Below are 138781 nucleotides of genomic sequence, written 5' to 3' on the forward strand. Positions count from 1 at the left end.
CACAAACAAAGGGCTGGACTAGTTTAGAGTCAGTTTTGTCGTATCAAAATTTTGCTAGTGTCATAACCTTGGTAAATTTTGGCACATTAAAATTAATATTATATAATTAAAACTAGTATGGATAAAAATCAATAACAAATCCAACATTCATTAGATACTAGTAAAAGTTGCCAAAGTTTTAGTAGAGTACAAATTGGCTTCCATCCAACCAAGCCTAGAAATGAAATGGTCTACTTGGGTATCATCTTTTTGTTTATACTTTATGAGCCAAAATTTAAATCTTCAACACTAAATTTGGAGTTGATTCTGGGAAAATTTTTTTGTTGAAGTTTATTTTTGAGCCTTGTTTTTTAGATTGTTAAGAACACATATATAGAAAGTTTTGTTTATAAATTATTTTTCGTTTGCAAATAACAATGTATAAATTTGTTATACCATGTAATAATAAAAATGGAAAAAAAAGAAAAAACTAGAAAACTTTGCGTGGCTTTGCCACGCCATTACAGTGATTGGTCTAGTGTTCTTAGTAGAGTAGCCTAAACTCAAGAATTTCGTTTTAAAAATACTCCAATATCTTGTGTTCATTAAAATGCTCTAAAATGTTAAGTAGACTGCCAATATGATTACAACAAATATAACCATATAAGCCAACATTGAGACACAAAGAATAATTTCATATGAATTGCATATCATTTCATAGAAATTATCTGTCAGCATATACCGCCATACCAACTCGATAAAACCACAGCCCAATCATTCTCATCCTCATCCATCGTATTCATCTGAGCAATCCTGCGTCCATTTTGGGAAAAAAAATAAATCCGGTCCTGGTATAGAGTGCACGTCATATCGACATAGCCGTTGTATTTGTATGCACCACTGATACGGCTCGTCATGTAGATGCACAATCTTTTACGCCTTAATGCTCACAGTGAATGAACGAACTTCTCGTAGAAAACAAATTGAGTAAAGCAGTTATAACTTGATATATTGCTGTGTTCACAGAGAAAGCAACATGAAAAAAAAAGAGAGTAAAATGGTAGTAGGACTTAATATACCATTACGCATTTACGCTCACAGTGAAAGATCAAATCTCTCTCTCTCAAAAAAGGAGTGCAACAATCAGACTTGATGCACAATCCATATGCTTCTTGATTCTGCATACCTTTCTGTCATTGTGTATTCAGCTTGTTAATTTCTGCCTTACATCGTTGAAGTGTTTCTGGTTGCTAAATAGGACAAATTTTATACTTGTAGATATACAAATACACTTAATTGAACTTGATTAACATAATTCTGTACAGAGCACAGCTTAAGCAGGCAAAGGTGAACAGAGATGTAGTTAACATGCCTTGGTGCTGATGTGTGAAGGTGTTCCAGATGCTTGGTCTTCTGCTACCCTCAGCTGCACCACCCTCGTACTGTAAGTTAAGAAAGGCCAACTCTTCAGATTTCAGACAAAGACAAAACATGTTACAATGTGACAGTTAATTTTTGGCAACTCATTCATTCCTTGGTGCCAATCTGAGCATTATTCAGTAGCATCGTGTAACACGCAAAAATCAACAAAAACAACAAAAGAAATTCCTTCTTTTTTCTTAATTACAGGTGGAATTAATCAGCTGTGGTGTGAAACTGTGAACCCGTAGGGAAGCAGGGGAGGGAGCTCCCGCTCCTGCATGACGGCATCCGGCGGCGGTAGCACGGTCCTCAGCCACGCCCTTTGCTGCACGGCCAGTGGCCTCTGTCCGAGATCCCCTCGGTGCCGCGGCTTGGGGAGAGAGGCGGTCGGCGAATCAAAAGGCAGAAGCGAAGACGGACGTAGCAATGCACGTGATTTCCTCCTCCCCATCCCCAAGCACGGCAATCGAACTCATCGCCCCATCCAGCGACGAGGTGGATCTATGCCACCGCCGCCGAACTTGAGGGGAGAGACGGCACAGAACGGCGCGCTGGCGCGTGGGAGGGTCAGCCTAGGGCGTCGGAGGGGCGGAGGTGGAGCTGGAGCGCGGGGAGGAGGAAGAGGCGGCGACATCGGCGTAGGAGGACAGGTCGACCTCCGACGAATGAGGCGGAGGAAGCGGGGGCGGGGGCGCCGGCGGAGAGAAGGGCATTGCAGGTTTGGTATAACTTTTTTAAAAAGACCCCTAAAACCTCACATATTACAACGAGGTCCACCGCAGCTATTCCACACCGTTGATCTGCGATCTGACGGCTGCGAGAGGGAGACGAAAGCTGGAATCGTGCAGCGCCACGTGGAGGGGTTATTTGCACGCGAATCCGCGTAGATTTCAATATTTAGAGATGTGACATGCATATTAAGCAAGTGAAAGCCGTCCGATAATGCTTGAAGATTCGTGCCCCGAGTGGCTAATCAAGATGACCAGATAAACCCCCTTATCCACGAACCCCGACCGGCGGAGAGCGCAGACGCGAGCGCAGCGCAAAAGATGGCGACGATGTCCCTCGCCGCGGCGTCCCCCCTCGCCTCGACTCCCCGTGGGCTCGCCGTCTCCACTCCCCGCACGGCCTTCCTCGGCCTCCGGACCGGAGGGGCGTCGCTGGCGCCGTTCCCGGGACTGGCGGCGGCGGCGGCGCCGCCGCGGCTGCCAGCGGGGAGGGGCGACGCGGCCGTGGCCAGGATGGCGAAGAGGGAGCAGGAGCTGGAGGAGATTCGGGCCATGCCGACGGAGAAGATCGAGGAGGAAGTGGTGGACCTGAAGGGGGAGCTCTTCATGCTCCGCCTCAAGCGCTCCGCCCGCCAGGAGTTCAAATCCAGCGAGTTCGGCCGCATGCGCAAGAGGGTATGTCTCTTACTCCATGGGGTACAGATATACCACAACTGCTAATTCCTTTGCGAAAGTTTAGCATTTACTCCTGGCCAAAATGCGTTCAACCTACGAGTGGAAATTCCACCTTCTACTTCCAAATGGGCGTGGAGTGGTCGCATGTTCTGCTCAGTGTGTTCTGTTTACAAGGCCCTTTTGTTCAACCTCTAGTACTGAGTTGATTATGTTCAGATATATTGAGTTGATTTCAGGTTCAGAATAGTGGAATAACTTACCAATTTGTTGGTGGAATTTTGCCTGATTTTTATCAGTTGCATATTGGCCCATACTGAATTTACAGATGATTTGGGTTAATGCTTGGACAATTTCAGTCTCAGAAGCAATTTTTTTTTACTTAATTTGATTAGAAAGTCATGCTGACATCCATTTACGTATTCTTACATAGTATCTACTTTGGGTTTGTAGTATTGTTTATTGGATTTTAGTGCATAGAGTACTACATGAAGAATGATATTGCAATGCAATGTGTATCTGAAGAGCTTTTATACTGTTCTTGGGAAAGTAGTGTTAAATTAACCTTCAGCGGACCAAATTTTAAAATGGAACAAAACTTTGTTCTGAGGACGTCAAAATGCAGATAGTACACAAGAACTAATTCTACGGTCAGTTATGTGATACCTTGTTCTTCTTGAGGGCTTCTGATAAGTCAATTGTTATGAATTATCACTTGCTTTGGAGTTCAGGTCTCCACCTCTGCTCAGGGACAGCACAGGACAAACAGTTAGCAGCAGAGTAATGCATACTTATATCTGCCTCGATCAATGCTTCTTGCCTTTTAGGAGGAGGATATCAGATTTTTTTTTTCCTGTTGTTTTTCTCACCCTGCTCATCTTGCTTCAATAGCAGCTTTCTACTGTCTAAATTTAGCATTGACTTGGGTTGTCATCTTCGCATCAGATTGCTCGTATGCTGACTGTCAAAAGAGAACGGGAAATTGAACAAGGAATCAACAAGAGATTGTCTAGGAAGCTTGACAGGAAATGGAAGCAAAGCATCGTGGTTAGACCACCACCATCTCTAAGGGAGAACAACGAGGAATAGAGAGCCACAAAAGCAGACAGTCTGTAGAAGTCATTTCATGCATGTCTTGAAGGAAGGTTTCTTTCTCCCTGTGGTTTCATTCCTTATAATGGATTGATATGTAATTCACATTAACTGATTTCCAAGTCCTTGCTGTCAAAACCAAAAGTTCTATTACCAATTCCATTTGTGTAAATTTCAGTTTATTCAAAATGTGTTGTCCATATATGCACTTATATTACTGATATATGAAACTGTGCTTAACGAGTGTATGCTATACACTTGTTGAAACTCAAACTGCCTATTCAAATTCACCTGTCACAAAGTTGTGGGTACGTACATACTATAAGAGGCAGATATGCAGAGTTCTAAAGAAGTGTCTCTGGAATACGGAGTAACAAAAACAAGAGAATTACGCCATGTCTATAATAGTTCGCTTGGAATTTTGGTGCCCTGCTTTGCTCCAAACTCAAGTTCACTGTTTTATCAAACGTTTCAAAACTGTACAACTGTCTCCAAGCCCACGTTCTTGTGGCTTGTTGTGTCGGTCACCTAGATTTATGTTATTGTTCAACACTGATTTATGCTTAAACTAGCTCTGTTAGACTGTCCTAAAGCATGTTGGGCTTTCCCCTTCTACTCTAGCTTTAGAGTATGCTGCAGGTATCTCTGCACAGAGCTAGGGAGCCATCCTAGATCCATCATCAGTTTCATAAGTAAGCCCAGGTGGCTTGGCCCTTCAGCCAAAACTTGTTATTCTGATCTCTTAAACAGATCTTAACTTGAGATGTAGAGAGGCTTCACTCACAAGGTAATCTTTTAGTCAACTATTGTCTTCCTCTTTTTTTAGCTAATTGTTTAGTGAGCAGAGTACTGAGTTGGTGATTGTTTGAAGATAAATGCCAACAAGTGGAAATAGCATCCATGCAATTCTTTTGTTGAAAGTCTCAAGTCATCAAGGTCGAAGTGATGTTGCTGATAATTTGGTTGGGTAGATAAGAAATGAAATGAAGAGGATATCAGCCCCAGTTAATTGCAGCAATTTTATTTCAAACGCCATGCCTTGTCTTTGTTATGCCTTTTGGCACTGAGCCGCTGACTCTCTCACTGATAGGTGTGGTTCAGGCCCAATGCCACTGAGAGAAGCTAATGGCAAAATCTTAACTGCAACTTGAATCTATAGCATGAACAAGATTTCCACTAGTTCAGTTTGTCCAGTGTTTTTCATGCCTTGAATAGGGTGGTGCATTCAATTACCCAAATTAGATTTGTTTCGCACGGACTAGTTGTGGTTTAAAATCTTCAGGATGAATTTCATTTTGTATTCTATGATCTACACACTGTCCATCGTATCGCATATAATTCATTTAGTTTTAGTGATACTGCATGGTCAAAGTAGGGCACGTTAAGAGCTGGTCGATTTTTAAATGAATAACATACTAGAAAGCTCCATTACCTGCTGGCTGGTACAAATGAAATGCTATCTTTTTTCGTCAAGTGTAACACAAAGAAGCAAAATTTTGTTGGTGCTTACTTCCTAGAGAGCACTCTGGGACTCTGGATCCTAGTAACAGAAATGCCCAATGCTGTTGAAAGTTGCTAAAGCCATGCAAAACTCTACTGGTTAGCATTAGTTTTTAGTCATTTTCCTGTTATATATTTGATAGCGTGCCCCCAGATTCCCAACCAACAAAATGCAGGTAAACTAAGAAATTGCTTCTATCACAATACATTCAAATGACATTACAGTTTAAAACAGTAATACTTGATGGTAATCAGCAAAGATTACTATGAACAAAACCATTTGCATGTAAAGATATATCTTGTGATTAAATTCACAAGAGAGGTGATATTTTATCAAGCATGAAGGTTGTATGAAGACTTACTCAGCTGGACTGCTTCAAATATATATTGAAGCATTGTGCGCCCTGACTAGGATGGATAGACTACTTGTCTTCTATTCAACTTCTTTTTTCCAGAATTGCTTGTATCACACAGGATTAAAATGAGACACTGTTGCAAGACTACTGTTACATTTAGCAATTATTTTATTTAATTTGGTAAGACCTTGTGATAACTCCATTAAAAAAGAAGACCTTATGATAACATCAGTAAAGGTTACTATTAACAAAACCACTTGCATTTAAAACATGATCTTTTGATTGAACTCACAAGAGAAGTGATATTTCATCAGGCATCGAGACTGTAGGCCGGATTGATCAATTATTTAGCTAGACCTTTCAAAATGTTCTTTTTATTTGAACATGAATTTCAAATATCTATCGCTGTTCATTATTATTTATTATTGCAATAGCATAAATAAGTTTACTGCAATATCCAACCTATATATCATCGTAAATTAGGTGGTACTACCTTGCATCCTAGTTCCAAATATTCTTGGCTGCACACTCTATTCACACCTTTTATGTATAGGACGCTCAAGCAGTGATCTTACATAAACAAATCTGAAAGTGGACACTTGTCAGTGTCATATAAAGCTGTGCTGTTATTGTTGGACTCAAAATTGAGTTGATTAATGTTAGCCGTCAATATCTTGGAGGAAAAGGCATCAACCCTTACCTGCTCACAAGAAAGCATGGCATTTTAAAAGAGAACTAATCTATGAACAGTTTCAATGCTTGATCTACGACAAGGACATGGTGACAACTGATTAAGGAAAAACACTAGCAGTGTGTCCACAGAGATGATGGTTCATATGCATGATTAGTATTGTTAAATATTGACAGTGACAGCACCACATGTTTTGAGGTGTTTGGATCCTTCCTATCATTGCTACTCTCGCCTTCTGTCGCTCTTTTGGCTCAACAAATTTTAGTCAACTTCCTATAACTGCCTGAGAAGACAAGTTTCTTCTCCATATCTGGGACTGCCAATAGTAGCGTGAAGAAGGTTTCTTTTATTGTGGATCACCTCATACCCATTGCATTTCCTCAAGAAATCATTTGCAAGTTGCATAGAGCGCACACGCTTTTGTTTTGAAAAAGATCACAAAGCTTATCTATTCCTGCTTACCTGTAATATATCAGATACATCTAAATTCTTAGAGTCTGTATTCTGGAACATGATAGTTCAGTGAAAATTTTTTAAGTTCCACTGTTCTGGCCCTCTTTTGAAAAAGAAATGAACTCTATGGGCGCAGTTGAGAATCTAGAAATAGTTTTTCTAGATGATTTATAAATGATTATTAGCGTCCATTCAAATATCCGTTTTATATACTTGCATACTGCAGGCATGCCGACCATTCTTATGGCATTATATCGATACCATGTCATTAATATTTACATGTTAGTGAGCAGGGTTACTTTCCAATCTTCCAGAAAGCAATTGGAAATCTGCAAAAACAAGAAAACAGGAATAATTCAAGCTTGGAAAATCTGTACAAGTTCAGCATATGCCGTATATGCTTAGGACCCTGCATTACATTGATGTCTATGAATTACCAATGCATATGCCAAAAACTATATAGCACTAAAAAAATTCCAACTGGAACCATGCACTAAAGTGAAAATCACACTATAAGTATGTTGCAAAAAAAGAAGAAGAAAAACTCTTAACTGGAAAAATCAAACTGAAGATTAACACAAACAGTTCAAACCAGAGCTAAGCTCATGCAAAGGCCAGCTAAAAAGAGGAAGAAGGAGATACATAGTCTCTCATCAACTCGTCGAATAAGGCGTCAGGCAAGAGAGGGAATTCAGTGATGTTGCCATCGCAGCTTGGGGTGCTGTAGACATCACCGAGGTTGGAGATGGTGGGGTAGTCGGCGAGCGGCGGAAGAGAGCCTTCCGGCAGCAGCGTCGTCGTCGTCGTCTTCGTGGCGCCATTGATGATCTCCCTCTCGCCAGTGCTTGCGGCGTAATCTTGGTTGTGGTTGGCGTCGTTGATGATGGCGGCCGACTGGTCGAACAACGAGCTGCCATGCATTTGGATGTTAGGCAATTGTCCAGCGAGGAATGAGCCTTGGCCACCATTGCCAAAGAAGCTCGAAGGAGGCAACGGGGACAAGGCCGTGGACGACATTGGCGAAGGCAGCGGCGACAAGGACGACGTCGACATCGGCGACAAGGCCGCGGACGACATCGCCGGCGGGCTAAGCAGTCCCGCGCCCATCTGCTCCATGTCGCCGCCCGGCATGGCGGCGGCGGCGCCGCCGATGCAGCCTGATCTGGGGCTAGTCGCGGCGGACGGCGGCGGAGGCTGGAGCAGCGCCTGCAGGTGCAGGTACTGTCCGAACTTCGCTGCCTGGGCCGCCTCGGCTTGCTGCAGCCCGGCGGCCGCGGCGGCGGGGTCGTCCCACGGCAGCTGGCCCACGAGCTGGCGGAGGTTGGCGAGCGCGATCAGCTGCGGCAGCGCGGCGAAGAAGTCGGTCCTCGGCCGGTGCGTCGTCGGGTCGATGCCCTTCTGGATCAGATCCTTCTTCAGGTGTGTGTTCCAGTAGTTCTTGATCTCGTTGTCAGTCCTACCTGGGAGGTGCTTGGCAATGGCTGACCACCTGCAGGTTTGATCATGACAGCAACAGCTTACTTAGAAATTAGAATATCAAACAGCTAGCAGGATCGAGCTAGCTAGCTAGCTAGCAGCAGTCAGTATCAGCTAGCGTATCACTGACTGCATGCCAATTGCCAAGCATGATCGATTCCTGAGGATTAGATGCAAATATGAACCAGTTGATGGATGCAAGAAAAGCATATTTATGCTATGGATTTGATGAGGAGGTGCAGTGCACTGCAGTACGTACTTGTTGCCAAGAACGGCGTGAAGCTGGAGGATGGTATCCTTCTCGGCAGAGGTGAACTTTCCTCTCTTGATGTCTGGCCTCAGGTAGTTCGTCCATCTTAGCCTGCAGCTCTTGCCACACCTGTTCAGCCCTGCAACATGTAAAAAAAAAGGAAAACTCAACGCCATGGCCATCGAGCTATAGCTGCATTTGGATCGATGCTAGCTACAAGATCAAAGCTACGTACGCCATCCGTTGTGCATGTACACATACCTGCAAGCTTAGGCAGCGCTCTCCAGCTGCCATGGCCGTTCTTCTGGATGTACTCCATGAGCTTCTCGTCTTCCTCCGTGGTCCAGGGGCCCTTCTTGAGGCCGTTCTCGTCGCAGCAAGGAGACCTCCCCATTGCTGTGTGGTATGATGTGATAGGAGTAGGACGAGGTAGGAGATGAAGAAGGTGGCAGGTGGGAAGGAGCACAAACTAGCCGCCTCCCTTGAAGAGGAGTAGTAGGAGATGCAGGTGGGAAGGAGCACAAGCTTGCCGGCCGCCTCCCTTTACCCTGGGGGCTTCCTGTTTCTTAGAATGATGCTTGCCACCAGAACACTCTGGATTGGTCTCTATATAAAGGAGATCGATATGTGTTTCTTAATTTTAAAAATATTTTGGGGGGAGAAAGACTAATATGGCCTTGGCTGCGAACATAAGATCACATGATCATGTGACATGGGATTGTGAAGACTCATATATATGACCTTGGTTGTGAATGAGCAAGAGGGGTGGTGTTCATTTATTGCAACTTATATGATGGTATGTTCACTTTGATTCTATTTTTAACCATACCATTTTTTAGCAAAATTATCAAAAAAATATCTACGTTTAGTTTGTTGCTAAATTTGGTCAATATATAAAAAATCATGCTAAAAATTTGGCAATATTACCATCTTACCAAAACTTTGGCATTACCAAAACTTGGTAAGGTTTATTTTGGTTAAAATCTAAAGAGGCCCTGAGTATCTACAAATTTACTATCGTTTCTAAATGTATGGCGTTGTTTACTATTCGACTATTAATCTTAATTAGCATGTAAATATTTACAACTAGGTTGTTTCGATCCTAGGTACTGAGGGTACTGAGAGATATCATGCTTTCTATTTTCTATTTATGATACCATTAATTATTATCTTTGCATACTAAAAATGTATTAAAGGCAGAGTATTTTGACGATGAAATTTACTAGGGTTGATTGACTGCCGAGACTGTGGCTGCGGCAACCAACGCGAACAGTAAGCAGCGGGCTGCAGCAGCGCAGCCGCAGCCTTGTTTGCTGAAAAGCCCCACAGATAATAGAAAATGGTGGTTGAATGGCATGAGCCAAGGTTGTATTTTAAGAAAAATGCTACAGAACGGTATCCCGTTCGAACGGGATAGTACATCTAAGTTATCGCTTGATACCTAGTAGGTATTGGCTAATACCCCGTTCGGACGGGATGATGCCTTTGAGGTATCGCTTGATACCAGGTAGGTATCGGCTGATACCCAGGTGTCGCCTGTGTCACCTGATACGGGTAGGTATCGGTTGATACCCAGGTATCATGTGATACCTCTAGGTATCATCCTATCCGAATGGATACTGTTTCGTAGCATTCTCCTATTTTATTGGACAAATGTGTCAACCTTAATTCTATAACCAATAATTATGTTTGTAGTATAAGCATATATGATCATTTAGCTCAGATGTGAAAACAAAAGGGATAAAAATATAGATAATATCTAGAAATCAATATAGACTTATGTAAACCGTTAATAATGCTGGAGAAAAAAAGAGCTTATTCTCAGTATGCTGCATGCATGCGTGTTGGTATATTATTTCGAAATTTTTCAGGTAATGAGCCGGTCCAGCCGGACCTGCACTGCTGCACATGACAGACCTGCCTATTTGTACTATGTAGTACATTGTATTTGGAACCGGTGTAAGTGTAACTTTGTCAAATGACAGTTGTCTAAGCGTAAGCAATGATCTGATCTCGAAGTCTTCTCTTGCACCTCCAAAGTACTTCATGACTTGATTAGGTAGGTACTGCTCAGAGCTACTCGTGGTATTTTTTAGGGCCCCTTTGAATCAAAGGATTTATATAGGAATTTCATAGGATTCAAATTCTATAGGAAATTTTCCTATTTAGCCATTTGATTCAAATGATTGAAGCTTTCTAAATCCTATGAAATTCCTATGGAATGGCACATTGCATGTGGATTTTGGAGGAAATTTAGCAAGAGCTCCAACTTCTTGAAAAATTTCCTTTGAGTCTGTCTCTCTCATCCGATTCCTGTGTTTTTCCTGCGCTCCAATCAAACGACCATTCCTGTGTTTTTTCTGTGTTCTGCAATCCTCTGTTTTACACTTTAGTTCCTGTCATAATCCTGTGTTTTTCCTATTCCTCTGTTTTTTCTACCCTGCGATTCAAAGGGGCCCTTAATGTATTATATTCCACTGAGAACTGCACTATATATTGTTGAACATATAGTTAAAAAGGAAAAAAAAGAAAAAGAAAAAGAAACGGCAAACAAAACTGAGAAGCGACATGGCTGAGTTCGTATGGGTAGTTGGGGACGGCATCTCCCTCATCTTCCCTTAGCATATGTTTCCTACATAGCTATAAACAACGCAATTTGTGAAAAAAATTACATATAAAAGTTTCTTTAAAAAATCAAATAAATTTATTTTTTAAAATCTATAGCAATTAATACTTAATTAATCATATGTGAATGATTTGTTCCTTTTTCAAGCCACCAGTAGCCACAGTCGTACAGCCCAGATGAACTCAATCTTAATTTGGGAAAGATGAAATGGATTTAAAGCTTCAGAGGACATCTAGCTTCACTTTTTGCATATGGTTTCCAACTTTGGATAATAATAGTAAAAGTACAAATAGATTGTTGTGTTACAAACTTACAATTGCTTACAAATATGTAAGATCATACGTACTCCCTCCATAAAAAAAAAAAGCTAATCTATATGGGGGATGTAACACCACTTAGGACTACATGTGAAAAAAAAACCCACAAAGCTAATTATGAAATCGACTGCATTTTTCATAGCCTATTTATTAATTTTGATTTTCCATTTGTAGATTGAGTATGTTCTCACATGAATCAAAAATATATTACATGAATTAGATTGACTTAAGGAGTATTCCTTAAATTAATGGAAAATATTCTAGCCTAGACTTCAGAGAAGCTATGATCAATTATTACTGAGTTTGCAGGACAAATAATTACAAATTACAGCTTGATTAAAAACAATAGAACTGCTAAGAAAATCACCCTAAATACAGATATCTTCATTAATGGTTATTCAGATTGACTTAAGGAGTACTTGAATCAAATTAATTCACAAATATTTGATTTTCCCCCCTACTAATTAGATTACCCTAAATCAAATTAAACTTTCACCTCAAACTCTTCTGCATGCCAATTCACTACATGAACTAGAAGAGTTTTCTTTATAGAGCTCACTTATGCCGACAAGAAGGGGCGGAATAGCCTATTGCGTTGCTACTTAGCTAGCTACTTGCCACTAAGATATATAGAGACTGCACTCAGAGTCTCTGCCGAAAAGGTATTAGTATATGGCAACTCAGTATAGTATATTTCCACTTGCTGAGGCTTACTTATGATTGATTAATCTGGTCGCTGAACAACAAATCAAAATCAACATAGTGACCCAGATAGTGTGTTAGATTCGCTAGCTCGTCGTTCTAACAACTGTACGTACGTGGAGCAACCAAAATACTGCACAAGAGAGTAAGATTTGTTTTGTGCATCTACATCATATCTTTTGAATTGTTGACTGTTCACTTTAGTTTTGATCAGTTTTGCTAAAAAGTTATAACGTTGCATTTTTTTTAATATTCTAGTCACTCTTTTAGTATTGTTAAAATCTCTTATATTTTAAGATGGAGGCAGTATGTGATTAGTACATCTCTTTTGCATGTAATTACGTTTCTATGTCTCCTAATATCTTTTTCAAGCAGATAATCATCAATTGTTTTTTTTTTCTGATTCTTGAATATATATAGTGTGTATTAGAAAAAATAAAGCTTGAGTAGTGGACTTCACAATGTATTTTCTTAATGGAAAAATGTGACACATGATCCCTTGGGGTTTTTTCGACATTATTGCTAGTTGTCGCCAGTACTCTAGAAGCAATAGAGATGTTTCTTTGTATGGAGTAGAACTACCAGGGTTACTGAACCCCGGATTATTTATTTAATTCTAAATCATTTATATCATGTTAATTAGTATATCAAATAATAATTAGATAATTAGTATATGTTGAATATTGGTAATTCTCATTCCAGATTCAATTCGCTACCGTTGAAACTCTGCCTGCAGGGCACCTATTGTCTGAACTCTATGATCTGATCTGCTCCTTGTGTCGCTGTTTTAGGGCTTTTGAATCACATGAATAAAAAAAAGAAGAATAGAAAAAAACATATGATTCTAACAAAAAAATATGTAAGCGTAAAACAGATATTGCAAAACACAGGAAACTAAAATATTAGAATGATAGATTGATTGGATCACAGAAAAAACACAGGAATTTAAGAAAAGATAAAGACTCGAAGGATTTTTTTCTATGAGGTTTTACCTCATGTTAAATTTCTTCAAAACTTGTATGGGATGAGACATTCCATAGAAATTTCATAGGACTCCATATGGTTCATTCATTTGATTTAAAGAGCTATGTAGGAGAATTTTCTATAGAAATAAGACCATCTAAAATTTCTATGAATTTTCTTTGAATCAAACGGGTTCTTACTGTTTATCCAACGCCATGGAAATCCTTCTTCTCTCCCTATGGTCGTTTCCGCGAGGGAGAGTTGATATACCGACGAATTCTACGTGCTCCATGGGCGCGATCGACGTGGGGTCGGCAGCAAGCAAAGCCTATAGACGTAGCTTCCCCATGCACGCAACGAGAAACGTTAGCATGCATGTCAGTCGTCACCCAGCTCTACCTTCCTCCTCTGTCTCGGTCCATCCGGGCGATAAAATAATTCCATGATATGTAGGTTTGATCAACGTAATTTCCAAGCTGTTGCTTTCAGGGTGTTGTGAGACAGCTCTCACTCTCAGTCACTCTGTGCTTGCAGTTGCAGATCTGTATGTCAGCTTGTATATATCTTCAGGTCCGGTTAATTGTTTCTGAAGATAAAGTAATTAGTGTGGTACTTGCTTGTGGAATCGGATTTTCATATTCTCCAGGCTTGAGAAATTATATATGCATTTTGTCTGATATTTGATGACGGCCTTTTTTGGCTTCTAGAAACTTCTAATAGTAAGTAGGATTTTGATTGTGGTTAGTGCATTAACTTTTGTAGGTTCCCTGGTATTTAAATGGAGCGAATAATCCCAGTGAAGGGCTCAAGGCTGTTTACCCCCCCCCCCCCCCCCCGGCCTCCTTAATATTCAATTATTTAATTTTGGGTGATCTTTTTTTTAACGAATCGACGAGCGCCAATTTCATTGAATAGAAAAGGAGAACTTTACAAAACGAAAGGAAAAAAAAAAGAAGCTAGGACCTTTGGTCCGAGCTAACTAAAAGAAAACCAGCTATTAAGACTTTTCACTCCTGCTAAGGCCCAAGTTTTGGTCTCTTCCTTGATCTTGGCTAATAAGGAGGTAGCTGAAAGCTCCTTCTGTTGGAAGGTTCTACGATTTCTTTCGTTCCATATCTCCCAGGTGACCAACAACATCAAAGTGCGGAGTGCCTTCTTAGGTGTCTTTTGTATGTATGCGGTAGCATCCCACCAATCTAGCACCGTTGAAGTTTGCCGCCATTGGCTAGGATTTAGTTGCCCACACGCCGCCCACTCCGCTAGTGCCGCGCAGACTCTCCTTGTGTATCTACATTTTGCGAGAAGGTGTAGGGTTGTTTCCTGGGTCCGGCGACATAAGGGGCAGATGTAACCGTTTGGCCAACCTCTTGTCGCCAGCCTGTCAGAGGTCCAGACTCTGTTTTGGATAATTAGCCAAGCAAAGGTCTTGCACTTATGCGGCGCCCAGGCTTTCTAGATTAGCCTGTGGAAGTTGGTAGCGGTGATTCCAAGAAGTTGCGCGTTATATGCCGATGCTGTTGTGTACTCGCCGTGGGTAGTAAGCTTCCATGTTATATTGTCCTCCTCGTGCTCTACCAGGTGTATAGCCTGAACGACGCTCCAAACCCCAACAAGTTGATCAATCAGGTCTGTCGTCCAGCCCGCAGTCCCTAGTAGGTCCAAGTCAAGAAGCCATTGGTTCGCTTGCGAAGCCTGTTGAAGCGTTCTGTTCTTTTTTGTTTTGGAGGCTGCGTAGACAAGCGGCGCAACATCCTTCAATCTCCTCCCCTGCGTCCAGGCCGATTCCCAAAAGCTTATTTTGGCACCATTTCCAATCGTTATGGTTGTGGCGGCCGCAAAGAGGAGTTTATCAGTATCGTCACATGACGTGCCAGAGCCCACCCAAGCTTTTCCGGGTGATTTTCACTCGTGCCAAAGCCAACGCAGCCGTAAGGCTATTGCGGATTTCTCAAGATTTAGGATGCCCAGGCCTTCGGAAGCAGTGGGGAGGTAGGTTCACGTCCAATTGATTTTACATTTCCCCCCTTGTCAAAGCCTCTCCCTCCGCCCAAAGGAATTTTGGGTGATCTAATTAATTAATGCCATCGATACGATTGACTACGATAGTTTGTTTTAGTTATACATATTGTGTTTCTACGTACGTACGTATCACATACGTACATGTGCATATGCATGTCATCGTAGACTATATACGTGGTTTGGCCCTTCTTAATTTCTTTCAGAAAAGTCATTTCTATTTAACTAGTAACACGTAGTTTGTCCCTTCTTAATTTCTTTCAAAAAGTTCATTTCTATTTAACTAGTACATTATGCATGCATGTTTGCTACATAGTACATATGCCTCTACTTTGTGTACCCTGCGCATCCAAATACATATGTTAACGACTAAGCAGTTGTTATGGGAAATTCATAATGTAGAAGATAATTAGTTTGTTAAATCACTATTTTATTGACGTACGTGCGTACTAACCTAAAACACGTAATTGGCCGGGATGCTTTTCAGACTAACACTATCCGTATACTAATTAAAATGCGTTTCAGAAAATACTCCCCCCGTTTCATATATATATATATATTACTCCTATAAGACTATTTGATTTTTTTATTACCAAGTTTTTAGAAAAACATAGCAACATTTCTAACACAAAATAAACATACCAAACTAATTTGGTGCTATATATGCTATTATATTTTTTAAAACTTGATCAAGCAAAAAAGTTTGACTTATTAAAAAAAGCGTCGACTTATGGAAACTGAGAGAGTATATACTACTTGTAATCTAGTTGAAGATGCATTTAGCAGTGTTTAACATTAATCGAGGGCTAAGGAATCTGAATTCTGGAGCTGCAATGCAGAGAGCTAGCTAGCTATAGCTAAGAAGATGACTGAAAAGGCTATATATCCATGATACTTTTGCAGCACGCAGAAAACAGGTAGCATATATTATTCAGTGTAGCCAGGATTATCCAGATGGTAGCAGCCATATATATGTATGCCTCTAGTAAGCTCATAGAAGCTAAATATTAACAGATCTTGCATGAGTCATGCATGGTCCAACGCAGAACGGACAGCCTCAAATTCTCACCAACTCGTCCTCTTATAGGCTGCATATTTTAACAGATGATCTGCTGAGATCTTTGATGATGCTGAATCGACTACTGGTAGCTAGATGAATTCAACCATATATATTGCAGTGCTTAAAAAAGAAGCAAAACTAAAAGAGACAGTTCTAAAGATGTTCATGCAATGCCTGTAATTAATCAAATCACAGGATCGGACACTGCTGCATGCATATATAGGAACTAGGAGCTAAGCTAGGAGCAGTTAGATGAGGGTAGGGACCTGCAGATCAGGACAGATTCCTGAGTTATGTTGATACATACTGAGGATGTCTTTTTCAGAGTTTCAGTCTTCCTCTTCCAGATCCTGGATTTGCCAGAATTTTTAGCAGAGAAAATTCAACCGCGCAAACTTAATCTCTATAAGATTACTTCAGTTTGTTTTTTCAGAATGCAAGAGAGAAACAACTCTTGATCACAAAGAAGTAGAATGTTCAATGTGAATATGTGATACAGAACAATAGAAAAAGCTTATCATAGACGCTTAAGAACTGGGGGTTCGGGTTCCTAACTGTTTATGATGATGTTTAGCCACAATGGATGTGCTAATCTGTACGAAGTTTGCATGTGTGCTGCTATCTTGAATCAATCTTTGTGACCCGAGGCATGAATGGGTACACCTACCATCTAGGCAGTATGATTTTGTTATCTAGAATTAATGAATTAAGTACTCCATTTGACCTTCCGTTCTCTTTATTTTGTTATAGGAAGGGATCCCCTCGGCCTCCAACTCTCTATTATCTAGCCTTAAAAACCGTAAAATGCCTCGTCAAAAACGGTTTTTAAGTTGAATGTGATATATCTCATTGTAGATGATCTTTTTTAGAAGCACAGGATAAACGTAGGGGCCCATAACACATGCACACTCATTCATAGATGATTATTTTTAGCAAGACAATCTATGACAAACTAATATTAGAGACAAACTTCAAGAACCGTCTGTGACAAAAAATGTTCCGGAGTTTTCATCATGTATAAGTGATTCTAGAGAACTCCTTCCTTTTTTTCATATTCAAACTTTTCTAAGTTTGATTAAATTTATAGAAAAAAATAGAAATATCTACAACACGAAATAATTAGTTACACTAAAATTAACATTTAAATATATTTGATAGTACATTTGTTTTGTGTTAAAAATGCTATAAATTTGGTCAAACTTAAAGAAATTTAACTAAAAAAAGTCAAAACGACTATAATATGAAACAGAGGTAATAGCTAGCTAGACGGTTACTAAATTAGTATGATCATTCATTCGCTTAGTTTGCTTGCTCAAAACGTATCTTAAGCTTTGAGTTACTCCATCTGTTTCATATTATAAGTTGTTTGACTTTTTCTTAGCCAAACATCTTTAAGTTTGATCAAGGTTATAGAAAAATGTAATAACATTTTCAAAACATAACAAACATATTATCAAAATATATTCAATGTTAAATCTAATGAAACTAATTTGATATCGTAGATGTTATTCATTTTTTTATATAAACTTAGTCAAACCTAGAGAGTTTTAACTAAGAAAAAAGTCAAACAACTTATAATATGAAACGAAGGGAGTACAAAGTATTACAAATGGTAACAATGCATCAATTTATACCGCGCTGGCCCACATATATATAGGCCAATAAACCTTTTAATTTAATCATGATATCAGAGCGCCAATTCTTACTATACGGGCCTACATGTGGCCTATAGCACTTTTTTGCTAAAGTGCTTTTTAGAAGTAAAGGAAAGTTTAAGTGGGGTGCTACGTTGTATGGCCCAGCCTATAAAAGCCTGGGCTTTTAGCATATTTTGGGCTTAAAAGTAACAAAATATACACTTGTTTCGTTTGGTTGAAGGGAAGAAAATGGTAGGTCCATGCAAACTTTGACAAACAAGTGATGACACCCCTCTCTTTGACATATGCAGAGGAGTTGGTGCATCCAACAACCGAGAACCTCCAAGTATTACTAATTTGCTTCCATCCGGAACATCCTTTTGTTGATGACGAGCTTTGCCCCCTTCGACACTCTTGAAGCAGTGTGTCCTGTCATGTCGTCATCGTCAGGACAAAGCCAAATGCTTCGGACCAAGCTCGCTTTGAGGTTTAACCACAACAGCCATGCATCCAAAAGGCCATGGAAATGCACTAGTTGATAGTTAGAGACACACGTACCAACCTTCCCTTTTAATAAAGCATTGAGACTGGTGTCTCCTATACTATTTTTCTCAACGTAGTACTCTCTTCTCTCCTTTCTTTTTTTCTGAAAGGAACTGAACGTACAATGTAGGACTCTGAATAGTTCTTCGTCCTCTGACCGCTGGCTAACTGATATAGTTTGGACGTAGAGGTCGGGTATTAATCTATTTTCTAAAAAAAACTAATACTAAAACGTAGGGCAGGGAGTGTATATTTATCAGGTATGGCAAGCTTTCTGCTGCAAGACTGTCTGCATCATGAAGGATACAGTAGTTCAGTAGTAGTATTATTGACAGTTAATTTAGAGGACTTTTACGGTACGTTCTACTGCAAGTATATACTTGCAGTATATAAAAGGGTAGGTTTAGTATTTGTTAAAAATAAACTAATGATTGATTAGCTTGCTACTAAAAGAAAGTAAACATACAAAAAAAATGTAATAATATGTTGAACATTATGGTGTAGTACATGAGACATACTCACATTCATGTAAGTACAGTTATATATACATAAGGGCCAGGTGCGGCAGAGCCAGATGGAACAATTGATGGAAGAAGACAAACACAAAGACATGGAGGATTCTTGGTCCCTAATTTTCCCCATCTCATGTCTTGTGCCATTTGTCTCGTTCGTACTCTGTAACAATTGCATCACTTGTCACTCGCAACAAGTTAAGCAATATCATAAAGTTCTTGTCTTTGCTCTCTGAAACGAAAAATGCAGCTTCTTCTACCTTTTCCTCCTGCTCCACAGAGGCTGCCTTCCTTGCAGAAGGATAAAACTAACACCCCATGCGAGAGCCATTTTAATAATAAAATGGATCAAATGCTAATTGATCAGAGTAGTCCACTTGCAGGTATTCCCATGTCATCAATCTCCGGTGATTGGAAGGCAGATCATTAAGTCCAACTAAAAGATGTTCCTTATGGACTTGGGTTTCTAACTGTGCCATAAGTTATCATTTCAGTAAATCACATCTCCTCAGTACTGTCTGTCGATGCAATCTGGTCAGTGAACTGCAGGAACAGATCGCCTGTTGTTTTCTCCTGTTCCTCCAGTGAAATTATTTTTATTATCTGCATCATTTTTTATCTTTCCTTTTTTTTTCTTTTCTACAATTTTGCATTGATGAGTTATAACCAGGTCTCATACTTGTGGATATTTGAAACCTTGTAGTATATGTTATCAATAGGTAAACTGCTGCCAAAATTTTCTGGATATTTTACTATCTGAGGCTTACCTGACGGCATTGACCCTTGTCTCTTCTGTGAAGAACAGATACGACTAACGCGAATTGCACGTGGACTAACTCGGTCATCCATCAGGGATCAACGAGCACACTAAACTATTGCATACACTACAACTGTCTAATGGTATAATATTGCGTGTAGGGCCGCTCAAATCCAATGCTAATTTCATCCAATCTCTCCTTGATGGTTAGTAGCTCAACTCCAGCCTCCTCAGTTGGTTGTGACTTGAACATTATTCACACACTGTCCAGATCAAATGGTGGAGTCCTGAACACGAATGGCATCACGCTAATGACGACGAGATTGTGACACAAAATGATCAGAGGTACAGTGTCCTACATTGACTATCAGACAAATCGAACAAGGACGACCATGATGTCTGCGTCGATGTTCTTCGGTATTGCTATCTTGGCGTACTGGCATAACTGAAACACAGCCGTGCCATATGCTAATTCTGTTCTAATATTGCAGCAAAAATTTAGCATGAATTCTGAAGCTATTATAATCAATTTTCAGTTTAAAAACACAGTCTTCAGTTTTGATTTCGCATGATACTTGCAAGATTTTGCTCCCATTTCGTTTGCAAAAAGCACGCAGAGCACACTCACATCCTGGCTGTTAAAGTGTTGCTTTCTGATGCCGTAAGAAATGCAGGTAGGGCTGGCCATGGCATCCAGAGAGACGTGTGCCTCGCCGCGAGATGGACAGGTTTCACGTCGCCATTTTTTTCCCAGCTGTTATGTCCAACTCTTCAGGAAAGCGATTCTGCCTGCTTTGCTACCGGTTTCGCTAGTTTAGGCATCCATTCCACACACCGCGACAGCTATTTTAACAGATTCAATCCCTGTCCTGGCTGCAACTGCTTCTTTCTGAGTTTCTGTAGCCCACTTGCTGCAGGTGACAATCATCATGAACCTAACTTATTATCAACGCTGCCGCTTTCTCCTGTAATTGGCTGCAGCTCTAACCATTTTGGTCAGACTACTTGTTTATCTTGCATACCATTTCATCAGATATTTAAGTTTTCTTGTATCCTCCTATTCTTGGCATACTCTTTTCTGAAACAAATTGTTTCCTTCAGATAAAACTGTTATTAACGCATGCTCCTTTCAAAGGCAGGAATAGTAGTAACGTAGGAATTGAATGTTATGCTCTTATAAAACTAGTGCATTTGAGTAGTTCACGGGAAATAAAACATAGGAATTTTAGAGGAAGTTTTCGTTCAGGTAAGAGATAAAGGGGAGAGAGGGAAAGGAAGAGAGTACGTGCATTGGACTTCTCAAACAACAAAAAAACATGAGCTACGAGTTCATATTTTCCATATGATTTTGAAAGTTGCATTCCTTCAATCAAAAGGACACTGTAGGACTAGAATAGTAATTAAGGATTTGAATTCTTTGCAAGTCCTAAGAAAAAAAAAATCCCCCAAGCCAAAGGAGGCCTCAAAAGTTCAATGCATGTATGTATGTAACTGAATTGACCCACAGTAACATGCCCTCTTTGCTTGATGTTAGTTTAACTACGAGTGTTCAGCCACATTCAGTTAGACTGGCTCTTGTGGATAAAGCATTTGTGTTGCAAATCTGAATCTGATTACTACAATTAGAGATGACTAATGCTGGATTATGAAAAGAGATAACCAAGTGTGCACTGACTATTGAGTGCCACCCTTCACAATGTCAAAGATAGTTAATCTGTCAAAGCATCCATGGTTATATTGGCCATTAATTATCTATCACACACTGTACTTGCATTGTAGTACTATTCTAGCTTGCCAATTTGTTAATGGGATCTGTAAGGACAATACTGGGATATGAGATTATGAGTTAGCTAGGACAGAATTGTTTCTTTTTTCAAGTGGTCTGAATTGCACTGTCCCGGCAATTTTTATTCTGAATAATGTACTACAGGCGTTGGGGCCTGTATAGAGTGAACAGCAGGAATCGTTAAGCATTGCCATTTTCTAATTTTATTTTAATCATTTCTTCCCTTTGACAACTGCAATCAGATGAACTGTCAGATAGGAAGAACAAGTCATGGAATTGTCCCCCAAAACAAAAAGTCCTAGATTTGAGATGAATTTAACCATGGGCCATCTGGACCTACCTGTGCCTACCATGAATTAGTTTTCAATCGAGATTGCGACAAGAATTAGTGAGGACAATTGTTATTAGCATCATGAAACTTGTGCTGTCTTTGAACAATTGTAACTTGGCAACTTGCCATTTTAAGTCTTATTTTTCTCTCGAATTCGATAATTTGCAAGGCGATAAACGTCCAGTCCATCTTGCTTCATGATTTAACCAGCAATTTATTGGGCCCACGAGGATCATACGGCCCTTTATTTAGCACCAGATTGAGCCCATGACAAGCCCACGGATTGAACCGTCTGTTCGTCTTGTCAAACAAGCTAGTAATACCCAACCAACCCGTCACTGACGTCGGGTCCCACACACTCGCTAGGAAACAAAAGAAGCCAGAGGGAAGGAGGACGAGGAGAACTCGCGGAACATTTATTTCTTCTTCCCCACTCCCTCTCGGCTTCCCTTCCCCGCGATGTTTTCTCGAATACTCCTCTAAACCCCACCTAAAACCCTAGCTCTGCTGCCTAAGCGCGCGCGCCTCGCCGATGGACTCCTCGGCGCGATCGGGCGGCGGAGGCACCGGCGGGTACACCAGCACTCGCGTGTGGATCGTCGCGGGCGTCGCCATCGCCGGCGCCATCGTCTTCGTGGAGGCCGCGCGGCGCAGGCGCCGGTGGCTGCGGGACAGGTCCGAGGTTCCCCCCGATTTCGGTGCCTTCTGCTACCGCTTCGAGATCGCCCCGGCGCCGCAGCCTCCGCCTCCCGCCGCGCGCCAGCTACTCTCGGGCCTCACATTCGCGGCCAGCGACAAGTGAGCTTTCGAGGCTTGCCGCTCTGCTTCCGCATTCCGCGGGATCGCGGGTTTCCGATCCTGGTTTTGACCTGTTTTTTTCTCATCGTGTTTTAGCTTCGAGATCGAGGGCTATGTGGCTGGGTTTGGGAATCCGGACTGGAAGAGGACTCACAAGGCAGCCACGCGCACGGCGGTTCCTGTCACGATGCTGCAGAAGCAGGGGGGCACCTACGTCGGTAGCACAGTCATGGATGAGCTCGGATTTGGGTTTGTATTTTGTACTTTTAGTTGGTTATTAAGTATGATTAATTCCGTTATTCCTCTGGTTTTGGTATGACTCTTACTATTGTGAACTGTTTAATGCCAGATTACTGGCCTACTGGATGCCGCAGTGTGGGTACTTGAGACTCTAGGATATGCCATTGATAGGAAATGGAAAGGGGAAATGACATGAAATGATTTAAATTAGCATTATTGATTGGAAGGGTGTTAATTAAATAAAATGCTCTGAATTTTTCGCGGAATATCTCTTCTGCACTACTTGGAAACGTAAAAAGAAAAGTGATAAATTAAGTTATTCTGTGTACAACGGGAAGTGCAGCAGGGCATACTTGTGAGGCGTGTTTGTTTAAATTTGTTCTTCAGGAACACGCACAACTTGCTCACATTGTTTGGGGGCATTCTTAATAACCTTTTAGTTGAATTGCTTGAAATAAATTCATCATTACAGAATGACCCCAACTCATGTTTGTGGTAACAGGATCCAACCTTTGGATAATGCAATAAAGATTCCTCAGGAACAACCAACCCCTGTTCCTACAGATTAGATAACAAATAGCCTAAATATCCTGCACTAGACAGCAGATTGTTCAAACATTCTGACGCTACAAGTTAAATGCATTGCCTTGTACTTGCTTAGTTGCTTACCATGTTATCACAATGCCTCTGGTGAAAATTTATACTGTTCATTTTGAATACATTTGTTTATATTAACTCATTCGCTATTTTCTGACAGTGTTTCTGGAGGAAATTTACACAATGGAACACCAATCAACCCAGCATCTCCATCACTCTTCCCTGGTGGATCATGCAGTGGTTCTGCTGTGGCAGTTTCTGCACAACTTGTCGACTTTGCTCTTGGTATAATTTCAAAAGACCGCTACTGACTACCTCCACTTATCATTTTTCACTTATCATGCCATGGAAACCTTCTTTTTTTTTTAAAAAAAAAAAGCTTCATGGAGACTTAGTGTGTGATTTTTCCTTTTTGGTATCTGTTGTAGTGCTAATATTCTACAATGAAGACTATCATGTAAGGTTTTTCCTATCTTGGACATTTCAAACTTCTATTTCCAAGTATATTTTCGTTACAACGGAATATTGTTTAACACCTTGTTAGGATATGGCACTAACAATTATCTGCCTGTGGCATATCATCAAGTAATTTATCCAGTTTTGAACTTTGTGGGTGTGGTTACAATAAGATCATCGTGTAACATCTACCATATGATGGTATATTGATGGACTCAAGTGCATACAATAGTAGTACAATATTTTTTTAGTTAGGGTTACTTGGTCATGTCCTCAACTCTTATCTTTGTAATTCTTGTCAGGAAAGTTTCCATCTATGTGATGATACATAAAAATGTTATCTGCTTGATATCGTTAGCAGAAGCCCTTTCATCTGTGTGATTATCAGTTCAGTCTTCAGTCTGTTCTTTTTCATGCATTATTTTTCTTGCTTCTCCAAAAATGAGTCTCCATCATGCATGTTACACCTTAATGATTGTTTAACCTTCTATCATTTTTCCCATGTATAAATCCATGATGCAAACTGAGTTTGGTTCTTATGATTTTCTTGTTATAATCTCCCATAATTTTGTTCAGTTATTGCCTGCTCTTCCTGACCTCTGAAAGCCTCGAACTCTTTTAGGTACTGATACAACTGGTGATGTAAGAATTCCAGCATGCTTCTGTGGTGTACTTTGTTTCAAGTCCTCTCATGGGGTTGTATCTACTCTTGGGACCATTGCAAACTCTCAAAGTTTAGACACGATTGGTATTATCTTTCTCTCATCAGTAATTTACATATAGAAAGATTTTAGTACTAATTGTGACAATCATCTTCAGTTTTTTTTGTGGCACAAATTGCCATGTGAACTTGTGCATGTGCCCTGCAGGCCATGTGAGACTCTTTACACAAACAACTTTTTTTAAGAAAATACATTGTGGATGTTATTAGATTGTGATTCACTCTATACACATATGAAGTAATCTTTTGGTAATACAAAAAACAACTGGAGCTCTTTACAATCACAGGGAACAATCTTGCCACATATATTACATGTTACCCTTCAAAGATCATCTGAGATAACGCAAAGCAGACATTATCTATTTTTCACCAGACTGAAAGATGTGGTACTTCGTTACAATCCTTTCCATTGTAAAACCATAATAGACAGGAAGGTCAACCTTCACTCAGAATGAAGAGCCCTTTGACCACTGCCAAGTGGCAACACATTTATTTCTTTATTGGGAATTCATATAGACTGTTTCTAATTTCACGGCTTTCTATACCTTGTTAGGATGGTTTGCACGAGATCCAAGTGTTCTGCATCGTGTTGGAGATGTTCTTTTACCAGCTGCTACAGGTGGGCTTACGCAAACAAGGCAGTTATTTTTTGCTGACGATTGCTTTCAGTTGCTGAAGGTCCCCAACGAGAAAACAGTAAATGTCATAGAAAATGCTATCCAGACATTACCAGGATGTAAGCCACACTGATGTTTCATTTACTTGAATTTGTCTGGGTTAGATTTGTTTATTTTACACACAAATGTGCCGCATTCAAATCCACATGCTGTTTGCAGATCAGCCACCTAAGCACATCAATATTGGTGAGTATATCAGTTCACATGTACCTAGCCTGAAGGATTTTTGTGAACCCACTGTGGAGATGCTCGAAGGAATGTCAGCCTTGAAAGCACTCTCAACAGTTATGCTGTTATTACAGAGGTTTGTTTTCAATGCTTCCTTGCTTTAATTTAGAAACGAGGGAGCAATAGATTGTTTTGTTATGCATAATGATTCAAACAGGTATATTGAGCAAGGACCTTGAAGGATGAAAGTATTAATTATTAGAAATTTGGGTTATACTGCTGATGTTTTCGTCTGTTATGCCAACGCTCAAGTGATGATTATTTGAGGAATTAATTAAATTTTCCTGATTCACATGCTATAAGTTGGGGAATTTTATCAGATGATTAAATTGTAGCTTATGAATTGAGCTATTAACTATTAGGTCCTTGTAAGAATATTCATAAGTTTTCTTGTGAAGTCTCTGATTTCTGACTTGCTGATTGCTTTCTACCGGTGGGAAGTGGGAAATTTACACATAGATGATTGATTTGATGTCTGACATCAAAGCTTCCATTGTTGAGTGAATTATTTGTTACCTTTCCCACAGACAGCTGACAGCACAATTGGCCACTTCCATGATGCTGGTTTTGCCTTCTGGTTTTTTTATGATTGCATGACTTACGATCAATGATTTCATGGAATTGTTTGTTTCATTCGGTAGTACAACTTTCGCCCACTTGCTTGTAGTAAAGAACCTGAGTACTGAACACTGAAACTTATATGTCAATTAACTTTTCAGATATGAATTCAAGACAAACCACGAGGATTGGGTTAATACTGTAAAACCCAAGCTTGGGCTTGATACCTCTACTCGTGTGCTACAAGCTGTCAATTCGAAAAGTGATAACATCAAATCTTTATACATTGTACGAAATGAATTGCGAGCTGCACTCAAGAATCTTTTAAAGGTATTCTTCCACTTAATTCTTCCCTTAGTTCTGGCTATTTAGCTACTGGTAGCTCATTTTACTGGGTCCTTTCAGGAACTTAATATTACATTATAGTTATGTGGTTCATATGCAATCATTAAAAGAGTGAATTGTGTGTTTTTTGGCTGAAAACAAAATGTGTAAGGACAACTTGTTTATGCAAAAGAGAAGTGATAATACTTCCTAATACATTTAACATAGATTAGATTGGAGAGAGAAGATTTAATGGAGCACATTGATGATTTAGTTTGGTTATATCCATTTCTTCAAAATGATAAAATGTGTTGCATGGGATGCCAACTGACCGTGTCACCAATACCATAAGCTAAGAATTCATGGAAAATTAAAATCAACATGTTTTGCCAAAAGAATATCATTGCATTAAAGGATTTCTTTATGGAGTTTTCTCTTAACTCATTCTTTCACATCATGCCAATTAGGATACTGGAATTTTAGTTCTGCCAACCACAGCTGGATATCCTTTAAAGAGGAATGCAAGGCAAAGACTTTCACCTGGGTTTGAAGATAGAATGAGTGCATTTGTAGGCATTGCTACACTTTCAGGCTGCTGTCAGGTAGTTTAAATAGTTGCTTTCAGGTATTTCCTCTCCCTTTGGCTATAAAACATGGTTTGACTCTTTTCACTTTTGCAGGCTGTGATTCCCTTAGGAAGTCACAATGATCATCCTATATCTCTTTCATTGCTAGCAGCACATGGATCAGACAAATTCCTTCTTCGCAATGTCTTGTATATGTTTTCTTCCATCAAAGAACAAGTCGTTTTGGCGTCCAAGTTGGTAACTGCACCAGTAATCAATAGAGATGCTGATTTTGGTGCAGCAGAGTTGTTGAAAGAGAAGGTTTTATCTTTTCTTTTTATGAATGTTTAACCCTTTGTTTCTTACTTTCTTTGCTGAGTGATGGTTGTATAGGGACTAAAGTTTGGTTGATAGGACATGAGTTGCAAATTAGATCTTGTTTGGCACCTCTGACTACTCCAGAATCCTGATGTTAAATTGACCAGTAGTCCTCCAGGCTAATTCAAATTGGCTATATTCTTAATTATAAGTCTTGCTACCTTTACTGAAGTTATACTCTTCTATCAATCGTAGCAACAATTGTCTATCTTAATAAAAAGATTTGGATAAAATCAGTGTTTTTTGGTCATGCCTAATATTTGCACCCAAGTCTAAATGGCTTATTTTGGAACTGTGGGAGGTGTCATTTTTTTTTCTTGGTATGTGTATCATTAATCTCGCAGAAGTTATCTTATAGTTGTAGGTTTGAGATGCCATCAGGTTAAAGCAATTAATTTCATGTTTTGAGGCACACTTTGTCAGCATCTAATCTACTTTTTTAAAAAATTCCACAATCTATGATTGAAATTTGAACTCCCTTGACAGGGAAATAGTGCTTTCAAAGGACGAAAATGGAGCAAGGCGGTTGAATTTTATTCTGATGCTATCAAATTGAATGGCACAAATGCAACATATTACTGCAATAGAGCAGCTGCCTATCTGGAACTTGGCCGGTATACTTCCTACATCCGTTCCGATTGCTCTAGGTTCATCTGAAATTGGTACTTGCTATACCTTTTTAATCCTGTGCAGTTATAAGCAAGCTGAAGCAGATTGTGAGCAGGCCTTACTCTTGGATAAAAAGGTAAGGCACTTCTTCTTAGCTTTTGAAGGCTTGCTATCGTTAGCATTCCTTTTCTTTTGTTGTTCAGAGTCTCGTAGGTGCAAATTCCCATGCTTCATTTTGCATGCATATGATTTCTTTAATGCACATCCTAATATATTACTTCTTGACCATGCTTTTCTGCATATGATTTATTGTAGATCATTTATGTTCTGGTATGTTGAATATCCGACCTCTGTATTTGCTTATATTTTATCTTTTTCACTGTTGATAATGTGCCCCATAATCTTTTTCGGTACTAGGTTCCATATATGTGGTATCAGAATATCAGATGGATTATCTGATCTTGAGATTAAATTCCTGAAATAAATGTATTTTAGGAAAAAAAAAAGTAACATCTTATAGCACAAGCTGTGTACGTTTATGTAGCTTTCTAGAAGGGGACATAAATATTTTAAGATTTGTTTCATGTTCCTCGTACTCTCCTAAACATAAGCATTAATTTTTTGTTCATCGTAGTCTAATCATTTAAAAATTATTAGTGGACAATTGAAATAGTGTTGGCCAATGGTGCCAATTATTTAGTAACGGAGGGAGTAATCTTCTATGATTTCAACATCAAAGTCCCCACTCTTTTATTTTTCATTGTTTTTTCAGAATGTTAAAGCATATCTACGACGAGGGATTGCAAGAGAAGCTGTTCTGAATCACCAAGAAGCTCTTCAAGGTGTGACAATTTTCTATCTTGACATTACATTTTACTAGCATATTGAAAAGAACTAAATGAACCACTGCTAATACTCTATGGGTTGCCAATTATTTGCATATGGCAATGCTGGTTAAAGGTTGAAGCCATCTATGTCAATGGTGGCTAGTTAGTCTGCTAACCCTATGCATTGAACTGTGTTTTTATGCCAAATCACTAATGTTGCAAAATATTTCAAGGGCTAGAAAAGAAAGCTCATTGGTTGCTGCATTCTATTCTGAGATCTTTGCGCAAAATTCTCTCAGTTAATTAATATTAAATAAGCAATATGCCGTGGATAAAACACAATATAATTAACATTTAAATGTAGGTGGATAACATCGGCTGCATCCACAGAGACAGCAAGATTTTAGGAAAAAAAAATCATAAAAACCAGAATCTGCTGATTGTAGTTGGACAATTTCCCTCTGCTGGATGGTCTTGTCTTGCTATCTGTACAATACTACAATGACATTTGCATTTACAATGACATCGGATGCCTTTGCTTTCATCTTCTGGTAAGCAGAATATGGTGAAGATATTGTTCTGCTATCAGATTATTATCTTCAAATACAAGGGCTATTTAGGTGAGCTGGTGGCTTATGTAGGTTCTCTACATTGAACCTTCTCTCTTATAGGAGCAATCATTAAGCTGAAGAACAAATCATTAAGCATAAGTTTAACTCTGGAAGAACGAATCTTGAAATTGAGCTGATTAATTTTCTTCTTGTTGAGGGAAGAGTCCAGTGTACTCATTAAATGAGTTATCAAGTACTGGTTGCCAGAAGAGCTTGGTGCTATACTATGACCCCGCTTTCTGTACTGAATGTCATTAAGTATGCTTTTAAGATAAGGACCTTCTCAGAAGAGCTGACATTTATGTTTCGCATATTTCTTTGTACAGATATCAGGCATGCTTTAGCTTTGGAGCCACAGAACAAAGCAGGCCTTTTGGCAGAGAGAAGGCTGCAGAAAAAACTGAGGTGATACGAGCAGCTGCCATCTCGTGAGTTTTTGAGAGGCGCCTGATTGTACGCAATTTTGATCGACTGAGGAAGCTCCTTCGCTCCGTTTGTTACTTGTGTTGCCCGTGTGAGGCATTGAGCAGTTTGCCGCGGTGCTTAGTCGTCATCAGTTGATGTTCTCACGAATTCGAGAACTTTGGCGTGTTTGTATAGGAATTAAGCCACATATTTTGGCCAGGCGATGACGGAAGAAACATTTGGTTAGATATATTTTGTACAAAATCATGTCATAATGATATCGTGCCTTGTATATAGTCGAGCTTTTTCGCAAGTTACCGGCGGCGTCGAGCCGTCGAGCAAGCAGCCCGTATGAAGAGACTTGATCGCCCCACTTTGGATCCGTCGTTAGGGTTGAATCCGTCTGGCCCATGTGCTATATTACAGGCCCGCCCAGCCCATGTAATGTTACAGGCACGTTCGCCGTAACCACGTCAGGCCGCCTCTCCTCAGCGCGTGCCATTGCTATACGGATAAGCAGCGAGCGCGCGCGCTTCTTCCGCCTCATATAGGCTGAGTTCGATAGTGTCAGTTGTCACACAGTCACTTGTTGGGTCTTTGCAATTGCTTTCCTCGCTGGCTGGCTGTAAGAATGGACACGCTGCAGCAGCGCAGGAACCAGCTCCGGATACCAATGGAGCCGCTCGCCTCCTTCGCCGCGAGCTTCTTCGCGGCCCTGTCGCCGCCGTCGCCGTCGGCGGCCGCGGCGGATAGCTCCACGGTGCTCCTCCTGCCGCTCCCCGTGGCGGCGGCGCGGGCCCTGACCGTGCTCCGAAGGCTCCTGCTCCTCGCCACGCAGTCCTTCATCTCCCTCTTCTTCATGTTCCTCAGCGTGCTGTCCCCGCCGCCGCCGCCGCCTCCTCCGGCGCTCGCGCCGGCGCTGCCGCGTGCTGACCCGGGGTGCCCCGCGGGGGCCAGCTGCGTGGGCCGCGCCCTCGCGCACGTGCTCTCCGTGGCGTCGCGGCTCCCCGTTGCCTCCCGCAAGTACGAGCTCGTGCGGGGGCTCGCGGAGCGGCTGCTGGACGACAACGCGCGCGGCGGCGGGGCGCGGATCGGGGCCGTGAACCGCGCCGCGCTGTCGGGGGCGTTCGCGCGCACGCTGCGGCAGCTGGACGCGGCGGCGGGAGGGGAGTGGCCGGGCATGGAGCTGGCCGTGCGCGCGGTGCGAACGGGCATGCGGTGGTGGAGGCCGACCGCCGCCGCGTTGGACGATGGGTTCGGCGGGCCCGCGGCGGAGAAGCTGGCCGCCGAGCTGCTCTGGCTCGGGCAGAAGATGGCCGAGTGCGGCGCCGCCCGCGAGGCCGCCGCGCAGTTCGGCGCTGCGTCGCGTCTGGGGAGCCGCGCGCTCGTCGCCGAGCCGACGCTCCAGGTCGCGTTGCTTCGGCTTGCTGGTACGTACAGTACGTTATATCACAAGACTCCTATGTTTTGCGTATAACTTGCGCCAATCAAAACCTAATTAAGACAGCGTAGACTAACGTGCCGGTGCCCGTGTACGGCTGCCGCCGGCAACTGCAAAAGAACATACAACATGGCGATTCCGTGGTCACGAGGTTTCATGAACTAAATAACCTTGATACTGAATTCAGTGAATTGTGTGATCGTTAGTGTTACCTTTGACGTCTCGATGTGTCATTCCATCTGGTGCAGTGTTCCTGTTCAAGCACGCCAACTCGAGGGAATTCGAGCTGAGCCCCGGAGGGAACGAGGACAAGGGCGCCATCGCCGAGCAGCGGGTCTCGCTGCTGCGGTCGTGGCTGCCGCTGCTCTGCCGCGGCAGCAACGGCACGGACGCGCCGGTGCTTAGCAGCAAGGAGAGGACGGAGATGGTGGCCGTGCTGGATGAGTTGATCGGGAAGCTGGGGTGGGAGCAGCAGGAGGAGATCCTGGCGCTCTGGCTGCACCACTTCGCCGCGTGCCCGGACACCGACTGGCCCAACCTCGAGAGCTGCTACACCCGCTGGTACGCAGAGTCGCGCAGGCTGCTCGAGTAGAACACCAACAGTACACGCGGAAGGAGTGCGGACGCCGGTGTGCCTCCGTCTCCGTCCAGCCAAATACGTGTATCATTGTAAGTGTTAACGTGTATCGTGTACAGCATAGCAGTTAGCAAACTCAGTGTAGCCGTGCAGGGTACCACATCATTTTAGCCAGTGCATTCACTTGTGCGTATGTTCACAGCGGCAGTAATCGTATAACAGTTATGTATTCTGCAGTTTATTTACTCCTGAACTCTATAGTGTAAGGGTATCTGCAAACGAAGATACAATCACCTTCGGCAAACGTGTAAATCATCTAGTAGCAAATAAAGGCATTCTATCAGTAAAATAATGGAGTGCCTACGAGTTGTACCCCTCCTATGTGTGAATGACATGAATCGCTGTGTTTCAACAGAGCTTTAGTGGATGAAGTCATAAAGAAGGTAAAAAGGCCTAGGATTAGAAGCAAAACCTTCACAAATTCTCTTATTGTAGTTCGCCAGCCTTGACCTCAAATTCTTCTCTGGTTGATAATATCTTCACACGAACCATACCTCGCTCCCACTCGGATTTTCCGACCAATATCAGCCTACCAGCATTTATCCTCTCAGCATGCTTAAATACCCTGGTAGAAATAAAAAGCATTACAAATTTGGATAACAGCCGAGTAGGTACTCCCGAAAATTCAGAAGGTATACCATTTAAGACGCTTGTCTTCTACAAGGTCTACACTTCTGCCTTGCTTCCGCAGAGAGGAAGCAACACTACATGCTGGCCCTTCAAGCTCCTCATCCAATGGGAAGACAATGTCATCTATTTGGCGTGACAGATCAGGTAACAGACCCTTTTCTTTCAGCAGCTGCAAGGATACAAATTATAGTGTTGACGTTAGTGCATCTGAAAATGCATCATAAATTCACAGCAATAAACAAACAATGATAACCATTTCACCAGAATTTGCTGTTGTATCAGTTGTCTACTTGTATATTAACAGTGATAACCTTTTCATGTTCTTAGTACCGCCCCTTTTCATGTTCTTAGTACCGCATGGGACTTACTACAATGTAGATTGTGAATTCCCTGTTGCTGTCGTCAGTTGTCTACTTATATATTAGCAGGTATTGTTTATGTACTTGTTAAACATCAAAGGGATAATCTAATCTTTTACAAACCACAAAAGGAATGAAAAAGAAGACATACTTCCACTATAACAGCGTCTCCAAATCCAAAGCCGCAAGCTGGTATGTCTTCACTACCAAATGTTGAAAGTAGTCTATCATACCTTCCTCCACCACAAATTGCTCTCAGTTTTCCATCTCTATCAAAAGCCTACATGAATAAAACAATAGAACTTAAAATTGAAACACGAGTTGGTACCAAGAAGAGCTATGGTATAGGATGCATCCAATATTCAAGTTAAAAAATAGAATTCCGAAGGCAAAGGATAAAACATATTAAAGAGAAGCTTTCACAAAGGCCGATAGCCGATAGCTGATGTCACTATCCTTTTATCTACTTGAAAGCTGATGAGAGTACGGCTTTCTTAAAGGAAGCATAAGAACCTAAATATCCTCTTGTCAGAAGAGCTAACAGTATGACCAAGAGTAATGATGAAGATAATGCAATTGCAGTTCTCATCTAAATTAGCTATTGTAACACTGGCATCTATCCTGAGTACTCATAGCGGATAATTTGAGCAGCAACAACTAACAAAATAATAAAATATGATGCTAGGAGCATTCGTCATGAGGAGCAAAGCCTAACAGAAATATGAGCACCCGTGATGATGCTAGGACGAAGAATCTACAACAGATAATTTGAGGGCAAAGACCAACAGAACTATGCATAATAATCTCAAAAAAATGTATTTGGGTAGCTCCTACCTCCTAGTTGTAACTCTATGCAGTTGCTATTTAGAGCACTGACTTGTAAACAGAGGAAAGCATTGTTGGTTGAAAATGAAAACCTGAAGGAACTGCACCTTTTCTCAAATGAGAAACGTATCTTAACATAATTTGATGAAATCTCAAATTCTTTACTTGTCACTTTTGTTAGTAACCCTATAAATTGTTGAATAAACAATAATATAGATATATGTAACATAAGGTGACGCTTCAACAACAACCTCAAAAACAATTCCTGTGTAGTATGCAAGGCCACGAACAACAGATGCATCAAAACAAATCCAATCAGCATAATCGTACTGCTCAGCAAACGAGAACAACTTCTTCAAGTCAGCAACAGCTTCAACATCAGAGCCTAGCACCTCTGTATGAGAACACCAAAATTAAAGATGAACAATAGCCACCTTTCTGAAAGATGCAATGATTATATTTTTATAAATGCAAATGCGGATAGCATTAGTTGAAATCGCCAGAGTAAGAGCATTTTTTAAAAATAAAAAAAGATCCCAGAATATAACGTAGCTGTTGATGATTTTCTTTAGAAATACAATTTTTAGTTTGGCACATGATCTAAAGAAATAATCAAACGAGCTTATTCATTTTGCAGCAGTCCATTGATTAATTATAGTCCATGAACAAAAACAAACAATAAGGTCAGGAGGAAACCTTCAAGCTTGGGTAGCGACTTGAGAGAAAGAACCTCAATGATACCCAGCACAGCTTCAGATGACAGCCCAATTGTAACCAACTTCTTCTCAATTTCTTCTCTAGTCAGCTTTCCCAGCTGTTCAATGGTAAACTAAGTGTTAGACAAGGAAAAAAAAATGCCAACATGAAGATATCAACAAAACATTGCACTAATGCAAGTATTCACCTAAGGAATTTCCTTCATCTAATGCTATAAAAAAGAGTATCCACGCAAAAGGCATAAATGATGGCCTGTGGCATATTACAATTAATGATAAGACTGGAATTGTATAATAGATTACTGGTCCATTTCTGGGTTTCACCAGAGAGGTAGACAAGGTGCAAAAATTTATCATCTTACAAACAAGCCCATAAATTTCAATGAGAAACAAGCAGGGAGAAGGCCCATGCCACAGCTTCTATTTGTATAAGCCATGGGCTGCTCAATTGAGTGATTTATCCTTAACTCTGTACCTGGACTGAATAGCTAAGAAGAAAATATGCAGAACTTCACTTAAATCAAGACCGACGGTAGTTAAGGGGATAGAAATGAACTTATTTCGGGCAAACTTGATGAATGGAAAGTTGATAATTATCCTAGACCATCAGGACCTTACTAGAGAATTTGATGTGAATGACCCATAGTTCATTAGACAAACTTTCAGGAATGAGCCAAAGAATATACACTACATTGCTAATTTCCCTGCTATTATTTGCAGTTATATGTTATTTGCTGGTTGTCAACATTCAAACAGAAGGAAGAAAACATCAGTGTACAAATATCGAATTTCACAATGTAAAGGGTGGAAAGTCGTTAGTAGAATCTGACCATACTTTATCAACAATCACACAAACTTCAGTAAACAAATGTTCTGGAACGGAGTACATATTCAACACAGCCTGAAGGACCTGGAGAAAACAAAGAATGGTCAGACATACAAAAGAGGTGCCATGTCAATAAACATGTCCAGACTGCAGTAACACATGCAAAGCAGTTATCAAGTGGCAGTCACTACACCATTTGGGTCCCAATAGCTCCTCATCACATAAGAAATGAAAAATATATGTAATTTATACATTCTCCGTGAGCATGTACTCATGTAGTAACATGATATGCAGCACATCAGCTCACAGTACCTTACGTTTCAATAGTGATAAATGAAATATTGACACCAGACTGGCATAGGAAAGGGAAAATAGGGAAAGAAAAGTAAAAACATAATAACCAAATAGAAAATATTGCAAAAGATTTTTCAGAGGAAAAAGGTTAGCCATATGTACAAAAGTGTTACCTTTCGGCTGGACACTCTGATCCCCACATCTGAAGATGTAATCCCAAGACGTTCAAATAAGAGAATAATAGCTTGAAGAAGCTCAGACTCTGCCTGATTTTTATTAACAATAAGTCAATTCTAAATCAATTAAAATCAAACAAGGTGCTACAATGTAGCAGAGTGGCATCTTGAATCCAAGGACAAATATGAATCTCACACTAGAACGAATTTACTACTTACTCGAACTTTAGGCATGCCAAAAATATCCATGTTCCATTGATAATGTTCACGCCGTCTTCCTCTTGTCATACGCTCATATCGCCAGCATTGTCCTATAGTAAACCATTTCAGTGGAAGGGAGACTGATTTTCTAGACAGGAGAAAAAGTAAGCGAAAAATCACATTTCAAAGAACAAACTCATAATATGGCAAAGATGAAATGGTCACTCAACAGAAATTAATGGAAAATGCCACAAACATGAATATAAGTCAAGCATGCCACAAACAAACCAGTTGAAAAAGGCATACCCTTGCTTTATAACTAGGCGTGCCAAGGAAGGGGTGATTTCAGGCCTCAGAACAACACGGCGCCCTCCTTTATCCTCGAAGTTATAAAGCTACAGAAGCAATAGTACAAGGTTTCGTAACTAACGCTTGAATAATAGATCTGCAAACAGAACTAGAACATCGGTATAAGAGGAAAAACGAAAAGAAAGAGCACATAAACTTAGATTCCTTCTGATCTATTCTACCATGATCAACAAGTTTATAATCTACTGAAATGTATGCCAAGGTATGTGCATTTCTGAACCATGAGAAGATAATTTCAATTCGGTTTCACATTAGAGAGCTAGTACACTCTAAGCTAGTGACACTGCACTGTAAAGGGCGGCGTTGGTACCTGCTGCGTGATCTCCTCTCCGGCCTTGCGAATGAAGAGCGCCTCAGACTCGAGCACTGGGAAGTCCACCTCCTCAAACGCCATGACGCGGGACACCTTCAGTTGCAAACGGGAAGCTAGCATTAGCAACTAGTCCTAGCAAGCAACCCTTGATGGCTCCTCGAGAGAGATGAGAAGCGCAGCTGCGGCGTTCGCTTACCTCCCTGAACTGGTCGAAGAGCCAGGTGCGGAGGCGCATGTCCTCCGGGGGGAAATCCCTGGTCCCGCGCGGCGGATTCACGTCGACGACGGACGCACCGTCGGACGGCTCCACCGGCGAGGAGGGCTCGCCATTCTCCACCGTCGACGAGGATGGGGCAGAGGCGAAGAGCCGCTGGTGGCGGCGGGGTAGGGAGGAGGTGCGGAAAGTGGGGCTAGGGCCGAGGGGGAAGCGCGGGCGGCGGCGGAGGAGGAGGTGGTGGCGCAGCGACGCCGACGCGGAGGCGGCCATGGATTGACGACTCGTGAGGAGGTCTCGGCTCGTCTCCCTGTTCGTGGATAGGAGATAAAACGCAGAATCAGATTGGGCTATATTTGGGTAGCATTTGTGGTTGCGATCCGTATTTTATTGGGCCAAAATGGACCTCATATTGGATCATGATCCAAATTTTGTTCCGATGACTCTTGGGCTTGGGCTGATTTGCGCTTCCTGTTTGACGTCACCTTCCAAAAATTAGACCTGATGGAGAGATCAGAGGAGAGAGAGGAAAATAATTAAAAGGAAAATGGCGGCGGCGGCGGCGGCGGGAGTGAGAAAGCTCGCCGGAACACTCCGCCTGCTCGCCGCCGGCCGCGGATCCGGCTGTATCCCTCGGGCGCGGGCATCTCCATGCGAGACGAGTTTCCTTCCCCACCGGTAACCATCTCCGACCTCTCCCTCCCCTCCCATGGACTCATCCACCTGATCTGACCTCTCTATCTGCCGTGTGCATTGTGGCGTCCCGATTCAGCTCCTTCTCTGCGGCGAAAACCGGAGAAAATGGAGGTGCCACTGGTGGCGGGAAGAGGTCACGGATCCGGAGGATCGTGTCGATTGGGGTTATCAGCATCGCTGGCGGCGTCGCGCTTAGCGCCCTCAACGACCTTGCTATATTCCATGGATGCAGCAGGTCATATTTCTCTCCCTTTCTTCCATCCCGCCATTCTTTATCTGTTTATCAAGTTCGTGCATTTTTTTTAAGGTGTTCCTCTTTAGAATCACTGATGCTTGAGCATCAGTACTATCCATGCAACATATAACCAGTAGGGCAGTAACTGTGTTGAAGGATATTATGTCAGAAGAAGTCCTGTTGTTTGGTTACTATGTCTGTTTTGCAACTTTCTTCTGATTAGGATCTTAGCTGCGTTCGACATTTTTTTAGTTTAATTGGAAACTTTAGACTGTAGTATTACCCAGCTTCTTATGAGTAACTTCGTTATAACAAATCTACAATAGGCAGCAAAGTCTCCTGTAGGTACTAACAGAAGATAGAAACGAAGGGAGATAGCAAGAAAGGAAGGTAGATAATATAGCCCTAATGATTTCATTAAGCTCTCAAGCAAATTACACAACTTATCTCAAACAGAGGCATTATCATGGTCAACCAAATGTGCACTCAGTATGTAGTCCTCAGGACTCCTCCACTCCAATCTCTGGTACATCTTAGAGCTGAGGACAACTTTCCTTATTCTGTCCACAGCCAATTTTCCCAGGTATCTTCACAAGAATCTACCACTGTTACATGGATACTAAGAGTAGTTTATACATATGAGGGGGGTAGCAAGATCTTATTGTTAAAACTTAAAACCATGTTGTTTCGAGTATCCCTCATCATCTAACAACTAGAAGCTTAGCCCAAAGAATAGATATTCATTATTTTGGCTGGTCACAATTATCCAAGTGCCTCCTCCACAACAGTACAACACAAACCAGCATAAATGCGCCATAAAGAGCCCTCCCAGAAGCTGGGACATGATATAATGAGCAGTCTCGGCACCTTCACAGAGTTTGAATTTTAAAGTTCCCTCCCAGCCTCTCTTGTTCCCTGAATTTTGCCACATATATATCTCCCCAGAATTAAAACTACTGCGATTAAATATCTCTACATATTATGTGCCTGGTATATTCGGGTCTTTTATATTTGCCTTGTAAAACAGATCATGCAAGTGAATATCGGATTGTTTTTTACATCATGCTACATGAGTTGTAAATTATTGATATGAACACCAGCTCTGTTTCATTTTACATTGTTTATCTGTCACCTAGCTCTGCTACCCTAATAATGATATTATAGAGGCATAGGAACATAGGTTTCTGTTGAGTGATCCTCTCGAGCGGGAGATCGTGGGATCCCCATTTTGTGAGTTCGGCCAGGGGAAAAGGCTCGCCTTTGGAAGTCACGTACTCGCCCCCTAAATTATCAGCTAGTATGCGCACAATAAGATTATACAGGTTCGGGCCGCTGTGAAGCGTAACACCCTACTCCTGTTTGTATGATGATTCTTCTGTGCTCGGGAAGCCTCCGAATCTCAGATGTACAAGCTAGAGTTAGAGAAGCTATCTCCCCTGGATCCAGAGTCCGATCCCCCTCTCCACTAGGCATGGCCCTCCTTTTATATTCTAAGGGGATACCACACATGCTGCGAGATCTACCTAGGGAGAAGGGAAAATATTCTCTATATTAATTACATGTCTTGTGCCTTAGCTTGGAAGCTAAGCCACGGTTTGCCTTTGAGTGGGGCCCAGCGCCGTCCCTTGTCTGACACGGGGGACACCCCTGTCAATCTCCCATTAATGGATGAAGAATTGTGGTGGCCGTCCTCTGACGGGGAGGATTTCGAATGACCCTCTCGATGGGACGGGTCATACCTGCCTCCACTCCGCCGGAGACAGATGCGACGTGGGGGCACGGCTGTCTGCCCAGTCAGATGTGACTGGTGACAGGCCGGTCACAGACCGGTCATTCCTGTCCGCCGCGCACCAGTCGCGCACGCCGCACGTCTGCCCCTACCGCATTGAATGCGGCATGGGGCAGTTGAGGCGCTGCGTTCATTAAAGGAGGCTCGGCTTGGGCTCCCTCCCCGCTCGCTCCCCCCGCCAGATGGCGGACAGGCGGGGGCCTCGGGGCAAAACGGTGCGAGGGCCCGAGGGGCATGACGTGGCACCCCGAGGCCTCGGGGCAAAACGGCGCGAGGGCCCGAGGGGGCATGACATGGCACCCCGAGGCCCCCTGACCGCTCCTACGACCCGCGGGGTACGGGGGTAAAGCCATGCTGTAGGTCATGCGCCAGGATGGGAAGGTAAATTCCCCTTATTCCGCATACCCCTAGGCCCACTTCACCGACAGTAGCCCCCGGCACCGCGTCGGACGCTGGCCTCCTGAGGTTGGTCTGACGTGGCACCTCTTGACCTCCTAAGCTGTGGTTGTGGGCCCGGCGGAGAATCTAAACGAACGCTGCCGAGCGGCCAGATTGGCGTGCTGATAATAACGGCGATTTGTCCGCTACTAACCGCGCTGATGATGGAGGTTCTTTAGGCACGAGAATCGGGGGGTCGGCTGGACCACACCTCGATTCTCCTCGTCCGCCATATACGCGGCGACACTGACGGCGGCCCGCCTAGTCTGCGCCTGTGAACGTCGCACGCCCTACGCCGAGTGCGCCGCTGACAGGCGCACTAAATGCGGGGCACGGATTCAGTGAGCGGCGTGATGAGTGGTCGCGGGAAACGATGAGGCAACTGCAGGTGCAGGAATCATGGGGGCAATCGTGAGGGCGTGAAACGAGGAGGCGGGCGCGGGCGAGGCAGGGATAAAAGGATATGGAGGCGGGGACTTCGCCTCCTACCTTTCTCCGACTGCTCACCCGCACTCTCGCTCCCTAAGCCCTTACGCTCTTGCCACTCCACGCTACTCCACACACCAAGCCCCTCGTCGTTCCACCGCCAATCATCATGGCCCAAGATGCTGGCGACGCTGTGCTTCCGGCATCGCGCATCACGGCGGATAGGCACCTTAGCCTCCCCTGCAAGATCATGCCGGAGGGGACCGCCATGAGGGCGGGGGAGTCACAACTGCGACCGCGGTACCCAGAGCGATCCGTGCACCTCCTGTCCTTCGCCATGGCGGGGTTGGTCCCGCCATTCTCCAGGTTCTTCCACGAGGTTTTGGATTTCTATGAGATCCACGCCTTGCATCTCGCACTCAACGCCGTGATGACGCTGGCCATCTTCGTGCATCTGTGCGAGATGTTCGTTGGGGTACGGCCGACGATGCGACTGTTCCAGTTCTTCTTCGTTCCGCAGCTGCTGCAAGGTGCGGTGGTGGGGGGATGCTACTTCCAGCCCCAGCCCGGCACGGTGGGGCAATACATTGAGAGTCATCTCCACAAGAAGTGGGAGGACTGGAAGAAGGACTGGTTCTACACCGCGCTGCCGGACCACCCGCGACTTCGACTCCCCGCCGGCCCTCCCGAACGATCCGCCGCATGGTTGGCGGCTTCGGAGCTGGGCGAGGAGTACGACGCCGTGCGGGACCGCCTCAGGGGCCTGCGAAGCCAGGGCCTTACGGGGGCGATAGTCTTTGGTGATTACTTCTGCCGCCGCATTGCGCCTCTCCAAGAGCGATCCCGCGAAGCGTGGAAGTATACTGGACCCAACGATCCCATGCGCACTCATGTGGGCGAGCGTTGGGACTGGGGCGAGGAGGACGCGAAGACGGTGATTCGGCGGGTGTTGGGTCTGGACTCCGCCGAGCAAACATTGATCCCAGACGGAATCCTTCCCTCTGCAGCGACCGCGACCGGGAGAGAATCCTGGCGGTAATGTCGGCCGTCGGCGCCGACGGGGATCGGTCCCGTCGGAGCAGCGCAGGTGGGGGTGTCGTTGGTGCGGGCAGCAGCGGCGCAACCGCAGGCGGGAGTCGGGCCAGCGGCCCCGGCGGGGGTGGCAGCTCTAGGGCCCCCGGCCCGAGCCGCGGGCCGGGGGGAGATTCGGCCAGCGACCCGAGAGGGAAGCGAAAAACGACCGAATCCCGACCGCCCTCTCCCCCGCGCGGAGGGGGTGCCAAACGCACGGCGGACTGACCACCGGCGGGGCGCAAGCGCCCTGTTGCACCCGAAGTTGGGCCGAAGAAGAAGCGGCTCCGGAAGATAGGCCAGACAGAGCCGTGCTGAGGGAGCTTTATCGAGCCCCCGAAGTGGACCTTCAACCGCCCCCTCCCCCCGTAGGCACGATTGCCGGCATCCGCCTCGGTGCTCTTTACTCATCTCGGCCCCTTGTTGCTTCTTCTTCTTTTCCTTTGTTAACGCGATCAGGGATCTTCTGCAGCGAGATTCCTTCCCAGGGGGTGTCGCGTCCGACCCTTTGCAGGGGTCGAAGTCCGAGCGACCGGAGCGGCCCGGGCTCGGCCGATCCGGCGCTGCGGGGCCTTCGTGGCCTTCCGGCGGGGCCCACGGGCCGCACGCCGGGTCTGGCTCTGGGTCCACCTCAGCCGGAGCATGACCTGCCACAGGCGATAGCGGTGGCGGTGTCCCCCCCGGGGGCAGCTCCGAGGGACAGACCCGCGCGAAGCGCCGTCCTGGAGAGGGGGCCGAGGGGGGTCGCGGCCCAGGAGCCGAGGCTGGAGGTAGCCCCGAGCCCGAGGCCGAGGCTGAAGCTGGGGGCAGGCCCGAGCTCGAGGCCGAGGCTGAGTCTGCCCGAGGGCCCGAAACAGGGGGTGAGAGAGACAGCCGCTCCCCCTTGCGTTTGGGGCGCCCTCGGGGCTGGCCACGCGGGAGGGGGGTTGAGAGCAGCCCCCAGTCCCGCGGGGGATCCAGTAGCACCCCGTCGTCTCGAGGGCGGACCGCAACCTTCTCTTCTCCGACCCCGGCAAGCATGGAACCACTCTTGCAGGTGCTCGCCGCCGCCGACTCCACTGTCCGGGAGGGGCTCAACACTCAGGTTCAAGCCCTGGCAGAGGAGCGGGCGGCCCTGGAGGCGGAGTGGGCGTAGCTCGCGGCGGACCGCGCGCGGGTTGACGAGGGGCGCCGCGCTGTGGACGTCATGGTAGAAGTGGGGCGCAAGATGCGCCAAGCCCAACTGGCAGAGATCCAGGCGCGCGAGGAAGCACTGGACTCTGTCATGCGGGAGACGGAGGAAGAGCGGCAAACAGCACTGATCGCCTCAAGGGTCCTGGATGAGGCGCTAGACGACATCCGCCTGCAGTACGACGCCCATGCCGAGGACCTAGCGAAGAGGGCCGAAAACGCCCGCGGTGTCCTTGAGGCGGCTGCCGCCCAAGAGCGGCGGGCATCGGAGGCCGACGCCTCGCTGCGGGTTCGGACGGCGGCGCTCGAGGCCAAACGCAAGGCCTTGGACGAGCGCACCCGTTCTGCGCAAGAGTTTGAGGCCACGATTCGTCGGCGAATCGAGGTTCTCGACTCGAAACAACGCGAGCAGGACGCGCGCAGCCAAGAGCAAGCGCAGCGAGCCCGGGAGCTGGAGGGGCTGGCTCGGGCGCTGGAGGAGCGAGCGCGTGTGCTAGACCAGCGGGAGTCCACCTTGGCCACCCACGAGAGGGCGGCGGCGGAGGCGGAGACCTCCCTTCGTCTCCGCGAGGAGGTCGTAGCTGAGCGCGACCGGACCACCCTTGCCACGAAGGCTTCGGCGGCCCGTCGCTCGGAGGAGCTAAGGCTCCAGGAAGAGGCGTGCCGGGCACGGGACTCTGCGCTCGCCAAACGCGAGGCCGAGGTGAGCCGCCGTGAGGTGGCGGCGTGCCGGCTGTGCGAGCAACTCGCGAAACGCGAGGAGGCTGTCGCCGGGAGCGAGGCTCGGCATTTGGAGAGCGTTCGAGCCGAGTGCGCGGCGTTGGCGGCAAGGGCTTCTGAGCTGGAGGCCCGGGAGAAGGCCCTGGCGGCGGGCGGCCAGCCCGGCGGCAGGGAGTTGGCGAGCCAGCTTGCCGCGGCTCAGAGCGCTCTTGCTGACCTAGGGCGCCTGGTGCAAGATCAAGCTGGGGAGATTGCGGCCCTTCGCCTTACCAACGAGATCGGGCCCGGGCAACTCTCCGATGCCGTCGCTCGGCTGGAGCGCACAGGGCGCCGAGTAGGCATCTCCGTACGCCAGGACAGGAAGCTCCCGCCCACTCAGTCGGCACTCGCGCTCCGGCTGGATGGGCTGGCGGCTGACCTAGAGAGGCTGGAGGAAGAGGTCGGCAAGACCATCAAGTCGTCGTCGGCTTCGTTGGCGCGAGCCGCGGTGGAATTAGTCCTCGCCAGCTACCAAGCCCGCGACCCCGACTTCGCCCCATGGCGCGCGCTCGAGGAATTCCCCCCAGGAACCGAGGCCGGGGCTCGGGAGCAAGTCCGGGAGGCGGCCGACGCGATTGTCTCTAACTTCGAGGGGTCGGCCCCTCGGTTCACCTCCGGGCTTGCCTCGGACGATGAGAGCGGGAGCGAAGACGAGGGGAGCGGGAGCAGAGACGGTGGTGATGACGTTGGTGGCGAGGATTGGGACGACGTGGTCAGCGGCGCCGGCCTCGGGAGCTTGGGCACTCCGTGATTATCCCCGCTTTTAACTTCCTTTTGTTATGTGCCTGCATCGGACACCTCTTATCTTTAGGCCATCGTGCCTTCTTACCTGTAAATAAAGTTTCTTCTTCGCGCTGTCTACCCTTTCGCTTTCTCCATTAAATGCCTACGGCACACAAAGAAGAAAAACCGGAGCGAAGACGAGGGGAGCGGGAGCAGAGACGGTGGTGATGACATTGGTGGCGAGGATTGGGACGACGTGGTCAGCGGCGCCGGCCTCGGGAGCTTGGGCACTCCGTGATTATCCCCGCTTTTAACTTCCTTTTGTTATGTGCCTGCATCGGACACCTCTTATCTTTAGGCCATCGTGCCTTCTTACCTGTAAATAAAGTTTCTTCTTCACACTGTCTACCCTTTCGCTTTCTCCATTAAATGCCTGCGGCACACAAAGAAGAAAAACAAGAGCAAAAATATTCAATTAAATTCCCTATGATTGAATAGCTGTTTTTACCCCTTCCCCCCCTGGGCTCGTCCTTGCGAAAAGGTAAACTCGCGCTTAGCCCGTGGAACCTAAATGGTAAGGGGCGAGGCTACAGCCCCGAGGGAGCCGCCCGGCGGGTCTGGCCAGACCGAGGCTACGACGACCGGGGGTCGGGGTCGGCCGTGTGTAGGCCCTTACGAGCTCCCGGGGTTCGCCGCAGCCCGGGGCGCTGCCCGCGCTCGGGCTCCCTTTCGGCGGTTTTCAGGTCGTCCAACGCCACTTAGGGTCCGGAGCAAGCGCGAATTATCCTTTGAACCAGGACGAGCCAGAGGAAAGGGCAGAAAAAAGGGTGCGTAGCGGCGTCCACCGAATTTATTGTTTGGAAAGGGAAAAAGATGCAAAGTCCTGCACGGTGGTAGCCCCCAGCCAAGTCCGCGCAAGCCGAAGGGTTGTGCGAGGCTTGGCCCGAGCTCCCGGAAAGCAAACAAGAAATGCGACGCTATGGATAGAAGCGGCGGAGGTGTTCGATATTCCATGGAAAGCAAACAAGAAATGCTCCGTGCCGTCGTCCGTGGCTAACCGAACAGAGCCTGGCCGGGGAACCCCGATCACTTTGTATGGCCCTTCCCACATTGGTGAGAGCTTGCTCAGCCCCAAGCGCGACTGCACGCGGCGTAGGATGAGGTCGCCAACTTGTAGTGATCGGGCCCGGATGTGGCGCTGGTGATAGCGCCGCAGGCTTTGCTGATAACGCGCTGCCCGCAGGGCCGCGCGCCTCCTCCTTTCTTCCAAGTAGTCAAGATTGTCGCGGCGGAGGACATCCTGAGTGGCCTCATTGTACAGCGCGACACGAGGTGAACCCAGTGAAAGCTCCGATGGCAGGACCGCCTCGGTGCCATACACCAGGAAAAAGGGGGTTTCTCCTGTGGTGCGACTTGGAGTGGTCCGGTTTGCCCAGAGCACGGCGGGCAATTCTTCAAGCCACGAATCTCCGTGCTTCTTCAAAGGTGAGCTTCACCTCCGACCAACGCGCCTTTCGTGCCGCCTCGTGAGTCGGGACGGTGGCCAGAAGCTCACACCTCATGGCCTTGATTCCACGACGGGATGTGTGAGCGTAAGCCCCCCCATCGAGAGTGGCGACAGTTCCCTGAGGTATCTGGAATTCCAGACCCTCGCTGTCATCGCCATCGTCGGCGGGGGACTTCTTCTTAGACTTCTCCCGCCGATCATTGGCGGGGGTCGCGGGGTCTTTGCCCTCCCGTCGACTCTGCCGCTTCTCCTCATCGGCTTTCCGAAACCGCTCGGCCAAGTTCTTGACCGAGCAGCAGTCGGCAAGATTTTGCCGATAAGTATTGTGCACCGAGCACCACTTGTCCGCCGACCGACCCTCACCGGAAGGGGCGGTAGAGCTCGGCTTGCCGTTGGTGGCCTTTTCCTTGCACGGGGCCCGCGAGGGCCCATCGGCCGCAAGGACATGGCCCTCGTCATTAGAGCGGGCTGGGGGTATGTAGGTCCGCCTCCTCCCCCGGACGGGGGTATGTGCCCTGGAAGTTTGTGATAAACTGCTGGCACAGGTCCTCCCAGGAGTGGATGGAGTCGGGGGGCTGGGTCATAAGCCATCCGCGCGCCTGACCCTTAAGAGCCATGGGGAAATAATTTGCCATGACCCGGTCATTCCCTCCCGCCGCCACGATGATCGTGGTATAGATCTGGAGGAACTCGGAGGGATTAATGCTGCCATCATACTTCTCCGTGAGGTTGGGGCGAAACTTCGGGGGCCACCGGACATTCCGGAGACTCGCCACGAAGGCCCGTCAACCAGTTCCCCCTGGGGTGGATGTGAGGGGCGGGCCGCCGCGCGAGGAGGAACGCGGCACTCGAGACGAGGAGGCGCTCGTCTCGACGACGCTCAATGTTGACTCGAGCGTCCTGCCCCCCCGTACAGGCCATCGTGACGCCTCTGGCTTTCCGAGACCCCTGACGACGTTGGGGTCGCAGATCGCCTCGAGGTTGTGGCTGTCCGACGGGCCCTTCTCCTTGCTGATGAGGAGAGGGCGGTGGAGGTACGTGACGTACCTGTGGCGGCGGAACGGCCACTCGCGGCCAACTGCCGCTGGGCAGTGGTGACCAAGTTGGCGACGTCGTCCAACCATCGTTGGACGAGGGCCTCCGGATCCACGTCCACCGGAGGATGGCGCAGGAGGGCTCCCGCCGCCTGAAGCGCGCCCTGAGGCGAGCTGCCGTCGTGGTAGGTCAGGCGGCGGCGCGCTCAGACGTGCCGTAGCCTCCCCCCGTCCGGAGGCGGGGAGAGGGCCGAGCCTCCCGATCGATCGGGAATCTCCCTCCGCGGGGGGGTGGAGTCCGCGAGCCGCGTCTGCGGTGACGCGGGTTGCGACTCCTGCTGGCACCTTCACTCCCGGAAGGGGTGGGGGTGTGCGCCTCCACCTCTTCCTCTAAAACCTCGACCATAATCGTCGGGGCCGGAGGAAGACTTGGGGCGGAAGGAAACGACCTCCTTTCGAAGCGCGCGAAATCCCTCTACCTGGCGCGCCAGCTGTTGAGGAGTGATCCTCTCGAGCGGGAAATCGTGGGATCCCCCTTTTGTGAGTTCGGCCAGGGGAAAAGGCTCGCCTCTGGAAGTCACGTACTCGCCCCCTAAATTATCTGCTAGTATGCGCACAATAAGATTATACAGGTTCGGGCCGCTGTGAAGCGTAACACCCTACTCCTGTTTGTATGATGATTCTTCTGTGCTCGGGAAGCCTCCGAATCTCAGATGTACAAGCTAGAGTTAGAGAAGCTATCTCCCCTGGATCCAGAGTCCGATCCCCCTCTCCACTAGGTATGGCCCTCCTTTTATATTCTAAGGGGATACCACACATGCTATGAGATCTACCTAGGGAGAAGGGAAAATATTCTCTATATTAATTACATGTCTTGTGCCTTAGCTTGGAAGCTAAGCCACGGTTTGCCTTTGAGTGGGGCCCAGCGCCGTCCCTTGTCTGACACGGGGGACACCCCTATCAATCTCCCATTAATGGATGAAGAATTGTGGTGGCCGTCCTCTGACGGGGAGGATTTTGAATGACCCTCTCGATGGGACGGGTCATACCTGCCTCCACTCCGCCGGAGATAGATGCAACGTGGGGGCACGGCTGTCTGCCCAGTCAGATGTGACTGGTGACAGGCCGGTCACAGACCGGTCATGCCTGTCCGCCGCGCACCAGTCGCGCACGCCGCACATCTGCCCCTACCGCATTGAATGCGGCATGGGGCAGTTGAGGCGCTACGTTCATTAAAGGAGGCTCGGCTTGGGCTCCCTCCCTGCTCGCTCCCCCCGCCAGATGGCGGACAGGCGGGGGCCTCGGGGCAAAACGGCGCGAGGGGCCTCGGGGCATGACGTGGCACCCCGAGGCCTCGGGGCAAAACGGCGCGAGGGCCCGAGGGGCATGACGTGGCACCCCGAGGCCTTGGGGCAAAACGGGCATGACATGGCACCCCGAGGCCCCCCGACCGCTCCTACGACCCGCGGGGTACGGAGAGCCATGCTGTAGGTCATGCGCCAGGATGGGAAGGTAAATTCCCCTTATTCCGCATACCCCGGGCCCACTTCACCGACAGTTTCCTTGTTAAAATTGAAAAAAATATGCATGACTTATTATCACACTATGATTCACTTCCTGTTCTCTTAGTATGTGATACCTGCAATTGTGAATGCTTTCAGTAAGGCAATTAAAAAGGCTACCGAGAACCAAGAAGTTGTAGAAGCAATTGGGGTGCCTATAGTAAGAGGACCATGGTATGATGCATCTCTTGCTGTGGGTCATCGACGAAGATCTGTATCATGTACATTCCCAGTGTCTGGGCCACAGGGCTCAGGAATTTTTCAATTCAAAGCTATTCGGAATGGAGGTTAATTCATATTCCTCAAACTACATATATTTAATCATTCGTGTTCTTTACTTCTTTATGTGTAGTTTTTAAGACATCCATTTTCTTTTAAGCAATTGAACTCAACTAGTTCCTATCGAAGAAGGCTCTGGAAAGCTCAGTACATTGTCTTTTGTTCTGCAGACGATGGTGTACTCTCTTTCCTACGGCATCATGACTGGGACATACTTGTCATGGAGGCTCATCTTCATGTGCCTTCAGATGATGACAAGCAGAAAACACTCAAGATAAACCTTATAGACTGTCCTGATCATCCTAGTAGAGTATCCGACTGTGAGAGTATTCCTTGGGAACGCGAAGAACAGGAGAGTTAACTATATACCAACTTGATGTAGAGTTGAAGACACCTACCTTTCTGCCAACACTCAGAAAAAAGAGAGCAGATCGGTCTCGCATAGCGATGGCTGATTCGGAGCTTGGCTTCCCTCTCTATAGCGTGTGTTTGGGTGGTTGGCACATGGTTCGGGGCGTGTGCTCTGGTGCATATCCTTCCTCGACAGCCAGCTGTCGATGTAAAACTTTTCTTACAGCCAGCTGTCGATATAAAATTTTTCTTGTAACATTTTCTTCCTATCTTAATTACATTGAATGACCTCCTTCGGTCATTCCGGCAAAAAAAAAAAGAGAGCAGATGTTGATCTTTGTGATTTGTATGTACTGATGTGCCGAATTTGATATGGAATAAGATTCATGACAATAGGGAGTGCAGACTTGTAGTGAACAGGATTTATGTGGATATATGTTGTCATTCGTTTTTCAGCATTCGTTCGTCAGCGAGCTGCGAGTGAGCCGCTGTTACGCCGAGATGGTTCAGGTTGAGATAGGCTGTGGAGTTAGGGCGTTTTTGACAGAGAAACCAGGGAGTTGTTCCTATGTGGAATTGTGGATGCCGGGAATTGGATTGTTTGCTGAGAAATTTTTCCTCTTCTTTTAAAAAAGGAAAGTGTTTGAGTTGCAAACAGTGTCTTGATGGTTCTCTTGAGACTACCCTCAGTAGACACTAGCAATCTGCATCATATTGTACTGAATTTCTTGTTTTGGCATGTGCATTACACCACGTTAGACTCCCAGAGTTTATCTTTGGATTGGGTCGTCATATGATTTGAAATCAATCAAATTATATATTTGTTTCATGCCACGCATGGTTAAGTCTTGCTGGTATTCGGCATCTGTATCCTGCAATTTGAGTATTCCTTTCTTTGTTTTGAGTATTTGACTTGATCTGGAAACATACGGTGTTGTTGACCAAGTAACAAAAGTGTCTTCTTTCTTCCTTTTTTTTCTTTTGAAGTGTACCAAGTAACAAATTCGACCCAGCAGATCAACAATTTATTCCCTTCCTGATCGCCTTTTACGCATCAAACGTCTGATACCGCGCGCGACACACAAGAAATCTCCATGACAGCAGTATACTTTGATTCAAATGTCATCAACTTGGGATTGCAGAGACCATGTACACATTTCACATAACAAAGATATTTTGCAACACACTCCCAAGAGTATGAATTTAGGCAAGAGGCAAAGCTATAAACCGAAGTGAAAGTAACAATGGGAAATGGTAAAAGTGATTATTCTAAGGATGTTACAATATCTAACAAAGCCGGTTACAACAGATTCTTAGTGTTCATATCCTGATACTCTACTGTACAAATATCCCTGCGGACAAAAAAGTTGCACTTTATCTTAGCTCATTTGTAGAGTTTGTCCTTCCAATAGTGCTTGGTTCTCCGATTGAGACGGATGCTAATGACTTGGAAGCCCAAGCAGTGGCATTCCTGGCCCCTTCCTGTAAATTCCCTCGCTTCGAAGGGTATAACCTAAAGAATTTCTGTCTTGCTTGTTCAAGGTAGGTGAAGAAATATTCATGCACACCCACCAAGTTTGGAAAAAGAGTATGCCTCCTCCACGCCCGTTTGGCGAAGGAACCTATCTTTGGAAAGAGAAGATACAGTAACCTCAAGATTACAAATGCAGTTGCCAGTGCTAGATAAGTATCCTGCTGAAGTATTTTCTCCGGTGAGCGTGCCCACCAGAATGGACAATTTTCCTGTTCAGCATCCTTCTTAAGCTCAATACCATCTACTGAATGTAGCACGGCCTCTGACGTCATTGAAACATCGAAACCTTCATCACATAAATTCAACATTAGAAAATGACTTATAGAGAAACAGAGATAACTACCAAACATTTTTTAAGGAAAGGAAATTCTGAAGTCCAAAGACCAGGACATGAATTTTGGAACAAAAATACCTTATATGTTCATGTCACACCCGAGCTAAGAAAATACAAGCTCATTTAATGATACATAACACAACTGCTCAGTTGAATCTTGAAAGTGCAAGAAAACTACCAAAACGAGAGAGATAGAGAGAGACAGAGTCCACACTCCACATGTAATAATTGGCGCACCTGAAACATCACGGTAGAAAGCAGCCAGGGACTTAACAGTCCGTGGTCCATGATACCGCACTCGCATAGTTGAATTCAAGAGAAATAGTGTTGGAAAACCATGAATCCCATATCTTGATATTATACTGCAGTTCCAAAAATCAAGTTAACATTTCACCAAAAGAACATCTTACACTAAGAGGCACATTTTTATTTACACAGAGGCACACATAACATACCTTGGCCTGATTGAGGATTCTTCAAACGCAAAATGCCGAATAGATGGGAACAAAGATGCTAATATCTCAAAATTTGGCTTGCATTCTTGTGAGAATGGGCACCAGGAAGCATAGAAGAGTACAGCAATGTAATCATCTTTGTTCATGTGAAGAAGAGTAATGGCCTTCGCCAATGTTACCTCATCCCCCTGCGATGACAAGGATTAAAAGTCAGCTTGGCATTTAGAGCTACAATAGATATAAGACGGAGAGAAATAGATACCATAATCACTATCTAACAGTTAAAACTAATTTGAGCTTGCTTTGATGCAAAAGAACAAGAAGCGGGTCAAGCTACAGATATTTTATGTGGGAACCATAGCTCCAAACATGACAAGACAAACAAAATACCGCCCGCAGAGGAACTCGTATTGTATTTTCTACTAATCAAACAAGCAAATGGCTTCCAAGGTTCATAGCCGGAAAAAAGGCTTATGAAAGCAGATTGGAACCCCAACATATAGTAGACCTTTGGTAGTTTGGCTGCTTCAGAAGGGATATGTGTGTGGTACAAACATGGAACGAATCATGATTATATCTCCAAAGCAAGCAAACAAAATCTGGTATAAAATTGGCCTTCGCTTGTTTTGGCATAAGCAATATATTAATGAATAGACGTCAGAGCAAGGTGCTAAACACTGTAACAATCTATCGATTCAGTTACGCCCGTAATCTCAGGGGCTCAGAACCACCACTGGAATAGGTATGAACCCTAGAAAGCTTCCTAATCTCAGGACCCCAAATATTCGCCCTTTAAACACTAACCAATCAATCATTTAGGCAAATAGGCAGTCTACCTTGATTCGCACAATACGATCATATAGCATCGCTAAACATGGTGGAAACCAGTATGCATATAACAAATAAATTCTGTTGTTACTTATATCACGCCATCGCAACAGCTCACCTCGATGACGCCGACAGGGTCGCCGCGGCGATCCAGCGGCGTGCATGTGCCGCCAGGCCCAAGGATTTCCTCCGCCGCAGTAGGCACCGGGCACGCCTCGGGAAGCGGCGAGGCGGCGGCGGTGGCGGCGATGATGGGGAGGAGGAGCGCCGTCCAACATAGCAGCCGCGTCGCCATGGGGGACCGCGGGGAAAAGGAGGGGATCGCTCAATCCTAGATCTGGGGGGGGACCTGGAGCGCGGCCGCTGCTGCGGCGCGTACGATGCCTTCAGCGCCGGGAGGTCACGGCGGCGGCTGCGGCGGCGGCGGCGGCCATGGGATTTGGGCTGCGATGGGCGGCCCGGCGTTGGGGGGTGGGGGGTGGGGTTGGTACGCGAGGCTTGCGTTGCGGGCGTCCGCTTTATCGGGCTGGATCACCATTCAGCCGTCCGATCACGATCGGACGGCGGATACTCCTACACGTGCCAGTCTGGACCGCGGATTGCGGGCCCACCGTGCTGCGGTAACGAGGACGAGTGATGAAGGATTGCGGTGCACCCTACGGAGTATGACATGTGGGCCATCGTGGAAAGCCGCCGGTGGATCCACGTGTCAGTAGCGCCGTCATTGTCAGTCGCGGGCGCGGGTACGCGGTTTGGAGGAGGCTGTAGCCTTGCCCCCATCTAGCATCAGTTTTTCTTTTCCTTCTCTCGAGTCAAAATCCGAATCAGTTGATGGGTAGGCTTGACGCAGAAGAGACGTTCGCTGCATCAATTTGCTATTGGGTTTTGGGTGATTTGAGTCACGGACAAGCAGGCACCGGGAAATCTACCTATGCAACTTGCAGGGTTGCATGTTGTGAAGGTTCTTTTGCGTCTTTAGGTGCCATATAAGCTCACATGATACGGTGGATGATTGATATAAAAAGAGAGATGAAAAAAAGAGACCAATAAATTAATAGAAAAGAGATAAAGTAAAATTAATATGATGTATTGAGATAAGTGTGTTAGAGGTAATTTGTTATATATATTACCTCTTAATTAATGAGTTGTTGATATGGACTAGGTTAAGGGTGACTATCATTCTCGCTATAAAACTTGCCCTTATATCTCAAAAGAATAGCATGATAGGCTGCCTAAAATTGATTAAGCTACAGGAGCATGCGGTCCCAGTCATTCAGTCCCAATTGTACAACGTTCTGAACTGATTACTTGTCTCCAATGTGGTCTTGCTTATTATACACCGATAATGCCCTCTTTTTTTTATATATAGTTGCTCCAAGTGGTTGGGTTTTTGGAATATAACCAGAGCACCAGTCTGAGTTGTCTGATGTTTGGATTGTGGCTCGTTTCAGATTTGCAAAATTAATTCTCTTTGAAAACGGAGAAAATTGAAGAAACTATAGAGGAATTGAACCAAATCCTGTACATTACATAAATTATTGTGTTCTAAAGAGTCTTTATTTGAGTGAGGTTAAGCTACAGGACGAGTAATGAATGGGGCAATCATTTTGGTCTCAGGTGGTATGTCTCTGTCACGCGAATAAGATTGTATCCGCTAGCGAATAATGGAAGTATGAATGAGTGAGAGCACTCAGCAGCGTTGAGTGCATTCCCCAATCTGCATTTGAGGGTAGCGTCTTATTTGTGATGCTTGTTGATATTTGCTCTAGCCTGTTAATCTGCTCCCCACTAAGTACTATCAGTCTGTAAGAGATATCAGCATGCCATGATGCCAATTCCGTTGGATTTTAGGTCCATTAGGATGGGATGTCGCTGTCATCACGACATATAGATGTGTCAGCTGGTAACAATAACAACCATGATGAACAAGAAATTCCACCATGCATATAGAATCACGGGTGGCTGAAACAACAGAATGCCACCAATTCACAAAGATGGCTTCGTCAACAAATTGAACCTTACAGCATACAGAGCACCGTGTCTGACAAAAGTAAAAATTCCATATACATAGAGAAATGGATATGGGAACATTCGATTGGAACTCTGCAAGGATTTTTTTTTCTTTTTGTTTCTCATTCATTTCGAGAATAACTTATCTTGATTTCACGGGGATGACAGGTATAGATACCAACGAATTTACAGACTATCGGTATACAAAACAAATGAGTACCGTTACAAAAAGAAGAATGTGAGGGGAAAAAATGAATTATACCTATATGGCACATTGGCCGCGATTATGTACACCGCAGCATCATCCCTTTATTGAATATATAGTCTTTGTGCTACTCAAATAACTTTGAAGGCTTCATCTCTGTACCCTGGCAATAAAACCTCGGCCTGGAAAGCTTAGCTACCAGGCCTCTCTGCAGCACGCACTTGTCCGATCAGTCCAATGGCACCTTGCGGTTCCATGACGATGCATGACGAGTTAGCTGACCATGCCTCTAGTGTTGAAACTGAATTCTGTTCTCAACTGTTCTTGGACAATAGTTTTAACAGTATGTAGCCATGTAGGTGGTAAAGAATAAGTTCATATCTCATGTCAGCTGTCCTTTTCATTGTTTTCTAATAAATGGCTTCTGACAGACCAGAAGTTTTTCATCACTAGCTATGTCAAGATCCAAAATACGGGCATCCCACCTGAGCTGTGTTACAACAGATCTTGCAGCTTCAATAAGAGGGGCAGTGTCACGGATTATAACCCAACCCTGCATAGGCATCAAATAAGTAGCTAAAATTTAGACAACATAAGAGTACAAATCAATTTATAACTGATGCATGTACAGCTTCGAATATAAAGGATGTAAGGCGGGTGCTGATTCTAAACTAAGCGTGCACTATTTTACAAGAAATGACAATGTCTTCAACCAGGGTTGCCACAATATTTGCACAAATAAATACAATACTTCTGTACGGCATAATTAAGCAATAATGCACTAACTTGTTTCATACAATAGAAGTGTTAACTCTCAACCTCTACAATAACTACCCAACTAGGGGCGCACACAGTCATTGCAGTGCCAAAATTGGCACACAAAAAAAGTGGGAGAGAAAGTAACAGAGAAAAAGGAAAATCCTAAACCAACATAACCAATAAAGGGGACACACCCAACAATCACCAGCACACACACCATACTTGCGTCCTCTACCATATGAATCATTTGGTTATTCTGAACCAGCAATAACTTGTTGTGGTTTGTTGGCACACATGTACTAGAACATCTATATGCGAGTTACGGATCCACTTTTATGATTAAATGATTATGTTACAAAAATCAGTACGGAGTATATAATTAGAAAAGGTTGCTTACCTCTGGACGTAGGATGCGATCAACTTCCAAGAATATATCAAGAGTAGAACATCTATGCTTTTGGTGCTTCTCAAGTGATAGAAAGCCATCAGCATGGACCATATCATATGTTCTTGGATAAGTTGGAAATGCTTCACACCTAAACACGTTTCACATTTTATCAGTCGATCGAAGGTATGTGATCAGCAGATCAACATAACTACAAATCTAAAAAGGTTCTTACACATGCATGTTGCATTGATCTCAATGTTATTTACATATGCTTATTCTACATGAAAAGTATTTTCGTTAAGCATGCTAAAAGGTTTATGTTTAATGGTGTTTATAGTTTATAATATGCAACTTCAAAAGAAAGAGAAATAGGAATTTCAAATAAGCAGAACGTATACAACACCACCTAAAAAAGGGGGAAATTAGAGAGAACTTGTGAGCCAAGGGCAATTACTTACCAGTCATGTTGAACCCCAATAAAACCACGATCAAAAATTAGCGGCAGATAGTTTGGAGCATTTGTAGGAACAACATTCATCACCCATACAGATTTTCCAGCCTTAAGTAAAGCAGCATTAAATCCACCGAAATGAGCATTCATGTCTAGAACATTCCTTAGCATGTTAAATGGTGGTTGTGGGTCCTCATCACCGGGTCTCTTTGGATGATCAGAAAATATAAGAGGAGACAGCAAAGACCAGTAGTTTCGCACCATTGAGTCCCAGTTTGCAGTATTCTCGGCAAAGTCTTCTGAATGCACCCCTAACAACAAGGCAGAGAAACAATTTAGAAATATTCATGTCTTCACCATATTGTTTGTCTGTAGTTCTGTTTGTTATTTTTCTCCAGTTGCATTTAGACTGACACTTACCATGTATATCAAGTTCTGTTGAGTTCAACCTAGACTGAGAAGGCCATGTAGTGCGATGTTCAATGGAAATCCATCGCTGACTTCTTGTTCCTGCTATGCAGGGATTTAGTGGTTGGTAATATGGTGATTCTGGATCATGAGTACAAAGCACAGGGCCTGATTTCCTGTGAAAGAACACATCAAATTCAGCATGTTTTTAATCATTTAGCCATATCATACAACTTGGAGTTATCAGCAAGCGGTTATATTCAAAATAAGACATAATGCGAAACTGCAACATGATACCTTGAACTGTAGCAATCCAATTTATTTGTCTTTTTCCACACAATTGTCTCATCTTGTTGTGACAACATCTCCCAACAGAGGCTATCGGCAAAGTCGCGAATGGTTCTCCACTTCTTTTGATTTTCTTTGTCACGCAAAGCCCTGTGTGTATTCAGACTTGATGTCCACACAAAGTATCCACTGGGCCTTAATAATCTATCCACTTCAACCAAGAAACCACCATCTGCAACATTACATTAAGGAAATAAATAGTAAGATAACAACATTTTGATTGTCATTCAAGAGTAAGAAATATATACATGCAAATTGGTAATTGCAAGGGCGGGAGCTTCACTGAAGTGATCCAAAAATAAGACAAGAACAGAATTTGCTCATTTATCACTAACTAAAATGAAATCACTTCAGGTAGATATCAGTATGCTATTAAATATTTGGTTCAGTCAGATTTTTATATCAATTTTTAATCCTTTTCATGTGCAGATACTAACCTAAGATGGCAGATATGAAGGACATTAAGGCTAAAATTAGATTGACAAAAAACATTTCAACCAATGAGATTTAGAACACAGGAAAGAACAAAAACTATGCATACCATTTTTGTCCCATTCAATATTGCATTTTGCACAATGCACCATATCAAAAGAAAGATAGGGATATGGAAGCTGTTTCGATGCAAATGAACCAATCATTGCAGGGATTCCTCTCTCTAGTGTTATTTGCACTTGACTGCCTGACGCCTCATAGTTAGCAATGCACATGGTCAAGAGATCTCTCTGAAAAAGGTGTGCTCCCAAGGTACCAAATCCACATTCTATATCAAGAACTGTCCTAACCTGAAATTGTTATGGCAAGAAACACTATTAGAAAGGCATGTGATAACAATTGCAATTATCTCTAACCTTATAATAGCAAAGTCGAAGATGAACTAGTGAACCATGGTGAGAAACTAGAAAATTACTTCAGCAGAAAACATCACGCCAACATAACAAGAAAGGAAGTGCAATATAATCTCTAACTTTATCTTCTGTAATGGATCATAGTGGATGCCTTACAGTCCTACCAGAAAACTTTTGTAGCACAGTAAAGGAAACCCAGATATACACTTTCCAGGGCATTGGCCATGCATAGTTTCCAAAGGTCAGATTAAGTAGAAACAGACCAGCACTTTCCAGTCAGCCCACTTGCCATGTAATATTTCTAGAGGGCCGCTAGTGGAAAGGGCACCATGAACCAGTGCTGTTGAATAAGAGATCATGGTGTAAACAAATAAGAGAAATACACTCATGCAGAGAAAAAACAAACAGTGATTATGTGGTTATACAGAACTTGCTCCCTGATTCTAAATTAATAGATATTAGAGCAAGTATAATGGTGAGCTATAAGCCTACTATGAGCTTATGTGGAGGAGAGAGGTAACAAAAAATCAAGGGGGTTAGCTCTCATGCAAGAGCCAGCTTAACACAATCTCCAAGATAAATACATTAAATGTATAAGTGAGAGATAGAGAGAGGAGAAGAAAATTATAGCCAATCTTATAGCTAATCTATTATATATGTTGGCTTTAAGATGGCTAATAGTAGGATGTGAGCTATACTATTATCCTTGCTCTTAGTGTCAAATGTACTGCTTTATCTATGATTAACAAAACAGCAAATCCAGAACAGATCTTCAACGGACATAATGAAAGCCTCCTTATGCAATTACAAGAATCTGCATACAATTAAACTACATAGGAAATTCCTTTGATGTTGCCAAGAAGGAATAGAGAGTATGCCGCCTTTCAAAGAATCAAATTTAGTAGTTTACAGAAGAGTAACACCTTCATAGGCATAAATTCCAGTGGTTTATTTCTTCTACTAGGCACTAGCTAGCTCTAGTTGTGCATTCATTAGCTATGAAGCTACAAATCATTAAAGGCATATAGATTCAAACAGGGGATACAACTCACCCCGGCCTCATTGAAATTGAACTCGTTCCGCAGACCAATCATCTCTGCAATCTGATGTGCGTAATCCTCCACACCATCAGCCATATGTGCGTCCGATGGGAATGAGATCTGGTCCTCCTCCACCATCATCCTATACACAATTGAAAAGCACCAAATTAGAACCTATAGACCAAACCATCACCTCAGAATTTCCCCGACGAAAATAAATTGCTCACGCACCTCTTGAACAGGCTCCCCGACGAGAACTCCTGCCCGCTAATCCGCACGTTGTCTTTCCAGATGAACCCCTTGCCACTCGGCCACCGCACGGGGATCCGGTAGCTCCGTGGCGGCGCGACGAGGCACGCGATTTTGCCCTCGCGCGAGCACTGCCGCTCGTAGCTTATCACGACGCCACCGCCCAGATCCGCTACGTCGACGGCGTCGGACACGTTGTAGTAGCACGGCACGTAGTTCTCGTACTCAGGAACGCACACCTCCGCCTCCCGCGCGCGGACCCCGCCGCCGGCGAGCTCGCCGATGTCGAGCAGGTCCGTGACCAGCTGCTCCTGCAGCCGGCGGTACCCACGGCTGGCGGCGGCCGCGGCCGCAGCCGCGGCAGCCCCTCGCCCGGCGTACAGCGACCCCGCCCACGCCACCGACCCCACGAGCGCGGCCGCCGCGAGCACGAGGACCCCGATCTTAACCGCCGCCACCGCGAGGTGCCGCTTCCTCCCCCTCCCGCCGGCGCCGCCAATGCCGTTCTCGCTGGGCTCCTTGGGGTCGTACCGCGCCTCGTCGGCCGCGTCATACCCCGCCGCCGGCTTGCCGCCGATCCCCGACGCCCCCCGGTACAGCGCCCGCGACATCGCTGCGGATCTCACGGCCCCAACCACAGCCGCATGGAAACCAGACACCACCGGAGCGCAGCAATTCCGCAATAGCACACCCGCGGACGCCGCACTCGCCCGCCCACTCCACTGTCTTCGCTACCACTACCAGCCTACTACCACCACTGCCTCGCCATTGCACGCGGCGAGTAATGGAGAGAGGCCGAGAGAGAGGAGAGGGAGATAGATACCGCGCAATAATATCACACACCCACGAGTAGTAAACCGAGGGAGTCCTTGCCTCGCCTTGGCCGTTTCGCCGCGGATCTCCGCGCTCGCCTCGCCTCGCAAAACGGAACGGGAGGAGAGCAACGCAACACTTGCGCGCACACACACAACACGCTGTGATAATGCGTAATCAATCTCTCGCTTACTCCCAAAACACCCGGTATAAATAGGGGAGGGTTTTACGGGGTTGGGCCGTGAGGCTGACAGGTGGGACAGGGAGGTGTGGGCCCCACGGTCGGTGGGAGAGGGAGGGTGGCGGTGTTGCGAGTGGAACTGATCCTTAATGAGGGGCGGGGCCCACGCCCGTTTTGGGGGTGTACCGGATGCGTTTGACGTGTGTTCGGCCCCCCGTTGGTCTCGTGATGCTACAGAATGTGGAATTGTTTTTCTGGACGTGCCGCCTTGTGACTGTGCAGGGGTGCAGGCTGATCTGCAGTGCTGCTCGAATTTAAAATCTCTGAGGCAGGGAGATTGTATAATCTATCGAAGTGATTAGTTAATAATTGTGTCGGGTCATTAGATCCCAAACCAGTGTCGTCGCCGCATGTCATGTGTAATCCCGGGGAGTGAAGATTTTTTTTTTAAAAAAAAAGAATATTGGTACAGTGTTAACACTGTTACTACGAGGTTGGCACGGTCCTACCGTAGTACCAGTCATAGTGAGTTGACAAATTACAACGAAGCATAGCAGTGGGAAGTGGGAAGTGGCCATAGGAGGGAATTAGCGAAAGCGATAATGCGGACGATTCATTTGCTCGAGCCAGAATGTTGTGTTTTGATAGGCAAATTGGAATAGAATGCTGTGCTGTTACACTCGACTCGTACGAGCAAGTGGCATAAACTTGGCTAAGCTCCACGTAATTGGTGCAATCAACGATTGGCATTAATCAACTAATCACTTTTGCACAGGACCAGACAGTACAGACCCGCACACTAAATTACTAATCAGTGAAGCTTAATTAGAAAACCGGTAGTACCAACAATATTCGGGGTCCAATCCAAGCAGGACGAGGCCATGTACTACGCGTCGGCGGCAAGCAGTTTTCTGTGAACAAATAATCTGACACCTGACGTGCCGGACGCCGTGACAACCCGAGATTTCCCTGCGAATCAAGCGAAAAACCGCGTCGCCGCCAGTCACCGCCTCGCTGGCCGGCTAGGCCTCTCATCTCATGCGACCATCATGCCCCGCGATGCCGCCACTTCTTCGCGGCTGGAAAGGCAAAGGCGGGGGCACGCCGCGCGGCCCGCGCCGGCGCGCGCGCGGCCGTGGACAAAAGCGGTTGCAGCGGCAAAAGATCGTATCATCCCGTGTGCATAGCCGCGTAGAGTGTATGTGTGTGCGCCAGTGCGCGCGTGTGACGAGCGGAAGATTTGTGCAAAGGCCCCAGCGGGTGGCGAGCCAACCAACCTGCAGCGCTGTGACGGATGGCGACGCGCCCGTTTCCCACCCGGCGTGGATGGCCTCGTCGCTAACCCACCACGAGCCACTGCTGCAAAAAACCTCGAGTACGTGGTTTTTTGGCTGCTTAATTTTTGACGGCATGTAGCCCGGGGTCAGTGGGTCAGTGATGCTTCCATAAAGCGAAGCTACGCCGTTGCCCTCCTACCTGGCAACCTTCTTCGCGATCTTCAGCGAAGCGTAAAGTCGGGTGGAGAAGGCCTGAAGTTGTACGAGCGAACTAGATACGGAGAGCTCATCCACTTTCTACAATGTCGGCTGGTAACTACAATGTACTGGGTTACTTAGGTAGTGTCCGGTATTGAATTCAAGATGGGGATTAGTTCGATCTGTAACAGGGGGTGGATCTGATTAATTGTTTCTCGCATTCGCATCTACAACAGCTCCAGAAATCTCCTGTTACGTCACCGCGACACCGTCTACCAATCAAACCCTCCACCTCCATGGTTCATCAAAGCGTCCTCCCTCTGTACAGTACGTCCGTTTCTCCTGTATCATTTGAAAAGAAGAACAGAACATGCAATGTACGCGAACACCAGTGGGGGCACGGCCAAGCTAGGCTGGACCGCGAAAATGTCGGTGGAAACCGCCGCCCTCCAGCTCTCGGGAGAGAAAGCTCGAGCCCTCACCTCAATCCGTCGGTACAGCAACGCGCCCATACTGGCTGCACAGAGGCTTGACACCGACAATATCCATTTACCTCACCTCACCATCCAAGGTAGGAGTAAGCTCAAACGCACGCATTCAAATGGCTCTGATGAGCGAGGACTCGTCCCTTTCCTGCCCGTGCAATGCAGTTGCGCATTACTCCCCTCGGCAGCCAAGAACTCGTCCCACGAGCTGTGCCTATCCATTTTGAATCATGCACAGTACGTAGCCAGTGCGTCCCGTATCGGAACATATGGATTTCAGCCCTAGGTGTCAAACCCTTCATATGTCAGATTAGATTGGATTGCATTTCACTAGTTGTATCTAAGTTTACAAACGCATTGCACATGCAGTCCATCCACTGGATCGAGACGCCGACGCGGTTGGAGAGGAGAAGAGAGGAAAGCGGCGGCGAGTGGTCACGGATCTGAAAATGATAGACGGGTCACTGGATCCGTCGCCGTGGAGACAAAATAGAACAGCTAAGGATTTTTGACATGGTCGTCAATGTCAAACAGTAGGTTGGTAGATGGCCACTTTATATCCATGTGGGAAGCGGCCAACACAGCACCAGTGCAGTGCTTAACGATCCCCCACTACTCGCTGATGAATTCTTGCTGTTGGTTTTGGGCCAAACGCTGAAGATTTTCTCCCTTTTTTTGGTGCTACTAGTTGCTGCTCGCTATCACTCACATTTGGTTGCTCACAAGCAAGCAGCAAATGAAACTAGTCAAACAATGAACAGAAATCATTGGTGATGGTTCAGTATTGGGATAGTTGACAATGAGGTTAGGTTTCAGATCTGAAAAATTAAAAGATTTTCTCATCTCTCTTTTTCTAGTTGCTGCTTGCTACCACCCACATTTGATTGCTCACAAACAAGCAGCAAACGTAACAAGGCAAACAACGAACACAAATCATTAGTAATGGTTCATCTTGGTAGCTAGTATAGTATCGGGATAGGTAACAATGAGGTTAGTTTTCAGATCTCAAAAATGAAAATCCTATGACAGTCAAGTCAACAAGGAACTAACGAAATAGTTTATTCAACCATTCAACGCGCGTTGTCAAGAGTGGCCAAATTTCCGCTCACTATCCAATTCACGGTAGTGGAGGCAGCCTAAAGATTGTAGCACGAAAAGCTGCCGTACATTCGGCAAAAATGTTAATGGAATTATGCATGGTCTTCACAAACCTTGAACGGGGCAAGGATGAAATGAAGGGGACACGTAACGCCCATAAAACAAGCAAACATATGGAACGGAAACTTGATGGAGCTTGATGAATACCAAAAGCAAAACGACAACTGCACCAAACACACGTTGGGTAAAAAACTAAAGAACCTAAGCACACATTTCGGAATGATCACGCTGAACAGCCCATAGAATTGTAAGTCAAGCAAAGCTTTCGCACATTTCCCATCGCTGATGAGCAGTTACCGCAGGATGCGACCAATCAAAAACTGGAAAAAGGCAGGCCAAACCATGCGGAAATGCAGAATTCCCAGCTAATCTCATATTTTTAAGTTGTTATGAAGAACGCGCCATCTGGTTACAACTGCTACGGACAAACACTCTTTTCCGCAGAAACAGTAACACTCATACATAGGAGCAATTAAACACTAGTAGGAACATTTTACGACTTCAACTCAATTCAGGCCATCTAGTACTTCCCACTATAACAAAGCTGCATGTTTTATGGATGTGATATTTTGATTAGTTCGACAGAAACATAAAGACTACAGTCAAATAATATCTTGAGTTCCAGTTCCAGGCAACTTAATATAAGTATTTGCCTATACTTATATGGTCAGCTAAACAAATAATCAATTAGAGAAAAAAAAAAAGAACCGAGTTTTTCCGATATTGTCACGTAGACAGAGCCCTGTTTATGTTAGCAATATGTCATGGTAAAGACCTGTTTATGCCAGCAAATATGAATTTTCTAAACCAAGGGAGAAACCTGAAATCAGAAATAACATGGTAAAGACCTTGAACCGAAACAATTTGATCGTAATCACAGAGACGCATTGGTACAAGCAGAACGGAATATTCATTCTCAAGTTATCACGCATGTAAAATGTCTTAAGGTCACCACAAGGTGCAGTCAAACAGATTGTGTGACTCACATACAAGTCAAGAAACATTGATAAGGAAGTCATGACCGGGCAAAATAAGCATCTTAGTACTTCCGTATGGGGAACTCAATAAAAAGACGTTGACATCTCATATTTGTTATTAACTTCAAGTCTACAGCTAGATGAACAAAATGAATTATCACCACTGGCATGGTTGGTTCTACACATAAAATCACCTTCCAAAACAAGGAAAACAAGCATATAAAATGTACTGAAACTGAATTATGAAATAAAACAAATATTGCAACAAAAGTTTTTTTTTTTTTAGTTGTCTATTAGACCAGGAGGGCTCTCCAGCCCTCCGCAGCATCCATACTGGAAGTGCAGCAGACAACCACTAGACAATGTCTTATCCATGAATCATAGTTATATATCATAACCCAAATGTTAAAAATATTAGAAGCAACAGGATCCTGAAATCCTTTTGCACTTCACATATTCCACTGATATCATTCACACAATAACTCATCTATTGAAATCATAAGCCCTGAAAGTCAGAAGAAATGATAACAAGGGCTAGATAAAACTTAACATAATTAATATATGTAACGATGCCATAAAGTAGTCTCAGAGTGGTGTATCATTTGTGCACAGAAAGTGATGGCAATAATCTTCCATTATTTCCATGGTAATATGATCTTCAAATACTCTCCATTGTTTTATCAGCATAACATTGGCACAACTTACACCTTGGATCAGAGTTAATATGCTTAAGGTAATCAATGAAATGAACGAATTACTCCAGGGTCAGTAACTATGCTGAGCATGCAAGTCAATGCTCAGCGCTCACGACTATTACAGCTGACAGTGAACCATTCCAACATCTTGGCTTGGTATTATTTCCTAGCAGCAGCTTTTATCCGAGATATAAGGCTTGACCCAGAGTCACCCAAGCCATCTAAACCCACGAGTTTTGTCCCAAAATCTCGGTACAGTGTACTCAATCGTTGCTCATCACCCTCCATTGCAGCTAAATTGGCTACATTTTTTCGCATAATTAAGCCATAGAGGAAAAGCGAGCCAGATCCTAACTTTCTTGCACCAATTCCAACACGTAACAATGAAATTGAATCAGGTTCAGAGGTAGATGGATCATGGAGAACTGAGAAGCCCCCAAAAGCAGCATCAGGAGTACGGAAGAGATCATCCAGATCAATGTTGTCGACTTTAACTTCATATTTGACTTCATCGTTAACATCCATTTTCTTAGGTGAGTCCACCTTTTTCGCTCTCCTCCTAGCTGCTCTTACAATGTTGGCAGCCTCCCTGTACCCGCTAAGTAAAGCTCCATGCATCGTTGCAGGATACCGCCTATTTGTTGCCTCCCCAGCAAAGAAAACTCTGTCGCACACACTCTCTGCCAGAATGTCATAATCGTCACCAGAAGATCCAATAGCCACATAAGAATATGAACCATATGTAAACTTATCAGTACCCCATCGAGTACATATGGCCTGCAAAGGCTTTGGAACCTCAATCCCCTTTGGTGAAAATATTTTCCTAAGTGTTTCTAGCACCTTCTCAACATTTTCAGCTGGCGATGTCTTCTCAAACTCGATTGCAGATTCCCCAGCAACAAGCGCAATGAGCAGTGGCCCTCCTGAGACCGATGAATAGCTATAGAACAGGAAAAATTCTCCACGCTGACCAGAATCCTCCGTCAAGTGCCCAAATGTATCGATCCTGCCATCCCAGAAGTCATAGGGGAACAGCAGCACAACCTTGTTAAGCAAACCAAAACCCAATCTTTCGATGGCCTCTCGCTTCTGAGCTGGGAGCTCAGGCACAAACTGAATGTTACCCTTCTTGAGCACACCAAGGGGGACAGTGCAGAGCACCATATCACCACGGAAAGTCTGTTTATCCGTGTACACCATCGCACCATCACACCCATACTGTATCCTTCGCACATTCTGCCCATAGAATATTGGGATGCCATCAGCAAGCGCACGGACAAAACGAGAATTGCCGCCAGGAATAAAGCAGTGGTCACCACCCATTTCATATGGATCATCCTGATCCCAGAAGGCCATGGATAGATCAGCTAGAGGAGCAGCATTGGCATACTCCAGATTAGCTAGATGCCAGTCAAGAAGCATTCGTTCCTCTCGCTCAGCAGCGACACCATGTGCCGCTCGGAACGCCTCCAATGCCATGCCAAGTGACACATCCACGCCATGTGGGATGCTGTCCGCAACAACCTGCCGCAGTTGGCAGACCTTATCAAGAAGCTGGTTAAAGGCAGCCTCAACACGGGCGTCCATGTCAGGGTCAACTGGGCGACCATCCGGAAGATACAGCGGGCACTTGTCCCGCACCTTATGCAGTGGAAACCCAAGCTGCCGTGCAATGACACCAAGGGGATTTCCATTGATACCGGTGAGCACACTGCCTCCAAGATCAGCAGCAGCTGCAATGTCAGGATATTCTGCAGCAGTGGAGCGCATAGACTTAGTAAACACACGGCCGCCAGGGCGCAGTCGTCCTTCAACAATGGCGACCTTGAAGCCAAGGGACATCAGGTGCCGTGCAGCAGCGAGGCCGGCAAAACCAGCACCAACAATAAGGACAGAGGGGGGAGGGAGGGAAGGAGGGGGGCACGGTGGGAGGGAAATAACTGATGGAGCAAGGCCAAAATTGATGTACGCATGGTCTGAAAGGAAGGAATGCGCAGCAGCGACGAGGTGGGCGTGCTCGGCGCGAATGGAGGCGAGCGCGGCGTTGGATGCAACCGGGGAGAGCGGATTTGAGCGCCAGAGCGCGAGGACGTGGTTGCGGACGACGAGATAGTTGGTCTGGTCGACGCCACCGATGCGTGGGAGGACGGCGGCGGCGACCTCGTCCTCGGAGAGGGAGTCCGCCGGGAACCCCGCCGCGAGGGCTATGAGAGCCTCAGCATCGAGCTCTCGCGCGAGGCGGAGTGAGGAGGAGGTCGGGGGCCGACCACGGCGGCGAGGGACGCCGTTGAGATGCGCCGCGGATGGGGCGGAGGCGGCTGCTCGGAGGACACGGACACCCGCCGTGGGGATCATGCCGGGAAACTGCTTCTTACGGCGGCGGCGCTTCCGCGCGATGGTCGAGTCGTCAACGGCCGCGGTGGCGGACGGCGCGGACGACGTCGGCGGGTCGTCCTCCATGGGCTCAGCGGCGCCGGCTTCGTCCGCCGCTTCATCCTCCATGGGATCAGCATCCGCCGCGGCATATCCCGCTTCGCCCTCAATGGTCCCCGCGGCCGCCGCAGCGCCTTCAGCTTCCCCCTCCATGGCCTCCGCAGCTGCCGCCTGGCCCTCGTCTTGGTCCATTGGGACAGGAGGCGGCGGCTCCGAGGCTTCGGCTGATACGGCCTCCGGCTGGAGCGGCGGCTGCGCCTCGCTGCCTTCCTCCATTGCGGGTTTCCGCGTGGCGGCGGCGGGGCGGCGAGCTCGCCGGATGGGAGCGGGGGATTTGGGGGAGAAATTGAGAGGGTTCAGGGGTTGGATGGCCTAGGGCCGGCACTGTGCAAGAGGATGGGACGTGAGCCGGAACGGCCAGATCGACTGATTTTCCGTAATACGAGTTGGAAAGCGTATTCCGGTGTTTCACGTTAGAGCACCTCCAGGAGAGGGCCGCCAAACAGCTTACACAGGGCAGTCATCTGATGGCCCAACTTTGCCGATCCACGCCACCACTAGGGTAAAGTCCACTTGAAGTCCCTCATCTTGTCATCGAGTTTGAAAAAGAAAATCCTTAAACCGTAAAACCAGATATAATGCAACCTTGATTTTGTAAAAATCATTTAAATTAGGACCCTCAACAGTATGGATGATTAGTTTAATGATGTGGCAAATTGACCCAGTCCACTCACGCTGACTAGAAACTTAAGTTGCAAAACAAATACGCCCCCTACACGTCATCATCTCCCTCCCTCCCCTTTTTCTCCATCTCTCCCCCTCATTCTTCTCGAGCGCACTCGTAAGACCAATGGCCAAAACGGCGGCATGACAGGTAAGTCAAACCACCACAACTCATAAGGATCGCCATGGCGGGGAGGGTGGACTCCGGCACGTCCTGTCACTGCAGTTCGCGAAACACGGTCATAGTAGCTCTCTCACTGATGAGGGAATGGATGACGATGGTGGCCAAGGCCAAGCACAGTGAGAACGTTTTTTTATCTCTGTTGCGCTCATCTGGGCCAAGCTCCCTCTTTGCCTTCCTCTGCGCGACACTACAATAAACCCCTAGGCGATGCGAAGCTAATGACATGAGCTGCGGGAAGACGGTAGCCACAATGGTCAGCTGATGTGAAGGAAAGGAGGGAGTCGGGTGAGCTCGAGCCCCTCCTCTTCCTCGCCGCCACCGGCCTTGAGTGCTCGAGCTCATCCTCCTAGCGCGGTCGCTATGGTGTTCCTCCATGAGGGAAGGGGCAACGGTGCCGGGGACGAGCGGGAAGAGGAAGAGCCCAAGTTGCCAAGTGCGTTGTCGGTGTTGTAAAGGCACCACATCGCCATTGTCATGTGGTATTTAGAGCCACATCGTCGGCATCCTTTCTCAGTCGAGCTACGCGAAACCCCTTTATCCACAAACCGGTCATGTGGTGGTCGCCACACGCTAGGACGAAGATGACAAAAGGTGCCATCCGCCTGGAGGAAAAGTCAATCCGGTTGGGGGAAACCCGGAGATTGATTACGACATTGTGGAGATGGCACAACCTCCTGCTAGCGGCAGCCGTCCCTCTCCTCGTCGTTCTCTGTCTTCCGCACCTCTCCACGTTGCCAGAGAAAGGAAGAGAGGTGGATGTAGGATAAAGCAAGAATTGATCACTAACATGTGGGACCTAGTCCCACGTTGACTTAGGCCGTCACGTCAGTTAAAATTGGGTAAAATACTGTATGAGACCACGGGTGATCCGGTTTTGTAAATTGATAGGCATGTTATATGTGGTGTCATGGTTCAAGGATGTGATTTAAACTCGATGTCAAGATAAGAGACCTAAAGTGAACTTATTGCCTATCACTATTACAGACTAGTAGCCCACAGGGCCATTTCCTTTAAGCCCATACAGGCCTACAGCTTTAAGGACCATTCTGCAATCTTCAGCTGCCAAATTCGCAATCGGGAACGGAATTCCGCCCTGCCACAGTATGCATTTCGAGTTTGGAAACAACCAAAATTTCTCCATCTGTGAAAAACCGTACTACACGTCTGCATTGCATGCGTGATAACTGCCTCCGGACCAACTCGGAGGAGAAGCACGCTGGAGTAAGATCGATCGAGACAGACCTGCAACGTTACATGGCGAAAGATCCAAGGCACTCCGCCGGTCACAAACATTCGCAGACTCCCTGGTACACATAGGCACGTCCAGCCCAGGTGTAAATGACAAAATCCACGCCATTGCTGAGCAAGATCGGGCACGACGTCCACAATTAAAACCCTATCGAATTCAAGCATTGGCTCGGTGCTCCTCCCCTCCACACCCAACCACCAACAGAAAACCTCTGCTGCGTGTTGCTGGTACAAATCTGCTCGATATGACGGGGAGAAAAAAAGAGCAGGAATTCATCGACATTCACGGACAAGCAGATTATGGCAGAGCAAACCGGATTTCGTCCGGTACATATCCGACGTTCGCCAGCTATGTCGATCGAGAAATTGCCGGGAAGCAAACGGACGGACAGGCGCAGCAACTCCTTGTGCTGGTTTGAAAGGGGCAGCCACTAATAATCAAAATTGTCCGCGCGGGAGTTGGCAAGAACTGTCTTGCTGCGCGAAAGGGACGACGCCGGGGTTGCACAGGAGAAAAGAAGAGAACGATCCAAACAAGCCAGCAAATTAGCCATTCGCAGGGTTGTTCTTGCACGACATTCTCTGCATGCCCGGCCAGCCAGCCAGCTAAGATTATTCAGTGATGATATCGGAGAGAGCAGAGAGGAGGGTACGATACGTTGGTGACTTGCTGGTGTAATCCAATCCAACAAACAGCATGAGATGGATTGACGCTGGATCTTTGTCACTTTGGCTTACGTCTCTTTGCATCTCTCTCTCATGGATGTCGATGAGATTTTTCATCTCCTTGTTGCTTGTTATTAAAGAAAGAAAACCAGAGGTTAGTGCTGTTCACAAGGAGATTTAGTAGTAGAGCTCATGATTGATGGTGACCGGTTAGGCGGTTAGCTCCATTGTTAATTGCTGACGAAGGGAGTAAAGAATATATATGTTTGTGGGCTGGAACCCACGGCTGAATTGCCAACGGGTGCGTGCAGACTCCATCGATCCATGTTGCTAGTATTTTGCGAACGCTATCCATCTGGATTGCTTAGAGGACAGGTTGGTAATTCGCGGAAAGGGCTGGCATATCCATCTGTTCCTGTCATCCCTTGCATATTTTGATGTGTGTGTCTGCATCTTCTGCGGCCAAAGCTAAGGGGTTGGGTTGAGTGGAGTGCCCTTCTCTCTCGCTTTCTGAGTTGGTGATTCCGTTACTGCAGCGACTGATGCAATGTCAAGGAATCTTCCATCAGTTGAGTTTGGCAATATAACGGAAATTCCAAAGGGTGAATGCCATCTCTAGCTTGTAAATTGTAATAGGAGTAGGTCACAAGGAAAGATTATTGCTCCCGTACCCTGTAAATCGTCCTTTTGCTACTCTCATTTTATTGGCCTTCAGGTATCGTGCTTATTCAGAGCTAAGGCTAATTTTTTTTTGAACGAAGGCTAGGCTAATTTAATTCTCTGAAATTAGAGGTTGATCTACATATGACTAAATTCAAATGGAAGAGGGAAGTCCAACTTAAGGGCATATGCCACTCATTCTTAATGTGGGATTAAAGAACACTTCACAATCTTTGAAGTCAAAAGTTGATGTACACATCGAGAAAAAGAATAACAAGATTGACTCTGGTGATACCTGTTATATCTAAAGCCTATAATCTTCTTTACATGCATATATAGATCTAGTAATGCTGAATTGCAACAGCTCACTGATTAATCCATAAGGTTACTTTGTCCATCATAATTGGTTGACATGGCTTCCGTTTTGTTAAACGAAATGTAAACCAAACTGACCCGGCCGTACACGAGTGTGGCTCACACGGTGCTGAACTGGTGACTATAGTGTCCATGCCACAATAGATCACCGTATTCTGCAAAGAGGTCAAGGCGAATATGGTTTATGCTAATCTCGCGGTAGTGCTCTTTTAAGCCAGCATCAAAGCTTCGTCAACTAAAGGTTTTGCTGCCACGCAAGAATGCAGCCTTTGCTGACGTGGCGCTGATGACCCGGTAATCTTGCGGATCACCCAACAACTACACTTAATTGCCCCTCCCGTCCCCACACAACGACTCTTCATTATCAACTCTAAAATATATCCTGTTCTTACACGAAATTGTCAACAGCTGCATTCTTCAGAGTCCAGAGTAGTACTCTACGTCCCTAATCCCATTGTTTCCTCCACAGTTTCCCTATCAGTCACCATTCTATAATATCTATACAGTATGTTAAAAAAAATTGAGAGATAAAACAAACTGCATTAATGACTTAGTTCTCAATCTTAACGAAATAAATGGTACACACGCGACAACATAAGTCGGCCACGGTCGTACGAAAACGCTCTTAATTAAATGGAGCGGTATGCTGTATGAACTAACGACGATGCTGATCGGCAGTGGAGACACGTACGCTGGTACGCGTAAACCGACACAAAGCTACGCGGGGTTTCCGTCTGTTTCAGGCTAGAGCTGAACATTCAGACGATACCCTACATCAGAACTACTCCGTTTTCACTGCAAGATGCTTCGAGGTTGAAGAAAGGCGATCGAGGTCCATTGCTAGTGAAAAACGATATGTGATGCCCATGCAAAAACTGATAAGCTTTACGCCCTACGAAAACTTGCAGTACGTTTCCTTACTGTGTCTGTCCTTCTGTGGTAGATAATGAAAATCGGGAATCAATCCAGGTTCTTCCCTTTGGCATCTTGACACGACAGTGACACTGTTCCTCCCTCCCTCGCTCCGTTTAGTTTGTGCATCCTAAGCAAGCAAGGATGGGAGAGCCACGCGGGCAAAAGGAGTTGCAAATCCACAAGCAACCGCAACCGAGGCCAACCCGGAGACGCCGCCATCCCCCACCAACTCGATCTCGCGCGCAGCCAGTCGAAGCGCCTCGTCACGCACGTATGCCGCATGCCTTCAGTTAACGCGCGTGTTGGGCTCGGGCTCGGCTCCGCCCGCGAGGGCGACAGGCCGGAGCGGAGGACGCCCTCGCGCGGTCGCGCCCACTTCGGGTGGGCGCGCGTTGGCAGCTCAGCTCACGGCCAATCTGAAAATACACAACACAAACACAACACATGAAGGGAGACAGAGACGCAGAGAGATGCAAAGGGAGGGTGAGAGAGAGAAAAAAAGATGGAGTACAAGGAGGCAACAGGGGCCTGCAAAGCTAGTAAGAGTATTATAGTAGTAGTCGATTGGAAGCTAGACTAGAAAGGGTGACGCAGCTGTCATCCCACACCGGAAACCCTCTCTTCCAGCGCATAGCCCCTGTCCATCTCTCCCTCCTCCGAGTCTTCTCCTCTCCTCTTAACAAATCCCTCTTCCTCTGCTTCCTCCTCTACCTTCCTAAGCCTGAGAAGGTGGGAGAGGTTATGGAAGAAGAGTTAGAGTACTACTACTTGGAAAGCGAGGAGTTGGGAGCAAACACGATAGAGGCTGATCCCTGTACGAGACGGCGAAATCGGCCCCGCCACTATTAATCGAGTTTGATTGCCATATATAGGTGTAGGAACGGGACCGGGAAAGAGTTCGATCGTTATAGGATCATTGATCGATCAATCCATAGTCTTGCGAAGGGAGAAGCAAGCGGCGGCGCGTACGTACGTCATGGCTGCGGCCTCGTCATCGACGTCGTCCGCTGCTGGGTCGGCAGCGCCGGCTCACGCGCCGGCGGCGGGAGGTGCCGGCGGCGGCGGCAGCAGCGGGGTACCGAACCACCGGACGCGGTTCGGCGACACCACGCTGACCAAGGTGTTCGTCGGCGGCCTGGCGTGGGAGACGCCGTCCAAGGGCCTGCAGAACCACTTTCAGCAATACGGCGAAATCCTCGAGGCCGTCGTCATCACCGATCGCGAGACCAGCCGCTCTAAGGGCTACGGATTCGTACGTCCCTCCTCTTTCTCGCCGACGAGATGATCGCTCGCCGCCGTGCATGCATGTATTCATGTGCTTGATCGATCTGACACGAGATGCATCTGTGTCGACGCAGGTGACGTTCAGGGAGCCGGAGTCCGCGCGGGAGGCGGTGCGGAACCCGAACCCGACGATCGGCGGCCGGCGAGCCAACTGCAACATTGCGTCCATGGGGCCGCCGCGTCCGTCGCCGTCGCGAGGTGAGCAAATTAACCCGACGAACCCCCAAAACCAAATCAATGCCTCTCTTTCCATTACTTGCCAGAACAAGGCACGCGCATGTGCATGGCAGCAATAACTGGGCCATGATTAGCGGTAAACCGATTGCCCGCACGCAATCAAACCGGATAAGCTTCGATTAGGGCACTCCGCCAATTTTTTTTTACCCTTGCTTTTTTTCCCCTCCTCTTCTTCGTCGTCCTCCTTGCGTGCGCTGCGTTGGTGGGTCGTGTTGGCATGGCAGATGGGTGGGGCCCAGGTCCAGCTTGCTAAAAGCCTAAAACACTGGGCGCCAGCACACAGTAAGGAGGACGACGACTACTACGAGTACTGCGTCTGCATTGGGAGGGGAGGTAGGATCAGACATCACATTACCATGCCTCATGGCTGCGTGTGCTTGCTTGGCCAGCTAGCCTGGCCTCACAGCAGTTACTACAGGTTTACTACCCCTAATTATCTGCAGCATTTGCTGCACCTTCGTACCACACAGTAGTAGGCGCGTTGATCTGTTTGGTAGTTGCTGATTAATTAGATTAATTAGCGTAATCTTGGCAGATTTGCGGTTATGGGATGGTTGATTAATTAGTGGGGATGAACTTTCTCTTTTATGATCTTATATTCTTTTTTTCTTATTGGGAGAGAATTTGCTATTGGGAGAGAATTTGGGTGGTTTGACTAGAGAATGCAGTGGCGATATGATAAATCGTTCCAGCGAGAATGAGGTGTAAAGGGGTTGGGAGATTGTAGCTGGAGAATCAGGAATCCCCGGCGGCCGCCTTCCTTTCTTTTCTGGTGAAAATCGATCGGTGCGGGGGCATTAGAAAAATGCTTCATAGCATATACCACTCTTTCGCAGTCTTTGACCGGTATGGTTGGGTACCAACTGCCAACGATTGGAGGAAGAATAGGTGCTAGCTAGCACAGTTCAATGTTGTGGCTACTTCGCATCAAGTGTGTTGGGTCCAGTATCCCCTTGTTTCTTTAGCTTCACTTTCACTTCATTTTGTGCTCATCCATATAGGGAGATAGTACATATCATTTGCGTTTCTTACAATGCAGCACGCACACATGCATGCCCTTATGACTTTAAGCCGTACTGTGGGTGAGATGAAAACCTGCATATGTTTTCCTTTCAAAAAGAAGAGAGAGAACATGCATATACCGCTGATATCGTCTAGCTATTATATTACGAGACCTTGGTGTTTTTCATAAAAGAAAATACACACGAGGGGTTACACAGATGGGTTGTATACTTGTATTGGTCCTTCAAGTTTTTTCTCCTTTTCATGCTAGAACAATTGGGACATCATACTATTTTTATACAAAAGAAAATTGTTGTTTGGTGCACTACAGCACAACAGTGCCTAAATGGAGTTGGTTGTAGTGCTAGCTAGCTAAAAACAGTCTTGAATTGTTTGGCGGTGTGCTAATCTCTACCAAAAGAAACTTCTAAAAATTTTTCTCCATTCGCCATCTAAAAATAGAACAAAAATGCTGGTGTCCTTTTGTGCTGAGAAACTGATTTTTTATGTTACTATTAGACAGTTCATAATATTAACCTTTTTAGAGGGATCACAACTCAGTAGTTATAATATTATAGTATCATTTGCTACTTGCACCCATGCATGTTAGTCAAACCCAGTCAATGTAAGGAGCACATGGTAACACCTCTGTGCACAGTCCATACAACTGTTTTGCAAGCCTTGCCCTACTGGCTACTGTACGCTATACATACATGCATACACCTGCTACCCCTGCACAGTTCATTTATTTTCCTTGAGTCATTGTGTGTGTTGTTTTCTCTGCAGCCTATAACATGCCATTTTGCCATGCCTAACATCATTTCCCCTCGTTTGTCTCTCTGCAGGGCGGGCCCCACGTGGGTCCCACTTCCCGAATCAGCCACACATGGGCCCGCAGCCTTACATGGGCGGCCGGTTGCCGCCGCAGCATATGACGGCCCCACCTCAACAGATGTACTACCATCCTCAGTTCGGGTGAGTATCAAACTTCTTCTTTCCTCTTCTTTTTTTTAATCTTTTTTCCTCTATAAAGCCATCGGATGCAGCACGACTCAGACCCCACGATTACGATGATGCATGGATAATGAATACGTACAACCATCGTCCAAAAAACACGTACTAGTATATTGCACCGTCGTCATCGTGGGATCCGAGCCACGCTGCAAATTAACCTGAACCTTATCGATCAGCGGCTGTGCATGCGACAGCAGCTAAGCATTAGCTACACGTCCATATCAGCACCATGTCATTCCCTCTTTGGGAGTTTGCACCGTGTTTCCTTGTTAGAGCCTAGCTGTAAATTGCACTGCAATGCACAAAAAGGATAAATAGGCTGTTTAGGTAGTGAGGCCTCCGCGTCATTGGTGATTGGAACTGGTGGTTCATGGAGACGTATGCGGTTTTTATCCATGTGGGTTTTTGAGGTAGACATTTGGAGCCCTTATTTTGTCGAAAGAGATTGTACCTTATTACTAACTGATCTCGGAGGTAAACGGGTGGAGTAGTAGACAAGAAAGTCGTTGCTGCTAATGCACGGTGATTGGAGAGGCTGATCTTTTTATTGTACTAGCTGATGGGGGTAGCTAGTACCGAATTGGCGCCTGCTGCTGCGTCTCATTTTCACGGCAATGACTAGTGTGTGAGGTCCCGTTCCTTTCGTGGCAGCAGCTTTCCGTGGTTCGTTTTCCTTAATTGGGCAGAAGGGTTCAGTTGCCAAGGAGCACAGAGGGCCCACGTGTCCCCATTCCCACTCCTGTTGGGCCCTGCGTGATGGCCCATTAAGCCTGGGCCGATGGGAGGGAGACAGCAGCTCAGCAATGGCCAATGGGCATTCAACTCCGGAGGGTCCCACACCGTCTCTCTCTCTAGAGTCTAGACCACCATGGGGTGTTGCCTTCCCAGCAAACACACTCTGCACTTTGTTGGTTTTCTGCCGAGTTAAATGTCTGCATTCAGATCTGATGCCACTTGGCTGCTGCTATTGCAATTTGCCTCTTTAGTTTGTTTTAGTTATAACCGTGGACCTGTACAGATCGTTGAAACAGGAATGCATGTGTGGCATGGCATGTACGGGATTTTAAATTTGGTTATATTTTGCTAAGAACCACTGCTGAACTAGTAGTTGAGTTGTTTCTGCCTTTCTCATATGCAAATGTAAAATTAGATGATCTGAAAGTTACTCTTGATCTTGATTTTTCTTGAAAAAAGGTTAATAATGTTTTATGTGGATATTTTTGCACAAAGTTTATTTTAAAAAACAGAGTCCAGTTTTGTTTTTGACAAATGACAATAACTGCACTTTTATTTGATGGGGGTTATGATTTAGCCAGCCAATTGCTTTTAGGTTCATACAATTTGTACAAGAAATGAGGAATTTAGAACCCTTTTCCTATGAACTGCTGCTGCCACTGAAAAACTGGAAGTACAAGAAATGGGAAAAGTTTATTGCTCTAGTTTTAGCTAGAATAGATTGTGTATATATGAGATAAGTTTGGGCTTTACAGCCAAGATAATTGGTAGATATGTCTGCTGTCTCCAAGAGAATGGTGGGACTCATGTTCGGCTCAATCCCTCTCAATCTTTTACAACGCACTAAAGAAATTATGCAAACTTTTGCAGGTACTGGTACCCACAAGATTATCCTTACCAACAGGCAAGCATCCCATCCATCTCCTTGTTCAATGTTTGACGTTTTACTTCCATCACATGCGATTGGTTCTTGCTACATGCATCTCCAATAATTTGGTAACAGTTCACAAAGAATAGATAAGTTTCACAGTTGGCGTTCATGTTCTGAAACTCTGAACTCACAACAGCTAAAGTTGTGTCCTGCACCTCAAAAGCTTGAATACTCTAACATTTAGTAGTATTGATTATCTGCACATATTTTCTATACACCAGAGCACTAAGTTATAGTAATAGACATCAGCACAAGTACTATCATCTTATTTTTCCCATCTAACAATATATACTGGAAGTATCTAGAGTCTGAATCATCTTATTTTCCATGTGTCAATATGTGCTGAAACTATCCAATGTCTGAACTCCTCAGCATGCCGTGTACAATTCACAAGCGCTACAGCATTACTACCCTCAGCTGTATGGTCCAACATCCCCTTCAACACCGTCGTACCAGTTTATGGGGTACATGCCGGGTGCCCTGGGTCCAAGGGCTGGCTTCTCTCCGATGCAGCAACAAGCTCCACGGCCACCTTTCATTCAGCAGCCTGCGCCGCAGTTCGACGGGGGCTCTTTCCCTCCAGGACCTTCTCTCCCACCGGATTTCAGACTCCAGTTGCCCCCTCATGCACTCTCAAGGCAACCAGATGAAACAACCGGTATGTCATTGTTAGCCTACCATTCAGATATCTATTACTGTCATTTAGAAACATAGTACGTTCTTGTCACAGTTGACATCATTTAGAAACAACACCATCGTGACAAATTTATGCCTGACTACTGCTGAATATGTTGCAGGTGCTCAATCAGCTCCGCCAGTCTCCGCGAGTGCAGCTGCAACTCCAACCACAGACAGCAAGGAAGCATCAAAGACTGTAGAATCAAATTCAGATCTAAACACCTCGAACTGACTTGGTGAACTGAAAATTCTTCCGAAATGACTCAATGTCAGCCCACATGGTGCCATGGTGGTCTGTAACAGGGCTCCAAGCACTCATTTCTTGACTGAAAAAAAGCACCAAAAGAATTGTTCTTTCATTATTTCATATTCTTTTCCAATTTTCACAATGCATTTCTTCGGTGAATCCATTGTATGGCCCAACTGAACTTCACGAAAAAAAATCTGTAATTTTCCATAATATCTTCCGGCGCGTGCTGTTGTTATCTCTTACATGCACCATCCGTCTGGATTACTAGTTTACAACCAGGTCTTTACCAATTTACCATTGTTACAGAATAGATGATCATGATGGAGCATCTTACTACGACAGGTGAAACTGAAACCATCCACAAACCTGAAATACTGACTAGTGACATTGGTGAAGCAGAGGCTGTCTAACCTGAAATTATTGTTGATCTTTGTTCTCCACTCCAGAACTAATATTTGATATTTCTAACAAGATAGTGGGAGATGGTCACATCATAGATTCATTTACCCAATTACAAATCGCATTTTTAGGATTGATCAACAACAACAATATTCAGCTTGCGTGATCACCTCTTGCAAGCAGAAATTCAACCAAACGATCTATTCCGGCGCTCGAAGTGCCTCCTTCCTCCGTTGCCGCCACGGCTTTCTCCTTCCACGCCATTGCTTTCGCTCTCATATCCTTGCTTTTCTCTCCATCCATGGCCTCTTGCACGAGCCGTGCCACCTCCTCCCTCTTCACGTCGGTGTCAATTTCCAGTCCAATGTCCCACTTGGTGCAAGCGTAGCGGCAGTTGGTCATCTGCTCGGCGAAGAACGGCCAGCAGATCATCGGCACGCCGGCGCTTATGCTCTCCAGCGTCGAGTTCCAGCCGGAATGCGTCAAGAACAGGCCGGTCGCCGGATGCTCCAGGACTTGCTCTTGCGGGCACCAGCTCAGAAAGATCCCTCTCTCTTTGGTCTCGCTGACGAACTCTTCCGGCAGCATGGCCTTCTCGCCGGCGACGAGGTCGGGCCTGATGACCCACAGGAATGGCCGGCCGCAGCGCGCCAACCCCCACGCGAACTCGGCGAGATGAGCCGGCGACATGACGGTGATGCTGCCGAAGTTGACGTACACGACCGAGCCGGGCTGCTGGGCGTCCAGCCACCGGAGGCAGCTCGCGTCCTCCTTCCAGAGGTTGCCGCCGATCGCGCCCACCTCGGGGCGCCGCGCCGCTGCGGCCCCCGCGAACGTCAGGAGCGGGCCGACGGTGTACACGCGCGGGAAGATGCGGCGCAGCGCGTCGACGACGTCGTGCTCCACCGCGTCGAACGTGTTGAGGATGAGGCCCTGCACGTGGCGCGCGTTCTGCGCCTCGCCGCTGTCGAAGTTGAGCATGAACTCGTCCCGGTCGGTCGTGCGGATGAAGCTGGGCATGTCGCGCAGCCGGATGCCTGGCATCCCCGGCACCCAGTCGAGCACGGTGTCGAGGTATCCGTTGGTCAGGTAGCTCTCATCTGCAACATGTCCATGCATGAGCAAAAACATTTTACCGTGCGTACAGCCATACACAATAAAACGGTAATCGTGAGTTCAAGTGTACTACCTTTGAGTGGCACGTAGCCTCTGTCGATGAGCTCGGCGTAGTGGAGATATCCCATGAAGCCGCAGGCGCTGGTGGTCCAGAACGCCGGGGCAAGGATGCCCATGTCGCTGGCCACTCTCTGTGCGAAGCTCATCACGCCGTCCGGTATAACGCAGCTCACCGGCGGCGTCCCGGGCTCGCTGTTGAGCCGCGCCAGGAGGGCCCCGAACGCCGCGGGGCCGTGCGTGAGGAAGGACGTGCAGACCGTGGGGATGTCCTGCGTGACGTCGTCGTTGTCGGATTCGGACGGCGGTGGCAGGCCGTCCGGGATGGTCTCGAACCGGAAGTCGTCGAGGCCGGCCAGCGCGCCGGTGCCGCGGGAACGGAGGAGGCGGCGGTGGTTGTACTCGGAGTTGACGAAGGTGACGTGGAACCCCCTGGAGTGGAGCACCTTGGCGAGGTGCAGGAGGGGCGTGACGTGGCCCTGCGCCGGGTACGGGATGAGCACGGCGTGCAGGCGCGAGTTTGAGCCCATGGCAAGCGATACGATTGATACCAAAGTAGAGTACGTAGTAACAATTATAGGAGTAACTAGCAGTCGGTACTCCGGGATTAAATGTTAGAGGCGGCAGTTAATGTGCAATAGTTGATCCCCTTCACGATCATCTATTACTCCCGATTCTGAGCTTAAAATTTTCCTAAAATAAAAGGAGTAAATTATATAGGTGGTATACAAATGATGTGTTAGTTGGGTGTAATTTGTAGATGAACTTCTGAAATGCTATTTATGCACGAACTTATCTAGTTCATGCAAAACAAGACTAAAATAGCTTTGTAAAGTTAATTTAGTATGTATAAGATATCCACTCTTCTGTTTCATATTATAAATCGCTTTGATTTTTTTCTAGTCAAATTTTGTTAAGTTTGGCTAAATTTATAGAAAAAACTAGCAACATTTTAAACACGAAATTACATTCATTAAATCTAGCATTAAATATATTTTGATAATATGTTCGTTTTGTGTTAAAAATGCTACTATATTTTTTTCTATAAACTTTATCAAACATAAAAGAAATTTTATTAGAAAAAAAGTCAAAACGACTTGTAATATGAAACGGAGGGAGTACTATATTTATAAATTTACTCTCTACTTTATCATTCATCATTGAAATAAAGAATTTCATTTATTTCTAACCTGTCGATGAGTGATACTCGTGGACCGGATGAGTAGAGTATTAGGGTACGTTGGAATGAGGGTCCACGTAGTACGATATCAAGCAAACAAAAGACAAAGATTATACAGGTTCAGGCCCCTTGTCAGGTAATAGCTCTAGTCCAGTTTATATGGGATTGATGGTGATAAGAACAGATTATAAAGAGAGTAGTCGAAACAGATGGTACTGACGAGATCGTAATCGATGGATTCGACGAGATCTCTCGGTGAGTTGGCTCCATGTACTCCGGCTTCGTAAACTATGGTGGGTGTGTTGGCGATAGAATTGGATGCCTTTCACCCCTTCCTGGGGGTCTCTTTTATACCGTGGATCGCCTTGATCTCCAAGAAAGGTTTGAGGATATCGGATCTGGTACGGTATAACAGAAACTCCATCCCTTCCGAGTAGGACTTTGGAAATCACTTGACTCGTAGAGATATTTTCTATAATTTGCGATGGATTCCAAACAATATTCACGAGAACGATTCGTGTACATGAAGGTATACCTTATCGGTATATTCTATAAATTGTAGGATAGAAGGTATGCCTTATCCGTAACCTTGACAATAGCCCCCGACTTCAACTCAAATGAATTCATGTTGTCATCCACGACTTCTCTCGCTAGCGGCTTGTCATTCTTACTTGATTGTTCTTGGTGCGGAGCCAAGAAGACGAGAAGCTATTGACAACGCTAAGGGAAGTCCAACGGCTCAAATATGAATTTGAATTGAAGTCTGAACAACCACCCTTAACGGGCCTCAGGGTTTTTCGGCGGCAATGTCTCTCCTTCCTTGGAATACGAACCGCCAGGTAGTACGCCTATTTAAATGGGTTTTGGGATCCATTTCAAGTCCGTTTGCCGAAAAATTCCCCAACCTTCCAGCAGCCTCGGACCTTTCATCTCCCCAAATTCCCTCGGTTCTTTCGTCCCCCTCCGTAGTAACATTCTAAAATATTTTCCTATTTCATTGCTTCCAAATATGCCATAAAGCAATGAAAATGATTTCCAAAAAGCCTTTCCTGCCAAAACGAGATCTTGCGATACTAATCATCTGAAAGTATTCCAAGTTTGGATTCCAAATAATTCCCAGATGTTGCCAACATCATGCACTGAAAGAATTCTAACCCTTATCATTGCTTGATTTTCATATCTTTATTTGCAATCATTATGTCTCGTTCTATCTTTTTGTTGAATAGATATATGTCTGAATAGCAACCTTCTCATACATCAGCACTTAGAATTAACAAGATTATTCATCTAGTGACCTTTAGCCTTTTACAAGTTCATACACCAAAACAAGTATTTTACAAGTTCGTACACTAGGTTGCATTCATACGACAATTTTGTATACGCCGATGCAATTTACCTACATAAAGAAAGAAAAGATAAACAGATATACAAAATGCACCTGTATTATCCTGACGGTATACCACGGAGGGAATCTTTTATATGGAGTTTGGTTAAAGTCCACGAAGTTCGCAATCAACCAATTTCCGCTGGATAAGCCCAGAACAAGTGAAGAACAACCAATCACCGCTCCATCATGGAAGCCTCCCGGTTGATAGCAGCCAGGGTGGAACGTGCTGGATTTTTCATAATTTTGAAAGTAACTTTTTCTGTAGAAGCCCGTGATGTCCGTGCATGTACGCATCCGCACCAGGTGTGTGTAGCCATCCAAGCGGCCGAGCCGTTCCTTCGCTACCACAGCCGCGTGCGTCGAAACTGTCACTGCTAGCTGCTCGTGCGTATCCACTGGTGTAGTGGCCGAGTATCGGAGATCACCCGGACCAAGGATAATAATATAGCTAGCCGCCGGTTCTATAATAGTACCATGTCACCTATAGCCATCACTAATATAATAGGCCGGCTGTTAGATTAGCTGTTTGTTTACCTCTATTGAAGATTTAGATATTTAATATTCGCATGTACACCTTATCTCCTCGCATCTGGTTGGAAGAAAGCAGCCTTTTCTCGTGTGTTGCGCTTCAGCCGGGCGATAGATGGAACGCTTGCTCCATCCTTTTTCTTTCCTTCTCACTCCTCCACGTCAGATTTGGCTGACGCGTAGCGTGCTAGCGCCGGCTTATTAGAGCGCACGGCTGCACGGGCCGCGAGACGAATCTACGATCTAGAATCCCTTTCCTTCATATTGCGATCTAGAATCCCGGAGAAATTGAGCTGGTGATCAAGTCGCCATCCAGCAGCACAGTTGTTTTGTGCCAGCAAACTCCGTATCCTTCCATGTTAAACTCTGACACGAACAGGAATTTTGACTGACCAATTATTTGCACTGCATTTCTCAGTGCCACTAGATGAGCGGAAAGCACGCACAAGATAATTTGTGATATGATAATATGAACTCAGCGAGCGTCACTCCCAGAAGAATGCAAGAATTCGATCAGACGGTCCAGATTTCTGCTCGACGAACCTCCTTCCTCTGTCGCCTCCTTGGCTTTCTCCTTCCACACCATGGCGTTCACTCGCATGGCCTTGCCTCTCTCCCCCTCCATCGCCTCGCGCACGAGCCGCGCCACCTCCGTTCTGCTCACGTTGCTGTCGATCTCCATCCCAACCCCCCACTTGTCGCACACGTACCGGCAGTTCGTCGGCTGCTCGGCGAAGAACGGCCAGCAGATCATCGGAACGCCGGCGCATGTGCTCTCCAGCGTCGAGTTCCACCCGCAGTGCGTCAGGAACAGGCCGATGGACGGGTGCGAGAGGACGAGCTCTTGCGGGCACCAGCTCGCCAGAACGCCCCTCTCTTTGGTCTCGCCGACGAACTCCTCCGGCAGCATGGCCTTCTCGCCGGAGACGAGGTCCGGCCTGATGACCCACAAGAACGGCCGGCCGCAGCAAGCTAGGCCCCACGCGAACTCGGCCAGATGAGCCGGTGACATGACGGTGATGCTGCCGAAGTTGACGTACACGACGGAGCCAGGCTGCTGGGCGTCCAGCCACCGGAGGCAGCCCGTGTCCTCCTTCCAGAGGTTGCCGCCGATCGCGCCCACCTCGCCGGCGGCGGCCTTGGCGAACGCCGGGAGCGGGCCGACGGTGTACACACGCGGGAACTCGCGGCGCAGCGCGTCGACGACGTCTTGCTCCAGCGCGTCGTACGTGTTGAGGATGAGCCCCCGGGCCTTGCGCGCGTTCTGAGCCTCGCCGCCGTCGAAATTGAGCATGACGTCGTCCGGATCGGTCGTTCTGATGAAACTTGGCACGTCCTTGAGACGGATGCCTCGCATCCCGGGGATCCAGTCGATCGGAGTGTCCAGGTATCCGTTCGTCAGGTCACTCTCGTCTGGAAAACGTACAGTAACTAAGTCAACTAGTCTAAATAGTTACTACTCACTCATCACTAATTATTCAAGGAAGGATCGTCTAATTGCTAATCAGTGTAGCGACCATTTGACTTCCGATATGAACTTACTTAAGCAAGGGAAAATCTCAGCTGCATCAAGCATAGGTGAAGTGGTAATAGTCATCAAAAGTTTTGTACCTTTGAGTGGCACATAGCCTCGTCTGATGAGCTCGGCGAAGTGGAGGTAACCCATGAAGCCGCAAGCGCTCGTAGTCCAGAACACCAAAGCCAGGATGCCCATCTCCTCGGCGACCCTCTGCGCGAAGCTCATCACGCCGTCAGCTATGACGCAGCTCACCGGCGGCGTCCCGGGCGTGCTGTTCAGCCTCACCAACAGCTCCCTGAACGGCTCGGCGCTGTGCCTGGTGGTGGACACGCAGAGCGCGGCGATGTCCTGCGTGACGTCGTCGTTGCCGGACTCCGGCATGCCGTCCGGCACGGCCTCGAAACGGAAGCCCGCGGCGCCGGCCAGCGCGCCAGGGCCGCTGGACCGGAGCAGGCGGCGGTGGTTGTACTCGGAGTTGATGTAGGTGACGAAGAACCCCCTGGCGTGCAGCGCCTTGGCGAGTTGCAGCATGGGCGTGACGTGGCCCTGCGCCGGCTGCGGGATGAGCACCGCGTGCGCCCGCCTCGCCTCGCAGGAGCTCATCGCCGTGTGTCTTCTCCTCCGGCGTGCAGACGGACGGACGCTCGGCGCCGCGGTCAGGCCAAACGTGTTGCTGTCAGGTGGATTTGTGCATATCTGATCTTGAGAAAGCGCCGTGTAGACAGAGCAGTGGCGCACTGGCGCGTGAATGCCAAACGTGTCGCTATCAGGTAGTACCATTCAGGTGGATTTGTTTAGAGCAAGTTTAATAGTATAGCTCATTGATTACTCCAATTTGTTCCATGTCATTTTTATCAAGCTCAAAAGGCAGATGATACAGTAAGTGGGCTATAATCTGACACACAACACATTTATTTTATTCCACATGGGCCCACATATCTCTCTCTTTGTTCTTCTTCTCCACCAGCCCGTCCAAGACAACACAAGAAATCATATCAATCTAAGATCAAAAGATCAAACCTTGATGTCTAAAAAAATCAAATCGAAGCAAGCAAGACCACGAATGAGTTGTGTGATGAATAAAATCACGCATCGTTGCCGCTGGAAGGAGCTGCCGTTCAACATGAGAACAAGCCGATCTCGGCTGGTAGCGTCGGCGAGAAGGCCTTTCACCATTGCTGGCCGTGGACCATGGTCATGCCCTCTCAAACCTCGCTTCCATCGCCATGATATGAGCCCGTGCATACCACTGCTAGATACTAGCTGGATTCAAGAGGTGCTTACCAGATTTAAGTGAGGAACCAACCTCGAGCGCGGTGGCCACAAGCGTCGCCGACCGCGGTGAACCATCGGCAACCCAGCTCCACACAGTTGATGACGGCGACCCTAGCTCGACAACATCAATCACCATCGGACGAGCTCCCCGGCGGCCGGCGGGTGAGTCGTGGACTCATGGTTGCAAACTCGCGACGTTGCATCAACCGACTCATCTCGCAGCTCGTGTATGCTACCTGCTGGGCCCACAATTTCTTGGAGCGCCGTGCCGCTCGGCGACTAATTAGTCGCCCGCTAACGCGCTCTCTCTCCTCTCACGCATCATCAAACCTACGTGGAATCGCTATCGCCAGCAATCGGACGCCTATTGTACCTGCTCTTATGCCGGCGTAGTGGTGGCGACTGGCGTGGAGAAGGTTGACGGCCGGCGTCTTGGAATTGGGCTTCTTTACGAGTAAAATAAGCGTAAAGGCTAAAGAGCAGCACAAGAGTGATTTGCTCACTTTGATAAGCCGGCTAAACCAGATTGTAGAGAGTACCCACCGCATGTCAGGCTGTCATCTAGGAGACCAGGACAGGTGACGCCAAAGCGACGACCGGAGAGAGGACGGGGATGCAGGCCGCCACGGCCACGTATGGGATGATCACAGCAGTCCCGTTGATCTTTGAAGGCAAGGATAACCTGAGGCCCAGAAGCCTGAACTTCCAACATGATTTTGCGTGAATTCTGAAGGGAATAAGTTCACTTTGTGACCCTAAAAGTGATCGAAATCTAATCCATGGCTCTAGACCACAAAACCAGATATCTCAACCCCCGAACTCTTAAAACCGATGTAATTTGACTCCCTAAGCGGTTTTGGAGGGCGGTTTTGCTGACGTGGCGACTACGTGGCGGTATTGACCGGGTCTCCTTTACACGTGGCGTTTAGGTGGCATTTATAACTTAAAAAATATGTGTGGGACCCATTTGTCATCGACACAAAAGAAATTGTGGGACCCACATACAAGTGGAGCCCACAATCATCCTCTCCCCTTCTTCCTCCTCCCTCTCTCTCTTCCTCTCGCCGCGGTCGGGTTCATCCGGGGGCGGCGGCGGGCGGGAGGGCGTTGGAATTACCTTCTGCTCGTGGTTCTTCGCAAACACCTCCGGGTCGGCGGAGAGCTCGGTGGTATCTCAGCCGTAGTAGCCGGAGAACTCACCGGAGAGCGGGCGGAGGTAGATGACGCGGTCGGGACTGTACCACGGGTTGCCGGGGAACTCTATGACGGCATTGACTCCAACAGCGTAAGGGTCACCCTTGAGACCGGCGGCCGCATCAGTGCCGCGACGATGGTCATGAGCAGGAGGGTGAGGCGGAGATGGGGTCCTTACTGCTCGCTGCTCGACGTGGGTCCTCCCTCTCATCCATTTCTTTTTCATGGTGGTGGCGGCGGGGGAGTTGTGGTGCTTCTTGATATGTGCATATGCACATATGCGCGCCAATTTATTTGCTTGTTGCTGAATTGAGCAGCTTGAGATCGTGATGGTTCTGTTCGATAGGGATGGAAAGTGACGAGGAGATATTGCATGTGCCGAAGATGGGTGTGCGCAGCGGGTTGGCATCGTCCGGGACACGAGGCTACCGCCCACCTCCGCCACCGCTCCCGCCCGCTGCCGCTGCCGCTACCGCTCGAGCTACGCGGATTGAACCTTTGCAGCGATGAGGTGCGGCTGCGTGCCCTGAGTACGATTTCGGCGACCGTCGAGGGAGATGGGGCTGTCCCGTCGCGTGGGGGCGCTACTAGACGCCACGGCCAACGGCGGTGCGCGGCTTTTCGTCGTGGCCCAGCTCCCTTGCTGCCGTCGCCTGTTGCCGCCCACAGCTGTCGCCGCTTCAGTGCCTGTCGCCGCCACTCCTGCGTCTCCGCCGCTCGTACGCCGCCGCACCACACCCGCGCCTCCGCCGCTCGCCGCGCGTGGGACGCCGTCAGCGAGGAGCAGGGTTGGAAATATTTTAGAAATTTCGGTCATTTCGGTCCCCTCCGAAACGATATTAATTCGGCCGAAATTTTTGAATTTTTCAATTTTTTTCATGAATTTGGGTAATATTTGTTCAAATTCAACTAAATTTTGTTCAAAATTTTGGACCGAAATTTCCGAAATTTCGGGATTTCGGTGACCCCCATCAAAACCACTAAACCGATATAATGAACCCTGGCGAGGAGACCGTGGAGCTCAGCCCGGCGCCGCCGCCGCCGCCGCTCCAGTGCATGCTGCCGTCACTCCTAAGTCTTCGCCGCTCGCCGCGGGAGAGAGAGGGAACGGTGAGGAGGGAGAAGGAACTGGAGGGAGGGGAGAGAGAGAAGGGACACGTGGGTCCCACAATTTCTTTTATGTGTCAATGACAAATAGGTCCCACGCATATTTTTTTTAAGTTCTAAATGCCACCTAAACGCCACGTCAACGCCACGTGTAAAGGAGACCCGGTCAATACCGCCACGTAGGCGCCACGTCAGCAAAACCGCTCTTTAAAACCACATAGGGAGTCAAATTGCACCGGTTTTAAGAGTTTGGGGGTCGAGATATCTGGTTTTGTGGTATAGGGTTACGGATTAGATTTCGATAACTTGTGAGGGTCACAAAGTGAACTTGTTCCATTCTGAAGACAGCCTCACAGCCCAGCCCAAACTACCTTCCAGTTACTTTCGCATGATCGCAGATCGCACCGCAAATCGTAGCGGACGAACCTGACGTGTGCAGTGAGCAGTTGAGTACAACCTCGCACAAGGGTGCACCGCTATTTGCGTTTTCCTACTCTCCTACTGGCATGGTGGCATGGGGTCGTTGGCTTTGACTTCACACATGCTTTCGCCAGTCAAAGGGCTGGCCACCCACCGGCACCCTCTGCCCATGTTCGAGCTTCGATCGACCGACGAAATCCAAGGAACGACGTCATTGGCTTCCTCAGTTTGACAGTTTCTTTCTTCTCCACAAACTTGCCTCATCGACTAATATACTAATAGCACATGTATTTATTTTTTTTCATAACTTCGTCTTAATACTATAGCACTACGTACTCCTCCGTACGTATAGACGTATAGTGTTGACAAAACTATAAAACTAGTATTTCCGAAGGTTCTCTGACAATATATTTTATATCCTAAGAACTTTACATTTTTTATTACTCTCACTACTACAAAAGTGATTCTTCTGTACGAGGCCGCTTGATTTTTGCAAACGGACCATAACTAGTGGCGTCTGCAAAAATCGAGGGTCATTTTTGCATGCGGCCCCTTAAGTGGCCCGTATGGAAAAATCGATTTTCCCATACGGGGCTCCGGCCGCATGCAAAAATGGGCTCACTTAAGCGCCCGTATGGGAAAATCGATTTTTCCATACGGGCCACTTAAGGAGGCGTATGCAAAAATAAAATTTGAAAAATTTGAAACTAGTGTATCTCACTCATATGCACTCCAAATTAGATGATTCTTTTTTCTAAATGTTTCTAAAATCATCCTCTATCATGTTATTGTGTTCTTACTGCTATTATTTTGACCATTTTTTCTTGCGACTTTATTTTATCAATTAAAACTTTGAATTTCAAAACTTCAAATAATATTTTGAAGCAGTAATTGATTTCAGCTGAAAAAGTCATCAACAACAAAGTTGTATAACACATCAAGATATATAACTTCTATTTTGGTCATTTCTTCATCCGACAAAGATTTTTGTAAGATTGATCACAAAATGTATATCTCTCTTATAGTTTTATAAACTATATAAGAGATATGTACATTTTGTGAACAATCTTACAAATAACTTTGTCGGATGAAAAAATTACCAAAATAAAAGTTATAGATCTTGATGATTTATACAACTTTGTTATTGATGACTTTTTTAGTTGAAATCAATTAGTATTTTAAAATGCTGTTTGAAGTTGTTATAATTTTAAATTCAAATTCAAATTGTTCAAACAAAGTCATATAGAAAAATGACCAAAACAAAAGTTATAGATCTTGATAAGTTATACAACTTTGTTGTTCACAACTTTTCCATTTGAAATCATTTATTGATTCAAAATATTATTTGAATTTCTTATATTTTAAAATTCAAATTTTATATAGCTCAATCAAACTTGGATGAAGAAATGACCAGAAGAAAATTGTTAGATCTCAATGATCTCTACAACTTTGTTTTTGACAACCTTTTCACATTAGTTCATTTAATACCACAAAATTAGATTTAATGTTCATTTTTATCTAGAAGTCTGATTTGCCTCCTCTCCCTCTCCACCACTTCAAAATTTCAACAACCTTATCTCCAACCTTATCTTCTCTTATCTCCTCTCCACCATTACTTCTCCTCAACTCCCTTCCCCCTGCTCTCTCTCTCTCCCCCTCACACACAGCAAGACGGGCGGGCGTCGGCAACACCGAGGAGGCACGCGGTGGCGGTCGGCGGGAGCGACCGCCCGCGTGGATCTGCCTCCTCTACCTCCCTTCGTCGTCGCCGGCGACTCCCTCGCCCTCCTCCAACGCGGATCCGACGGCGGCGCCTACCCCCGCGGCGACGACGACCTCGGGCGGCGGCGCCACCACGATCCCCTCCTCACTACCCCTCCCCCCTTCTCACCGCCGCGGCGGCGGGGGCGGCTCTGCCGCCTCGAGCGGATCCGGCGCCAAGGGCGGCGGGGGCGGCCGATCCGGTGCCGGCGACGACGGCAGGCGGCGGGGGCGACGGATCCGGAGCCGGCAACGACGGCGGGCGGTGGGGGAGACGGATCCAGTGCCGGCGACGATGGCGGGCGGCGTGAGCGATGGATCCGGTGCCGGCGACGACGGCGGGGGCGACGGATCCGACGGCGGGGGCGACGGATCCGACGCCGGCGGGCGGCGGGGGCGATGAATCCGGCACCGTGCGGCGGCGGGCTAGGGTTTGGGATATTTTGGATTTTTATTTTTTTTTGTTTGCTGAATTTATTTTCGCATGCGGCTGGTATAAGCAACCGCATGCGAAAATGGGATTTTCGCATACGGTTAGGCCGGCCGCATGCGAAAAGGGTGATTTTTGCAGACCTTCTCTCCCATGCGGTTGCCCCAACCGCATGCAAAGATGCCTTTTGCCCGTATGGAAAAAGCCTTTTTGTACTATTGTCTGTCCGTTTTAAAACACTAAATAAATGCTTATAGTCAAATTAGAATAAAAAGTGAAATGCATTTTGGGCCATCTTTTATTACTAAGTATCTTTTTAATTGTTATCTATCTTTTTTTTACTTTGAAATAATTATTTTTGCCAATTTTAGACTACTTTGGCGTTTTTGTCTAGCCATTATCCAAACCTCTACTCTGACAAAGATATGAGCTACACGTAAATAGAGAAAATCGTAGGCATAAGAATGCCAATGTGCTTGAGGTTATCAATGCGCTCGCAAAGAGGGTTTAAGTGGTTCAAAGTGTAAAAATATCAAAATAAGTAATTCAAAGCGGAAAGATTGGATATAGTGTGGTCTAAATTAAAACTTCGGTAATATAATGTGGCCCATAATATAATTCACTCAACTTTTAAATTAGTAATAGATCCTTGACGTAATTTAGTAAGGGTATGTTTGTTAGAGCTCCAATTTCTAAATTTAGCTTCAGTAGTTGGGTCTGAAGTGGAGTTGTGGAGTTGCTTAAACCCAAGTCCACCTCCGTAGTTCATTTTGTGAAAGAGCTCCACCCAACTCGGCTCCCATTTTAGGTGGAGCAACTGGCTGAGCTCCAACTCCAAGAGAGGTGGAGCTGGAGCTATAGCTGTACCAAACATACCCTGAGTTCCAAAGCTTCCATTATCTAAAACCAATTAGTAATAGATTAAAATAATTGGATTTACATGTGAAAAATGGTATTAATTGATTTTTCATAAAAAAAACATTTTCATGTAGCAATAATTTTAATCATATTCAATAATATATAGTTAGAAATATTAATGATAGATCATATGCATTAGGGATGTAATGCTGGAAGTGTTGAGTAAAAAGGAACATCGGTTGTATGGAAGAACTATGCCAAATGAATATAACAATATGATGTTTAACATATAGAGAAATAAAAAATATAATTTATTAAGTTTTCAGTTAATAAGGGTTTGTTTGGTCGATGATTTATTTTATACTACGCTTGTTTTACTGAAAGTGTGCTAAGTTCCACAAAGTATAACCGTAAGAATGTTTGACTAAAAAATAAATGTACGATTTATGAGCCACTCGTGTTAGTAGAGGATGTCCAGTAAACAATCAAATATATGGTACTTTAACGAGCTGTGGCACAACTAATTAAGGCTTGGCATAGCCATTTTTAGCTGCGGACAAGAATACAAACAAAATTAGGTCCTACCTGTCACGTTCACAAAGGCGTTCCACCCTCCACCGTGTAGTACTGTAATTCCTTGATGTTGCATTGTTGCGTGCTCGATAACCATTAACCGAGGACGCGGGTAATGCCTGTGGCCTGACAGCGCTTCATCCCTTATCCGCGAGCTATATGCTTCTAGGGTGTCCGCCTAAGAACATCTTTAATCGCCTCTTCAAATCTTCATTTGACCAGTTTATATAGTAGATAGTTAAATTTATTTTTCGCTCTACTAACACCTTCATTACACTCTCTAATCTGATAATGGGTCCTATATATCAACCTCTCCGTTACCTAATTCTTTTTCCCTTCTTCCTCACCCTTATCCCTCGTCATCTTCTCCTTTCTCTTCTCTATTCTAGCCGAATCCATGCAAAAGTAGAGACGGTGGAGGCCAGGGTACTCCTTCTATGTGCACCCTTTGCCGTGGCCTCTACCTTCCTTCACCATTGTACCACCATGGCCATGGTGGGTGACGAAGCCTAGGCCATCCACGGCGAGACGTGCTTTATTCTAGGGCTCCCACACGACAACGAGCAACGATGCTGGGGGCGACAACAGATCAGACTCGTCGGCAGTATTGTAGAAGGGAGCGAGCGACTCGAGATTTGAATATTGCCGCATGTCCCATTGATTCGGCTCAATGCGGTGGCAGGGAGCAATGTTGGGACTGCAGTGGCGGTGCCCGTGCTCCGAGTCCGACGCCTTTATTGGATGCGATGTCATCGCCCTTCCCCTACAGCGCCCGCAATAGGTCACTGAGCCAGCGGATGGTGGCGGCGGCGATAGTGGCGAGGTAGAGAAGGAGATGCGCGAGCGCGCGCGAGAGAGAGAGGGAAGTAGAAATAGTGTGTGGGGCTCACCATTGGCAAGCGAGTGTGACTGACCAGATTTGTCGAGTGAGGGGAGAGATTCGGACAACCAGATAGCTTGGCCATACAGTTAGAGAGACAATTGAAACATGATTTTTGGTTAGAATTGTCAAATTTTGGCTTGTAAAGCTATTTGAAGAGGCTGAAGCTATCTCCGTATTTATCTGTTCCTCTTTTAGAAAATAATAAAAATAATAAAAAATGATGTACCAGTCGTTCAGTGTCTCTCTTTTGTGGTTTATAATACCCGTCCATAAGATGAGAACTGTGATGCAGAAGTTGACATGGATCGAGAACGATCTGTACCGGTCATGCTACATGTACGCTGTATTGTAGTCTATTTATCGGCAGGGAATGCGAGCTGCACACTAGACTGTAGGCCATCTAGTTAGGGTACTCGCAAGTTGCAGAAGGGCCAAATTTTAGCTGGAGTGTTTTTTCTTTAAAAAAGAAAATCTTTAGCTGGAGGACATACGTGCACCTTATGGAATCGTGGATGGCTGTAGATGGAGTGCGGGGAATCTGGATTCACCAGCTAAGCCCGGTTGATAATTATAGGGTTGGAGCATGACCGATGAGATTTGTGCCTGGCTGGCCAATGGATTGCAACTATTGCAGCAGCAGCAGCGATATTTAAATACTTCCTTCGTCTCATAATATAAGAGATTTTGAGTTTTTTTATTGTTTTATCACTCGTCTTATTTAAAAAATTTATGTAAATATAAAAAACGAAAAGATGTGCTTAAAGTACTTTGGATATTAGATAATAAAGTAAGTAAAAAAATAATAATAATTCTAAATTTTTTTTAATAAGACGAGCGATCAAACAATACAAGTAAAAACTCAAAATCTCTTATATTATAATATTATAGGACGGAGGGAGTGCGTCAGGCCGCCCCCCCCCCCCCCCCCCCCCCCCACACACACACGATCCTGCCAAAGGAGGGGAAATGGTCACCCGATGAGCACCTCTGTGAACAAATTGACAGTAAAAAAAAAACAGCTATTATTGTCGTAGCATCCGTAGTAGTCATCCATCTGGTCAATTGACCGGATGATCGACTTTCTGTAGATCTAGTCCGGTGAATATCTTTTTCATGAAACTCAGATAACTTTATAATAGTATATAGGAGTATTTTGCAACTACTACCACTGTCCTAGAATATAATAATAAATATAATAATTTTTAAATGAATGTGACATATTCTAATATTACGAATTTAGATATATACATGTCCAAATTTATAGGTGTGTCACATTTACTAAAAAATTATTATATTTTAAGATGGATGAAGTATCTTTCTTCATATGAATACATTGAGTGCGCGAAGAAAGTTTTCAAAACTGTGGAGTGTAGTCCTTGAATGCACAGTACGTATGAGGCCACCCTCTTGAATTGGGGTTCTGCCTGATCATTTGATGAGGACATCCTCCACTATTACCCGCTGGCAAAGACGCAAAAGTCGGACTGCGACCGTGTGAGCCTCTGAATAATTCCACCTTGCTTAGATTGGGAGGAGGAAGCCACCTTAAAAGGGAGAGCCACCCTTCCCCTATTGAACTAGTCTTTTAGGGAGATTGGGCCTTTCCCTGAGTGGCTGTGCCAAAGAACTGTTGGGGTCCAGGCAACCTTAAGTTATTGGGCCTCGGCCAACCCCACCTAGGCCGGATTGTTATCATTTGGTATCAGAGCTGGGCCCTTGTTAAGGGGGTGCGAATGATGAGGACATCCTCCACTATTACCCGCAGGCAAAGACGCAAAAGTCGGGCGGCGACCGTGTGAGCCTCTGAATAATTCCACCTTACTTAGCTTGGGAGGAGGAAGCCACCTTAAAAGAGAGAATCACCCTGTCCCTATTGGATTAGTCTTTTAGGGAGATTGGGCCTTTCCCTTAGTGGGTGTGCCAAAGAACTATTGGGGTCCAGGCAACCTTAAATTATTAGGCCTCGGCCAACCCTATTTGGATCGGATTGTTATCATCATTGGAACCTGGCACCCTGTTCAACATTGAATTTTATTATTTTTAAACCTTTTTATTATAATTATTTTAAAAATATATCTATAGATTTTTTTTCATATCTGATCTATTAGCAACATAATAAATAGTGAATATTGTACTTATACTCTACCACATTGCTCAATTGTCACCTAAGTAGAGTGAATATAAAAAACATCGACTCACCTGTCACCTATCTCTCCCATTCCTCTCGCAGAACTTAGTGATCCTCCTGCTCAGCGTAGAGGTGATGGTAGGTCCAACATTTTAGCCTACAGAACTTAAGGACCGGGTCTGAAATGGGTTAGGATGAAAATTTATACATTTTGACTAAACAATATAAGATCTAAGAGTTGTAAAAGAACACATGGGACTTAACGTGCTTACTTTCATCGTCGGTCACCGCTTTTCTCTCCAAATCCTATCGAAAAGACGTGTAGATGCCACAAAATTTGGAATGAGATCGAGAGACTACGCATATTAGGACACTCTAGGGATGACGAGCTTGAGGGAGGACAGCAACTTTGGATGAATGAAGAACTTGATGGAGACCTTTTCCACCATGCCATTGCTTTTCTCTTTCCCTCACCATCACAGACGCAGTCTTGCTAGCTACTTGCATCCCTTCTTTAGCCTTTGGACTGCCAGATCCGGTGGTAATGAGCTCGTCCAATCCAGTTTTTGTGACCGTGAGCGTTTCAAGACCAACATCGATGATGTTTGTGGGCACCACACATCTTCTTCTTGGACTCTCCGGGTGAAAAACTTATTTCGGATGCCTGGAACAATGATGGTGATATTCAAGATATCGCAGAAGGCGTCGCATTAAAGTTTTTTTGTTGGTGCAATATCCTAGAGACGGTAACTCTATTAGATTGGGTTCGTTTGGCGATTTTAAGATCTGGACTAATGACTGATTTACAACTCAACTTATCTATGACGCTTTCTTCCGATTTGGTTCGACGTCAGTTCACCTGTGGTGATAGACGTGAATTTCGATTGAGAAAGGATCAACACAGCTGGTTTCAGATATTCTAATTTGCATGGTTTTAGAAAAACAAAGACTACGTACAACATGTAAGCCATTGGTAGAAATAACATTTATACATACTCTCACCAACCATTGAAGGAGACCAATGTTTTTAGGATGGTTTCCTTACTAGTTTTGTTGTTATTAATCAAGATGTAATATTGTAATTCACGGTTATTTGTCGTAGAAGCTCTGTAATTGATGTAACTTCTCTGAAGTAAACAACGGAATGAATTCTATTGTCTTGTTCTAAAAAAAATCTATTGTCTTAAAGAAAATCAAACCATGAAACTAGTCAAATGGACAATGAGCAACGCATGACACAGTTGCTTGTCAATGTGCTGTGGCCGTCCTTTATGACTTTTGTTGTACTCCAATTTCGCGGATAAGTCCATTCGGTTACGTGTGATAGAGAAGTCTTTCTTTCTTTCTCTGTTCCTGTATCTCTGGAGTCTGCGACTTCGGGCTATAACCCTTGAGTTAATCGTCTTTAACGATTCAACCTGCACTGTCCAGGTCGGTATGGAAACTTTGACGGCAAACCACCATATGCATTTAACATGCTGCAGTGTACGTACAGATGTACAGATCTGCAACCAGTTTGGAAACACGTGCGTAACGACCTGAATGTATAGATTCAGATAACCGTGAATCACAAACAACATCACGATCAACTCTGTAGAGTGTACCATCAAAATTTTGCACCTAGATTAGTTTGGATTACGTCTCTTCGAGGTAATCTGAAAGGCCTCCGTCCCAACACTCTTATGTAGCCGAGTGCCGACAGATCACGAAAGGATAGCAAAAGGCACCGGCAGGGCTGCAGCATGAATGCACCTAACTTCGCAGAGCCCATTCGGCATTTCTCCATTCTACACGAACGTGGTGCGCACGCAGAGCACATGCCCCGGCGCGGCGCGGCGCGCATCGGCGCATGCGCTGATGTGCCGCTCGCTGCGGCTGCGCAAGCGCAGGCGCAGGCGCAGGCGTACCTACACCACGCTGGCGCGTAAAATATCCTGCACGCTGCACGGCTGATTCCAGATTTCCAGTAGGTGGGCCATAGGCTGCTACGGTGCTACCGCCACAACGGATCGGCATCAAGTAATGCTAATAAACAAATTCAATACCTCCATCCAAGCCAAATCCCAAGACGTTAACCACTTAATTTGTTCATACCACCCATCTTTTTTTTTTTGAAAGTGAGGGAAAGATGTTGACTTTTTCATACCACAAACACAAATATTGTTTGCTTTGCGGCATTTCCTGCAGCTGCACTATAAATACGAGTTGTCCAGCGCCCATATCACGTACAAACTCACCAATTCGACCACACAGTCACCACAGATCTTCCTTCCCGAGACGCCAGGAAACGCCGGGAGAAAGCATGGGTTCTCTGGGAGCAGCAGGTAAGCCGCACGCCGTGTGCATGCCGTACCCGGCGCAGGGGCACATCACCCCGATGCTGAACGTGGCGAAGCTGCTCCACGCCCGCGGCTTCGACGTCACGTTCGTGAACACCGAGTACAACCACGCCCGCCTCGTCCGCACCCGCGGCGAGGCCGCGGTGGCGGGCGCGCCGGGCTTCCGGTTCGCCACCATCCCCGACGGCCTGCCGCCGTCGGACGACGACGACGTCACGCAGGACATCCCGTCGCTGTGCCGCTCCACCAAGGAGACCTGCCTTGCCCCCTTCCGCCGCCTCCTCGCCCAGCTGAATGACCCCGCCACGGGCCACCCGCCCGTCACCTGCGTCGTCTCCGACGTCGTCATGGGTTTCTCCATGGCTGCCGCCAAGGAGCTCGGCCTCCCCTACGTCCAGCTCTGGACAGCCAGCTCCATCAGCTATCTCGGATACCGTCACTACCGCCTCCTCATGGAACGTGGCCTTGCCCCACTCAAAGGTGAGTACGAATTTCTCTGCGTACGTTAATGCGCACGTCAACCATTTCTGCTCGGTCATATCGGCACCTGCCACGTCTGCATGCATGCATCCACCTTCGCCGTTGAGTGCGTCACACAGTAACAAAAACAGCTTACACATCTTGTTGTTTGTCTCGGCATGAACAGATGTCGATCAGCTGACGAATGGATACCTTGACACGCCGGTGGAAGACGTGCCGGGGCTGAGGAACATGAGGATCAAGGACTTCCCGAGCTTCATACACACGACGAACCCGGAGGAGTACATGGTAGGCTACGTCATCGAGGAGACGGAGCGCTGCAAGGATGCCTCGGCCATCATCGTCAACTCCTTCGGCGACCTCGAGGGTGAGGCGGTGGCGGCCATGGAGGCGCTCGGCTTGCCCAAGGTGTACACGCTCGGGCCGCTGCCGCTGGTGGCGCGCAAGGACCCGCCCTCGCCGCGGCGCTCGTCCATCAGGCTCAGCCTGTGGAAGGAGCAGGAGGAGTGCCTTCAGTGGCTCGACGGCAAGGAGGCTGGCTCCGTCGTGTACGTCAACTTCGGCAGCATCACCGTCATGACCAACGAGCAGCTGGTGGAGTTCGCGTGGGGGCTGGCCAACAGCGGCAGGGAGTTCCTGTGGATCGTCCGGCGCGACCTCGTCAAGGGCGACACGGCCGTGCTGCCGCCGGAGTTCCTGGCCGAGACGGCGGAGCGCGGCCTCATGGCGTCCTGGTGCCCGCAGCAGGACGTGCTGAACCACCCCGCCGTGGGCGCGTTCCTGACGCACAGCGGCTGGAACTCGACGCTGGAGAGCTTGGCCGCCGGCGTGCCCGTCATCAGCTGGCCATTCTTCGCCGACCAGCAGACGAACTGCCGGTACCAGTGCAACGAGTGGGGCGTCGGCATGGAGATCGACAGCAACGTCAAGCGCGGCGCCGTCGCGGGCCTCATCGCTGAGCTCATGGAAGGTCAGAAGGGGAAGGAGATGAGGAGGAAGGCGGAGGAGTGGAGGGAGAAGGCGATCAGGGCGGCTAAGCCCGGCGGCTCGTCTCACCGCAACTTCGAAGAGCTGGTCCGTCACGTGCTCCTGGCCAAAGAGTCGTAGCTCCTCGCGTATGATTTCCTTTGCGCTAGTGTCGTTGTCATGAGTGATGAGCCATGAGTGATCAGTGTTGTATTGTGTATTTGTGGCTACTGGCCTACTGCCTATATATACTGGATGGTGCAATATCACCCTGTTTGATTTACATTGTTCAGCCTATTATTGTAATGGATTATCTACTCATTATTTTGATAAATTTAGATATTTAGAAAATAGCTTCGTCAAACTAGTTGTTTAGAGAAACGTCCAGGGGTTTTCCGGCTAGCTCCACAAGATGGTGGGCTAGACGACCTAGGTTCGAAGCCTCACCCCTTCAAATTATTTGATATTAGGTCATTATCTAATATTCGCGTCTTTTTTCAAACAAGCTGTTTAAGTAATGAAATAGAAACAATACAGTAGAAGAACATTTTTTTTTAGAAAATATGTTCTCCCGAAGCTTAGAGCAAATTATTTATTTCAATAATTTACTGAAAAATCTAAATGAACCGGAAATGCATAGGAGTGGTCGATCGGCAGGAACCTAAAAATGTTGATTTTAAAATTTTGTGGACCATGATTTGCTCACAGTGGACCCAGGATTTTTATCATGGGTATGCCCCAAAAATCTCAAAGCCATATAAAGAGTCTATTATGCACACAAATACAACAAAAATGACTTGAATTTATCAAGAGCATGGTATAAATAGCATCTCCATATATAGTTATCTTGCTAAAGAAAGGAAGAAAAGAAGTGCACACGTGCTTTCTGCTTCATATGTGATTGTTTCAGTTAATCTAGGTCGCAAAAACATGCCATCTTTGCGTTCGCGAAAAAAAAAAAAGCCATCTTTGAACTTCTTGGTTTCAAATTTCAGTTCTCTATCTTATTTGCGGGGAAAGCAGGTTGGCAGGGGCTCACCTCTTACAGCTGCGTGCTGCACTAGACTCCGTTTCACCGGCTGCTGCAGCGCGCCGTCGTGCTCGTGGATTCACTGATCCCGCCGTTGTGCTCGCGGATTCGGTGATCCCATCGCCATGACACAAACAAAAACGACGAGACAAGAGAGATAAACTAACTCTACTCGTTATCTGTGCGTTTAGACTTCCTGCCTTCCTGGGCTTGTACTTTTGCTGCGACGAGGCATCATCAAATCATCTTTTTTTTTTTGAACGAATGGCATCATCAAATCATCGATCGATCATTTACGCTCATCGCTCACACCACTCGTTTAAAAAAAAAATGCGATTTTTTAGGTATGCCTGTGCCCACGCGGAACCCCCTTGTCCACCCCTGATTGCTTGTATGATATGGAAAAGAACGCTGATATGGTGGACATTCAGGGTTCAAAATGACGTACATAAAATTAAGTGTAAGGAGATTTTCTTGGGAAACAGTTATAATACCTTTCTTCTTCTTCTAATTAGAGTTAGCACTGTAGCACTGTAGTAATATATCGGAAGAAAAAAAGTTAGTAGCTGAACACGGACCGGCCGTGCTACTCTTAGGCCCTCTTCTTTTCTCCAACAAAAGTTGAATAAAGTTTTGATACTCGTGACCGCTTCTCAAACTGCTAAACGGTACGTTTCATACAAATTTTCTATATGAAAGTTGTTCTAAAATACTGATTAATCCATTTTCTAAGTTTGTAATAATTAAAACTTAATTAATCACATATTATTATCACCTCGTTTTACGTGAAACACTTAATTTTTATCTTTATCTTCAAGAGATTTAAACACCATCTTAATAGCTGAAGGGTATGCCTCTATATGTTTACACACCCAAAATCTATAACTAATATAAATATTTGGATTTTTCCGGTCGTCACATTACGCCTTCGTCCATCTCAGCCCGCTTTTGTCCGTTACCAGGCAAGCCTCCCCTCTGTTGCCCTTCACCCCTGCAAATCCTTTGTCCATCTCAATGTTCTTTTCCACTCAAGAAGCCAACCGAATCGGAAGCATGAACACGTTAGATCCAAGATCTAAAAGTCCCTAAAAAATCCAATCGTCACCCAATAAATTTTTGTCCGTAATCCAACTAAGCAGCACCTTCTGTCCCCGCACGCGCACTGCGTTCATCGCGTATGCCAGTCAAAGCAAAAAAAAAAAGAAAAAGAAAAATCAGAGATCGATACGGGCAAATCACAAAATCAAAGATCGATTAAAAACCCAATCACGACAAATATCATCCAGAGTCCGTATCAAATCTAACCCAAATTTCCTCCCAAACCCAATCATGTGAAAAAATAGGGTCGAAAGAGACAACTTTATGGTATAAGACCGATTGAATCCGAGGAGAAAAAAAAGAGAAATCGAGTCGGAGAAGGAGAAAATCACATATACACTCGATCCGGTGGAGGGGAAAATTGTTGTCATCTTCAACTGGGGTGTTGGCCAGGGAGAAGAAGAGGAGAGCCCCCGATGAATTCTCACCCAGATCCGCGCCGCCGCCATCGAGCTTGCCGTTAGACGAGAGTGGTGGCACCGGCCAGGGGAGTAGTAGAGGACAGGCCCCGACGAGCTCTCGTGAGGAGGAGGGGCCGTGGTGGTGGATGTGGATGGAGAGGCGAGCACCGACGCTGACCCCTGGACACCGTTGACGGCTCGCGTCGCGAGTCGCGCGTCTGCTGATGGATCGATCCTGTCACTGCCGCTTGGGGAGCGAGGTCGCTGGAGAGGGGGACAAGCAGTAGCGGGGTCACCTCGTGGGACGGTCTTGGAGACTTGGTGAATGGTGGATTCGGCTGAGTGTTGGAGCTGGAGAGAGATGAGGATGGAGAGAGACCGAGGCTGTGCTTAGATCCAAAGTTTGGATCCAAACTTCAGTCCTTTTCCATCACATCAACCTGTCATACACACACAATTTTTCAGTCACATCATCTTCAATTTCAACCAAAATCCAAACTTTGCGCTGAACTAAACACAGCCCGAGAAAAGGGGTGGAGTTGAGAAGAAAAATCTATGGAGAGAGAACCGGAGGTAGGAGAAAATGGAAGGGATGGTGACCGACAGCTCATGCACAGCAGAACAGGTGCCTCATGAACAGAAGCACCAGGTGCCTCCTGACTATTTTATCATTTTTAATTTATTGATATTCTTAACTTAAATATATGCTGAGATAAAAAAAATAATCAATTGTGAAAAAAATATAATTTTTAAAATAAAATAAAATGCAAAATAATTAATAACATGCCAATTAAACTTACATATCTTAACTAATTAAAAGATTCGTAATTTTCCGTTTGTCACAGGACAGACGAAGGCTGCCTTCGTCCGTCGACACTGCGCCTTCGTAGCCCCCAAATCTCAATCGCTTTTAGAATCGGATACAGGGAAACACTTCCCAAAATCGACACAACCAAATCGGATGCACCAACCACTAGGAAAAAAAACAAGATTCAACCACTCTTTGCCCCAAAAAAATCAACCAGAATCATCACAAAATCACAAAATAATCGTCCAAGAAGAACAACAATATACATCACAAAACTTCACTCACCTGCCGCCGAATCTGCCCTCAGCAATCGCCACCGCGGCCCACGGCCGTTGCCACCGCCGCCGCCCTCGGCCATCGCCACCACCGTAGGATCCATCCGCGGCCGCCGCCGACGCCACCACCGCCGCTGGAGGGAGAAGAGAGGTGGCAGAGGGAGCTGCCGCTGCTGGATCCGCACGCGGTCGCCGCCACTGCTGACAGATCCACCAGCGGACACCGCCGGATCAGCCGCGGGAGGAAGGCGAGAGAGGGCGGAGGGAGTCGCCGCCGCTAGATTTGCCCGTGGCCGCGGCCGCCGCCACCACCACCGCTGGCGAATCTGCCTTGAAAGGGAGGCTAGAGGGAAGGATGGAGCCGCCCCTACCACCACCGCCACCGCCACCGCCACCGCTGCTATATCCACCGCGGGAGAGAGGCGAGAGGGAGAGGAGGAGGGGGCGATGGAGACGAGACAGGGCGGAGGGAGCGGTCGCCGGCGAGGGAGGCGAGACGGGGAGGAGGAAGCCGGCGGCTCTGTCGCCGCCGCCGCTCGCGGGGAGGGAGGAAGGGCGCCGCCGCAGCTGCTCGTGTTTAGGGCTCCGGACCATCCATTTGATCGGACGGCTCTGGCTTTTCCCGCATCGGGCCACCGGACTATTGGGCCTCCAAATGGGCCGCGACTAAAATCAATGTTTTCTCTAATTTTAAGCATCTTTCTATTTTCAGAAATAGCATTAATACCATTTTAAGTTTTTATGACTGATTATTAATTTAGTTCCAACTAAATTGAATAAACTAAAAATTTGTCTAGATTTTTCTCATGATATGGATTTATTTTTTGACTAAAAATTAATTATTTATTTGTCATGATATAGATTTTAAATTTATACTAAAGTTAAATAATATTAATTTTTTTAATTCTATATGGACTATATTCTTCTTCCAATATTCCTATTTTTTTTTATTGTTCTAATTAGTTTTCTATATGGACTCTAAACTCTTCTTTCAATATTTTTTTATTTTGAATTTTAATTCTTTTTCTCAATTGTATTCCTATATGTACTCTAGGCTCTTTTGGAGAATATTCTAGACTCCTCATCCAATATTATTTATTTTATAATTTATACTTTATAATCTATCCAGTTTAGGTTTTTTTTGGCAAAAGATTTGTTTTATGCAGATAATCCGATTGGACAACGTGATTTTTTTTAGAAAAATGAAAGAGTCCTTATCTACAATGAGTTCTGCTTATTTTTATATTTTAATCAATTAATATGAGAATTTCTAGATCATAAGAGAAAACGTGGATGCTCATTTTTCTATTACTTTACTAAGTTAATAACATTAGTTTTTCCCGTTGCAACGCACTATTGTATAATAATTTATTATGAGTTACTATATTTCTCTCTATCATTTGAGACTATTTCTAGCAAGCAAAATTACCAAATCACTTTGAAATAAATTCAGTTAAAAACAAATATTTTTAATTTTAATACACCGTAGCGAAGCACGGGCATTTTGCTAGTACAGTACAGATAGCTGTAAGAAAGTTTCCAACTAAAAATTAAGATACACAGATACACCCACTGCAGATGACTGAGGGAACCGGTTTTGTGTTGAGAGGCTCAAGTGACGCATACCTAAGGGACATGATGTGGACTTTTCCCCACACAAAATACTGTTTCAGCACAGACCATCATCCCGCCCAAACAATTCTAACGGCATCGGTGGGGCTTTTTAACACGGAAGAACAGGCCCTTCAGCATAGGCCCATAACAAATAATAGAAGACCAGAACATTAAACAACTCAACGGACTAAAGCTCTGAGAAATACGACAAGGAGTTGATCAAAATAGGCATTGACCAAAATTTAATTTGAAAGAATTAGCAGGGGCCGCGCGAACGCGTACCCCCTCTATCACAAATTATGACGTCCACTCTCCCACTTGGGGAGATGGTAAGCCAACGCGCCCACCAAGTGCAATGTGGGGCATTGGCCTAGGCCACGGGCCCTTCTTGATCGCCCGTTGACCCCGTCCAGGTAAGTATGTTGCTACGGAGCACCAGCCGCGGATTATATAGGAACAGCTCCCACGCCCATCGCCTCGAATTGTCGAGGTGGTACACGAAAGCATATCGTCGTGCAGGCTTGCAGCCGCCTGGTTAGGCCTACATTGTATGGGCCTTGCTTTTTCGATGGGCTTTCTCTCCGGACTCCGTAGTGGCGTATGGACTGACGGGCTGAGCTACAGAATCCACCGTAGGCCCAACACTGGAGACCGCCTGACGAGTTGCTGAATTCATCTCAACAAAAATAGAAGGGACTGTCTAGGTTGCTGAATTTGATTTATCTGATTTATACAGAAATATGACATAAGCAATTTCTTCACGTAGCGTCATTACGTGCTAGGTTTGCGCCTGCCCTCTCTTCACACGCTTCTGTCGCTCGCGAGACAGAGAACGCAGCGTCATGGAATATTATCTCCCGGAAAGATAAGATCCTTTCTTACGTACCAATCTGAACCAGATTACCAGAATAAAGATATAATATACTCCTATCTCCTTTTAAGATCTCTATATATACAAGGGCAGGGTGAGATATTTAAGATTGGCTTACTCCAGACAAGATCTATAATAAATAGAGAACTCTCTACTTATGTAATACTTTTAAGGGCAAAAGGAAGGATACGGGTGTTATACATCATCTCACGCTGAACATATCGGTGATCCGCTAATTCTGAAGATACCGGTGATATTTCTATTTGAAAAAACTGTCAGGGCAACCCTGCGTCGTCGTCGCTACCGGCCACTGCACGGCGGGCGCGGGGGGACACCTAAGCCTGTGCGCCGCTACAGCGGAGGCCCGACAAGAACAACGCCTCTGCAGGTGCTTCCAAGCGCGGCGAGCCCCATACGTGAGAGAGAGGGGCCGCACCGCACCACCGGGGGGACACCTCAATTAATAAACACATGGCGAGAAACCGGAAATCGTACCGAGATACGGTCATCGATCAGGTTCAAAAACGTGATCCGCCACCGTGCGCCACACAAACGCACCTCACGCAAGATTACAACGAGACCACAGGGCAATCAATCAATCATCACGGCCGGTCCAGGGCTCCACGGCGAGCGCAGCCTGCTGCTTTTTCGGACGTGTTCGAGACCCGGTCAAGGGCGCTAATTCAGATCGCCGCTGTACGTGGGGGCGCAAAAACCTTGTGACGATGGGATTCAGAGCTTCATCAGATTCATCAGAGGGTGTCACATGCAGCCATGCAGGCTTGCCCTTTGCCTTTTTAACATGCCATGAGCAGAGCATTACTTCTACTACTAGTAGCTAGGAGTACTACACTCTACTCTACACTGAATTTACTGCTCCCAATCACTCTTACATGTGCTAGTTAAAGTGTTACTCAACACAACAAAAATATGGCGATGAAAAACTGTGGTTGCAGCCTTGAAGAGTGGAGAGGGAGCAGAGCAGATTAACTAACCAAAACCTGACCATGGAGGATGATGGCCTGATACTCATCTACTGGCATAGTAGTACATATTCAGATTACAGAGGCGGAGCGCCGTCGAGAATTGAGCTAAGTAGACTGACATCTAGGGGTCGAAGAGGCGGCCGGCGCAGCGGCATTTCCAACCCAGCGGTTTGTAGTTGGAGTACTGCGCGAACCCGGCGACATCAACTCGGTCGGCGGCGCTCGCCGGGCGGCTAACCCCCGGCAGCGCCGCCACCTGGACGGGCGTGCAGGGGTTGCACGCGTTGCACCGGTTGTGGCAGCTCGGCGGCGTCGACCCCAGCCGCGACTTGTCCTCCGCTAGGCTCTGCACACAGCAAGCGCAATGCGCTTCAGGCGCGAACAGAAGCTATGCAGCCTACCTAACGTTCGTACGCCTGAAACAAGCGCGGGTGATAGCTGCAATACCTGAGAAGAAGACAGCGTCGTGCTGCGGATGCCGGCTGCAGCTCCGAGAAGGAAGCTCACCAGAATCATGGCCACTAGGAATGCTCGGTGAGGTGATCTCACGGCCATGAGACCATCTCGTTACAGCCAGCTAGTCTGTATTGGGGAGATGTTGCCGAGAAGAGTGAAGCCTCCTGAACAGTAAAAGAAAAGAGAAGCTTCTTTGTGAAGCAGTGAGATTGGACAGTAAGCTAGCTGCTAGCTTCCTCCATGCGTCACCCTAGATTAGTAGAGACGACGCAGCTAGCTAGCTGGTTCTCCTTGGAGCTAAGGTTGGAGATGCGCAGCGATGGCGGCAGAGGAACGTAAGAGAGGAGAGTGGTCAGTGGCCTAAACGAGTACTAGCAAATTTGCAAAGTGGGAGGAGGAATGAAACGACATGGGCAAATGTACAAATAGAGGGGGCGATGCTGCAGAGTGGAGGGGCGCAGCAAGGACAGAGCCGTGACCACGCCTCGCTGCTACATGTTTACCTATCACAGCATCACTCCTTGGCGTGTAACCGCAGAGACCCGCACACGGCTTGTAGCTAGTGAGAATCTACCAGCTCATATATCTCTCCTTCCTGGGAAAAGAATTGAGCCGGTTTCTCGGAGCGAAGGAGAATTCGGAGGAGGGGAATTGAATGGCGCCATAACAAGCGCTCTCATTTTGGGAATATGGTCCGGTTTGACACTTTGACCGAGTGAGTGAGTGAGTAGCCTGTCACAATGAATGAGCTAGCATAGCATCCCGGATGAACACAATGCCACATCACGATAAGGAAAGGTCGAGGAGCTAGTGGGGTTAACATTACAGGACTGATAGGTACCGGACGAGCGGGTCGAATTTCACTGTATTTTCATCCCTGCTAATGCTAGCGGCTAGTACTTGCTACTCGATCCAATCTCAATATGGCCGCTAGGACAGATAGGAATCGAGTATACGGAGCTGGAGAACAGCTCATATCTGTTCTCTGAATTCTGATGCACACCTCTGTTCTCCTCTGATGCATATGCATGGTCCAAATTCTCCGTGGCAGCAAAACCGAAGTAGACAGACGTCGGCTTGAGGAGTGAGAATGTGAGATGCATTACATCTTAATCAACCATGGTCTGGTTTAGTTCCTAATTTTTTCTTTAAACTTTTAGCTTTTTCATCACATCAAAACTTTCCTACACACATAAACTTTCAACTTTTTCGTCACATCGTTTTAATTTCAATTAAACTTTTAATTTTAGCGTGAACTAAACACACCCCGTATCCATATGTGATCACCGAACTGTTCTCAGCGATATAGCGATATATGGGAGGTCGCATCAAAATGCGGTTTTCACTTTTCAGCTGCCAATAGCCCCGGTCAATGGCGTGTACACGGTGTAGAGGATCAGGAAACAGGAGTACCCAACTCACAAGCAGCGCCGAGCAGGAAGAAGAACAGCAAGCGGTCAAACGCCGGAGGAGTAGGGCGGCCGTGCGGTTGGTAGGTTGGCAGCAGGTGCCGGAAGGTTGTTAGAATCGGGATACTAGTATCGTTTTGGACAAAATAATATCGTATCGTAGTATCGAGATACTATAAGATTTTTTTTTTTAAGTTTAATTAATATTTATATTAATTATATATAGCCATATAAAAAAATGTAGTAATGATATATGTCATGCAAATAGAGACATTTATCAAGAGAAACCATGTTGGTTTTGATATATTTAATTGATTTTCATATAAATTTGAGCATATTTAGTTACAATATTTTTAAACCATGTTATTTTAAATAATAATTTGTAGTATCGTAGGGATCGTAGAATCGGAATACCACCTAAGATTTCGTAGGATCGTGTAGTAATGAATAGTAGGGTCGAGATACTATAAAAATTAGGATACTAGATGGGATCGATATCGTTTCGGCTTGGTAGGATCGTAGTATGATAAGATACTAGGATACGAATCGGGATACTGATAACCTTGGGTGCCGGTCGAGAACTGAAATGCTGCTGAAACGGAGGGAAACCACGGCCTACGAGGTCATGTACGTACACGCCGTACATAGTTGGATCCATCAAACGTTCCCATCGGCATTAACCGATCTCCAAGACCCCTGTGAAGAGCCGTACATAGCTATATAGGCGAAGTACTGAACCGGTCTCCAAGAGACCAAGACCCCCGGTAAGAGCGACGACCAGCGTCCACCGTGATTTCACAGTACACGCAGAGCAACATGCAAGTATGCCACTCAGCCACTGGTTGTGATTGCAGGAAGTGACCAAAGTCTTGCAGCGACAATACGTGATGATCTATCAGTCCAATTGCATCTCGGAGCCGCACAACGTGGGTGGCTGCAAGCCGGCAACGATGGGCTGCTCGCACGCAGACTGTGAACACGGAGGGGCTATTAACTTCAGTCTCTGACATGGTGTTTACTATTCATTGTTCGATGGATTCGGTTTGTATTGTATCATGGGGGCAATGGATTCAATTCGCCATTACACCCTCTGTTCTTTGTGTCTGGATATCATCAGTAGCAAAAGGCTGCACCCTCGCTTGCTTGTTTGATGAAGAGATGGGACTTTTCCACTAGAACTGCTAAGAGTAGGCAAACAATACTCACAGAATGGTGATTATTGAACGAAGAAGGCAGAGACACTACTCGCCAATTGACATCCTACTGCAGGTCTGCAGCTAGTACTAATATGCTACGCCATGGCCAAAAATCTCTTAAGCCATATACAGCATGGGCTAACGGCGGCGCACCGGATCAACTTGTAACTGTTAGTGTTGTCTATTGGATCACCTAGGTTTAGATCTAGTCGGGTGGTTCTATTGGCGATAGATGAACAACAATGGATGAATAAACAAGAGGGAGTGAGAGGGTTTAGGGATGTGACCAGTCGTTGTTGAGGAGGAAGAAGTGCAGCCGGCCATCGTCGTTGTCGTCGCGGGCTTGACGTGGACGGCGGCGACGATGTGCTCGGCGCCGATGGTAGTGATGCGGTTGCAGCAGCGACGGTGTCGACGACGAGGCGTGGCGCGGCGGTGGACTTACCGTCGCTGACTGCGCCCCCTCGAGATCGGTTTAGGGTTTATGGGGTGGAGTGGCGGCGGCGACGAGCCTCGTGTCTTGTGCCGTCCCGTCCTCCACCCCTCTTTATATGCAACAGTGTGACGGGGGCCCACCAGCCATTGGGCTAGGCGCCCCCGATCAGGGCGCGTGTCAAGGCCCCCTTGAGCCCAACGGCTCAAGGGGAGGGAGATCTATCTAACATTCTCCCCCTTGATCTCACTATTTCTTTTAGCTTTTTCTATTCCATCACAGATTTACATATAGAGCATGTTTCATCGTCACGGTTAATTACCGATGGATTACACAGCCACTATACACATCTCTATTTAGAAACAGATACTTTAACTTTTGGGCCCTATAGTGCAGGATTCATAAGGTTTCCCTTAAACCCATGCATGCTACATGTTCCTCGAACATGTTGGGAGGTTGGCCTTTCATGAGCGGATCCGCGAGCATCCTTTCTGTTCTTATGTGCTCGAGACTGATTGTTTGATCCCAGACTTCGTCTTTCACAACATAGTACTTTATGTCAATGTGTTTGGCAACACCACTTGACTGATTGTTGTGAGAGTACATTACTGCGGGTTCTCTATCGCAGTATAACTTTAGTGGTTTCTCAATACTGTCAACCACCTTTAAACCGGGTATGAACTTCTTTAGCCAGTTCACCTGCCCCGTTGCCTCATAGCATGCTATAAACTCGGCATACATAGTAGACCCTGCAGTGATGGTCTGTTTTGATCTTTTCCATGAAATAGCTCCTACTACCAGGGTTAACACGTATCCCGATGTTAACTTTGTATTATCTTTTGCAAAGTCAGAATCTGAATACCCCACTATCTGGAGCGATTCTGATTTTCTGTAAGACAGCATGAGGCCTTTTGTTCTTTGCAAATAACACAAGACTTTCTATACCAATTTTCAGTGCACTGGGCCTGGATTACTTTGAAATCTGCCAAGTAACCCGGTAACAAATGCCAAGTTAGGTCGTGTGCACACTTGCGCGTACTGTAGGCTTCCTACAGCTGACGCATATGGCTTTGTTTTCATTTCATTGAGCTCATACTGATTTCTGGGACATTGCGATGCCCCATACTTTTCGCCTTTGACTATAGGAGCAGGTGTAGCACTGCATCTATTCATATTGAATTTCTTCAACACCTTTTCTATATATGCCTTTTGAGAAAGTCCCAATGCATACTTTATTCTATCTCGGTGAATCTCTATGCCCAAAACATATGAATACTCACCGAGGTCTTTCATGTCAAAGTTTGAGGACAAGAATTTCTTTGTTTCCTATAGTAGACTGACATCACTACAAGCCAGTAGAACGTCATCTACATACAGAATTAGGAAAATAAATATCCCATTCTTAACTTTGAATCAATACAGTTGTCCTCGATATTCTCTTGAAAACCCAAAATTTCTTTATTGTCCCATCAAACTTCAAGTACCATTGTCTCAAAGCTTGTTTTAATCCATAAATTGATCTCTTTATACGGCATCCCATATTTTCGTTTCCTTTCATGACGAAACCTTTCGGTTGTGCCATGTATACTTTTTTCTTCAAATCACCATTTAGAAATTCTGTTTTTACATCCATCTGATGTAATTCCAAGTCATAATGTGCCACTAGTGCCGTTATAATCATGAAGGAATCTTTACAAAAGACTGGAGAAAAGTCTCATTGTAATCAGCCCATTCTCTTTGCGTGAAGCCTTTTACCGCAAGTCGCGCTTTAAACCTTTCTATATTCCCTCTGAAGTCATATTTGGTTTTGTAGACCCATTTACAGCCTACTGTTTTGGCTCCTTTAGGAATTTCTTTTAAATCCCAGACATCATTTAATATCATTGATTTCATTTCATCTTTCATGGCTTCCAACCATTCAGATGAGCGAGCGCTTCTCATGGCCTCTTCATATGAGGTGGGATTATCCTCCATATGCGACTCTTCTATATTATAAACATGATAGTCATCACAGATAGCTGATCTTCTGACTCTTTCAGACCTTCTAGGGGCCTCCACATTTGGCACATTATCTGTTTGAGACTATTGCAGCTCCTCCTCTGGTGTGGCAATAATTTCTGTTGAATCCTGTAAAGCAGGTTCCTCACTTTCATTCATTGTTGCCATAGGAGAGTGTCACACCCTGAAGTTCTTCTCCCAAGCCTAAAATTGAATTTATAAATCACCCTAAGAAAATGCCGGTGCAAATCAAGAGAAAACCCTAAGAAAGTAATACAAATAATAATCGAATCTGGCATGTGGAATTTTTCTTGAGTTCTACATGTCGAAATACGCTAACAAGATTTTTAGTGGAATTTTCAGAGCTCTCGAAATAATTTTAACCAATTAAAATTGAGCACATGCAATTTTAATCCCAGGAAAAATCTTTTTTCCTTCTTTTTCCTTTTTCTTTCTTTTCTTTTCTTTTTTTCTTTGAATGGGCAGCCAGCCCATTCCTCCTTTTTCTCCCCCTACTCCCGCTGGGCCGGCCGTAGGCCGAGACCCAGCCAAGCCGCCCCGCCTCCCTCCTCTCCCGGAGTCGCCGACAGGTGGGGCCCACCTGTCGGGTCCTCCCCCAACCTCCCGCCGCCCGCGCCGGTCACCACCCCGCCGAAACCGCCGCCGCCGCACCCACTCCTCCGCTTTCCCCGCGCCCACGCCGCGTCGCCCGTGCCCACGCCACGTCGCCACCCCCTCTCCCCGCGTCTTCCGGCCACGCCCGCGCACGAGAGGGGCGGGATTTGATTTTGAATCGCCCCCCACCTTCTCTCTCTCCTCCCCCACGTCGCCGGCGAAATCGGGGCGCATCCCGGCCACGTTCGCCTCCCCCTCCGCCTATAAAATGCTCCCCATGCCCTCCTCTCTCGTTTTCCGCTCTCACCGCTCCATCCCGTGCCCCCTATCGAGCTCACGCCGCCGCCGCTTGCGCCGCCGCCCGCTGCCGCACTCCGGCCGTGTGCCGCCGCCGCTAGAGCCGTCGCCGCGCTAAGCCACCGCCACCCCTAGCTTCGCCGCCGCAAGACTTTTCTCGGCCGCCGCTTTGCGTCGCCGGAATCCCACCGAAACCCCATCTCCCTCGTGTCGCCGGTGAGTTCTCTCTCCCCTCCGACTTCGGCCGGCGTGGATGGTCGCCGTGAGGGTTTCCCTCCGTCCTAATTCCTCATCTCTTTTTCCCTAGGTGTCGCCGTCGCTCGTCCGCACCTCGGCATCACCGGTCTTCGCCGTCTCCCTCGTTTTCCGCCGCCGGCCGTCGCCGCCCCTCCGGTGAGGTCTCCCTCCCCTTCCTTTCCTTCTTTTTTTTTCCCCGTGCGCCGCCGCCCTCTTCGCGCGCTCGCCGTCACGTTCGGCCGTCGCCGCTCGCACCGCCGCCCGCCGTCCGCGCTGCCGTTTGCCGTCGCCGGCAGTCGCATGCGCGCGCCGCCGCTTTGCCGTGGCCGGCCGGCCGGCTTGATGCCGGGCCTGGCCGGTACACCGGCCCGTGGAGCCGGGGCCGTGGGGCCCGCTTGCCAGCCATGCCCTCCCCTTGAGCCGCTGCCGAGTGGGGCCCACTTGCCGCTGCCCCTTCCCTTCTCTCCCGAGCCACTGACCAGTGGGACCCGCTTGTCGGCGCCGCCCCCTTGATGACGTCAGCCCTGGGAATTATTGCACAATAAATTATTTAAGGACTTTTTGTTATAGTAATAAACACAGTGAATCTTCTAAAATTCATAACTAATTCATCCGAGCTCCGTTTAAGCCCATTCAAGTCTCAGTAAATCAAGAAAAATGTGTAGAATCCATTAAAAATGGTTTTGTTCTCTGTTTCAGTAGCCTTATAGCCTGTTTGCAATGTTTTCCTTGTATGTCGCTAGATTCCGGTTCTTCCGACGCTCCGGTGTACTTCGAAATAGTCGCCGAGGTTCCTCCAGCAGCAGAGCAAGGCAAGTCATGCCTATCACTTGAACATGTTGATCCTATATTGCAAATGCTCTATTGTTTTTCTTCAAATACTGCATCGTTTTATAATGTTACTATGGGATGTTTACCTATTGTCATAGCCATGCTATTGTTGTACCATGTTCCTTTGTCAGCTTGGGTTATAACATGACTAGAGATTGGACTAGGGATTGCTTAGCCATGCTTAGTTCAACTAGTACACAATGGGGAAAATCCTATTAATGTTTAGACTATTGGTTCTAATGGTATTGTTGGATTAGTGCCACCGCTTTGGTGTTGGTTAATTAAAATAAATCACATGGTGGGCTGTGGGTGCATGGTTTTGCCGGTCGCACCCATGGCAGTTAAGGACCGGTTCGCGGGATGCCCTGGAAGAACTTATCGTACTTACCACAAGCCAGCGTGGGCAACGGCTGGGCTTGTAGTGTAGCTTTCCTCTAGCTGACGCATCCAGGCAAGGGTGGGCGTGATGGAGCGGGGCGGGCCCTGCGACGGCCTCTGTCGTTTCCGGATTCACCTAGGCACGAGAGGGGACTGCCCGCTGCCTTGCGAGGAGTGGGGGTGAAACCTGAGGTGTGGTGTGCTTGGTTAGAGGGGGTTATGCGAAGGGTCCTGTCACGGCCTCTTTCCGGTATGTCGTGGTGGCATGTCGGCGCACGGTAACATGTCGTGGGGCTGTGTCTTGTGGGTACAGTTGTACACCTCTGATCAGAGTAAAACTATTCGAATAGCCGTGCCCGCAGTTATGGGCGGTCAACCAGATTCACCGTGATTAGACTCACCCTAGTTTAGTCTTTTGAAATTGGATAGTATAGGTGGATGGTTGGGCCTGTCGCAACGTGGTATAGCGTTGGACAGTGGATGATTAATATTGATTAATTATTACGACTGTTTTCTTCTTTAAACTTTTGTTTATAAATGCTCGCTTTATGCAAATGAACCACTCTAGCTCTCCTTTGATAATTCCCTGCATCATACCCCTATTCCGGTATGACTTGCTGAGTACAGTGGGTAGTACTCAGTCTTGCTCTATTTTTCCCAACCCCAGAGTATGAGTATGTGTCAGATGGTGGTTTCTCCGAGGAGTAGGCTTCGTCCGTGCCATCGAGGATGCCTGTGGAGTGGTGTTCCCACTACAGTTCAAGTCAAGGCTTAGCTCCTGTTATCTTTCGTTTTTCCGCTGCATTTATGTAAGACTTTTATGATATTTGTAAGACGTGGATCTGAATGTCAACATTGTCGTTTGTGTACCCAGGCCGGTCCTGGACGGGGATTTTAATGCACATTCTGCTTAGAATTCTATTCGGGAATTTCTAGGTGTGACAGAGAGATAACAACAGGTGTTGGTACCGCAACGGCATGCATTGCTGGCACAACATCAGCAGGTAGAGAGAAGAAAGGTTCCTAAGTAGACGGAGCGGGTACAGACACCCGCCTCTCCTCAAGATCAATTTCTCGAACTACCGAGCTCCCCCTAATCATTTCGTCTTCCAAGAAGACGGCGTGTTTCGTTTCTATAAACTTTGCACAACTGTTTGGGTAGTAGAAACAATAACCCTTTGATCTTTCAGCATAGCCAATAAAATGGCAGCTTACTGTTTTGGGATCCAATTTCCCAAAATTTGGGTTAAATACTTTATCCTTTGCAAGACTCCCCCACACACGGAGGATCCATAGCTCATACGGTGTTTTGGGCACGGATGCATTCTATGCATTGTATGCATTGTTCTAAAACTAAGAACTCCAATGGAGGAAGAATTATATTCTTAACCAGTCTCTCAATTCTCCCCCTCGAAATATGGCCTAAACGACAGTGCCATAATTTCGATGAGACATCAAGAGTTCGCTTTCTTTTCTTTTGTCACCGAGGACACAACATTCACATTCTCAAAAAGAGATAACAAATAAAGCTGATTTTGCAACAGAGCAAGACCAACACATGCATTATTATACCATAGTTCACATTTGCCATTTCCAAAATGGCAATCATATCTATCAAAATCCAATTTGGATACACTTATTTCTTTGCAAAGAAGGGACATAAAAACATCTGGAAGTAAAAGTGTGAAGCCATTCGCGAGCTCTAGGCAAAGATCTCCAACAGCTTCAACTTTTGCTTCAACTCCATTGGCAACTCTAATGGATATTTCACTTCTTTGCGTAGTCCTCATTGAACGGAATCCCTTTAAACAATTACACACATGAATAGTTGCTCTAGAATCAATCCACCATGTGGATCTAGAATAACCAATCATAATGAGATTCATTTACAAATGTAATAATGTTCTCACCTTTCTTTGCCATGATCACTGCCAGGAAGTCAGGATGATCTTTCTTGGAATGTCTTGTCTTCTTGCAGTGGAGACACTGATCCTCTCTCAACTGTAAACTGTTGTTGCTAAGGCAGATGCTGAGGCTGTTTAGCTTTTGAGGAGGGTGACCTCTGGCTCTTTTCCTTGTTATCTTTAACAAGGTTAATGGAGCCACCATTGGTCTCTTTGAGTCTTTCCTCCTCTTGCACACAATTAGAGATGAGCTCTTCAAGATTCCATTTCTCTAGACTTATTTTGTAGTTGACAACAAGGTTGTCAAAGTTCTTTGGCAATGAGGACATAACTAGATGGACCAAAAAGTCATCTGAGATGCCCAAAACTTTTTTGCTTCAACTTAGAAGCCATGTTGCTCATCCTAAGAATGTAATCTTTTACACCACCTCCATGGTACCTCTCTGTCACAAGCTGCTTTATTAGCTGTGTCGCATGAAACTTTGAAGAACCAGTAAACTGGCTCTTTATACTTTCGAGGTACTTAGAGACGGTGTCATACTCTGGGATTGAGCCCAATATGGTTGGCTCAATCGTGTTCTTTACCGCAGCCAAACAGTTCTTGTTGGCTAAGGACCATTTCGCATGCTCAATGTCATACGACATGATGAGGGAAGCATTGTCCTTCTCTCTCTTTTGCTATTCAGCATCTGACTCATTTTCACATCTGAAAAGTTCAGCAGGTTCTATAGGACATGGGGTAGTCAACACCCAGTCCACCTCTCCCAAGATAAAAGCAAGGTCGAGTTCTCTTTTCCATTCTTCGTAGTTATCTCCTTTCAGGGTCGGAATATCTTTAATGTAACCCATCAAGGAGTAGCCACCTGATATGATCATGTATTGTGAGAACAAAATTCACATTAAAATATTATGTATTAAGTCTACATTACCGTTGGGCAAAAAATAGACATAACACATAGAACCATAACTATAACATTGCAATTATCAACGTTGGTCAGAAAAATTACAACATCATAGCACATAATTAATGTTCCTAAATTAAAATCTCCCGTTGGTTCGAAATTTAATTTTAGAAACACTAATTTTCATCAATTTCATCTATTTGCAGCGGAAGATCTATATACAATTCATATAAATTGTAACAAAACTCTGTTGTTTACTCTCTGTAAAAATTTTCCCGTTGGTTCAAATTTAAACAGAGGTAAAACATGCAAAAAAAAATTCAAAATTCTATTGTAATTTGCATGAAAATATACAAAGTACATGTTCAGAAGCATTTCTCACATTTATCTATTCTCTAAACAATTTTCACGTTGGTTCAAATTGCTTAGAAATAAACACATTTAATAACTATAATTGTAAATGCTTCTGAAACAAGGACTAAAAATAGACTCCTTTTCTTTTTCTTTTAGCCCCGATGGACCAAAATTAGACTTTTGCTGGCCCTTTTGCGCGCACGGGCTTCCCCCTCCCCCCAGGCCGCAACCTGGGCCTGGGCTGGGAAAGCCCCCGCCACGCGCCTCCTTCTTGGGCCAAAACAGGCCCAACCATCGCTGGCCGTCCGATCGCTAGGGTTTCGATCGGACGGCCGGGCGCCTCTTTCGGGGAAACAAAAAACCCACCCCCCAAGCCACTGGCCGAAACCCTAGCCGTGCTCGCCGGCCGAAACCCTAGCTGCGGCGGCACGGCGCGGCGGCATGGCGGAGCGACGCGGCGGCCGGCAAGCACGGCGGCGCGGCGCCGGCCCTTCTTTTCTCTCGGAGCTCGAGCGGGCGACGACGAGCGGCGGCGCCGCCGCACATCCTCTTTCCGGTGCGCGCACTCGCCCGAGGGTGAGTGCGCCGCCGTCGAGCGGTTGTGCTGCGGCCCAGGAGCCGTCTGCCCTCTCCATCTCTTGCGCGCGGTGTCGAGGACGGCCGGCGGCATGGCATGACTCTGGCGCGCGTCGGCGGCAGCCGGCGGCGGCGGTAGGTGAGTCTCTTTTCTTTTCGACCCGTGCGGATCGTGTGCTGTTCTTTTCTCTTGATCTTTGGATTTCTTTCTTCTTTGTGGATGTCTATCCCCGAACCGATCTAAACCCCAGGGTCGATCTGATACCATTGTTAGTGTTGTCTATTGGATCACCTAGGTTTAGATCTAGTCGGGTGGTTCTATTTGCGATAGATTAACAACAATGGATGAATAAACAAGAGGGAGTGAAAGGGTTTAGGGATGTGACCAGTCGTTGTTGAGGAGGAAGAAGTGCAGCCGGCCATCGTCGTTGTCGTCGCGGGCTTGACGTGGACGACGGCGACGATGTGCTCGGCGCCGATGGCGGTGATGCGGTTTGCAGCAGCGACGGTGTTGACGACGAGGCGTGGCGCGGCGGTGGACTTCCCGTCACTGGCTGCGTCCCCTCGAGATCGGTTTAGGGTTTATAGGGTGGAGTGGCGGCAGCGACGAACCTCGTGTCTTGTGCCGTCCCGTCCTCCACCCCTCTTTATATGGCACAGTGTGACGGGGGCCCACCAGCCATTGGGCTAGGCGCCCCCGATCAGGGCGCGGGTCAAGGCCCCCTTGAACCGTTGGGCTCAAGGGAGGGATATCTATCTAACAGTAACATCTTATCCATTCGCGCCGTGTATTACTAAGTGATTGTTTACAAGTTCGAGCGGACGGGCACAACAAACTCAGGTACAATTGCGGCACGAATTTACCGTTTTCTTGAGATTTTCATGGTAGTTTATATCAAAAAACTAGACCTTCTTAGATGGGCTTGCTCCGGTTGATTTGCTGGTAGGATATGTTGGGCTGAAAAGATGACCTCTGTTTTCATGGGCTCGTGGCCCAGTACCTCACTGCGTTCGACATCCCTAGTATAGCCCAGAGTAGTAATTTGGCCCACAGCTATGGGCCGAATTTGTGCCGATTAGAACGAACAAAGTGATTCCATTACTTTCCCAACTCGTATGTACAACTTCCCAAGCGTACAGGTACAGAACACGTAACGTGTCCGGCACTATGGATTACACAAGCGTGTCGCAGGAGGACGTTGCGGGATTGTACAACGCCGGGAGCAGGTACTTCCTCCCGTTCGCGCCGTTGGCGTTGTAGCTGGCTCCGGTGGTGGCGTCGACGAGGAGTTTACCGGCGTTCCCCGGGTACGCACCGCTGCCGTAGACTCCCGGGCACGCCGAGCACGCCTCCAGCGGCGCGTCCTGGGGCCCCTGGTAGAACCCATCGCCGTACGGGTTGGTCACCGTGCCGGCCACCATCGAGGCGAGGATCATCACCATCCCGTCCGCGCCGACGTCGTTGTTGGGCGCCACCAGCGGCGTGCCCTGTGGCCCGTACACCGGCTGCGCGAACGGCCACGCGCACTGCCCCGGGCACTGCTTCGCAGAGTTGCCGACCCAGATGTGGGTGGTGCCGGCGCTCGCGTCCGAGCCGTGCTTGCCGCACCGGCTGCTGCAGAAGCCTTCGACGGTGACGTCCTCGTCGGTGAAGACGAGCGCGACGCCTCCCCTCTTGGTGCCGACGCGCGCGGCGAGCTGGTCGATCTGAGCCAGGGTGAGAGACTTGCCGAGGGAGCACTGCTCGTCCGAGACCTGCTCATCGAGGAGCACGCGTGTGGAGGTCTGGCTGTTCGTGGCGGCGTTGGACAGGTAGAGCTGTTCGATGGTGCCCCACCACTGCCCGACCGACGGCGTGGCCGCGTTCGGCGCGCCGGTGAGCGAGACGACGAAGTCAGCGATGATCGACATCTGCGTCGGCGTGAATTTGCCGTACCAGAGGATGGACACCGGGATGTCGCCACTGAGCACGCTGCCGTGGTGGTACGTGAGCTGGTCACTCGCCGGAGGTATGTACAGCTCCATTAACCTCCTGCTCCCCATGGAGAGCTGCACGAGGCTCAGAGACACCGCCGCTATCATTAGCCTAAACGAAGCCATTGATCGCGATATCGCACGGCCAAAATGGAGCACTCGTGGGATCGAGCTAGCTAGAGCTACTTGATGATCGAGCTCGTCGTGTAATTGTGTTTGCTTCCCTTGTGGTGATGGAAAAGGCTGTCTCCCCGCTGCCTATTTGTAGGCCAATAATCCATGAGCCATGGGCAGGGGCGAAGCTATAGCCATCTATCGGGGTCCACTGACCCCGACGATTTCTTGTGTACCTTTCTTACTCCACTTAATTTTACCGTGTATGACCCCGGTCGATAAAAACACTAGACCCCGGTAACCATGATTTGTTATAGCCTGATTAATTAGCAACTTGAAACGACACGTTTGAGATTAGCAAGCAACAAATAGGAATTAGCTAGCGCTAATGATTATACGTCAGCCCAAAGGCCCAATATACATTTTGGTAATCTTAGCAGTGAGTATTTGTGCATTTAATGTCTACTTTGTTTACATATTAATTATGTCCGGTTTTTAATAATTTCTCCGTTTCAGGTTATAAGTCTTTCTAGAATTGACCACATTCATATAGATATTAATGAATCTATGCATAATATGTAGATTCATTAATATCTATATAAATATGGGCAATGCTAGAAAGTCTTATACCCTGAAACGGAGGTAGTATAATTTATAGACATGTCCGTGCGTTGCAACAATCTCCTATGGGCCAATGGTTGCTCGTAGCATTATTTAATATATGGATTTTCATCCTCGAGGGGATATCCCCTCATTGTTTGCATGTCATCTAAATAGTTATAAAAAAATTGACAACATAGGTTGATAAGAAATATATCACTCTACAAACATGCAAAATCAAATTTGACTTCTACAAGTTACAACAAAAAAAAATAAACTGAAAATAGTTATCGTACATTCGCATTTATATTTGTTATTTTTGTTTCAATTTGTAGAAGTTAAATTTTAACTTGCATATTTGTGGAGTGATATATTTCGTATTAATCTAGCTATTTAGATGAGATGAACGAAACGAGGGATATCCCCTCGAGGGATGAAATTACTTTCCCCGTTATTTAGTTTTCTGTTGGGTCTGGTTTTTCCCAGTTTTTTTTCTTTCAGGGTGGATGATAAATTCTGTTTTTATGTAGTAGAGATAAAATAGGCAAGCAAAGTATTATGGAGCGATTCTTGAAACCCCCCCTCGCTATTTTAGAAGATCTAACAATGTATCATACACTAAATTAGTATCGACCCCGTCGACCATTTATCCTGGCTTTGCCCCTGGCCATGGGCCCGTGGTGATCTGCTTGACTTCGGCGATGGTTCGTTCGATCATATCCTGCGCCTACTTGCGGTTGCAACCGGGGGCAGAATGCATGGCGCGGCGGGCGGGGGACAGCATGAGCTGTGCTGTACCGCACACGCGCGCCACCGTGTGTCGCTCGCCGCGCCCCGCGCTGTCCAGTTGCTTCTGGGCACGGTTCCAGATACGATGCCGAGGCGCGCGAGTCAAAATGGCGGAGTACTATACTCGGATGGTGTCCGGAGTCCCCGTGCATTGGATGATCCTATCAATGAGCCACAGCTGTCCGTCGCATGTGGCAGCGGAAGGTTCCCAAGGTGAGGATGAGTTTGTGCATGAACGGATGAAACATCTGTGTACGAGATGTGGATGGATGACGAACTGACGAGCCTCCTTGTGTGGCTCGAAGAATTACACCGGCCAAAACGCAGCCCGATGCCGCTCGACGCGGCCGGAGGAGAGCACGTAATTTGTGCTCTCTGCAGCTGTGTGCAAATGCAAGTGTGCAACGCGCTCATTTTACAAGATTGGCCGGTGTTAGTTACAACATCGCCAATAGATTGGGGGATAACCATGTTTGTGCTGCATCGATTGCAGGCGACTTCATTGTGCCAATCTATGCATGTAACTCGTACCGTCCTACGGCTGGTCTTGCATTGCATGTGAGTGCCACATAGCCTAATTGACCAAACCTTCGTGTCCGACATGGAGATCACGACGAGATCTAGAGGGGTACGTGTCGAGTACGCGCGGGGCCACGAGTGCACTTACGTTCTCAGCGCTCCACGGAGTTGTGGTTCTGAGAATTTTTCTCCCACTTCTCCAGCGTATTCTTGTGGTGGTCGCGGTCGCTCTGTTATTGCGCCTGCACGAAGATTTCGGTGTTGGGACGACGAGAGACAAGCCACGCTGGAAGCAAGGACACAAAAGTGAGAGTCGAACTCTGATTTGGACCCTAGGACATATAGGGTCAGTACTATCTTTCCAGGAATCCCCATATCCAACTCTTTTTTTTTTTTTTAAGCAAACCCCATATCCAACTCTTAAGTCAGAGTACTCCGTGATTCTCACATAGTGCACTACAGTTACATACAGATCCCATGCTATGCATGAACCTGAACGAAAAACAATTTATCCCATGGAGTCAACAGTTAGATCTGGCGTCAGGCGATCAGCTTCCAGGAAGGAAGCCTTTGGCATCGGATCGAAGGGCATGTAACTTCAGGTGAATAACCTGACTAAAATTCTACCTCATGTTCGATATCCTAAAACAAGGTGGAATTTTCCCCTTCGCAATTTACGACGGCCGCAAATGCTACGACGCAAGCACAGGCTGTCCACCGTGCGCTCCGAGGCGCCTCTCGCGCGTCCACCGAGAAGACGCGTCCGGGCTGTTTGACGGCCGGCCGGGCGGCCGGAGCACCGGCCACAACGCTAGTGGAGTAGTGGATCGGATGAGATGGCAATGCGTGCTGACCCCACAACGCGTGGACGTCTCGTCCCGTGCGCGCCTCGCAACAGCAACGCTCGTGCGGTCTCGGTCCCCCGCGCGGCGTCACGGCTGCCGCAAGGCCGGGGGAGGGCAAGGAAACCGCGAATTTGACTCGCCTGCCCCCCAGTCGCGGCGTTACCGCGCCGAGGTGCCCGCTATTTCGAGTGCACATGCACATGCCTACTAGTTTTGGATGCCGGTCTCTTATCTCTTAAAGAAAAAACCTGGTAATTCAAACTTTTGCTGAAGACTCACTGTTACAAAATATCAAATAGATATCGGCACTGTAGGTGTCCGAAGTGCTAAAATCAACACCTATAGACCTTTTCCCACCTTTGCGGTCCGAAAACACAAAAAATGGCACCTATATTGTGGGTGTCAGTTTTTCAGTAAAAACCAACACCTTTAATTAATTATAGGTATCAGTTAATTAAAGGTGTCGGTTTTTAGGAAAAAACCGACACCTTTTAAAAACCAAGCCGAGCTGAGCAGATAAAGTCGAGCTCTCGCCGCTGCATCCCCTTCTCATCGTTCTCTTTCTTCTCCTCCCCATGGCTCTCTCGCACCCTCCCCTCGCCTCTCTCGCGCGTCGACGGTGGCCCAGCGATGGAGGCGGCGGCGGTGGCGAGAGGGAAGGCGGCGACGGCCAGATCCAGCCCAGCAGATCCGGTGAGAGGGGAGGTAGATCCGACCAGGAGTGGCGGCCCGACAGGAGAGGAGGCGGGAGCGGCGGGCGGTGACGGGAGGGAAGGCGGCAGCGGCGCCTCCCCTCCACCAGATCCGGCGAGAGGGGAGGTAGCGGCGGCGGCGACGCCCTCCCCTCTGCTAGATCTAGCGGGAGGGGACGTGGAGGGCTCCCACGGCCGGCGGTGTCGTGCGATAGCGGTAGTGGCCAAGGTAGGCGGCGACTAGCAGGGGTGGATTGATTAACAATCGGTACTACAATGCACAATCAGATTATCCAATCCCCCAAACCACAAATATACCGGATGTATTAAGAATCGGTACTAAATTTCTTTAGTTACCAACCGGTACTAAAGATATTTTTAGTACTGGTTGGTGTTTGTTACTAATCGGTACTAAAGATATCTTCAAAGTTAGTTCAAAAGAAAACATCTCTATCCAAGTCAGTTGTGTGTAGTAAGTGCGATGGTAACGCACGTGAGGACTGAGGTGAGAGATCTTGAGTTGGAATCCCACATCCCACATATTTTTCACCTTAGTATGCATCTTTAGTACCGGTTCCATTAACTGGTACTAAAAATCAAGAATTTTAGTCTCGGTTTTCTTATCTCCGTTACTAAAGAGGGTTTAGAACCGATATTAAAGATGCTTTCTCTACTAGTGATAAATAATCTTGTAAAAAATTGACAAGATAGATTAACATATCATAAATCATTGCACACATTTGCAAGTTCAAATTCTATTTCTGTAAGTTGAGATAACAAATATACTAACTATTATTGTATGCATCCTAGTTGGACTTTTATTTGTTCATTTTTATATACAAGTAGTTTAATCTGTAGAACTTACATATAATCTTGTATGCATATGTCATGCATTAACCTATCTTGTTGTTTTTTCAACAATGTTTTTTTTTACTATCTGGGTGCAAATGCGATAAGTGATACGGCATCACCTCAAGGTACAAAAAATCATCTCTGGTTGCTCGGAATACACCACCTTGATTCTACCTGAAGCCTGAAGGGACTAGAGTGCAATTGTTAATGGAACAGAGCATGTGGGATCTTGGGACAAGTCGCATCTGGTGATCTGGGGATGGCATGAATTGGTACATGCTGAAAAATTGGGTAGCATTCTTCTGGAGAGTTTGTTCCTCATAGACTGAAATCCAAACGAAGAGGGCAGAGAGACGTATGTTCACTTGAACGAAGCAGAAAAGTTCCATGCACATTTTGTGAATTTATTGGTTCTGGAAACTCACTTTCATTTCTCCGATCAGCATTATTGCCAACTGCTTACATGACTGCCACAAATGAAAGAATTACACACGATCCGTATATACATCAACAAAAAAATCGCCATCTGTTGCATTTTGCTCTACACCAGCGTGTTGCATGTACCAGTGGAGGGGTTGTAGAGCGCGGGAAGCAGGTATTTCCTCCCGTTCGCGCCATTGGCGTTATAGCTTGCCCCGGTCGCCTGATCCACCTTCAGCTCACCGGCGAATCCAGGGTACGCGCCGCTCCCGAAGACTCCCGGGCACGCCGTGGCGGCCTCCAGCGGCGCGTCCCTGCTGCCCTGGTAGTACCCGTCGCCGAACGGGTTGGTCACCGTGCCGGCGAGCATGCTGGCGAGGTTCATCACCATGCCGTCCGCCCCGATGTCGCCGTTGGGCGCCACGAGCGGCGCGCCCTGCGGGCCGTACATGGGCTGGTGGAACGGCCACGCGCACTCGCCGGGGCACTGCGTCGCCGGGTTGCCGACCCAGATGTAGGCGGTGCCGGACTTGGCGTCGGAGCCGTGCAGGCCGCACCGGCTCATGCCGAAGCCCTCCACGGTCACGTCCTGCGCCGTGAAAACGAGAGCAATGCCGCCCTTCTTGGGCTTGGCCTGCGCCGCTAGGGCGGCGACTTGCGCCAGGGTGAGCGACTTGCCCATGGAGCAGTTGATGTCGGACACTTGGCTCGCGACCAGAACCTGGGTTTTCTTGCTCTGGCCGTTGGAGTTGGTTTGCACCGCCTTGGATAAGTAGAGCTCGTCGATGCTGCTCCACCACTGCGCAACGGACGGCGCGGCGGCGTAGGGCGCCACCGAGAGCGACAGGAGGAAGTCGAAGAGTATCGACTTCTGCGCCGGCGTGAACTTGCCGTACCAGTAGATGGACACCGGGATGTTGCCCTGGAGCACGGCGCCGCTGTGGTAGGAGAGCATGTCAGCCGGGTCTGGCTTGTACAGCTCCATGCGCCGCCTTGCACCCATGGATACCTGAGCCGTGCTCACAAGCACAAGCAGTGCAAGCATAACTGCCTTTGCAGCCATTTTGGAACTAACTATGCTTTTCGATTGGACAACGAAGTGTAACCAGCTAAGGAAGTTGACGATGGAAAGGAGCTCAAGGAAGAAGTGTTGGATTTGCTTGTGTTCTGATGCTGAGTGGTGAGCAAAGTGAAGTCATGAGCCGCTTATTTATAGGGTTAGAGAAGCCATCACTGGAGTTGGACTGCTAACACGTTCCTGGATGCTTCCCTAAGCATGGTGTTCAGATCTCAAGGGACAGCTAGCCACTGCACGGTAACAAAGTCACGGAATCTTGAAAATTCAGGCTTTGCTGAGCTGTTGGAGTGACACTAGAAGATTAACAAAGTTCAGGTCAGCGGATAATGGCAGCCAGAGACGGCGCAAGAGCTGCGGTTAGCAGACAAAACCGCTGCACGAGCGTTCGGGGGGAAGGTTCTGTCCTCTTGTGGTCAGGGCAGGACGTGACCGACGGATCGCGTTGCTGCCTGACGGGCACAGCCTGTGTCGTTCGTGCGGCGGCAGCTTGAGAATAATCTTGTCAAAATCTAGCTCAACGAGCGGCGCCCCGGCGTGCGTTGCCGCGCCCGTGTTTCAGCTGCATCACGACCGGGCCGGGTAACTACTGCAACAGCTGGGAAGCATCTTCAGAGACGAATCGGAGTGAGTACGTACCATCCTTCCTGTGATGCAGCCTTCACCATATGCTGCTGCTGCCGCTGCTATGTGCGGCATTTGTGAATTGTGAATGGTGTTGGATCCACTGAATTTTTGGGAAGTCAATGCTTATATTTTATCTTAATAATTTATCTATGCTTGAGCTCATCCGCGAACGACCGGCGAAACCACTGCTCGATCAGTGCTCACGGAGGAGAGTTTCGATTTGGAAGGCTAGCATGGGTCATGACTCATTAGGGGAAGTTCCTCACGGGATTTGGTTGGTGTTCATCCATATGCGCCCATTCTGCACACGTTGTACATGACGGATCGGGTTGGATGGGTCGATGTTGGCAGTCAAGTACGTGGTGTAGAAAGAAACACATAGCGAAGATTATTATAACTACTTGCAAACTTGAAATCTTTGCAAGTAAAGTGGCTGTTTCATTTTCATTTTCTTTGGGTAAGAAATGAGTACAGTGTACTCAAAATGTAAATACTCCGGAGTTCAGACTAGGTTTTGCAATAGGCGGTTGGCTCTTTGCCTCTTTCCATGGATTGCTGTGTTCAACAGTTCGTTTGTTACGACTGTTTGATGGATAGCAAAGTTTTCAATATTCTTGGCAAGTCACACAATTCTTTGAACTTTTGAAGAAATAGGGAAGAGTCGAGGAAAGACACTGAAGGGGACGCAGGTATTAGGTGGTGCGCCATCAATCAGAGGTGCAATCGATGATAGTGAGTCAAAGAAGATGAGAAAATAGGAGTTTTCAAATCCAGACGCAATCGTTCACTCCGCTCCCATTATAACTGAGGAGGAATGTTAGAAGTATAAATATGTTAGTTAGAGATAATAGTCATAGAAATATAGAGATGAGATATATCCTAGAGATATAATCCTACTGATAAAATAGAGTCCTAGAGATAGAATCTTAAAGATAAATCTAATCTTACTTGTATTATACTTCAAGTCTCTATCCTCTACATACTCCTATATATATACCCCGTGAGAGGGTCGATATAATAAATTTGAAAACATCAAAATACAACAATTAGATTTTTCCACAGTTACCACTTTCATCTCCTGGCTATACAATGGTGTGACATCGTCAACTACCAGATTGTTGGTACTCGTGTTTGAAACCAATAAAGATGAAGATTAATTAAGAACCAAAAACAAGGAAACTATATGCAGACTATATGCGCCTGATCAGTTGAGTTTTAATTATTACAAATTCAAAAAATAAATTTATTTAATATTTTAGAGCAACTTATATATAGATTTTTTTACACGAAACACATTGTTTAGCCGTTTGAAAAACATTACTAACAGAAACCGAGGTAACATCTACATCTTAATACTTCGTACATATAAATATTCCAAGCACACACGTTAACTTAGAAAATGAATAACTGGATGGTTTTTGTTTAACGGAAGATATGTACAATGTACTCCTTCCATCATAATTATTTACATTGAGAATAAAATAGGTCAAACTTTTCAAAACGAATTTTATACTCCTTTTGGTCATAAATAGTTTAGAATAAGGCTGATCAAACTTTTAGAATTTAACCATTAACTCATATCAAACCATAAAATCTATCAAGCGCACGATCTTATCATAGCCCTTCCAAGATAAATCTATACATATCATTTTTTTTCCTTTTTACATTAAACATTTGAGAAACTTTGATGGTCAAAGCTTCAAAATTTGTTCTAAATGTTAAATACTTTTTTTACTGGAGTGCGTCTTAGGATTGTTTCAAACTAGAGTCTAATAAATCTACGTTATTCTAGTAGTACGCTTTTTGAAAAATTTATACATAACATGTTTTTACAAACTAACGGTTTGAGGGAAGTGATTGTCAATGTTTTAAAAGTTTGATAAAAAAAATACCTGTCGACGAGTGGTACTCGCGGACCAGAAGAATAGGGAATTGGGGTACGTTGGAGCAGGGATCTACGTAGTACGACATCAAAACAGACAAAAGACGAGGATTATACTGATTCAGGCCCCTTATCAGGTAATAGCCCTAGTCCAGTTTATATGGGATTGATGATGATGAAAACAGATTATAAAGAGAGTAACCGAATGCGATACCGATGAGATCGTAGTCGAGAGATTCGACAAGATCCCCCGGCGAGTTGGCTCCGTGAACTCCGGCTTCGTAAACTTTGGTGGGTGTATTGGCGATGAGATGCAATGCCCTTAGCCTCCCCTAGGGGGTCCCTTTTATACCGTGGAATACCTTGACCCCCCAAGTAAGACTTGAAGATTATGTAAACCGACACGATATATTAGAGATCATATCCCTTCCGAGTAGGTCTTCGGCAATTCCTTAACCTTGTGGAGATATCTTTCATGATTTGAGGCGAATTCCTAATAACGTATACGGAAACTAACCGTACACATAAGTATACCTTATCAGTATTTCCCATAAGTCATAGGATAGAGGGTATGCTTTATCCGTAACCCTAACAATACCAAACCTTGACAAATATTTATGCCAGAGCTAAGTACTTTGCTACACTAACCATAGGTCTAGCACTATATAATCTGCCATTTCAATGTCTTTTATTTTTCAGTGTTAACTTACACTTTCCATTGGCGATATCTTCATTTCGTTGAAGGTCTGTCTGCCTGCATGGATTGGCATCAGGGTTAGTGTTTTTTTAAAAAGGTAAAATTTCGAGGTATCTACACGGCATGAAAGTAGATTCCTGGTTTCCAGGTTCAAAATTTAAAAACAAATTCGACCAGAATTTGATAAAAAATTAACGAAAACTATCATACTGCCAGAGTCAAAATCTGGTGCTCAAATTATAAAGGTGGATCCGGTTTGGTATATGAATGGATTCCATGACATATACGCACTCGGATTCAAATCCTCTACCCTCAAAAGCATTGTGCTTTTATCACTGATAGATGGATTTATGGTTCATAACATAAACGAGACATTACAACATACAGTTTTTCTACCAAGTTTCTGCTATTCTCAACAGCGGGGATCAACAACTTTAGGACCATAGATTTTAAGCTTACTTGTATAAGGTGTGGTTAACAAATTTAAAGCCACACTTAGCTAGCAAGAGACAACCTTACCACACTTTTTTTTTGCAATTGACATGTACGGTCTTTTTTTTTTTTTTTTGCTATTGACATGTAGGGTTAATTTGACAAAGAAAAAAAATTATGTTACAAGTGTGGCTATGAACAAAATACATAGTTAACATGGACAACTTTTCTCACTTCAGATGTGCCAAATTGTGGAATATTATAGTTATCAACCAAATAACCCCGTAATTTTTAAGTTGGAGGAGCTCGATCCATACGCATGCATGCCCTTTGCAAACTGTACTGATAGCACAAAAGAACACAAGTGACTGAGTGACATCTGACAGAAGTATAGAAGGGACTGCTTAACCAACATGCGACTGAAAATCCTCCCAAAAAATTTTCAAATGTATTTATAGTACAATATTGTAACTAGCATATAATTATAAATGTAACTTAGGTGTAAATTATATGTAACTATAAAAAAACAAGTTAGCTCAGTGGAAGGGATGAGTTAAAATCACGGATTGTGTAACAGTTTTTGTCTCTCATGCCATGCGCGAATCTCAGCATAGCGTGAATCTCAAATACAACCAATGGTAAAAAAAAAGTGCAAGATTAAGCCATACAAAATCTGTTAGTAGATGGATAGCTATTTCGATTTTATTTACCGATCTTCTTAAAAAATCATATCTAGGGGGTATTATTTTTTTTCAAAGAAGTACAAGTAGTATTTACTCTTGACCACTCTTTGCTCCGTATATACACCGGTTTATCATTACACCATATTTCCTCCGTCCTGAGTCCCTCACACCAAAGTTGAACAGGTTGACGTGGCAGGATCGAACAAAGCCGGAAGCAGGTATTTCCTCCCGTGTGCTCCATTGGCGTTGTAGCTCGCTCCCGTCGCGGGGTCCACCGCCAGGTTCCCGGCATAACCGGGGTACGCGCCGCTGCCGTAGACCCCTGGACACGCCGTCGCGGCCTCCAGCGGCGCCTCCTTGGGGCCCTGGTAGAACCCGTCGCCGAACGGGTTGGTCACGACGCCGGCGACCATGCTGGCAATGTTCATCACCATGCCGTCCATCCCGACGTCGCCGCTGGGCGGCACCAGCGCCGGCGTCTGAGGCCCGTACACCGGCTGGTGGAACGGCCACGCGCACTGGCCGGGGCACTGCGTGGCGGAGGTGCCGACCCAGACGTAGGCCGTGCGGGCCTTGGCGTTCGACGCGTGCGTGCCGCACCGGCTCATGCAGAACCCCTCCACGGACACGTCCTGCGCGGTGAGAACCAGCGCGATCCCGCCCTTCTTGGGCTTGGCCCTCGCCGCCAGCGCCGGCAGCTGGGACAGCTTGAGGCTCTTCCCGAGCGAGCACTGGTCGTCGGTGAGTTGGCCGGCGAGCCTCACCTGCGTGGTGATCTTGCCGCCTCCGCCGCCGTTCTTGCCCTGCGCCGCCGCCTTGGACAGGTACAGCTGGTTGATGGTGTTCCACCACTGCGACACGGACGGGGTCGGCGCCGGCGAGGCGACGGTGAGCGAGAGGAGGAAGTCGGAGACGACGGCCTTCTGCGCCGGCGTGAAGCGGCCGTACCAGACGACCGACACGGGGATGTCGCCCCGCAACACGGTGCCGTTGTGGTACGTGAGTTGCTCGCTGGGCGGTGGCTTGTACAGCTCCATGAGCCTCCTGGCTCCCGCGGAGGGATGTGCCGAGCACAGCAGCAGTACTGAAACCAGCACGATTGCCGCGTGGCTCATGTGGTGGACGGTGCAAACCCTACGATCCGAGGCCATGATCTCGTAGTGCAATTGTTGTGCACGCTTGCTTGGTGCGAGCGCTGTGTATACAAGTACGTGTGTCTTTGTGTGGTTTCTGAATAGCTACGGGAGTGGATATTTATAGGTGTGATTCCTGCATGCCAATATGCCATGGTTGCAGTTTCGTGCACACTTCCTTCCAGTTTGGCCCTTGGGCTGTGCGGCGGCTGTGCCTCTGTTTTCTATCCCCCTTTTTGGAGACGCTGTGCCTTTATTTCAGTTTCTGGTGGTACTCCTATTTCAGTGGCCATGGGTTGACTCGGTGGGAGGCAGCTGGATTTTGTTTGGAGCGAGGGACGCGGATTGGTTTGTCGCTTCCACTCGCAACAGCCATCCACGGCGGCACGGCCACCAGCCACCACCTCTCCACGCACCATGCGGCAGCATGGGCGAGGCATTGTAAAATATGTGATCCGAATTTTGGGCCCACAATATATTCGGATTAGTTTTCTAATAGGACTTCATGTCTATCCTATTAGGTGTCTTTCTATTATCCCTTATATATACTCTTGTAAGCCGTACGGGAAGGGGTGACGTTCCCATTGTTATTCCCCTACCTTTGTAATCTACTCTATAGTGATCATTGCCGGTCGGCGCCCGTGGTTTTTTCCCGCAAGGATTTTTCACGTAAAATTCGTGTCTCCGCTGTGCATCTATTTTCATAACAAGTGGTATCAGAGCATTGGAGATCGATCTACTGCAGTCCCGGCCACCGGTGATTTTTCCCGATCGAAGAAATCAATCTAATCGGTGGCACACGTAGTCGTGTTCATCGTTCCGTCGAAATTCTGTTCGGCGAAATCCAATCCAAAGCGGAGTCGACTTCGTCCTTCCTGCCGCGCGAGAATTAGAGCAGCAGCAGCGCACGCGTCAGGAGAGGAAAAGCAAGCAGAGAGAAAACCCTTCCATCTGCAGTGCACGTTCACCGAGGAAAAGTAGGGCAGAAGCCAGAAGCCATCGAGATTGGAGCAGAGCGCTCCTGTACATGTGAATTTTTATTCACGTTGAAATTGCTACGCGCACACAAGCTTGTCTACCAGGAAGTTTCAGATCTACACTACGTGCACACGAGAAGTGTACCAGGTTTCGCGTTTTTGCTAGTTTACCCTAATTTCTTACTAGCAAATTTCAGGATTAATTCCCATGGCGAGTTTGAAGTATGATCTACCGCTCCTGGACCGAGACACAAGATTCTCAATTTGGCAAGTGAAGATGCGAGCCGTTCTTGCACAACAAGACCTCGATGATGCGCTTTCTGGATTTGACAAGAGGACACATGATTGGTCCAACGATGAGAAGAAAAGGGATCGTAAGACTATGTCATATATTCATCTTCATCTATCTAACAATATTTTGCAGGAGGTGCTTAAGGAGGAGACAGCCGCTGGGCTGTGGTTGAAGCTGGAACAGATATGCATGACTAAGGATCTAACCAGTAAGATGCACCTGAAGCAAAAATTATTTTTGCACAAGTTGCAAGATGATGGGTCTGTGATGGACCATCTCTCCGCTTTCAAGAAAATTGTTGCTGACCTTGAGTCTATGGAGGTAAAGTATGATGAAGAGGATTTAGGCCTTATTCTATTGTGTTCATTGCCTAACTCATATGCAAACTTCAGGGATACTATACTTTATAGCCGTGATACTCTAACTTTGAAAGAAGTTTATGATGCTTTGCATGCCAAAGAAAAGATGAAGAAGATGGTACCCTCTGAAGGTTCAAATTCACAAGCAGAAGGCTTGGTTGTTCGAGGTAGCCAACAGGAGAAGAACACAAACAACAAATCAAGAGATAAAAGCTCAAGTAGCTATCGTGGGAGATCAAAGTCCAGAGGCAGGTATAAGTCATGCAAATACTGCAAGAGAGATGGACATAATATCTATGAGTGTTGGAAGCTACAGGATAAAGACAAGAGAACCAGAAAATATATACCAAAAGGTAAGAAAGAAGATGAAGGTAAAGCCGCAGTTGTTACTGATGAGAAGTCTGATGCAGAATTGCTTGTTGCTTATGCTGGTTGTGCACAAACTAGTGACCAGTGGATTCTTGATACTGCATGCACCTATCACATGTGCCCGAATAGGGATTGGTTTGCCACTTATGAAGTTGTTCAAGGTGGTATTGTTTTGATGGGTGATGAAACACCATGCGAGGTTGCAGGTATTGGAACAGTTCAGATCAAGATGTTTGATGGCTGTATCAGAACATTGTCAGATGTGCGGCATATTCCAAATTTGAAGAGAAGTCTCATCTCTTTATGTACTCTTGATCACAAAGGGTACAAATATTCCGGTGGAGACGGAATTTTGAAGGTAACTAAAGGCTCTCTTGTTATGATGAAAGCTGATATTAAATCTGCCAACCTGTACCATCTGCGAGGTACAACTATATTAGGTAATGTTGCAGCAGTTTTTGATTCATTATCTAATTCCGATGCTACTAATCTTTGGCATATGTGTCTTGGGCATATGAGTGAAATTGGTTTGACAGAATTGAGCAAGCGAGGATTGCTAGATGGACAAAGCATCGGGAAGCTCAAATTTTGTGAGCATTGCATCTTTGGCAAGCATAAGAGGGTGAAGTTCAACACATCTACACATACTACTGAAGGTATTCTTGATTATGTGCATTCTGATTTATGGGGGCCTGCTCGTAAGACATCTTTTGGATGTGCTCGTTACATGATGACTATCGTTGATGATTATTCGCGAAAAGTTTGGCCTTATTTCTTGAAGCACAAATATCAAGCTTTTAATGTGTTTAAAGAGTGGAAAACTATGGTTGAAAGACAAACTGAAACGAAGGTGAAAATCCTTCGTACTGACAATGGGATGGAGTTCTGTTCTAAGATATTTAAATCATATTGCAAGTCTGAAGGCATTGTGCGTCACTACACCGTTCCTCACACACCTCAACAAAACGGCGTAGCTGAGCGTATGAACAGAACAATTATATCAAAGGCCCGTTGTATGTTGTCTAATGCAGGTTTGCCTAAACAGTTTTGGGCGGAAGCCGTTTCCACTGCTTGTTATCTTATTAATCGATCACCCAGTTATACCATTGATAAGAAGACTTCAATTGAGGTATGGTCTGGTTCCCCAGCAAATTATTCAGACTTAAAAGTATTTGGTTGTACTGCTTATGCTCATGTTGATAATGGTAAATTGAAGCCTAGAGCTATTAAGTGCATTTTTCTTGGTTATCCGTCTGGTGTGAAAGGCTATAAGTTATGGTGTCCTGAAACCAAAAAGGTTGTGATTAGTAGAAATGTTGTCTTCCATGAATCAGTTATGTTACATGACAAACCTTCTACTAATGTTCCTGTTGAGAATCAGGAGAAAGCAAGTGTGCAGGTGGAGCACTTGATCAATTCAGGGCATGCACCAGAAAAAGAAGATGTTGCTATTAACCAAGATGCACCTGTTATTGAAGATTCAGATTCTTCTATTGTTCAGCAGTCTCCAAAACATTCTATTGCAAAAGATAAGCCCAAAAGAAATATTAAACCTCCTCGAAGATATATTGAAGAAGCGAACATAGTTGCTTATGCTTTGAGTGTGGCAGAAGAAATTGAAGGTAATGCCGAACCTTCTACATATTCTGAGGCTATTGTTTCTGATGATTGCAATAGATGGATAACTGCTATGCATGATGAAATGGAATCACTTGAAAAGAATCATACTTGGGAATTGGTGAAGTTGCCAAAGGAGAAGAAACCTATCCATTGCAAGTGGATCTTCAAAAGAAAGAAAGGTATGTCTCCAAGTGATGAGGCAAGATACAAAGCAAGGCTAGTTGCTAAAGGTTATAGCCGGATTTCAGGTATTGATTTCAATGATGTCTTTTCCCCTGTTGTGAAGCATAGTTCAATTCGCACTTTACTTAGTATTGTTGCAATGCATGATTATGAACTAGAGCAAATGGATGTTAAGACTGCATTTTTACATGGGGAGTTAGAAGAGGACATTTATATGGAGCAACCTGAAGGTTTTGTTGTTCCTGGAAAAGAGAACCTAGTCTGTAGGTTGAAGAAATCTCTTTATGGGTTGAAGCAGTCACCTAGACAGTGGTATAAGAGATTTGACTCTTTCAAGCTTTCTCAGAAGTTTAGAAGATCCAATTATGATAGCCATGTTTATCTCAAAGTTGTTGATGGTTCAGCTATATATTTGCTTCTTTATGTCGATGATATGTTGATTGCTGCAAAAGATAAATCAGAGATAGCAAAGTTGAAGGCACAATTGAGTAGTGAATTTGAGATGAAAGATTTGGGTGAAGCGAAGAAAATTCTCGGTATGGAAATTTCTAGAGAAAGACATTCTGGCAAGTTATATCTTCGTCAGAAAGGTTATATTGAAAAAGTTCTTCATCGTTTCAATATGCATGATGCAAAACCAGTGAGTACTCCTTTAGCTGCATATTTCAGATTATCTTCAGATTTATGTCCACAGTCAGATTATGATATTGAGTACATGTCTAGAGTTCCTTATTCAAGTGCAGTTGGTTCACTTATGTATGCCATGGTATGTTCTCGTCCTGACTTATCACATGCATTAAGTGTTGTCAGTAGATACATGGCTAATCCTGGCAAAAAGCATTGGAAAGCTGTTCAATGGATTTTCAGATACCTACATGGTACATCTAGTGCTTGTTTGCAGTTTGGGAGATCTAGAGATGGACTTGTTGGTTATGTGGATTCAGATTTTGCTGGAGATTTGGATAGGAGAAGATCGCTCACAGATTATGTTTTCACTATTGGAGGATGTGCTGTTGGTTGGAAGGCAAGTTTGCAAGCAACTGTTGCCTTATCTACTACTGAAGCAGAGTATATGGCTATTTCTGAAGCTTGTAAAGAAGCTATTTGGCTTAGCGGTTTGTACACTGAGCTTTGTGGAGTTACGTCTTGCATTAATATATTTTGTGATAGTCAAAGTGCAATATGCCTTACAAAGGATCAAATGTTCCATGAGAGAACAAAGCACATTGATATGAGATATCACTTTATTCGAGGTGTGATTGCTGGAGGTGATGTCAAGGTATGCAAGATAAGTACTCATGATAACCCAGCTGATATGATGACAAAGCCAGTTCCTGCTACTAAGTTTGAGCTTTGCTCAAGCTTGGTGGGTGTGACAGTATAGTCCTAGAGACTATTTGGCGCGCGGTGATTTTACCTACATAAGGTATTTTTTGGTGATTGATGTTTTTATGCTACAAGAGGAAATTCGTCTCAAGGTGGAGATTGTTAAATATGTGATCCGAATTTTGGGCCCACAATATATTCGAATTAGTTTCCTAGTAGGACTTCATGTCTATCCTATTAGGTGTCTTTCTATTATCCCCTATATATACTCTTGTAAGCCATACGGGAAGGGGTGACGTTCCCATTGTTATTCCCCTACCTTTGTAATCATCTACTCTATAGTGATCATTGCCGGTCGGCGCCCGTGGTTTTTTTCCGCAAGGGTTTTCCACGTAAAATTCGTGTCTCCGTTGTGCATCTATTTTCATAACAGGCATCGCACGCCACGCGTCGGCGCCTCGCAGGACTTCTGCACGTAGTGCAATCAGGTTAACTGACTGGTGTAGGTGTTCACTGATTTTTCTCTGAACCGGCGAAAGAACGCGTGTTCTAAAGTGATCTTAATCATGATGACTTGCTGACGTATCGTGACTTGTTTGCTGGAAATGAACGGCAAATGACTTGAGTTCCCAGGATTCATGCATGCTTTCTGGAGGGAAGAAACGTTATTTACTCGGAACAATCATCACCTGATTTTAACATCACCTGGCAGCAACAAAAAACGAGAGAAAAATAACTTGAAGCAGGCCGAATACGTCCCCTGTTTCCAGAGTGGACCAGCATGTATGGGATGTGTATTTGTATGCACTATGCACCCCGTTAAATTTGGCACATTATCATCAGTGATACAAAGACAGTAGCATAAACAACAACTACTACGTTTCTTACCACTAGTCAGGTCCAAATTACAGTTGGCAAGATCAGGTCAGTGGTCATCCTGTGTGCAATGTGCCAGCAACTGCTTGTGTTGAGCAATTGAGACCTGGAGAATTCTACCGGATTCACATCCTTGTGCTTCATCACGCAAATGACAACTTATTCCTAAGAACTATTGACACTGACCATTTGCTAGCCATATGTCCGGCATCAAGTTAGTTTATTCCAAGCAGCAGCGGTAACACGTGATCCAAAGCCCGTGGAATGCGGCATCTCCGTGCTTATCCGGTCCCTTGTCAAGAGAACAACCTATACAAGAATACAACACTAGCTAGTTAGTACCGCTAGTGTTGATGCTGCTCACTTGCTCAGTGCTCACAATCAGCGGCAAATAAAACCGAATACTCCCTCCGTTCCAAATTAATCTAAGTATTTCATAGGTACATCAAGACAAAAAAAACTAATAACTCTCTCATATTATATTTACTCTAGCAACAAACTCTATGCATGCACCATCCCTACTATTTTCTAGCCAATAGCAAATTAAGATATTGCATATGGTTTATAAATACTTGTGTGCATGATGCATGCATCAATGTTTATTTACTTCAATGTACAAATAACGAATAGACATAATGAATGAATTTATAAATACTTGTGTGGATGCATGCATCAATATTTATTTACTCCAATGCACAATAATGAATAGACTTAATGAATGAACACAAATATATAGATTATTTAGGAATAATTAAAAAAAATACATGTAGATCAATTTGGAATGAATAGAGTATTAATCAACATTTTGCATACTCCATCAGTCAATCTAACAACCGTACGTGTGGAGATTCAATTGCCCCATCCAAGATAAGATCACCAGGAGAATTAACGAGGGGGTAGAGGACGGGAGACACGCGCGAGACACAGCGCAGCCGGTTTGATGACGAGCCCGACGTCCTACGAGATAACAGCTCGAGCATCCAATCCCTGTCCTAGGACACTGTCGCAGAGTTAAACAGATGTGCCGTATGCGTACCCACCAGGGACTTATACTTTTATAAAAAAGACTAAAGTTTAGTCCCTAGTTTCTAAACATGCCCTACTCGTATCATACTACTACTCCAATACGCGTATTATTAATTCGATCGTGTTGATGACTTGTTTACGTCTTCTACTAGTATACTACACGATATCCAGATAATACTACCAAGAAGCGAGTAGTCCAACTGACATTATATTAGTAGCTGGTATGGCCTGACTGCACAAGTGGTAGTAGTAAAACCTTCCCGGTTGCTGAACATTTCTCACTGGGTCCAGCGTCTCCAGCTCAGACACGATTCAAGCTGGAGCCGTAGCAAACGAGTAATATAAGAACAGTTGCTAGACTGTTTCCGAACTGCAAAATGATTATTCGTAATCATTGTGTTTGGTAAGCAAACAAAATCCAAGTGTCAAGATAAGGTCGAATCATCATCTAAAAAAGGATAAAAGTCGAATTAAGAAATCGGTAGTACTCAGCAGAGTGGGAGTAGTGTTAACTAACCTCTGCTGCCATTGTGCTGTACGGAGTAATGGTTACAGCATTGTTGTCGATGTGATTACTGTATTGGCGTCAATGTAACAGTCTTGATACTGTTAACGTAAACTCTGCCACAGAAGGGATACGAGGCGTAATAGTAGCACGTAGTACTTGATTTGCACTAGCCTACCAGTCCCGGAGGACATGAAAGCTTGAAGCCGGATAACGTGAGAAAACCAGGACGGCCTGCAGGCAACCGGGGCTCGCGACCTCGCGTGAGCAGATCGCGGATGGAAGCAGGTTTCCCTTGCCACCGGTAACCGCATGGTTACCGCGGTTATCAGGCTTATCGTAGGGTACGGTAATATAAATACCGCGGTAACCTCTTTAAATTCAAATAAAATTTAAAAATAATTTGAATTTTTAATAAATTTTGCACGGTTACTGTTACCGTGCTTACCGTCGGGGCACGGTAACCCCGGCCCCGGTGGTTTGGGAAACCATGGATAGAACACCATCATCAACATGCTTTCGCAACTGTAAAAGGGCGTCAGAAAAGATGGGTTAAATTCTGGTTTCACTTTTCAGAGCACGCACCAACAAACGCCAGCTGCCTTGCCGTTTCGTCTCGGCTCCGGCGGAGCTGAGCTAGCTGGCCTGCACGGAAGTGGACCAACAAAAGCGCCGCTCCCGTGGTCCATCGTGACGCGCCTAGATATGATACCAGCGAAAGGGCAACGCGGGCAGGCACGAATGAATGCGCGATCCGTCCGTTCGCA

General features: G+C 46.4%; 17 protein-coding genes and 1 non-coding gene across 18 annotated transcripts; 6 read left to right on the forward strand and 12 right to left on the reverse strand.

Annotated features, from left to right (window-relative positions):
- The first annotated feature begins 2403 nt into the window (after nt 1-2403).
- On the forward strand, nt 2404-4082 carry LOC127763109 (50S ribosomal protein L29, chloroplastic). The gene is made up of 2 exons (XM_052287722.1): nt 2404-2804; nt 3747-4082. Exons 1-2 carry the CDS (start codon nt 2451-2453, stop codon nt 3888-3890), a joined length of 498 nt encoding a protein of 165 aa, XP_052143682.1. The 5' UTR covers nt 2404-2450; the 3' UTR covers nt 3891-4082.
- Nucleotides 4083-7239: 3157 nt separating this feature from the next.
- On the reverse strand, nt 7240-9150 carry LOC127763107 (transcription factor MYB41-like). Its single transcript, XM_052287719.1, has 3 exons — nt 8881-9150; nt 8629-8758; nt 7240-8382 (listed from the first exon to the last, which is right to left on the reverse strand). Exons 1-3 carry the CDS (start codon nt 9011-9013, stop codon nt 7512-7514), a joined length of 1134 nt encoding a protein of 377 aa, XP_052143679.1. The 5' UTR covers nt 9014-9150; the 3' UTR covers nt 7240-7511.
- A 13141-nt stretch (nt 9151-22291) lies between these two features.
- On the forward strand, nt 22292-31974 carry LOC127762400 (outer envelope protein 64, mitochondrial-like). The gene is made up of 15 exons (XM_052286906.1): nt 22292-22667; nt 22764-22916; nt 23665-23789; nt 24583-24708; nt 25235-25417; nt 25518-25662; nt 26306-26474; nt 26936-27070; nt 27149-27355; nt 27899-28026; nt 28106-28157; nt 28794-28863; nt 29786-29864; nt 30447-31294; nt 31554-31974. Exons 1-15 carry the CDS (start codon nt 22402-22404, stop codon nt 31895-31897), a joined length of 3030 nt encoding a protein of 1009 aa, XP_052142866.1. The 5' UTR covers nt 22292-22401; the 3' UTR covers nt 31898-31974.
- Nucleotides 31975-32119: 145 nt separating this feature from the next.
- LOC127762399 (histidine--tRNA ligase, chloroplastic/mitochondrial) lies at nt 32120-37194 on the reverse strand. Its single transcript, XM_052286905.1, has 11 exons — nt 36848-37194; nt 36649-36744; nt 36276-36364; nt 35988-36117; nt 35766-35858; nt 35308-35382; nt 34453-34570; nt 34008-34150; nt 33083-33211; nt 32581-32741; nt 32120-32507 (listed from the first exon to the last, which is right to left on the reverse strand). Exons 1-11 carry the CDS (start codon nt 37136-37138, stop codon nt 32369-32371), a joined length of 1464 nt encoding a protein of 487 aa, XP_052142865.1. The 5' UTR covers nt 37139-37194; the 3' UTR covers nt 32120-32368.
- Nucleotides 37195-37374: 180 nt separating this feature from the next.
- LOC127762958 (uncharacterized) lies at nt 37375-49298 on the forward strand. The gene is made up of 4 exons (XM_052287502.1): nt 37375-37543; nt 37638-37796; nt 48375-48562; nt 48725-49298. The coding sequence occupies exons 1-4, from the start codon at nt 37413-37415 to the stop codon at nt 48913-48915; spliced, it is 669 nt and encodes a 222-aa protein (XP_052143462.1). The 5' UTR covers nt 37375-37412; the 3' UTR covers nt 48916-49298.
- On the forward strand, nt 42689-48368 carry LOC127762948 (uncharacterized). The gene has a single exon (XM_052287492.1). The coding sequence runs from the start codon at nt 42707-42709 to the stop codon at nt 44198-44200; it is 1494 nt and encodes a 497-aa protein (XP_052143452.1). The 5' UTR covers nt 42689-42706; the 3' UTR covers nt 44201-48368.
- A 781-nt stretch (nt 49299-50079) lies between the features above and the next one.
- Nucleotides 50080-52532, reverse strand: LOC127762955 (5'-adenylylsulfate reductase-like 3). Its single transcript, XM_052287500.1, has 4 exons — nt 52175-52532; nt 51229-51416; nt 51011-51135; nt 50080-50725 (listed from the first exon to the last, which is right to left on the reverse strand). Exons 1-4 carry the CDS (start codon nt 52349-52351, stop codon nt 50280-50282), a joined length of 936 nt encoding a protein of 311 aa, XP_052143460.1. The 5' UTR covers nt 52352-52532; the 3' UTR covers nt 50080-50279.
- A 1483-nt stretch (nt 52533-54015) lies between these two features.
- Nucleotides 54016-59740, reverse strand: LOC127762945 (probable pectin methyltransferase QUA2). Its single transcript, XM_052287490.1, has 8 exons — nt 58742-59740; nt 58523-58652; nt 57167-57407; nt 56575-56797; nt 56290-56453; nt 55877-56180; nt 55428-55566; nt 54016-54824 (listed from the first exon to the last, which is right to left on the reverse strand). Exons 1-8 carry the CDS (start codon nt 59368-59370, stop codon nt 54672-54674), a joined length of 1983 nt encoding a protein of 660 aa, XP_052143450.1. The 5' UTR covers nt 59371-59740; the 3' UTR covers nt 54016-54671.
- Nucleotides 59741-64315: 4575 nt separating this feature from the next.
- LOC127762944 (lysine-specific histone demethylase 1 homolog 1) lies at nt 64316-67353 on the reverse strand. Its single transcript, XM_052287489.1, has one exon. The coding sequence runs from the start codon at nt 67250-67252 to the stop codon at nt 64703-64705; it is 2550 nt and encodes an 849-aa protein (XP_052143449.1). The 5' UTR covers nt 67253-67353; the 3' UTR covers nt 64316-64702.
- Nucleotides 67354-72205: 4852 nt separating this feature from the next.
- Nucleotides 72206-78090, forward strand: LOC127762953 (probable RNA-binding protein ARP1). Its single transcript, XM_052287498.1, has 6 exons — nt 72206-72999; nt 73106-73229; nt 75116-75245; nt 76890-76923; nt 77323-77608; nt 77748-78090. The coding sequence occupies exons 1-6, from the start codon at nt 72724-72726 to the stop codon at nt 77858-77860; spliced, it is 963 nt and encodes a 320-aa protein (XP_052143458.1). The 5' UTR covers nt 72206-72723; the 3' UTR covers nt 77861-78090.
- A 6-nt stretch (nt 78091-78096) lies between these two features.
- On the reverse strand, nt 78097-80002 carry LOC127762949 (7-deoxyloganetin glucosyltransferase-like). Its single transcript, XM_052287493.1, has 2 exons — nt 79467-80002; nt 78097-79377 (listed from the first exon to the last, which is right to left on the reverse strand). Exons 1-2 carry the CDS (start codon nt 79978-79980, stop codon nt 78431-78433), a joined length of 1461 nt encoding a protein of 486 aa, XP_052143453.1. The 5' UTR covers nt 79981-80002; the 3' UTR covers nt 78097-78430.
- Nucleotides 80003-81804: 1802 nt separating this feature from the next.
- On the reverse strand, nt 81805-85772 carry LOC127762947 (7-deoxyloganetin glucosyltransferase-like). The gene is made up of 2 exons (XM_052287491.1): nt 84157-85772; nt 81805-83958 (listed from the first exon to the last, which is right to left on the reverse strand). The coding sequence occupies exons 1-2, from the start codon at nt 84842-84844 to the stop codon at nt 83021-83023; spliced, it is 1626 nt and encodes a 541-aa protein (XP_052143451.1). The 5' UTR covers nt 84845-85772; the 3' UTR covers nt 81805-83020.
- An 11156-nt stretch (nt 85773-96928) lies between these two features.
- LOC127762950 (7-deoxyloganetin glucosyltransferase-like) lies at nt 96929-98829 on the forward strand. Its single transcript, XM_052287495.1, has 2 exons — nt 96929-97512; nt 97679-98829. Exons 1-2 carry the CDS (start codon nt 96996-96998, stop codon nt 98617-98619), a joined length of 1458 nt encoding a protein of 485 aa, XP_052143455.1. The 5' UTR covers nt 96929-96995; the 3' UTR covers nt 98620-98829.
- A 5135-nt stretch (nt 98830-103964) lies between these two features.
- On the reverse strand, nt 103965-104125 carry LOC127764879 (U1 spliceosomal RNA). Its single transcript, XR_008016018.1, has one exon. It is a non-coding gene; the product is annotated as a U1 spliceosomal RNA (small nuclear RNA).
- Nucleotides 104126-105292: 1167 nt separating this feature from the next.
- LOC127762959 (EPIDERMAL PATTERNING FACTOR-like protein 1) lies at nt 105293-106612 on the reverse strand. The gene is made up of 2 exons (XM_052287503.1): nt 106009-106612; nt 105293-105907 (listed from the first exon to the last, which is right to left on the reverse strand). The coding sequence occupies exons 1-2, from the start codon at nt 106114-106116 to the stop codon at nt 105683-105685; spliced, it is 333 nt and encodes a 110-aa protein (XP_052143463.1). The 5' UTR covers nt 106117-106612; the 3' UTR covers nt 105293-105682.
- Nucleotides 106613-117976: 11364 nt separating this feature from the next.
- Nucleotides 117977-119367, reverse strand: LOC127762956 (protein EXORDIUM-like). The gene has a single exon (XM_052287501.1). The coding sequence runs from the start codon at nt 119245-119247 to the stop codon at nt 118321-118323; it is 927 nt and encodes a 308-aa protein (XP_052143461.1). The 5' UTR covers nt 119248-119367; the 3' UTR covers nt 117977-118320.
- A 4550-nt stretch (nt 119368-123917) lies between these two features.
- Nucleotides 123918-125118, reverse strand: LOC127762954 (protein PHOSPHATE-INDUCED 1-like). Its single transcript, XM_052287499.1, has one exon. The coding sequence runs from the start codon at nt 125013-125015 to the stop codon at nt 124074-124076; it is 942 nt and encodes a 313-aa protein (XP_052143459.1). The 5' UTR covers nt 125016-125118; the 3' UTR covers nt 123918-124073.
- A 4161-nt stretch (nt 125119-129279) lies between these two features.
- LOC127762952 (protein PHOSPHATE-INDUCED 1-like) lies at nt 129280-130624 on the reverse strand. Its single transcript, XM_052287497.1, has one exon. It carries the CDS (start codon nt 130497-130499, stop codon nt 129513-129515), a length of 987 nt encoding a protein of 328 aa, XP_052143457.1. The 5' UTR covers nt 130500-130624; the 3' UTR covers nt 129280-129512.
- Between the last annotated feature and the right edge of the window lie 8157 nt (nt 130625-138781).

The sequence above is a fragment of the Oryza glaberrima genome, chromosome 2, assembly GCF_000147395.1.
Source record: "Oryza glaberrima chromosome 2, OglaRS2, whole genome shotgun sequence".
NCBI classification, from domain to species: domain Eukaryota; kingdom Viridiplantae; phylum Streptophyta; class Magnoliopsida; order Poales; family Poaceae; genus Oryza; species Oryza glaberrima.

Coding starts and splice junctions, on each gene's coding strand:
- LOC127763107 (XM_052287719.1), bottom strand. CDS start 9,013: ATGGGGAGGTCTCCTTGCTGCGACGAGAACGGCCTCAAGAAGGGCCCC. Junction 8,759..8,880: donor AGCGCTGCCTAAGCTTGCAG/GTATGTGTACAT, acceptor TACATGTTGCAG/GGCTGAACAGGTGTGGCAAG. Junction 8,383..8,628: donor CACGCCGTTCTTGGCAACAA/GTACGTACTGCA, acceptor TCAAACCTGCAG/GTGGTCAGCCATTGCCAAGC.
- LOC127762948 (XM_052287492.1), top strand. CDS start 42,707: ATGGTAGAAGTGGGGCGCAAGATGCGCCAAGCCCAACTGGCAGAGATC.
- LOC127762400 (XM_052286906.1), top strand. CDS start 22,402: ATGGACTCCTCGGCGCGATCGGGCGGCGGAGGCACCGGCGGGTACACC. Junction 25,418..25,517: donor TATCCAGACATTACCAGGAT/GTAAGCCACACT, acceptor TGCTGTTTGCAG/ATCAGCCACCTAAGCACATC. Junction 26,475..26,935: donor CACTCAAGAATCTTTTAAAG/GTATTCTTCCAC, acceptor CATGCCAATTAG/GATACTGGAATTTTAGTTCT.
- LOC127762950 (XM_052287495.1), top strand. CDS start 96,996: ATGGGTTCTCTGGGAGCAGCAGGTAAGCCGCACGCCGTGTGCATGCCG. Junction 97,513..97,678: donor TGGCCTTGCCCCACTCAAAG/GTGAGTACGAAT, acceptor CGGCATGAACAG/ATGTCGATCAGCTGACGAAT.
- LOC127762953 (XM_052287498.1), top strand. CDS start 72,724: ATGGCTGCGGCCTCGTCATCGACGTCGTCCGCTGCTGGGTCGGCAGCG. Junction 73,230..75,115: donor GCGTCCGTCGCCGTCGCGAG/GTGAGCAAATTA, acceptor GTCTCTCTGCAG/GGCGGGCCCCACGTGGGTCC. Junction 75,246..76,889: donor TACTACCATCCTCAGTTCGG/GTGAGTATCAAA, acceptor AAACTTTTGCAG/GTACTGGTACCCACAAGATT.
- LOC127762955 (XM_052287500.1), bottom strand. CDS start 52,351: ATGGCGACGCGGCTGCTATGTTGGACGGCGCTCCTCCTCCCCATCATC. Junction 51,417..52,174: donor ACCCTGTCGGCGTCATCGAG/GTGAGCTGTTGC, acceptor TTGTCATCGCAG/GGGGATGAGGTAACATTGGC. Junction 51,136..51,228: donor GAATCCTCAATCAGGCCAAG/GTATGTTATGTG, acceptor TTGGAACTGCAG/TATAATATCAAGATATGGGA.
- LOC127762952 (XM_052287497.1), bottom strand. CDS start 130,499: ATGGCCTCGGATCGTAGGGTTTGCACCGTCCACCACATGAGCCACGCG.
- LOC127763109 (XM_052287722.1), top strand. CDS start 2,451: ATGGCGACGATGTCCCTCGCCGCGGCGTCCCCCCTCGCCTCGACTCCC. Junction 2,805..3,746: donor TCGGCCGCATGCGCAAGAGG/GTATGTCTCTTA, acceptor TCTTCGCATCAG/ATTGCTCGTATGCTGACTGT.
- LOC127762956 (XM_052287501.1), bottom strand. CDS start 119,247: ATGGCTTCGTTTAGGCTAATGATAGCGGCGGTGTCTCTGAGCCTCGTG.
- LOC127762959 (XM_052287503.1), bottom strand. CDS start 106,116: ATGGCCGTGAGATCACCTCACCGAGCATTCCTAGTGGCCATGATTCTG. Junction 105,908..106,008: donor CGACGCTGTCTTCTTCTCAG/GTATTGCAGCTA, acceptor TGCTGTGTGCAG/AGCCTAGCGGAGGACAAGTC.
- LOC127762949 (XM_052287493.1), bottom strand. CDS start 79,980: ATGGGCTCAAACTCGCGCCTGCACGCCGTGCTCATCCCGTACCCGGCG. Junction 79,378..79,466: donor AGGCTACGTGCCACTCAAAG/GTAGTACACTTG, acceptor GACATGTTGCAG/ATGAGAGCTACCTGACCAAC.
- LOC127762947 (XM_052287491.1), bottom strand. CDS start 84,844: ATGGTACTACCTGATAGCGACACGTTTGGCATTCACGCGCCAGTGCGC. Junction 83,959..84,156: donor AGGCTATGTGCCACTCAAAG/GTACAAAACTTT, acceptor TACGTTTTCCAG/ACGAGAGTGACCTGACGAAC.
- LOC127762954 (XM_052287499.1), bottom strand. CDS start 125,015: ATGGCTGCAAAGGCAGTTATGCTTGCACTGCTTGTGCTTGTGAGCACG.
- LOC127762399 (XM_052286905.1), bottom strand. CDS start 37,138: ATGGCCGCCTCCGCGTCGGCGTCGCTGCGCCACCACCTCCTCCTCCGC. Junction 34,151..34,452: donor GTCGCTACCCAAGCTTGAAG/GTTTCCTCCTGA, acceptor GTTCTCATACAG/AGGTGCTAGGCTCTGATGTT. Junction 32,742..33,082: donor GAGACGCTGTTATAGTGGAA/GTATGTCTTCTT, acceptor GTATCCTTGCAG/CTGCTGAAAGAAAAGGGTCT.
- LOC127762945 (XM_052287490.1), bottom strand. CDS start 59,370: ATGTCGCGGGCGCTGTACCGGGGGGCGTCGGGGATCGGCGGCAAGCCG. Junction 58,653..58,741: donor TCGGGGAGCCTGTTCAAGAG/GTGCGTGAGCAA, acceptor AATTGTGTATAG/GATGATGGTGGAGGAGGACC. Junction 55,567..55,876: donor ATTGGGGTTCAACATGACTG/GTAAGTAATTGC, acceptor AAACGTGTTTAG/GTGTGAAGCATTTCCAACTT.
- LOC127762944 (XM_052287489.1), bottom strand. CDS start 67,252: ATGGAGGAAGGCAGCGAGGCGCAGCCGCCGCTCCAGCCGGAGGCCGTA.
- LOC127762958 (XM_052287502.1), top strand. CDS start 37,413: ATGGCGGCGGCGGCGGCGGCGGGAGTGAGAAAGCTCGCCGGAACACTC. Junction 37,544..37,637: donor ACGAGTTTCCTTCCCCACCG/GTAACCATCTCC, acceptor GTCCCGATTCAG/CTCCTTCTCTGCGGCGAAAA. Junction 48,563..48,724: donor CAAAGCTATTCGGAATGGAG/GTTAATTCATAT, acceptor TTTGTTCTGCAG/ACGATGGTGTACTCTCTTTC.